Genomic DNA, 127877 nt, shown 5'->3' with positions numbered 1-127877 from the left:
ATACAGCGCCATCTATAGTTCATCTGCTGAACTAGATAGCTTGCTAATTAATCAAAATGATCGATGCCCGGACATTCATGTACCCTCAGCAGTTACAAAATAAAACACAAAATGTGGTGGCGCTAGTATCGCGCATCAATATAAATAAGGTTTTTAAGTTTGTTTGTCACTGTTCCATTGCAATCGGCTTCGGAGTAAAAAGTCCAAAAACCAACCGGTCTTTCATTTCGGGCACCCAACTTTACAACAAAATATTTTAAAAAATAGCTTGTTAATTTCTAGGCCTACTGCTAACTTTGGCTTGTGGTTGGACAGATTATGAACTTCTGGGCAGGAAGATTGATCATTCTTGCTTTCAAAGGAACGGATGTTTCAAACAATAATAGAGCTTTGCTAAATTATTTGAGACAATAACTTCTATTGTTGAACAAATGTTCGACTGTGTTTGCGTACCTTGCAATACGGTTTTACATGAGTAGGTTCGAGCAATAACAATTATATCTTAATTGATTGTTTTGTATTAACTGGTAAAGGGATTGTAATTGTAAATTACTTACATAATAAGGCATTCTGTCTCAAATAGAATAATTACATTTATACTTACGAATACCATTTTAGAACTTACCGTATATGGGTGCTATGTTACGGGTAAAACCGCCTGGGAATCTACTTAGATCGAATTATTAAGCGATGCGATGGATATCGGGACTGGAGTTGAATTGAATAGATTTTTACGAGAGTGTGTCAAAGTACATAGGTACAATTTTTAAAGAATAATAGACAAAATGTGATAAGTACGTTATTTTCGGTGAAATTATAAACTAGACGGAAAATGATTACGAATTGGTGTAGGTTGGATTAGGTTAGTTATGAAAAACAGTTTTTTTTAAAGTGCTTTATACCTAATGACTATTAGTTTTTCCTTCATTTATACTTTTAAAATTATGCAAATTGTCACGTACACTTCGCATAATTTTGAATGTTTTTTTTTCGTACTACAAGAAGTGATTTTGCAGATTACAAACTGTTTTATTTACCCACCAGCTAGTCCCACGATGTTGGTGTAACAGAATATTTTTGAATCATACCAACCAAAAAAACTGCCAAAAAAGAATAGAATCACTATACAACGATGTAATTTTTGGTAATTTCCCTGGAAATTCATTTAAATTCCAGATTTTCGTGTTATATTCTGTATCTAATTCACACGAGTAAAACCACGAGTAAAGACTACTTGTACTTGTGAAGAAATATTTTCATTACAAACCCACGCCAGAACCACACCGTAATATGTTTCTAAAATAAAGTCTGGTCGTCTAGAACATAAAGAGAGAGTCTGAGCATGACAGAGAAAACATTACAGCAAAGGCCGCAAAAATCCTGGTTCATCTAGGTTTATGTTACAGTGCGTGGGACAAAGCTGCAGCGGAACAAGGTACGAGCCGACTTTGGTGGAAACACACGGAAATACAATGCAATTGATCAAACAGTAAACATTAAATAAACAAACATTAAACATAAAACAAACAAACATTAATAAACATTAAACATCATCATCATCATCATCCCAGCCTATATACGTCCCACTGCTGGGCACAGGCCTCCTCTCAGAACAAGAGGGCTTGGGCCAAAGTTCCCACGCGGGCCCACTGCGGATTGGGAACTTCACACACACCATCGCGTCGCATTTAACGAAAAAGCTCGTGGTAAAAAAAAAACATTAAAAACTCAGAGGTTAAAACCCTCTGCTTGAGAGGCGAAAAGGCCACCACGGCTTTTTGGTAAACCTACTAATAATTAATTCAGAATTAAATACAATAATAAATATTCCAAATTTCTCTTAACAGGTTTAAAGTTGCCCCTAGTTTGCACTAGTTTAGTAGGTAATACGTGGTAATACTAGTTTTTTTTTTATATTAACCTACCTCATTGAGTCTACTATCGGGTTATTTTCTATAATATTCGAATTCAATGGAATTAAATAATCGCGTAAACAAAACTTACATTTGAACGCCAATCCCGATCATATTCACATCTCAATGAACCCACCACTGTTTTTAACAATCGTTGTATCATTCAATAATTGTGTAAATATCTTTATTTTTTTGAATTAATTGGAAGACGAAAATTCATTATATTTGTCAAATTGACATTATCATTTTTGACTCACCGAAGTCTGTTTAGTCTCTGGATTTTAGTGCTGTACCTACAAAATTAATTATTTGATTGAATCAACCTTTTTTCTAAGAATTACCATTCCTGAGATATCGCGGTTCTATAAGTTGAAAGAGTCACGTTCTACATGATAGCACATATATGCCACATATACAGGGTGACTGGTAATTCGAGTTATAGCATTTGTCAATAATCAATACGAGTAGGTTCATATGGTTTTCTGTATGTAGTGTATACCGCATACGCCCGCCGCCCTGACATTCAGGACGGCTGGTGTACCTCCATATTGTAATAACTTCATGTATACTATGCTACGATTATTTTTAAAGTATGAACTAAATAGTACGCGCGAAGTTGCTCGCAGGACTGATGGCCGATGGGGTCAAAAGGTTCTCGAATGGCGTCCGCTGACCGGGAGACGAGCTGTCGGTAGGCCTCCAACAAGATGGAGCGACGACCTGGTTAAGATCGCGGGATCGCGGTGGATGCGAAAAGCACAAGACCGGAGTGGAGAGCCTTGGGGGAGGCCTATGTCCAGCAGTGGACGTCTTTCGGTTGACATGATGGTGATGATGATGATGAACTAAATAGTACATTTTGAGTATTTTTTGTATAGTTGTATTTTTATAATATTTATAATGGTACACCCGCCATTCTGACTCTTTGCCTCATTGGACAGAACTCAGAAGCTATTTATAAAAAAAAGCGATTATATATAAATAAACTTGTACTTATGTTAATTTTGCTACTATTTTATCATAACTATAAACATAAAAATAATAAATACTTAAATAATGAAATATTAATAAATTTAAAATAATTGGGTCGATCAACTTTTCCCTGTACCGCGTTGCCATGGTTACGTCCCCTGAACAACTCTTTAAAACCATGAGTTTCTCCATGTTTTCTGTGGTTATAATTCATAGAGCGTATATTTTTGACGTAGGTACAAGCCCAATATTTAATGGACAATCTCCTGAGCACATTAGTAGCATATATCATAACAGTTTTTTTAAGAAACTCTATCACTTTTGTCTCTTGGACAACGGGACAGAATAACAAACAAGAAAAAGTTGATCGAACCAATTATTCAATGCTGATTGAAGTATCTTAAAGTGCATTCACATCACTAGGGCCATAGACAAGTCGGTGTCAATGTCAGTTACCACATTAGTTTACCAGATTGCTTAATTCCATTGGATTCGAATTACGAGTACATAGGTTTTCCGAACCGGTTTTAGATTATACATAATACGTGCTTACATAGCCTAAATTAAATTAAGACATTCTGACCTTAACTTTGAATAGTGGCTTGCCCACACCTTCCACCTTCCTTGTCCGGATTTTTTTTATTCGTTTGGATGGCAAACGAGCAGGTGGGTCTCCTGATGGTAAGAGATTACCACCGCCCATAGACACCTGCAACACCAGGGGGATTGCAGATGCGTTGCCAACCTACAGGCCTAAGATGGGATACCTCAAGTGCCAGTAATTTCACCGGCTGTCTTACTCTCCACGCCGAAACACAACAGTGCAAGCACTGCTGCTTCACGGCAGGATTAGCGAGCAAAATGATGCCTCCTATCTTAGAGAAAGAAGTTTTTTTTTTCAAGAGTCCGTGCTTCCACTATGGGTCGACCGCTTCAAATGTGCTGTCATCAATCATCATCATCATCAGCCCGAAGACGTCCACTGCTGGACAAAGGCCTCCCCCTTAGAACGCCACAATGAACGACAACTCGCTGTAAGTGCTCAACATGTGCTGTAAGTTTTTGCAAATAGTGAATAAATGTTTCTTTCTTTCTTTCTTTCTTTCAAACTGTCCCCAAAGTAGAATCACACGACGAGTAAGTGTGATTTTGAAAACAGTTTTATATGGGGATAGAGAACGTGTTAAGTACTATTCCGTTGTTATATCGACCCGTGTGTCATATAACCCTATCAGGAGCAGGTGGCGTGCTCAGCTCGCCTGGTATCGCAATAACACTAAAATAAAAGTAAGCTATTGCACTAGGCACTGATTTCATTGCGCCTAGCCTACTGCCACGCTCCAAATGTGTTTGCGACATTGATAGCAATTTATTTGCCAATACCGCTTTCATCATCATCATCATCATCATCAGCCGTAAGACGTCCATTGCTGAACAAAGCCTCCCCCTTTGAACGCAACAATGAACGACAACTCGCCAATTGAATCCACCGGTTTTCCGCAACTCTCACGATTTCGTCAGTCCACCTGGTGGAAGGCCTGCCAACGCTTCGTCTTCCGGTTCGTGGTCGCCACTCGAGGACTTTTCTTCCCCAACGGTTATCTGCCCCAGGTTAATACCCCTTTGATGATGATGATGATGTGATCCTGTTATCCCTCACTACGGACATAGGGCTCGTAGAAGAGTTTTCCATTACACCTGTTAAATCCATAATAGTCTATAGTTTGTCGTCACCATCGCCGTAGGCTATATACGTCTCACTGCTGTACAGGCCTCCACTCAAAATTAAAGGATTTGGGCCGAGTTCCCACGTGGGTCTAAATTGGGAAATTCACAAACACCATTAAAATGCTTCACAGATTTGTGCAAGTATTCATCCATCACCGTAAGGCCCAGTTTAGACTTGCAAGAAAAATCGTGCAAGTTGCATTACATTGCGGCGCTCGATTGACCACTACATGCTCGTTGGCTTTACGGCCTCGCAATGTAATACAACTTGCACGGTTTTTCTTGCAAGTCTAATCTAGTCTAATAAACCTAGACTTACTGCCTAAACCTAGACTCATGTCATCTACTAAGTGGTAATTATGTGTCCTATGTGGGTTCACTCAAACCCAACTATCACCACCACTACCACACTACACTGAAGCGATTCGAACTCAACCAGAGTTCATCCTCAGAGCACCAAGCAAATACTTGTTCATAGTTTATTGATATATACCTATAGACGAACAGATGGCCAAGTGGTTAGAGAACCTGACTACGAAGCTTGAGGTCCCGGGTTCGATTCCCGTGTCGGGGCAGATATTTGTATGAAAAATACGAATGTTTGTTCTCGGGTCTTGGGTGTTTAATATGTATTTAAGTATGTATCTATCTATATAATGAATTTTAATTCTTTATTAAATGTAATTTAAATTCAATGATTTAAATAAAATAAAACTAATAAGAAGAAGACAAAGAAAACTTACCTAAGAAACCTTAACTAAATATATCTAAGATGTTACTATAAAAAAAAATTATAAAAAAACAAAAATCTTTAATTATATTAATTACTTGCTTACTAACACAACTTACTCCTGGGAATTATCCCGTCATATTTATATTTATTCATACCTCCGGAAAGTAAGGCATGATTCAATAAATTAGCAGATCTACACACGAATATTTTGTTCCAAAAATAACTTTTTCATAGCATCATTTAGAAAACATGTTACATTATATACTGAAAGTAAACAATAAGTGTTTACGTGTAAAAATAAAGCTGGATTTAAAACATCGAACGTCAAGATCTCTGAGCCCCTCATAGAGTGCGCTTCAGATATCAAAGACAACGGCTGCCACGCGTAGGGCGACCATTGTGTACCGTTTTGCTGGGATAAATCTGGTTTTTTGTTAGTTATTATGTATGCTTTTTAAATATTAGTATTAAGCCGCGGCATCGCACACTTAAACATTCATCATCAACATCATCATCATCTCTTAATTCCCATGGGAATACCCAAAAAATAAATCGTTGTCTTCATTGACGTTGAATTTTAAAAGAACTGTGCCGAATTATGTGACTTTAAGTCCAGCGGTTGAAATTTCGAGACTTCATGCCGATCCTGTGGAATTATCGGGATAAATAGAAGCCTATGTGTTATTTTCGATGTCCAGATTTTTACTAAATAATACCAAATTTAATTAAAATCCGTCTGGCCGTTTTAGTGTGAAGGGGTAACAACTTTATAAATTAGAAGGATTACTTTCCATAGTTTGAAGAGATAAGCTGAGTGAAATTCTCTCCCTTGGAACGCCTACAATGAACGGCAATTCGCCACTTGCATACATCGTTTTCCCACTCTTGCAAGGTGGGCAGTTCACTTTGTGAAAGTCTTGTTCACGCTTTGGCTGCGTCTTTTAATTCGTGGTAACCACTCGAAAATATTTCTTCCCCAACGGTTATCTTATTCGTTCTTCGAGCTGTGGCCTTCCCATTACCATCATCCTCTTTATTATCAGCTGGAAAACGTTCACTCACCTTTCGAACGCCACAATGAACGACACGATGTTGTCAATCCATCCAGTGGTGGGCCGGCCATCGCTACGTCTGCCAGTTCTTGGAAGCCATTCGAAAACTTTGCTTCCTCAACGGGTATCTGTTCTTCGAATAATGTGGCTTACCCATTGCCACCTCAACCAGCATATTCTTCGATTCTATCATTCATTATATTTTCGCGTTTCTATATTATTATTATCATCATCTTCATCGACGCGTTTCCCGATTCGCCGTCTGCATCATGCATTTCTATATCAGTATTCAGTAGATATCAATTTATTCCTCAGAAATTCTAACTGGCCTCCATGTCCCCTTTAATCCACAAGTCTGGTCACCGAAACGCTATGAGCCAAACTGCTAGTACCTGAGGCTTTGTTTTCAAGTACGCTCATTAAGGACTACCCTCTCTTTGCACGAAAAATTCACAAAGCACTGCGCCACTCGAATGGCGGTCCAAATGGAGTTTATTTCAGAGGTAATTTGGACTAGCGTTCCGAGTGAGGTACCTAATCAAAATGTAATTATTGAGCGTAGTATAAGTTTAAACTATCAACGTTAAGAAACACCTGCATTTATTTTTGTTAACAAACCATATTTAGATTGATAATAAAAATGAAATGATAAAATTAGCTGCTGTCAGCGACTTTGGAATAATTATTATACTGTGTATTTTTCACGGTGTCAAATTTATCTCCATAGGTACCTAATTTCATCACGATAGGTTGAAAATTTTACGCGATAAAGCGTCACAATAAAACGTACATACAATCGCATTTATAATTATTAGTAAATTATAATAGTCATGATATTTAGAACGTAAGGAAATTGCGTCGATTTTATCTATTTCTGTGGAATTTTCAGATGATTGACTGAAGTTTATAAAAACAATCAAATGTCACAAGCTTAATCCCACACGCTACTTACAACTCAAACTTCTCATCAAAACCTCCGATATGCAAAGCAGCAATTAAATTGCACACACTCGCAACCGCAGAGCCAATCTCATTTTCCGAATCCCAGACGTCATTAGGTCCAATAACGTCATTTAAAATTCATCTCCTAATAGATTGCTTTCACGTCCCCCCTAACTGCCTCCTAATCATGTGGTCGGGGAGAACACTTATGAAGTAGCTTTTAAAACATCAAACGCCGACGCCTTTGGTTCCACAGCAGGGGACTCCCGAGGGGGATGCGAAAATTATTTATTAGTTCCCAAAAAGGACGGCAAAGCATTCTCATCATGTCCTAGCTCATTGTCATCGCTTTGAAGATTTGAGATTTTGAAGATTAAATATTCATTTGGTACAGATACGAAAGGCGAAGTAATGTCGTTTTGTTATTGAGATATTTGAATTAATCATGTTTGGATTCAGTATTGTTATTGGATGCATAAATCAACGTACGTTCGTATTTAAGGAAATATTGTCAGCAGATTTGGCTATAACGACGTCACAATAATATTCTTTGCTATTGTTATTTATAGGTACTTCAATGACATTTTTTACAAGTTTTTTTATTACTTAGTAACTGAAGCTACTTATCGCCGGCTTATTGATTCATTTTCCTATTTGACTCCTATCTCACCTGATGTTGAGTGCTGATGAGGAAAAGGTTTATCGCACTGGTTAAGTAACAGCCTTTTCACTTAAGCCTTGAAGAGCCCTAGATTGTATTTATCCGAAAATACAGACGACGGGAGCGAATTTCCATTCCGTAGCATTTATCATTATGAAAAATTAAGCAAACCGCTTCGTGCCAATTTTCAATTAGGTACCTAACAACAAACTGCATAATTTCTGAGAACATAATAAATGATATATAAGACTCATAATGAACATTTTACACAAGAACGATAAGCGAGACAATGTCAAAGAAGCTATATATACTTGGTTTGGATAGGTATTTAACTAAATGTTAACAAACTCCAGCTGCCAGATTTGATACATTCATGGCTTTTTAACATTTTAATTATCTTACTTGGTATCGTTGTAATACAAACCAAAGTAATGTTATTCAATACAGAAATGTAAATGTTTAGATGGTTTAATGGGAGAATTTCAATATTTAAGACGCCAAATTGACGTTGTTTTGTTTACATTTAGCTAAATTCCTATCCAGGCCAAGTATAAGCTATCTAACCTATTTTAAACCTTTACACAGGACCTAATAATATTTTGTGTCGTGATCTTTGTAACAATAATGTCACTATGCATTTCGTTCACTGTATATGGCAATCATAGAATTTTTCTAATTTGTACTTAATAATATTGTTGTGTCTTGTGTTGTGAAAAAATGTATTTTCTTTCTTTCTTTTCTTTCTAATTCAGTGCTGTTCACGTTCTTTACAAAGCACTCGTTAAGAGACACTTACAGAGTAATTTAGCCTTCTAGAGCCCCGGCGAGGCTTAGTAAAGCTTTATGCTGGTAAGAATCAAATTCTAGGTTAGTTCTATTTATCTCCGTACTTATGAATAAGAAATTGAAAATTTGGCATACAAGTAATAAGAACTAAAAATTTTTTCAGGATTTCCCAGGATTCCCGCGAGATAAAGAATAAGAGGTGAACGAGAAGATCGTGTCCTGCTCACTCTACGTGTTTTAACTTCAAAATAGTTTACAATATAAAAGCATAATCAAGACCAAATTTGTGAAAGAACTATAGATTTACAATTTTGTAATACATATCATAATGTAAGACATTATACATGAACCTCATCATCATCATCATAATCAGCCTAAAGCAGTCCACTGCATACATACATGTACCTAAATATTGACAAAAGCATAATACGAGTATGAAGCGAAGTAACCTTTGAATATCTTAAAACGCGGACACGAGATCCTGCATGAATTTTGAGATAAATTTTAGAATGCTATACTGTCTATAATCCCCGTGCATAGCCAAGTTACATTATAAGGACAGGATGGTACAGGAAAAATATTCTTGGTACTTATTAAATTCGTTTAAGGATGTTTTTAGGTGGAATCGTCACTGTATGCTTTTCACTGGCAGTAAAAAAGTAATAAAGCGACTTCACTTGAAACTAATAAATTTCTGTGTTGTGGATATGGAAGTTTTTTCTATTCTATTCTAACTTGAATAAAACAGGGGTACAATAGTCATCTTTCTTTTATTAGAATCAGATGAATCAACGAGGTGTTAAAATTTTAATTGCACGATTTCAAACTTTTTTTTTTCAGGTTTTACATACTTACATATATTTTTTCATAATATTGAAAATCGCATCTAAAATTCTGGTAACTGTTGTTAGATTAAATATCTATGTAACAGGTAAGTAGAACTTTGTTATGTATTTAAATATATAAAACAATAAAAAAATTAAATTTAAATTATTTTACAAACTGGCCAATTTGCTTTTTTATTATTAAAACTTATATTTATATAGATATTTTTGATTTCATTTTCATTCTTGTTTGCGATCTGCAAGCGGCAAACTTGTAAGCTTGTCTCAGTAAGGCTTTAACCACGCAACACATCTTAATAAATCAATATTGTATTCATCAAATTTAAATAATATAACTATATATATTTAATATATACACTAGTATGATCCGTATTTTGCATTGTGGCTCTTCCGCTTGGATTCGTCTTTGTCATCATATCCGTATGTTTCATCATCTTCATAGTCTTCGTCGTATTCATCTTCATCATCTGTCAAAATTATCAAAGTACAAGAAACATCCTAAGAAAAAAACATACTGTCATTGAGTACAGATGGCAAATGGACAACTCGAAATTATATGTCCGAAAAGTGCCAATTTTAAATTCGACAAGAAAAACCATCCATTCGTAATATCGTTAGAAGTGGAATCTTGTCATATGGTTGACTTTGATGTCGACATAAAATATTGACCATTTGTATTAAATGAACACACTACATTTACCTTAGTCTAAGGTATTGTGTATATAATTTTGGCCCTAATTTATAATAGGCAAAATTCAACAAAATTCGGCCTAAATTAATTTTAAAAAGAAAACAAATTTGGTTATGACTCCATGATATTATTCAGCAGAATTACATTAAAAAAAAAAAACATTTTTTGGGCCGAATTCTATATGTTTAATTGATGGTGGACGATTTTCTTTTTGTACTGAACGATAATAAATCATTGGAATCACGTTCACAAGAACTGTTACTTTTTTAAATCAAGATCAAACGTAATTGGGCATTTTTGTCAAATGAACAAAATTAACGTCAAATTGATTTGAAATTTAGTACAAATGAAATGAGTAGATTTGCTGAGAATACTATCCAAGTTCAATTAGCAACAAGATCAGTCAGCGATGAAGCGTGCATTAAAAATAACATTTTACGCATAAGTCAATTACAAAAGAAAATTAAAATAAATAAAACTTTTTTGCAACTCAGATTGAAATTTAGGTACTTATGATTTTGTAGGTTCATTCTGTTTATTGACGATGTCGCTACAGTCAATAAAAAATAGAGTAAAAACATTAAATGTGAGGCATGTTTGTGGTTATTTACATAGCTAAACTCCTTTTTTCATTAGAAAAATATCAGGCTAGTTTATTTTTAAGTATAGTCAGATGAAAGCCGTGGTGGCCTAGTGGTTTGACCTATCGCCTCTCAAGCAGAGGGTCGTGGGTTCAAACCCCGGCTCGCACCTCTGAGTTTTTCGAAATTCATGTGCGGAATTACATTTGAAATTTACCACGAGCTATGCGGTGAAGGAAAACATCGTGAGGAAACCTGCACAAACCTGCAAAGCAATTCAATGGTAAGTGTGAAGTTCCCAATCCGCACTGGGCCCGCGTGGGAACTATGGCCCAAGCCCTCTTGTTCTGAGAGGAGGCCTGTGCCCAGCAGTGGGACATATATAGGCTGGGATGATGATGATGATAGTCAGATGATTGATAGATCCATAAAACTGAATATTTCGACTGAAATGCCCAATTGCACGTTACTATTCACAAATATATTAGATTAGAAATAAGTATTCTAAAGACAAATGAATGTTTGTGTTCATCAATTTTTGAATATTTTGAAAATACTTACCTAATTCAACGATTTTTACACTTTCCCTGTCGTTTACACCACCACCAACAATTTTATTAATGCGGTCAGCATCAAATTTCGTCTGTGGCCGCCATTCTGCTTCTGTTATTGAACATGATAAAATACATTACAATGTGACACCACCTAACATACAATTCATAAAAGAGCATATTAAAAAAACCGGCCAAGAGCGTGTCGGACACGCCCAAAATAGGGTTCCGTAGCCATTACGAAAAAATAATTTATATTTTTCTAAGGATTTCGTATTTTATACGGAATCTTCCAAGTTTAGGTATATTTTATACCTTAGGCTGCTATTTACTCTTAAACTACAACTTAGCCGTTATAGTCTTCCATGTAAGTTTCATATACTTACTACCATCCCAAATTTAAAAAAAAATCACCCACCGGTTTAGATTTTAGAGAAGGGGGGACGCTCGATTTTAATGAAAATTTGCACTTTAAAATTTAATATTTCGCAAACAAATCACTGAATCGAAAAATCGTCTTAGCAAACCCCTAATGGTTTTAAAAGACCTATCCAAAGATTTAACACACTATAGAGTTTTATGAAAAAAAAAACACCCCCACTTTACGTCTATGGGAGATACCCTAAAAAAAGTTTTTAGATTTTTTTATTGCAGGTACCATTTTGTCGGCATAGTTTACATAGATATCCGTGCAAAATTACAGCTTTCTAGCATTGATATTAACTGAGCAAAGCCGCGGACGGACAGACAGACATGGCGAAACTGTAAGGGTTCCGTTTTTGCCATTTTGGCTTCGGAACCCTAAAAAGTAAAGTTAGACGTAGAAGCCATCTATAGAGCGATCTCTACCACACAGTCTATGCAAAGAACAAAAGAAAGGAATAAACTAAAACAGGTTATGTAATATTTAGCATATATAAAGGTACATGTAACACGCGTGATACTATTTACATTGATAAGATAATATTAACTAACTAGCCGTTACCCGCGACTCCGTCCGCATAGAATTCGTTTATCGCTATCCCGCGGGAACTATGTAATTTTCCGGGATAAAAACTATCCTATGTTCTTCCCCGGTACTCAAACTACCTGTATACCGAATCCATCTTAAGTCCATCTAAATCGGTTCAATGGTTTAGACGTGCTGAAATAACAAATAAACAAACATACAAACAAACAGACTTTCAAACTTTCGCATTTATTATATAAGTGGGACTTAAGCTAGCGATCACTAATTTGAGGTGAGGTTCTTCGTTTTTTTCATCGAATAAAGCGAAAAATCAGAAATGGTTTACACTAAAGTACCGCATGTTGAAAACGACGGAAAAAATGACAGACAAAGGTTGCATGGATTGAAAAATAGACAAAGAGCTTGCAAATTAAGTTATAAGGAGTACCATCAGCCAAATAAGTGGTCTATCAATTTTTAAACAAGTTCCTATCAAATGAATATGTCGCTAAATCGAACTTTCAAGTTGACAGATACGTCTATTAGCATTATTGTTTTATGACATGCAAACGATTTATCCAACTTAAGGGTGGTAATATTTAGCTGATGGTACCACAAAGACAGCCAAACCTTGAACAATGTATGAATAAACATATAATACTATTTAAGTATTGGATAGGCATAGGGTAACAAGAAAGTTTTAAGAGAATATTAAAGAATTGACATAACTAAATCGCCTTTTGAGTTAATCAGGACATGTAGGGTAAAGAGTATGCCGTAGAGAATGGTAAGGATTTGAAACTCTCTTTTATTTGCGTCGCGCTCGTGATTGGTTAAATAACTAAATGAACCAATCGCTGGTGACACTCTTTCCCGGCTCGGATAACACCGACATGGAAATACCGACCCTGTTTTTTGTGTACACGCCCATAGAAACTGACAGGAGCTTCTATGGGTGTGTACACGAAAAACTGGGTCGATATTTCCATCCCGGTATTATCTGGGCCGGGAAAGGGGTACGTATTATACTCGTAATGTATAAATTTAAAATACATATCGGTTGAAATACATACAGTTGAAATACCGAAAATTTAAAAATATAATGGTTAAAATAAATATTAATCAAAATTCATAAAGCACGTTTTTCATATTGGTCGAAATACATACAATTAAACATTACTTGTGTAATAATAGCGTGAGAAGTCCCGTTTGTGGTATTTTGACTATGAGTGAGAATCACGAAAGTTTAAAACGTTAAATACTACACAATACAAAATTTAAGCACGTAGTGCAATTTTCTACTAAAAGGAGCATTAATTAAATGCACAAAATAAACATAATAGGTACGTACCATTGTAGAAAATTATGAAGTTATACAGATATCTAAAAATACGAAAGACCAAGGTGTATAAAGCATGGATTTAAAAATAAGCAAAGATTTACAATTGGGAAGTTGAAACTATAAAGAAAATCCATGACGAGACTTAAAAAATATAACTTTTTTTAGATCTGGAAACCCAAATAATTAAATTTTAAAATTGTTAAGTATCTTGTAAAAACTAAACTAAAACCCTGTGCGTAAAAAAAGAAATCACACGCTAAAACTAAAAAAGGAAATTTTTAAATTAAAATTACGTACGTGGATTTAGAGCAACTCCGTTCAAAACACCGAAGAAATCATTTGTTATAACGTTTATCATGCTCTTTTTTCCAGACCATACGTCCAGAGCTTGATTTGGGTACCACACAGTCATTTCATCTTTTTTTACAGGTGCTGGAGTCTGAGCATTTATTCTTATCGCAACTATTAACAGCAAAACTGTTTCAATCCATTTTAAATTAACACTCATATTTTTTTCTTCGCGTCCAATTCTGAAGCAGTCACAAAACGAATAACAGAGGAAATGGTAGTCTCTTTTGTATCTTAAAACAATATCCGCTTGTTGATAGTGAGTACGTATTGTGTGCTGCCTTACACGGAACCATAACAGAATGCATACGGAATAAAGGGACACTGGTGAATGAGCAATACGTATAATATATATTTGATGAATTTTAATAATAGCGCAGCATAAGACGTAGACTGTAGATTTTTATCATATTGCTTTTGAATCACTAATAGAAAGCCTTTAAGAAGTAGTCCAGTTCATCCCGCTATCGCCGTCTACGGCTGCCTGGTCGCCTTTTCGAGTTGGTGGGCGTCCACTCGGTGTTAACTTGGTACTTGTATCCAGTGGACAGAGAGCAGTGGAAGTATCGGGGTGAGACCTTTGCTCAGCAGTGGGACAGGATAGGCTAATAATAATAATAAATAGAAGCCTAGTTGGAATTCACACGGTTGATTTTAAGACAAAAATTAAATAACTGAATGCATACTGTTTAAACGGACACTGGTGGAAGAGCAATACGGACGTCCACCGATGAGTGAAAACCGTGTTGTTTAACTCCAAATCACAATTGCTTTCACCACTTATTTCTGACAAAGGATTGTAGATAAAGGTAGAAAGAGACGGTGAATGCGATTGCGAGCTTTAAAGCGTTACACAATTCGGCCTCTGGTTAAAGCCCCCGTCTGGAGGTCTATGGCGGTCTATCTCCAACAACCAGACGACCGGATGGCCAAGTGGTTAGAGAACCTGACTACGAAACTTGAGGTCCCGGCTTCGATTCCCGGCCGGCGCAGATATTTTGTATGAATAATACGAATTTTGGCTCTCGGGTCCTGGATGTTTGATATGTATTTAAGTATGTGTGTATCTATATAAGTATATTTATTCGTTACCTAGTATTCATAGCTTTGCTTAGTTTGGGGCTAGGTCAATCAGTGTCAAGTGTCCCATGATGTTTCAACGTCCAACGGCTAATATTATGATGATTATGATCACCCCAGGCAGGTCATAGAACCGCAGGTTGTCGGTGGTCGAGATGAGCTGGCCATGAACTAAAATATTGCTGGCAAGAACTGGATCAAAGGAACGCAGAACAAGAAAGAATTTGTGCATGTTGTGAGACAGAACGGGCGCCGAGCTACTGTCTCGCTGCTTTGTTAGCCCGAGCACTCGGCACTATGTTTACGTATACGCACCGACTACTCGGCCAAGAGCACTGTCTCGCCCGTTTACTCGGTACGTGCGATCAAGGCATTATATTCACCAGTAAGTGAGTAGGTATGATCAAAAGTCAAATAATATAGAAGACCTAAATTACTGCATGCAAAATCACAACATTAACCCCCGGTTTCACGCTACGGCTAAATGTGGTGCCGTCTCTGTTTGGTTTGTTTGAATAGACGGCGACGGCATCACATTTAATATCCATCAAATAAAATTAATCAATGGCTGTTGAAACATCCCCTAAATGAAGTAAATGATTTGTAAGTACTCGAAATAAACGCAAGTGATACTGACCAATCTATTTAGTTTTAGATAGAAAATATTCGGTAATACCAAATTGGTGTATAAAAAAATTGTAAGGTATAAAAAATTGGTGTATACCAAGTATGAATGTTGAAGTAAATGCTTCATTTCTGTCTTCAAATCAACATAAAAGTCCACGGTAAGGTATGTCTACATGAACAACTCGAACCTTAGTGATTTTGCTACACATTTAGCAGATATTATTGTTCTTTTTACTAATATGAAGCACGTTTGTAAAAAGAACAATATTTACAAAATAGTGAGTACTTAAAACAGATCAGTTTATTAATGTCGGTAAGAAATAGATTTGAAGATTTTTTAATACTTACATCGTTGCTCGAGGCCAAAATTATTCTACCAATGTAAGTCTCTGTAAATACAACAATAATAATATACGAATAACACTAACACGAGTCACTGAATTTAGAGGTAGTCTGCTACACGGGGGTAACAAATTGCAGTCAATCATAGTGACAATTAGAGTATAGGATAATGCAATGAATTAGGGACCGCTAACAAGACTTGACAAAAGCAGCACCACATTCACTAAACATGGCTGTTATAATGATCTACCTCTTACCACAGCAGCGGAAATATGTCTATATGTCATACTTTAAAAATATACGTTTCAAAAGTGGTGGTAAAATTACTTTATGTGATATTTATGTTAGGTTAAATATATACTGAGCGGCAAAAAATCTGATCCTCATATATGCAATAATAGGTAACTTTGTATGTAGAGTGGGCCAAATTTTGTGCCGCTGCCTGCTATAGAATAGTATAGGATTCGTTTGTCAAATAGTTTGGTAGGTTTCCCTTGCCTTCCACGCCACATTGCTGGAGTTCGAAGTACATAATTCATAACAGAAGCATTCTTGACAAGTCATAGTGGCCATTTTCCATAAGGGGATAGGTCCGTTCGGGCAAAACACTGCTAGTGGAACACTGTTGAATTCTAGTATCTTTTTATACCAACAAAATACATCAACAAAAAAATATATACCTACGATTATTATTGCGTTGGAGCGTTCATAATTGACGCTAGATTGTGGCGCGCCCTTCTTATACTAACGTTTTATTACAATTTTTCCAATGTCATAGAGAATTTCAACAACAACATCAGTTGTTTGGGCCTCTAGCAGTTTAGTAGGGTAGTCTGTAGTTGGTAGTTATTGGTCCTTTGAATCGGATGATGTAGACAAGAATTGAATACGTTTTTTTTAACATTAGTTATTAGTTTAGTTTTTCTGCCAATTCTCGAAGGAGCGGAATATACTTTTTCACACAGGATTTGTGACATTGGATAACTTCAAAATACAAAACAAAATTATCTTATCAAAAATATAAAGCCCATACAGAACTAGACCATTCTCTAAATCAACTTTGGTTGTTTCGCTTGGTACTCTACCTGACCAAGTTCAATTTGAAATTTAAAAACATTTTGTTCCGTATTTTTTATTTAATATAGTATAATTCAATATTTCCTTGTATTTCTATAGGTACGCCTAAATTTCTATTTCGAGTTCGATTCTTCTGGTTTTTTTCTGTACTTATCTGAAACAACAAGTAAGTATGTCACGGGAACGACATGTACTCCGCTAAAAAAAATATGGTGGTGGAATGAAAAAATATATTTTGTGTTGTGCCAACATGGGTATCAAATGAAATCTAGTAGGTAATTAACTCATTCTAAATATAATACTTTCAAGCTACCTACCAATTTCACAGAAATATCAAATTGGTATAAAATAAAAACATAAATTTAAAAAATCAAAAACAAGTCTAATGGTCTAGAATTTTTTTATGAGTTTATCGCCTTTACGATTTTAAATGGGTCCCAACTGTTAAATTTTAAGTTACTTAACAGAGTTCTAGACCATTCATCTTGTGTTTTCGTTTCTTGTTTTTTGGCAGTCGAGTTTTAGATTTTTCAAATTTATACTTTTTTAGTTAATTTAGTACTAATGTACTAAAGATGATGGTGGAGCGTAATCGCTGCTTTACGTCGCACAATCGAATAACAATACTTTGAGTACCATGCATAGCATAGTTACGTTGCATGACGTATATTAAAGGGTTCCCCTTGTTTACGCATATTTTTTGTGTCATAATTCTATTTTGCATAATCTGTTTACACATAATAGTATTTATGCCGAAACTGTTTTCGCATAAAAGTTTACGCAGAATTATCTTTTTTTTTTTATTCGACTGGATGGCAAACGAGCAAGTGGGTCTCCTGATGGAAATAGATCACCACCGCCCATAAACATCTGCAACACCAGGGGTATTGCAGACGCGTTGCCAACCTAGAGGCCTCAGATGGGATACCTCAAGTGCCAGTAATTTCACCGGCTGTCTTCTCCACGCCGAAACACAACAGTGCATGCACTGCTGCTTCACGGCAGGATTAGCAAGCAAGATGGTGGTAGCAATCCGGGCGGACCTTGCACAAGGTCCTACCACCTGCAAAACCAATCTTACCAATCTTACGCATAACCAATGTAAGCCGAATGGGCCTAACGCATAATTTTTGAATTCCGAATATTGTTTAGGCAGAAAATTACTAACGCATAAATTAGTTACGCAGTAAGTTACTTTCGCATACTTAATGTAACTTTTAACGACGTATTTAACGACTCTCAGACGAAATCGACGGAGCTCCTATACAGTTGAGCAATCACGTTGCCTGGCTTTACTTTATTGCCCCCCGTCCCCCCTTTACTGTTTCGCCTATCCAAGTATGAAATATTCATTTTTTTTTTCAAAATTCTTCGTAGGATTGTTTGTTTTTTACATGCGGTTGGCTCTACCCCCGAGCCCCTTTGCGGGGGGCTTCACCCCCCTTCCCCCTTCTTTATGCCCGTGCTTTTATTAGTGGTGGCTGTTCGTTCCATTACAAATACAATTCTAACCTTAATAACCTATTTTTCTAGTCATCAATAGTAATTAGGTAATTTATTTTCGAACATAGATTTGGAAAGGATTTCGGCCTATCAAAATACGACTAAACGACATATACGCTAAACAATATTATGCATAATTAAATTCGGCCATGTTAATATTATGCTAAAATAAATTCGGGTAAACCATTATTCGGCTTATAGAGAATTATGTCGAACTAACTTTCGGCAAGTTTAAGATTCGGCGTAAATAAATTATGCGAAACCTGTTATGCGTATTCAGTTTCGGACATTACAAAGTATGCCAAATAGATGGCACCCATTTTAAAGCACCGACGACGCGCGTTAACGGCGTTGAAAATTCTCAAGAAAGTAGTAGCAAAACAGACTGAATCAAATTAACTCAACGAATCAACTCACAAATAAAAATCAGCATCAATAAGACTAGAACTGATTTTATCGGAAGATTGTTAAGGATGGGTGCGTTGAGATGGACTTTTAAACTATATCTTTTTTGTGACCTAGGTGACCTAGGAAAGGCAACATAACGTATTAAAATTATCGAAATGTCTTACCCATTTCGACGATCGCATCGATCGCTTTGGATCCTACCCCCCACAACTCATTAGCAATGAGACTCATAATCGTTCTATTAGAAAATACAAAATCCATAGCTTTCCCGACTAACACATCTGTAGTAGTAAACTTCTTGTTTTCAACTTCGCCGTATCTCTGCTTCAGCTGGTCCAAGGTTTTGTATGGGGATGTTATATGGATTTCAAGCGTGAATATTAGTAGAAAGACTAGTGCTATCCGCCGTGACATTGTGAACTGAATGCCTGTGGTTGAGATTGTAGCAAGTTATAAGAACAACAGGTCATTACTTACACGATGTTTCGATCGTTACGGAAACAATGAGAAGGATAACCTAAAGTGTTCCTGTTAGTTCGGTTTTGTAAAACAAACATGTTTGTTGCAGAAGCCTGATCAAGTAGCGATGGTTTGAAGTGAAAGTTAGTTTTCATTCGGAGAAGCATTAGTGTCAATGTAAGTATAGCATTGTCTGTCACTTTATTCCAAAAATAAAGATAGTTTTTTTTGCTAATATCACTGATGCACACTTTTCTAAGTGTGTGCGTATGTTTGTTACTTTCTCACGTTCAAACTTCTGGAGAGATTTGGACGAAAGTTAGTATGTAGATAACTAAAGCTGGCAATGTAATTAACTAATGTATTGTAAGAAAAGATATATACTTTAAAAAATATTTTCACTTACTTAATTTAGATTTTTTTTTAATTTATTTATATTGCCTTAATAATAACACTGTCCGATGTCCATCGGTAGTGCTGGCTAACTATTCATCAGCTTATATTAAAAAAATAGTTATATTATAAAGTTACAAAAAATTAAAGACTTTATACTGAGTCAAAGTGAGCGCAAAAAAGTTTTATTTTAAAATATATTTGAAAATTCGTGTCAGAGGCAAATGGAGGCGCTTTCCCGGGTTCCCTGGTCGAATTTGGAGATGCCCCCAGGGTCCGAGCACGTGACTAGTAGGGGAATACTTATGCTGTGCAGAATTCTTCTGACATACAATGATGTTAAATTCTATTGAGTTTTATAGGGAAATTCAAAACTGTCTCGGCATTCCGTTGCCGGCACAAAAGTTATCTTAGACTTTAACGTATTTATTCCTTACCGCCGTAAACTGGAGGAAATAAAAATAGTTTTACTTTGATTTTGACTGCATAAAATACAGAGATGATGATTTCTATCTCTTAAAGTTAACCGGCTTTGTCCAATTTTTGATATGTGCAGTCACAACTGAATCCAGGTTTGTAGGTTTGTGGTGTCTAGGTATCGTTTTTAAAAATACTGTTATTGCAGATATTAGTTACTACTAATAGTTTTGTTCGACATTCGTTTGGTATGAAATATAAAAATAAACTAATAGATCAAATAAAAACAAACGAAACATGCGAATCAACTTACCAATACCTAGTGAAGTGAAGTGGACATTAAACAGCAGCTCAAAGAGGGAAAAAAATGTGAATTGGGTATAGTTTCGCATGTAACACCTATAAGTTAGTATACTTACGAGTATACATGATTTTACTTATGTTACATTCCATCACTGACGTTTAATAGTGTAAACGAAATATTTGATGGAGCGTAGAATGTTGTTATGAGATATAGTGTGTTATAGTTATTATTGTTAACTCTAAGTAATTAAAATACGATCTTGTATTGTTTACTGTATAAATATGTAAAAGAAATCACTACGAAGTAACAAAGTGATTTTATGAGCATTATGTATGACTAGTTCATTCACAGCATCATCTTACAAGGACGTCGGTATAATCAAATCTTTATGACCACGTGACAATCAGTACCCTAAATCAGGATTTCCTGCATAGTAGCTCCACAGTAACTACGACCGCCTTGACCCCTTGGGACGGACGGTTATGAGCTTGGCAGCAGGCGGCCATTCAATAACATTCTATTTTATATATTTAAGAGGATCGTGTGTGACTTTTAATATGTACAAGTAGCGGTAACGACACGAAGTAAATAGTTTTTAAATTTCACTTTGCTAACAGTATTTTTTTGGCACGTTCAGGCACACATACTCTATTTTTATAACAGATAACGAGGCTGTACGTTATTTAAACTAGATTTAATCACTTTTGTACGTCAAAAGCTATTTTAGAGACTCGTGCACGACGTTTTCGGGTAGTAAATACACCATGTGCGTCAGGTCCCAAATGTTTTCAAAGTCAAAATGAAATATCTTCACGAAACCAACTAGCAGCACTAAACATGGCGACTCTAATTTTTCCCGCGAAAACGGAAATATTAAAATAGAAAGTGTTGCCAGCGACGCAGGGTCTGCAGCGTCGTGATAAGGAAGGTTTACAACAACACCGTGCTTTATTCCCGTACTTTTGTGGCATTAGCGGTTCCCTGGGCGTATTGTTGACAATATTTTTTATCTGGGAACACCAGAGAAATTTAGGGCCAATTTAATTTTGAAACGTTCTGAAATTGGAACACCGGTTTTTGTTTTTATGGTAAGCAAACACATAATAAAAAGATACATGCTTAATAAAAGAATGCAGTGATTCACAGCAAAAAAAAAACTGGACAAGTTCAAATCGATTTCGCGTAGATAAGATTCTATACAATTCATTTTTCTTAATACGTCAAAATCTTACTAATGTTATTAAAGCGAAAATTTATTAGGATGTGTGTTGTGTGCATGTTTGTAAGCTAAAGAGAGAGGGAGAGAGGGAGAGAGGGAGAGAGGGAGAGAGGGAGAGAGAGAGAGAGAGAGAGAGAGAGGGAGAGAGAGAGAGAGAGAGAGAGAGAGAGAGAGAGATTTACATATATTCGATACACATAAATAATGGCGGATTTGAATAAAATTTGGTAGTATATAGCTGAATATCTAGAATAAAACTAGGTTGCTTTTTATCCCGATATTTTTACGGGACCGGGATGAAATCTCATAATATCAACCGCTAGGTTTCGGGACATGAAATTTGGCTCAAATGTCTTATATATGTCGGCGGCCGATCGTAAAATCCGCCAGATCACGAAATTCCTAGGCATATCGTGAAATGGCGCCATTTCATGATTATGCCTAAACGTTGGCCAGGCATATCACGATGTGCTTGAGAAACAATACGGCAGATCGATTAGAGCATTCGTCGATATTCCTAGCTCTATACCGGGCACATCGTGATATGTCGAAAAAAATAAAAATTTAGGCACGACGAGGAGTGATTAGTATTAATTATGACCACAACGCACTAGCCGAGCGAGAGAAGCGAGCGGCGAAGTACCAGAACCGATATGGCGGCGTTTCATGATATGCCCAGGAATTTCATAATCTGCCTAAACTGCCCAAATCATGAAATGGCGGCATTTCATGATATGCCTAGGAATTTCGTAATCTACCTAAACGTCACTAGCCAACTTGTTAAACGGTGAGTTTTCAACGATATGGCGGATGTCCCTTAACCATTTCATGAAATGACACCATTTCACGATTTGCCTAGGAATTTCGTGATCTGGAGGATTTCATGATCGGCCGACGACATATACAAACTTTAATGAAATCCACCATGTACCTAATTTTGGGAATTCTCATGGGATTATAGTAAAATCCTGGAAAGTCTTATAAAATATAATATCTCTACTAGAGTTTACCCACGGCTTCGCACGCGTAAACTATTCGTTCTGGTAGTTACACTTGTAATTCCGAGATTTCACAAAATTCCCCTGGGAAATCCATAAGTTTATATCGTGGTCTTCATTGACGTTTTACTAAGAACAACTGTCTAAAATTTCATGACTCTAAACCCAGCACTTTATCCGTACCCTGTGTTAAATCACAATAGAAAGTAGCCTATGTTATTCCAAATATAAGTGTGACGTCTCTCGATGAGAGCGGAACATAGATGTCGCTAGTGCTGCTGCATAAGTAGCGTAGTAGAAATAAGCAACCTGAGATATGTATGCATAGGAAAAAATCGTGTCTAGATTCCTGTCCAGCGGTGGTGTAGAGGTTATAGCACGCAGCACGGATTGCTGAGGACCTGGGTTCGATTCCCAGCGCTGGTCTCCTTTTCTGGTTTTTCTGTGCATCCATGTCTCAGTTTGTATATTCGATCCAAATATCCAGCTATCTACAAATACCAAATTACAACCAAATCTGTGTAGCCGTTTTAGCGTGTAGGAGTAACAAACATACACAGAAATACTAACTTTCTCATTTATAATATTAGTAGGATGTCACTATATCGTACATAAAATCCCCTATGTCACTTATTCTTTTGTTATATCTCGAGACCGCACAACGCACTTATTTTGGCATCTGTGCCCGTAGGGTTGACAGAAAGCAATCTTACGCGGGTCGTTACGTTTTACTAATAGGTCAAGTTCCGCCCCTAAGGGTCACTCGTGGTTATAGGTACAACGTAATATACTACGTATAGTACGTACGATTGATCATAGAGTTATATAATTCTTATGGAATGATTTGGACTACCTACAAACTTAATCGTTGTAAGTTGAACAAATTCACGTATAGCCCGGAGAGTTAAGAAAAACTGCTGAATGTATTGTGCAAAGTACAAATTATCCAATGAACAATAATAACAATAATTAATAATAATTTATTCAAAAAAAATACATTTTAAATCATTTTTAACTTAAGAACTAAAACATAGTAAGAGAAATATTATTTAACAACAAATGCCTGAACTAGGATTCCCTGTATTAATTTCAGGCAAATAATTCTAATATATTTAGATCTAATATAATAAACTACAAAAGGACCCTGTTATTCCAAATTAAACTATGATAATATTGTCAGTTTCTTAAATAATTAAAATAAACTTAAGTATGCTTAAATAATTTCCAAAAATATAAAATTTACGACTTTCATCTAGGTTTTAACAGTTAAAAAACAGTTGGAAAAAGTTGAGACTCAAAAGGATTAAATAAATGGTTATAGTAAAATTAAAATAGGTACCTACTTAGCTACTTGTTCTATTTTTAAATTCCGAGCTGTGTTGTAAGTTTGGCCTCTTTGTGTAAGTATTCTGTTTATGTCTGTGACATAATTAGCTCCGAAATGGATGAACCGATTATATTGTGGTTTTTAATTCGCAGACTAATTTAATAGAGATGATTCTTAGCTATTTTTTATTAAAATCGGTTCATCGTCAGAGATATTTAGCTTACAAATTAAATGTTGGTATTTGTATACTTTTCTAAGTTGGTTAACTTATAGTTAGCTGGTTATTTTTTTAAACGGTACTTAATGAAATTTACTATTACGCCGAAATAAAGCAAAAAGTCAAATTTAATACGTGTTCAATCAACATATCCACAAACTACTTTTCAATCAACAATACACGTTGTTCATAGATAATGAAGACCGGATAGCTAAGTGGTTAGAGAACCTGACTACGAAACTTGAGGTCCCGGGTTCGATTCTCGGCCGGGGCAGATATTTGTATGAATAAACGAATGTTTGTTCTCGGGTCTTGGATGTTTAATGTATTTAAGTATGTATTTATCTTTATAAGTAACGTATGTTTATCCGTTGCCTAGTATTCATAGTACAAGCTTTGCTTAGTTTGGGACTAGGTCAATGGGTGTCAAGTGTCCCATTGTAGGGTTCCGCAACCAAAATGGCAAAAACGGAACCCTTATAGTTTCGCCATGTCTGTCTGTCTGTCCGTCCGCGGCTTTGTTTAGGGACTATCAATGCTAGAAAGCTGTAATTTTGCACGGATATATAGGTAAACTATGCCGACAAAATGGTACAATTAAAAGTAAAAAAAAATTTTTTTAGGGTACCTCCCATAGACATAAAGTGGGGGTGATTTTTTTTCTCATCCAACTCTATAGTGTGGGGTATCGTTGGATAGGTTTTTTAAAACCATTAGGGGTTTGCTAAGACGATTTTTCGATTCAGTGATGTGTTTGCGAAATATTCAAATTTAAAGTGCAAATTTTCATTAAAATCGAGCGTCCCCCCCCTAAAATCTAAACCGGTGGGTGGAACATTTGAAAAAATTCAGGATGGTAGTAAGTATATCAAACTTGCAAGGAAAACTATAGCGGCCAAGTTTTCTTGAGAATTATTAGTAGTTTATGAATAAATTGCAGCCTAAGGTATAAAATAAACCTAAACCTGGAAGATTCCGTATAAAATACGAAATCCTTGGAAAAATATTACTTAATGTTTTAGTAATGGCTACGGAACCCTATTTTGGGCGTGTCCGACACGCTCTTGGCCGGTTTTTTTATACAATTTTTTTCATATTGCTATTGATATTGTTGTTAATTTTATTCGTTAATCGAACACGAGTCATTTTACCTATAGGTACATCGACTATGTTCTGCTACATTTCAAATTTAAATGTGTCGTTTCCATCTGAAAATAAAAAAAACCGGCGATCAGTAAAACCCTAATCATCATTACCTTTTGTCTGGTTATCAAAAACCCCTTGTTATGCGAGTCGTTAATGAAAAAAATATACGAAAATTCCGTACCTTCAAATATAGCCATATTCGAAGCGGCGTAATGGAATTTTAATGAGAATTTCAGCTGTTGGCTGTAATTTCTTTTTTTCTCAACTGAAATAAAAGAAAGGCATTTATGGGAGTCGATAACAGCCTTCGAGATAATGCCGGGAGTTGTGACCTTTTATTGATTTGTTCCCAATGTTAATAGACTTTTATGATTGCCTGTAAGTCGCTAGTAATGGCGTGTCATCCGGACATGTCGAAGTCGAAGGAGCAACCCAGAAATAGATTGGCCTTCAAGGGACCTTATCTACAGCAATAAGATATAAAACATCTCCATTTACTTTAGTAGATCCGATTCAAGTAGTTTGGATTGTAATTTCCTTTTATCGAAATCAGTACCGGCTAAAAGTGTTTGCTCAACGATTTGACAATGTAAGCTTTAAAAAATAACTTTTTTTAGATTGTTAGAAAAGGACATCGAATCTTGTTTTTCTTTAGAAACTTTTTCAGTTAGTAAAAACAATGTTTCATCCAAAATAAGAAAGGTACAATAATCCGGTTCGAAGGACCAATATTTGCGCCCTAGGTTCTTGAAGGTTGGAAGAATCTAGCTAGGGTTCTTCTTTAATAAAAATTGAAGTAAAGTTAAAGATGTTTTAATACTTGAGTTAAGGTACAATATCAAGTGCAAACAGTTCGAGATGCGTTCGATCCGGTGATTATATTTGAATTGTACGTTAGACGCGCCAATCGCCTGTCAGTTCTAACCGCCGCCGAAAAGTTTCTTAGTGGCGTTATGGATGCGATACCATTTATAAATATAATAACTACTAAAATGGCCGAAATGGACGTCTTTTTTTGTGTAGAATAAAAGAAGAATTAAAGCCATACTCGTATTGCGTTTCTCTTTTTTTGATTATTATTGTATTGTAATTCATATTTTGTTCTAAAATATATCTTCTTGAGAGACGTGGTTGACCTGCTTTGTTATTGGATATTATTTAAAAACAAAGTTAGAATTCTTTATTCAATTAACAATTAGTCCTTAATAAAGTACGCGAGGACCCAGAAGGTAAATAATTAATTAAATAAACAAATTAAACAATAAAGAAATTAAAATTAAAAAAACGCAAGTGAGAAAAGTTCTTAAAAACTCCAAATATTCAAGCGTCATTTTGACACGTTTAAAATAATTATATTTTGTAAAGACAATAGAATTTTAAAACAGCAGCTCGAATTCAAGCACGAGCGATTTAATATAAGAAGAATTTGCAACATTTATGAAACAAAAGCGTCGAGGAATTTTCAATTTTATCACATTAATTAAGAAGACGGTATGTTAGCTAGTTCATATGAACGTGAAAATCCGACAAGAAAAATTTAATAAAAATACAGAGAGTGGTCACGCGATCGCTTTTACAAGTTAACTTCGTGTAAATTGGAGCTCGGAATTTTAGTCGGAGTTATGGTCTTTTTATACGAATGTTAAAAGGGAGAAAGTAGTTTATTTTTATTTGAAATTATATATTCGACTTTTGTCTAAAGAGTGTTTTGTTTTGTACCCTTATTGATCTTGATAGGTTTATGATCTTATTTACATATTTATAGTTTAAAACTTCTGAGCGGATTTTACTCAATTACTTTTCTGAAAAATTGCATAGTTTTCACAAATATTTGTTGTGGCAGTTTGCTGGCATCCAAGCGGGTCATCGTAGGTACGTAGAAATAATTTAAAATAACACTAACTTGGTATTCAAAAGAAAATGGACAAAAGTCTTGTCAATCACATGATGGTTTTCGTTCAACGTGTTGAACTTTATGTATTTTGACAGTGTCCTGTCAGCGAGATATACTGATTACGTGTATCATCATCATCATCAGCAGCCTATCCTACAGCAGTCCACTGCTGGACATAGGCCTCTTCCATGGCGCGCCACAACACTCTGTCTTCAGACCCTCGCATCCATCCGCCGCCAGCGACCCTCTTTAGGTCGTCCGTCCACCGTGCCTCAGGACGCCCTACACTACGTATTCCCGTCCGTGGTCTCTATTCGAGGACTCGTCTGCTCCACCATAAATACACTGATAACCTGATTATAAATAAACTTAACTGTTCATACATAGTTACGTCAATTTTGCCATCAAATTTTAATTTTATCATTCTAGTTGTAGTAGCATCCAGCAGTTCCGTAATCCATATTATAATAAAATATTGTAGGGTTTTTATTTTAAAATGGACTGTCACCGATATTTTTTCTTATTTATTTTTTTATGGTAAATGATTACCGTCGCCCATGGACACATGCAACACCAGAAGAGTCACAAGTTTTAGGTAGGAGTACGCTCTTTTTTTAAAGGTTGAAGGTTATAACGGCCCGGGAATACCACAGGCGATAGTTCATTCTAGCGCTTTGCTGTGCGAGGCAGGAAATTTCTGGAAATACGCACAGCAGAAGACTGCCAACCATCTTTAAGGTGAGGATGGAAGTGTTGTCGCGTAGGGCGGTGGCGGAAGGATGCGGCAGGGAACAACCCGAATAACTCCTCGGATGTCTCGTTTAAAGTCTTTACTATAGTCGTTGAGATTTTGAAAGTGTATTAATCGCATGTGAGCATTTACGGCGACACTACATTCAATACAAACTGGGGCTTATCGACACCGGCAAGGAATATCATCGTAACTCACTTTTTGTCAATTTTGAGTTATCATGATTTTGCAAGAAAAAAAATATCTTTTATTAGCTCTTATCTTGCATCTCAACTCTGCGTTTAAAAGTTAGGGCATGGAAAAACATTGTAAGTAAGGGTTCACTAGCGTGTGCGCCAACTTTAGTTACGCCATAGTCCTTTTAAACTACTTTTGTTGCAATGGCCTGAAAAAAATTGTATTACTATTTACATTTTTATTCCTCGACATAACTCCTTATTGTACTAACATTGAATACTTACAAAGAGAATTGTATGTCTGAGTTACAACACAATTTTCCAAACGTAATGTTCTAATGTTGTAAAATATCATCGTAAGTCACTAAAAAGGGTAAAATAAATGTATTTGTGACAAAACGATCATAAAATTCTTTAATTTTAGTTTTGTTGATTATAATAATAATAAATCCATTTATTTCGGGCAACTTGGCCCATACAGTAAATACCTTACAGACTAACATACATATAATCCATAATATTTAAAACTAATTTAAAACTAGTTAGGCGACAAAACGGCGTAACCCCGTTGAGTCACCGTCCCTAACGTCGCATTCATCTGCGGCATGGTGCACCGGAACCGCCGGAACACGACGTCTTTCGGCCAAAAGGCAGCACTCGCGATGGTCCCCATCAGCAGCCGCGGCACAATAATGCGGTACACGGCCGTTTTGTACCAAGACAAATACTTAATATTCTATTTTTTCTTCATGTTGTCTCAATTCCGTGTTTTTATCGATTTTTTTACTAATAAACACTCGCACTTCATGTTAATATTGTACTGGCACCCTGAAACACCGCAACACGGCATTACCAACGGTCGAATATAAAAAAACGCCAAATTTAAATAAATCTCTCACCTCCAGAACCTTAGCATAACTAATAAGCATCTTAATTATAAGACCCGAACAAAAAGCTACCTATGCAAATAGACCGCGGCCTATAATCTCGACCCCCGATGGCTCTGATTGACCTTTATGCAAATCCCAAATTTGGCCAGGAGCAGGCGGCGTGTATAATTGAATAATTAACCTGCCGTACTTCACTTTATTCAAATAAAGCGTATTTACTTGGGCCGATCGGCTCAGTGGTGCTACTGGGCGAAGTCCGAGGTTTGATTTGTGTTAAAATAGGAAACTAGTTTTTGTTTGTTAGTTCACATTTTGTTTCTTGGTAAACTTTGTTCTCTTTTGTTTTACCTAACTGGTTTGATTTCATATAATGTCCTTGGTTACACATTTGAATATCGAAAGTTAAAATACCTACGGGTAAAATGTCGATGTTCAAAATATCGAATATTAAAATATCGACTGTATCGAAATATCGAAAATTAAAATAACGAAAGTTTATATTGTCGAATGGTTAGATAACCATGTCCAATATATCGAAAATATATTAATCTACAAACGCAACATCGAAAGATATAAATATCGAAGATCAGAGTATCGAATATCCTATGTAAAAACTAACACGTGACAGGGTCGACGGACCCGCTCAGTTGAGGCGCTTCGCGCCTTGACGCAATACTAGCCTAAGCTTACCTATTGAACATGAATTACCAAAAATATTTGGCTCGATTAACTGTGACCACAACAATGCACGGGCCGAGCGAGCGAAGCGAGCGTGCCGCCGGAGCGGCCGGCGAGTGCTAAAAGTGACTAGATTATGTAAAACAAATGCTATTAAGAGAAAGGAGCAATAAATAAAGCAGATTTTTATGTACGATATTTAAATTTTCGACATTCATTATGTTGACATTTACAACCAAGATAATACTGGCTATCGATATTTTAACTCATTCGATATTTTAATCAATCGACATTTCAATCTTAGACATTTTGACCATAGGTATAACAACTTTCGATATTGTGATACAATAGATATTTTAATTTTAGATATTTTTAACATCGACATTTTAACTGTAGGTATTTTAATTTTCGATATTCGAATTTGTAACCAATGTCCTTAGTATTCAAAAACTTTTAGTTGTCGAAATATCAACTGTTTTTAATTCATCATTTTGGAACAGCCTCTGTGGAGGTAGTAGCAAGGTCTAGGAAATATTACGGGCTGTCAGATATTTGTACGAAAAACTCGAATGTGTATATATTTATTAGTTAGGTACATTTACATTATGGTTTGTTCTCGAGTCTTGGATATTTAAGTATGTTTATCCGTTGCCCAGTATCCATAGCAAAAGTTTTGCTCACTTTGAGACAGTGTAAATTTTGTATGGTAAAGTGGGTGTTGTGGTTGGATATTATTTATATACTCTCGCTGTATGTTTTTAGTAGTTCTTGGATTTATTTTAAACACGAATAAAAAAATAATTCCTGTTGGAAATTATAGTCGTCAATCAACAACACGACGTTAAGGAGTAGAATATCCATAATCAATATACTTAGTACTTTTTACTCGACTGCCCGAAGGAGGGTTATTATTACCTACTACTAAAGTAACACAACGTCTACTAATGAACTGAAAAAAAAATACAGTTAAATGAGGCATTGAAATCTGGCAGGAAAATCGACAGAAGATTGTATTCGATCACAAACAAACAAATTTTCTATAGTAACGACGTTTTAATCCATTGATCAAAGGGAAAGATTAGATGCGTCATGGGAAGTATTCTGTTTGTCAGATTAAATAAAGTAATATTATTAATCATTCTTAAGCCCTGTTTAGACTTGCAAGAGAAATTGTGCAAGTTGCAATACTACATTGCTAGGCCGTATAGCGAAGGAGTTGGAAGTGATCAATCGAACATCGAAAGAAAGAAAAAAGAAAGGTTTATTTTGGCTCCATAAGTACCATCTAAAACTAAGACTAGAACTAGCACTAAAACTATGTTACTTGGCGACACGGCAGGATACCAAAAAGGGTCTCCACTCAGCATGTGTTGCCGCACATTATCTGCAGTAACGCTGGTTTTCTGTGGAGCCCAAACGTTAAATAAACATGTATGCATGAGCCAGTTCCTTTGCCCCAGTCAGACAGAGAAAAAATAAAAATAAAAAAATTAAAACCATAGACAAGGAAGAAGTGACGTGGCTCAGTGTAAAAGATAATAATACAAATACTGCTGTCGTGGCAATAAATAATTTTTAAACATTTACATCGCAATGTAATGCAAAGTAAAATGGGTATTTTTCCGCTAATTGTAAACATCAAACAACCCCCTGCCAATTTTCTCTTCAAATTATGGTGAACTAGCGACCCGCTTCGGCTCTACTTAGTTATAATTTTAAAAAAAAGTGTGTAGTATAAAGCTCTCCACAATTTTAGCGTCCATTTCCCAAAAACTACATCAGTGCGAAGCCGGAGTGAGTTGCTAGTATTATGTATCATACCGTACCGTGTCACTTTGATTTTTAGAGATTACGGAAATAATAGTACATTACTGCAGAGGCCGGGAAAGAAAGAGGCCGAGTATGTGTAATGGCCTTTATCGTGGATATTTGACGTTTTGCATTGAAGCTAAAGACTGTTGTCTTGCAGGCCTAGGCCTGCAACAGTATATTTTGAATCCTGTTTTATGGAACACAACATAAACATTAAATAGCATGTTTGAGAAAAGTTATTTGTATTTTTATTTTTGTATTTGTATCCTTAGTGCTCGGGTCTGACTCGCACTTGGCCGGTTTTTTTAAATAAGCTAATAAAATGACATATAATTTATATATTAATTCAAGTTATAAAATATATATTGCCATACATTTTTTTTCTGGGGACAATTGACACCAATTGACCTAGTCGCAAACTAAGCAAAGCTTGTTCTATGGGTACTGGGCAACGGATAAACATACTTATATAAATAAATACATACTTAAATACAAATTAAACGTCCCAGATTCGAGAACAAACTTGTATTTATTCACACAAATATCTGTCCCGACCGGGGATCAAACCCGGAACCTCAAGCTTTATAGTCAGGTTCTCTAACCACTTGGCCATCAGGTCGTCGAATTACTTCATTTTAACCAATAATGGTATTCACCTTCTTAAGTTCAAAAGAGTCTTGCTCGATTTTAACATATCGTTAACTAACTGTTGCCCGCGACTCCGTCTACGAAGAATTCATTTATAGCAATCCCACGGAAACTGAAAGAAAGAAAGAAAGAAATACTTCTGCTCTTCTCTTCCTTTATTTTCTTTCTTTCTATCAAACATGGCAAATTTCCGACGTTTCATGACGAACTTAGACGAGTTCCTTGTAAGTCTATGGAACTCTCAAAAAATAACTGCCTGCAAAAACAGTTTTTCAAAAGATTTCTTCCAATTGAGAAACTTCGTCACAGTGTACTGTTCAATCAAACCAGGCCAACGCAAAATAAGCAACCTTTAATGGTCAAAAGGTTCAAGGATCTTGGCATTGCTATTGAATATTAAAATTCCCCATCTACCCTTCCAATTCATCTCGAACTGTATAAATCTCAAAGCTTAGGCCCGTTCAGCCTATGAAAATGTATTTTGCCTGTTTACAAGCCTTTGTAATAGCCGGACCTCCCCAATTAGTTTTTTATTGATCCAAAAGCCCTCCAGGCAGATCCTCTCCTATTTTAATGAAACCTTTCTTTAGTTATATGAATAACATTAAGTTTGTGAAACGGCATTAAATATTTATGAACGTTTTCTGTTTGTGCTTGCTGGTCTTGGCGTTGTTTATTTTGGGCTTTCATGGTAATTTATAGATGCTTTGCGATACGATTTCCTGTTTATTTTACTCCTATGGAAGGCATATTTACGCTTCATAGCTGCTGGTCACAACTTCGTCTGTATTTCATTAGAACTTTATATCTTAAACAGTTTTTACCCCTAGCTTTGCTTATGTCTACTATTATGTAGATCTGCCAGTCGAATCGAAATTACGGGTCTTCAAAAAATTCTCAAAACTTGCATCGTAGTTCTTTGTGTCACTATTTTTAATTTGGAATGCACTAAAGATCGAATATTAGTCATCTTGTATGGCAATTCAGTAGTAGATTGTACAACAAGAGCATAAACGAGCCGTTTTACCCGAGACGCTCAAATAGCCACCCGAGCTGGTACGGCGAGGGAGGATAGACATGTCGAGAGGAAAATGGGTTTAATGCTCGAGTTTTACACTTTGCTTTCCACTTCGATGGCGAGGAAATGAAATAGCAACAGTAGAAAAAAATGTTCACGCATTACTATTATAATTATATATTTTTAATTTTATTGATCTATTTTGATTGATTTGATTGATTTTTAGTTTAATATAAATTAAAATTATTAAAAAAATATATGTAGAAACTTCTTCTTTGTGGCTGTTTTTACCTGATTACCTTGGTCTTAGACGAAAATTTTACTTTATGTACTAGAGCATAAAAAGTCATTTTATGTCGCCTAGATCCAGCATAAACACGAAATTTACGAGCATGAGTAGTGAAAAATATATTTTCGAAAAACAAATACAGACTAAATTTGATATTTTATGCGCATCCCAAGCAGCATAACAGCAAAATTTGATTTAGAGTCGATAACTTAGCACCCGTATGGGTTTTTAAGCTTTTATCCCCGTAAGAATAATTTCCGTGTAGATACAATTTAAAAAATCTATACAAGTGCTAAGTTATCTACTCCAATTACAATAAATCATATTCCGACCTTGACGACGTCATAGAAATTTCCCGCATATCCACATCCGCGATGAGACCAATTCACGGTCAATTTCAGCTCCAACTTCATAAGCAACCCCAACGCGAAACAGGGGTGCAACGCAATAAAGGCAAACAGAATAGCGTTGCATACGAACCAATTCGCAAAACGATTTAACACACACTTTATTACGGGCCCCCTTCGATTCCGATTCAAACAAGAGTGGAATTTAATTAATCCCCCCAATGTTTGAAATGATAATTGGAGATTGCCACGGAATTTTGCACTAGGAAAGGGTGTTAGAATTGGGGTATAATCCAAGGTGTTGGTATCGTTCCGGTTATGACGCAATATCAATTAAGAAGGGTACAAAGGCTCCCGGCGTGAAATAGAAAAGTGATTAAAGTTTAATTATTTTTGAGTTCGAAGATTTATGAGGTATCTTTGCAAGGTCTAGGAATTCGCAGACATATGAACAGGCAGTTTAATAAAAGAAAGAAGGTGCGCACTTGTGTCAAACAAGCTTTTACTAAATTAAAATTGGAATTCTCGAAAAATATACCGCGAACTTCATTTACGTTTTTTAAGAAACCCACATATTTTTTTAAATATTATTTAAGATTTTGCATTCGTTAATCTCGTAGGATTATCGTAATAAAAAGTAGCCTTTGTTTTTTTTCTAAATTTATTTCCGCTATCTACATACAAATATCTCATAAAATCCATCAATTCGTTTTAGCATCATCGAGTAACTATTAAATACATACAAACTTCCGCATTTATAATTAGTGAGAAATACATCCTTACTTCTTTATCTTTATCGTTACTAATAATTACAAATAGTTTATTTGTCTGTTTGATCCGTTTTCATGCCTTAACTACTGAACCGATTGCCATGAAGTTTTGCGTACATCATTTTAAGAAGACCGGAATAAATACATATCAGATCAAAAAAAATTTTTTTTTCGAAAAAAAGTTACTCCTTCAACATGTAATGCGTCATCAGGAAATTAACAACAATGAGAACCAGATGATTTTCTTTCCTTATTTGTTATTTATTTATAAATTATTATTTTTGGTGTTAGAAAAGCAAGGTAAAATAATATACCTAACAGTAAATTATTTGGTAGATGCTCAACAAATATATTCTTAGTTTTTTTTTATTAAATAAGAACAAAAAGTAAAACTTGTGCGTTTCTAACAATACCTATTTTATTACGGCTCCAAAATATTAAAATAAAAAATTTGGTAGTATAACGTCGTTTCTGTGTTAGTTTAGCTATAAATCAGCGTGGTAACATCTCCTAAGTAAAGCCAACAATAACAGTAGGTACTTGGTGTTGCCAACATCGCCCGTGCAAGGCTGACAAGGCTATTACATGCATGAAATTAAGGTAAGGTAAGCTGAGGTAAATGCGGCAATGAGGGTAAATAGTGCATGAATGCATGTATTACGGACCTAGCTCCTTAGGTAAGTATTAAATGTTTATTCTGTAGAGGCTGTGTAATATCAAATATGTATAATGGCATGTATTGTGATAAACAGCTGTTTGTTTAACTAGGCTCTATGCGTGGCTTCGTTCGCGTCAATAACAACTTCGGGCAGTTTAATTGAAATTTCGCATTTTTACGAAATGAAATGATTCTTAATTAATCAAAAAAAAACCTTAACTTAAGATCACAAAAAATCTTAAATAAAAAAATAAATAAAAAGCCTTTAATATTCCCTGTCTCCTAGTGTAGTAATAGTATGATTAGTTTAATTTATTTTGTTTATTTCTTGCACAAAAAATCTTATGATGTATTAATTAGTCTTCAAACCTCGTAAGTCGATATTATATGCAAATCTCAGGACATCCATATGACGAAATTTGGAATGGAGATAGGTAGCTGAAAGTCTGAAAGAACGCACAAACTACTTTTTATATCAAAATTCCCATTGAATCGGGATAAAATCACAAAATTTCAACCGTTGAGATTAAATATTTTTTATGCAAAGTTAGTAAAATTCACTTTGTACTTTTTGTAAATTCCCACGGGATATTTTGCGGAATCCCGGAATTTAAATTAAATTGTAAGGTCTAATTGTTTTTGCGTGCGCTGCGAGTAAAGGCTAGTACACATTAATATTATTAAAAATTAAAAATTCTAACAGATCTAATTTCTTAAGACTGCGTCACAAGCTACTCCCTTTACGAACATGCGCCGTAATCGTACTCTTTGAAGTTTGAAGTGTCACTCTGTGCGTCTGGCGAGACTCAAAACTCCCCTCTGAAACTTCAAACGTTCCGATTCGCTTTTACACCTTAAAGTGGGTAGTTGGAAACCTAGACTCAAGACTGTATGACATCTAGGTGCGGCCCTTTGATAAGGTCCCTAATTATTTTTGCGAGGTGTTTCTTTAATAAGCTGGCCTTCAAGCCGCTAATGATCGTATTTGAGCGTTGAAATTGTAAAGACAGATATAAGCTTCTTTTGAAAATGGAAGAAGTAACTCGATACTTGTTTTGATCTTATGTAGTTAGTGTTCTATTAGTCTGCACAAAGGTGTTTCATCTTTCATAATGCGAACTGCTTTGAATGGACTTCGCTACCGTCGTCTGTATTTTCAGATAGATACAACCAGGGCTCTTCGAGGGTAGTCTGTGTATTAAGCTGTTTTAACTAATGTAGCTCACTTGACCTCTTCTGCACTTTTCGACAGGTGGGATAGGGGTCAATCACAGTATTACGTAAAATGTAAAAAAAATAAAAACATTGAATTTATATGGGTACTTTCACTGCGATAAGTTTTTTTTACACATTAGCAGTTGCCTGCAACTCTGTTTGCGAAGAATTGTGTATTGCTATCCCGCGAGAATCCTAATTTTTTGGCTACATTGTGTTCTTTCCAAGCTCTCAAACTGTCAACATACCAAATGTTGTATTTTATTTTTACCAGTGTAAGCATAAAGAGGTAACAGAAATAGATAGATAAAGATACTAAAAAAGATACGCATTTAAAATATTGGTAAATTAATTAAAGGAAAATTAGTTACTTAGTAAAAGGGATATTCAATAAGGGATGTTTACGGTGATTAAATATTTCGAACTTTTATTTGACTTGCATTGATTTTAAGTAATTTTTGTTTTTTTTTTATTTCAACACCAAATTTTGTTACTTTTACGGTCATCCCGTAAAATCCATATCAAAAACACAAAGTGAAAAATAGATATCGATATAGATTTTTACGATACAATCTTAATTTGATTGCTTAATAGCGACATCTCTTGTTCGGGTGAGTGGTTAGTTCCAATGGAGTGTTGAAAGTTTCTCGATGAAGGCTACAACATAGATGTCGCTAGTGTCGCTGCTTAAGTGACTAAATAAGAAAACAAATAAGCTGAGATAATATATGATGCATAGAAGATATTTGTGTCTGTACTCCTGTTCAGTGGTAGTGTAGAGGTGTAACACGCAGCACGGAATGCTGAGGACCTGGTTCGATTCCCAACGCTGGTCTCTTTTTTTGGTTTTTCTGTACATACCTACATGTTTCAGTTTGTATTTTCGGTTAGCGCATGTTAACAATATTGCTAACCACATCTGCTTGGAGAGAGATTTTGCTTGTGGTAAACAAGACTGTTTTATAGTTTGTCAACAAAACAGGTATTAAGTAATTTTAGACAATTCATTATCTTTCCTCAAATGAAATTCCTAAGAAATTACCTCAATATCGAAAAGCCCTTTCCAATGTATCGTTATCACACATGGAAAATAATCACACTTTCTGTCAGATTCCTGTACAGTGAAATAATTAGGTTCTCTCTAATTAAAAGACGAGCGGGAGCGCCAGTATCTCTTCATCCCCTTGTTCTATGTGTAATCCTTTCCTTTGTTTTGAGATCCCTCTAAGGATCTTGCGAGCTGTAATTGAATTTACGGGAAGAGAATTTTTAAGTCTTAGAACTAAGCCAGCTTGTGTTAGGACTGAGTGCCGCTATTTTGACAGTTAATATACGTTAATGTAAGCCAGAGTTGGGAAAATTATGTATAGTGGAAGCTTCATGCAAGTTATAACTTGAAGTGCATACACGGAGAACAGATGGCCGATAGGGCCGAAAAGTTTTTCGAGTGGGGACCGCGAATCGGAAAGCGCAGCGTAGACAAGATAGAAGGATGCCCTGGTTAAAGCCGCGGGTTCACGATGAATGCAGGCTGCTTCCAACGGAGGTCTATGTGCAACAGTGGATAATTTTACGGCTGGTATGATGGTGACGATGATTTCTAATATTTGCATAATGTTTCAATAACAGTGCATTGCTTGAAATGAAACGTGTTCAAACAAAGATGGGATGTTTCACATATTTGAAGTGTGAGTAAGTAAGGGCACTCCTTAGTGAAGGGTCACAGATTTAAACGAAATATTATTATGTCACATATACGACAATGAAATCTATGCATGATGACCCATTTACTTAAATGACTGAGTTTTGAGGCAGTTTACAATTTTTGATTATAAAACTTCAGAGACTAAGGTACAAGGGTATTTAATAAAACTAGCCCAACGACCTACTGAAATATACGGGTTAACAACTTCACTCTCTTATCATCATGCAATATTTTTATAACAATCAGAACCTCACGTGTAAATCTTTATGTAGTTAGGAAAAGATTATTTCTACAAGTTTGTGCTGTGTAAATAGGGGCTTTGAACCACGTTTATCTAAGAATAATAATTAAGTATTGTAAAAACTTTATTCCAAGGAGTGGCGGATTAGCTAGTCACGAAATACTTTTAAATTAACAAAAGAAAAAAAATCTGAAAAAATGTGAAGTACCTTCGATTAGACACCATTTTTTTTATTGTACCTGTGCATATTGTAGCCGGGACAGGTGCAGGGATGATTCCTTGGACAGAAAAGTTATTACTTGGTTTAAAAACATCTGGAGTAAAGGTCTGAAATTTGTAACTGATATGTCCTGTCAAATATGATATAACATTAAAATAGTGAGCCCTAAGTAAATGTTTATCTCTCGGATTGCTGTGATTCGAGGTATCACAATGAGTAATGGTGACGTTGACATATTACTTGCGGCAAACAATGCCAGTGGGCCGTAATCTTTTAGAAGACTTGTGAATTTTTGACTTCCACTCAGATGGGATTCAGGAATTCCGATATTGATAGATTGATTGTTGTTTTTGTATGTTGGCGGGGAAATAGAGCTGCTGGTTATTTGTTGAGGGATGTAGTGTGTCAGGAGAGTAATGTTGCGTGTTGAACACTATTGGATCGGAAGCTGGTAGGTAAAAGCTATCAATAATGTTCGGAAGAATATCACATAGCGTAAAGTAGATATTTGTAAAAGTTTAACTTACGTAAATATAAAACCGGACCGAACCGGGAGACGAGCTGTCGGTAGGCCTTCCACAAGATGGAACGACAACCTGGTAAAGATCGCGGGATCCCGGTGGATGCGGAAAGAAAAAAGGCAGGTCTGAGTGGAGAGCCTTAGGGGAGGCCTATGTCCAGCTGTGGACGTCTTTCGGGTGACGTGATGATGATGATGAAGTAAATATAAACCGTGGAAGCCTAGTGGTTTGACCTATCTCAAGTAGAGGAACATGCTCCAGAGCTTTTCGAAATTTATGTGCTTACTTAAATTTGAAGTTTAACATGAGCTTTACTTTGTTTTAAAGAGCCCGTCTGAGAACTTCTTCCTAAGCCTTTTCATTTGAGATGAGGTCTATGCCCTGCAGTGGGACGAACATAGACCAAGATGATTAGATGATGAACGTATATAAGCAGATACCTACAAACAATAAACCAATCGAGTAAGTATATAAAATATTTTTTTTCAGTTTTTTTTTTTGTTTTCTAGCTAATTGAAAGGAGCTACTTATATAATTTTCGACTGAGATAGAAAAAAGCAAAAAAAAAACTTTATTCAACAACTTCAACATGAACGGTTTATGAGCCCAGCCTAGAGATTTGTATACAACTTTAGTATGTGTACTAAAAATTAATGTAGCTAAAGGGCCTTTTATTTTTCAAAAAAAGTAAAACGCAGATGATGCTGATTTAACATACCTCTAGGTACACTTTAAACTAAAACTTGATCCTCAGTTTTATGATTGCGTTAAGCTATTTTTTTTGGCGGAAGCCGTGGTGGCCGAGTGGTTTGACCTATGGTCTCTCAAGCAGAGGATCGTGGGTTCAAACCTCGGCTCGCACCTCTGAGTTTTTTGAAATTCATGTGCGGATAATTACATTTCAAATTTTACGGTGAAAGAAAACATCGTGAGGAAATCTGCACAAACCTGCGAAGCAATTCAATGGTGTGTGTGAAGTTCCCAATCTGCACTGGGCCCGCGTGAGAACTAGTGCCCAAGCCCTCTCATTCTGAGGGGAGGCCTGTGCCCTGCAGTAGGACGTATATAGGCTGGGATGATGATGATGATGAAGCTTTTATTACATTTGAAAAATGTCTTTGTGTCATCTCTGAATTTAATTTCCACAAGTTTTAAATGTAGAAGTTAAAAAAACTCACGAGCGGTAAAAACGAGCTTTTTAAGCTCAGTTTGCAATTGGATTAACTTTTAATCTATGCGAGTGAGACTTGAATATCTTTTGATGTCGAGAACTGCTACTTCGTAATTGGACAGGCTGGAGTGAAGTATAACGAATGAAACGTTTTGCGTTACGAGTTTAGAGTTTGTCATATAAACTTCATTTACCACTATTCGTTTATATAAGTAATAAAAAATATAAGAACGAACAAGTGCGACCCGGACTGTTACACTAATGAGAAAATCATTTTTCTTAATGGGAACCTCTTGACAATATTGGTAACTACCTGTTACGCGCGACTCCGTCCGCGTACTTGTATCGCTATCCCGCGCGAACTATGCAATTTCCCGGAATAAAAACAATCCTATGTCCTTCCCCGGGACTCAAATTATCTGTATATCCAATGTCATCTAAATTGGTTCAGCGGTTTAGACGTAATGCAATAACAAACAAACAGACTTACAAACTTTCGCATTTATAATATTAGTAGGATAGAACTTCTATACCCATACCGCTCCGCATTCATCCACATCATACTACACATGCACCACAGACACACAGACACACACAACACAGAAACACGTAAGCACGCACGCATGCACGCACACACATTCGGATATTCCAACAGCACCGACGCAGTAATACAACTCTTCGCGTTGCTTCTGCGTAGGCGCAGCCGAGCAACACGCCCTGAGGCAATTCGGGGAGCGGCTACCGTTGTGAACGTACTTGCTGTTGGAAAAAAAAAATACTCCGCGAAGATTAAAACTAGTTGAAACGGTTCCCTTCTTATTATGTGTTGAACAGTTTAATATTTGTTATTTTCCAAACAATATGTTCCACAAGAGCTTAAGAAATTCTTGGATTTGAATATCAAAAACTGAGCTGTTAACAACGTAATTAAAGGTTTTTTTTTTTGTAAAATATAATTTTGATATAACTTTCACAAGTCGTTCTAGTTAAGCGTCATCATTATTTCAAACAAAACTTTACTATTTACAAGAATGTTTTCCCGCCATAATAAATAATTATTTTATTTCATCCCATCGACAAGTACCCAAATAAGTCAAGAATCCAAATACCTAACTCGCATAAAAATCATTCCAAATTCATGATTTCGACACCACAGGAGTTCAAAGTAAAAACTGAACCGAAGCCACTCGATATTTTCATTAAATTGCCGGTTGAATAAAAAAAGACTTTTGAGACTCCTATTTCCCAGATCAATGTAAAAGTTAATTGGAATGAATTGGAACTTGAATTTGTAATTGAAAGATTACTTACAGGTTCGATTCTCGGGTGGAGAGCGACAATATTGGCAAGATTGGATCCGATGACTGGATGGAATATTTATTTTTAATGGGATTCTATTAACTAAGTGAAGTTATGGTCATGGGAGCTTTTGCCAACTTGGGCACGGCTCCATTCAACTGTGGATTATTCAAAAGTGGTTTGCTAACATTATTTAAAAAGAAACCGAAATAGTGCCAGATACACTCGTGCACCGAAGTTTCCGTACCAGTCAAGGGAAAGAAAATATAAGCACACCAAATATAAAAAATCAGGAAAATTAAAAAGTTTTAGTTTTTTTTACCCATATGTACTCGATCAGCTCTAATCAAAGCACATAAAATTTGCTTTTTTTTTTTTTACAAATTAAAGCCATTTGTGTAAATCCAGCGTTTGCTTAGTGAAACTAGTGCTATTAGTCAAATGACATATAATTTATCAAAATAAATTGGTTAAACCTTTGGTTTAAATATATATATATTGTTTATTTGTGTGTAAGTAATTGTGAAAATTTTATTGTGTTTGTGTGTATTCCGTATTAGTGAATAAATGTCTTCTTTCTTTCTTTTAGTTACAAAGGAAAACAGTAACACGCATATGCATACGATTTATTTATAAATATAATTCTGTATAATTAAATTAAAACTATTTATACTTTTGATGATATCCTAAACTTGAAGTAAGTACATATTATATAGGTCAAAAACATAGCCCTTTTTTTGAGCATCTTCGCCGTCGAGTAAAAATAAAAGTTTATCTGCTAAGGCTTATCCTCGGTTGTCTACTAAACGGTTTACAACAACAGTGTGTACGGGAACACGAACCCGAAAGGAGTGTTCTTTAATAAAACCTAAAAACTTCCTAAAAAGCTCAAGTTTCTAAGAAGGGCTTTTCACGAATTCCCCCTCACGACCTTAATAAAAACGCAAAATAAACAAAATATCCCAGAAACGGCCAATCCGCTAACAGCATTCCCCATGAAACCCCCGGCTTAGAATTATTTTCAAAGCCGACTGCCATAGAATAGAAATGAGAATTAAAATACATTTCGATGAATAGTTTCGCTCTCGATTTATATTTATTTTTGGGAAAAAGAAATTATACTTGAAGTCAATACAGTTTCTGTTAAAATTAATACAAGCTGTTTTCTAACTGTACTTTTTGTTGTCATCTAACTTATTGAATGTATAGGTAGATACCAAATTTGAAGTCAATTTGAATACTGACAGTGCATCAAAATTAACTTGCTTATTACGCCGTCTCATCTTGCTAAGACATCATTGAAGGCTGGTGCAGCGGCTGCAACGGCCGAAACAGCAAATGCCGTAAATATGAGAATCTGGCAAACAATTTCATATTTGCGGCTTTTGCTGTTGAAACGCTTGGTCCGTGGGGTCCCGAAGCAAAAATACTGTTTACAATTTTGTTTGAAAAAAGAAGCTTGTCCGTTCCACTGGCGACCATATGACTGGCTCTTTCCTCGGTCAACGTATTGGCATTGCCATACAACGAGGAAACGCAGCCAGCCTTATGGGCACCCTGCCCAATAGCAGCTACTTGGGTGATATTTGTAAATATAGATTTTTAGGATTAGAGTAAAACTATCCTTTTGGCATCACACTACAGCACAATATCTCTTATTTTCCTCTCTTCTCCTATTTATGTTTTTACTGTGTTTTTGTTGTGATGTAGTGTGTTTTTCTTGTCAATAAATGTTGTGAGTTTGAGTTTGAGTTTAACTAACTGTTTTAGTTCTTTTTTATTTATTTCTGTTAATTATTGTATATATTATTTGTTTGTTTATAAATAAATCCCCTAGATATGACCCAAATAACCTAACAAACAGAAAGTTGGAACTACATTATAACTTATTCCCTGCGTGAGCTCTAAAACTCTATCGCAAGGAGCGCAACAAAGCTGGCCTTCCAAATTGTTTATTTATTAGGCTAATTATGCACAAGTGATATGAGCGAAAGTACTTTTATTTTTCATATAAAAATACTAAGTACGAACATAATCTTATTTTTTGTTAAACTACACCTTTACTTAAAACCACCATAATTGACAATAACAACAACGGAGTGGTAACGTAAAAGGTTCAATTTCATTAATATGAACCTTAGCAAAATCGCGCTTGAACAATCAATTTGTGTTGCTTGCTTTGAAATACCGTTATATTATATGTATAAAAGCAAGCAATATCCGTACCGTTGAACCTTAAGTATGCTTGTCCGATTATTGAAATACTCTGTAGCTTGTTCGTCACCTTTGTATCGCCGCCTGTATCAGACCCGCTTTCCCGCGAATATCACTCTTCCTAGATGCACGGTGGCTCAAAGTAAAAACTGCCTTTGATGTGAAAAGCCACTTGAATACTGTCTCGCCTCGCACAATGAGACATTAGCGGGGCTCGAGATCTCAGAGATGAGCTATCAGGGTAGCATGGGATTTTTTATGGGCTCTTTTTATTACGAGGGGATTAAAGGTTGGAAAAAGCTGGTTCCGAGTTATACTGATTTGTGTATGTGAAATATTCTGAATTTTATGATAAATTTGAGCAAAATTTTATCGAGTGATTTTTCTCACAAAATATGGGCCAATGTAAATAGACTGCTGTTCTATAGCAGTACCTAGACACAACTGCACATAAACTGCGTAGTGGCTGCAATTATATGGGAAGTTAGCAGATTCGGTTACGTTGCAGTTGGGATGTTGTCCATGTGCACTGGTCCTAAGTAAGCATTTTTTTTTAAGTTTGGTACATTCTATTTTCTACTCTTATTTGCAAAAAAAATTAGAACTTTTGTGTGCTCATTTTGACTTTGAGGATGAACTCTTAGAAAGTTCGAAAGGCACGCAAGCACTTTTTTATGGTTTAAGTTCTAGTTGAGTGTCTGACGTGTATCGATTCATGCAGAGCAATTTAAGAGGATGATAAGTTATTAATGAAAGTTATTAATCGCATAGACCTAGCTGTCCTGCACATGACTTAGGAAAAAAGCATGGTAAAAAGGTTAAATTTCAATGATTTGTGCCTCAGCAAAGCAACGAATGAATGAATTTCAATACAGGGCAAATCGATTTTGAAACACCATTTCGTTCCTCAGAACGTTTAAGAAAAATGAGGTACAGCAAGTCACTACAGCACTTTGCTATTGCAAACACTGCTTTTACCATAATGGAAGTTCGCTACCATTATTCACAGTTCATATTTTACCGGCGCAGTTAGTTGCGCTATTAATCTTTTAGTTATTAGTTTCAAGACGTGCTAATTTTTCAGCTGTCCAGTTCGTTGACAAGCAAACGGTTGAAAATACGTTACAGCATGTAAAGTACTGTAGTGGACGGACGGTCCACTATCCTAATAATGCCCTATTAAATTAAGCAAAACACTTCTTCATGATATTTTCATGTGTATTTTCAATCAACATGCTACGTTGGCAGCTCGGATACAAGTCTTCTGTTTAGCACCCTTGCGTCCGTTCAATATTATTCTTCAAAAATGGAACTATGCTGCCAGTATTAAATGAGCGTACGCAAGAAGTTAATACAGTACCTACATACGATTTTTTTAAACCCCGACGCGGAAAAAAGGGATGTTATAAGTTCGAGGTCATTGATGGTTTGTAGTACTTTATTTAGTATCGTAGCTCTTCAATGGTTTTTTATAATATAAAACCAAGTTTTCATGCAGCAGTAATCAGGTTATTATTTATTGGTTTTATTCACCATTTTGACTGCTTGCAAAGCTTGTTATATTAATTTTAGTTTCTTATATTTTATTGTATACAAATTTCTATGTTCAATGCTTATAATAAAACTTTTTTTTTTTTTTATTCGACTGGATGGCAAACGAGCAAGTGGGTCTCCTGATGGTAAGAGATCACCACCGCTCATAAACATCTGCAACACCAGGGGTATTGCAGATGCGTTGCCAACCTAGAGGCCTAAGATGGGATACCTCAAGTGCCAGTAATTTCACCGGCTGTCTTACTCTCCACGCCGAAACACAACAGTGCAAGCACTGCTGTTTCACGGCAGGATTAGCGAGCAAGATGGTGGTAGCAATCCGGGCGGACCTTGCACAAGGTCCTACCACCTGCATTACAGTTTTTTCACCGGAAGTTGATAAAAGCGACTCGTTGGTTATTTTTACTGATAAAACAATTACTAACCGTATAAAACCGGAACCGTACAAAATAGTAAGCGACAAGCAAATAACTACATGAATAAATAACACGCTCGAAGTCCATTCAAGAAGTAAATGGCTATATGGCCGCTGTGTCCGCTCGCTCACCCCACGAGTTTGACAATAACTGAAACTCATAACGAAACTCAGCCCAACAGTTATGTGTATTCTTTGTGTCGGTGACTATAGTTATTAGGAGAATTTCTATATTTCCGATTCTATCACTCAAAGAAACTCCGAGCGTAACTCTCCAAGACGCCAACAGTCAAGGACCACGTCTCAGAGGCATATCTCATCGAGGGTAGTAACGGAGGCGTTCTTAGCGGAGGCGGATGCGGAGGCGACGAGTTTGACGTTTGGCGACGGATGTGAAAGTGGATCTGGAAAAAATAGTATAGTGCTTTATTCAGCTCAAATATCACTAAAATTAAAAAAAACTGCCAAATCTCACTTGTTTTCGGCGTCATCGCGCATGTGACTTAAATAATCAATTACTTTGTACAAAATCACTTAAAAAGATCGCGGTTCAATCAAACATATATCGAGACAGGTTGATTCCTGTCGTGTTATTTGACATACGCCCGCCCCCACCCCGACCGCGTTCCCGCTGCGCGCCGAGATAATGAAATGAGAAATAAACCTCCGTTATAACTCCGCAAAAAAATGCGGAGGCGGAGGCGGAGCCGAAGATACAATTTCTTGCGGAACTTCCGCAGTAACGGAGGCGGAGGCGAAGTTCCGTTACAACCCTAATCTCATCACCATGTCATGAGACATATCTTTTACTCTGACGAACAAAACTAGAACTCTGCAAGCGAGCAATGATCCACCTACCGCTACGGGGCTGTTGCGTTTATAAACGAGTACCTCGAACAGATCCGGGAGGCCGACGTATCTGCAGATAGCTGGCCAATTCTCATATGTTAATTCAGCCGCTGTTTCGTATTTGTATTCGTATTCGCTAATTCGTAAAACTGTAGTGTATATTTTTATTTTTTTATTTTTCATTATTAATTTTCATTTTTATTCTTGTAGTTTTATCGCTTGTCGACGTTTTGGACTTCACTTTAAGTCCACAAGAGATTTTTTTTACAAATAAATAAATAAATGACTGTTCATCAATATGGAAGAGATCGCTCTGAAGCTATACGGCCGCCTATTGCTTACCTTGGAATATCTCTATATGTTTTCTGTACTACTCACTTTGTGTTAGTTTTGAATAAAGAGTCATTGTCTTGTATTCTTTACATTAGAAAGATTCTAAGATACAAAGACAGATACAATTAGTTAGTGGTGTCAACAATCACACTATATAGTACCAGGTACGCCTGTTCAGTATTCACCGCAAAATCTTTCAGCCGACGCAGTCACAAAAGCTTCTCGCGTTACCCGTCCCAGGTTTAATTAGATTCAGGCTCTCAAACTGATTAAGAGTGGGATGTAAATCGATGGCCTATATTCTGGAGGATATTCGAGCTGTATTGTTGCCAGTCCAATTAGAAACACAATGGTTTCTGTACAGAGTTTTTGAGTGGTCTCGATCGACGCGGCAACATCGGAAAATCAGCACCACGACTTCTAGCGTGTATCGATCAAAAAAATACTGACCAGCAATAATATTGGTCATGCAAGGGAACAAGCATGACTCGTATAAAACCAAATTATACTGCAGTTGCACCTGACCATTTTTATAAGAAAAATGCATTCTGCCGTATGCTGTATTTCTGCATATGGCCGTTGGGGCCGAAAAGTTCTTGAGTGGTGACCGCGGATCGGCAAGCGCAGCGTAGGACGTCCATCAACGATATGGACGGATGACCTGGTTAAAGCCGCGGGTTCACGGTGGATGCAGGCCGCTGCCAACCGAAGCGACTGGAGGTCTATGGGGGAGGCCTATGTCCAACAGTGGTCGTCCCACGGCTCAGATGGTGATGATGATGCTCCAGTTGCACCTAACCAATTTCATAAGAAAAATAAAATGACCGAAAAACGGCCAGTATATATTAATAAAAAGTATAAATACTCGCTAAAACATTTAATTGCCGTATGCTGCTATGCTGCATTTGTAACTTTTAGACAGGGCATATTATAAAAGTATTTAAAAACACACACATAAAATGCTTAAAAATAAGTTTAATTGATTCCACCCTCAGATTCCAAAAACTACTTTCAAGTTTTATTTAATCAAGTTATTTACAAATTATTTGCTAAGAGATTCCACAGCGAGTCAAAAAAAACAGAAGGGAAAATCTCTAATATTTTCCTTGTGCAACTGCTTATGAAACAAAACAATCGTCAAAAGTACGTACGTATGGACTGCCTATAATGCTGATTGAAAAACAAAACTAGCGAAGTAGAGTCCGAATTACGCTCTGAGGGTTCAGTGCCTGACAAATTCATAAATTGTTATGATAGCACCAAACGTTTTTCTAACAAAAATACCAGTCAGAAATAAAACAAACTAAAAATAAAAACTATTTCTTGCAACTGCAAAATAATATTAACTAAGATAATATAGAGCTAAACTTTGTGTCATTATATATTTTTTTATTCGACTAAATGGCAAACGAGCAAGTGGAGGTATTGCAGATGCGTTGCCAACCTAGAGGCCTAAGATGGGATACCTCAAGTGCCAGTAATTTCACCGGCTGTCTTACTCTCCACTCCGAAACACAACAGTGCAAGCACTGCTGCTTCACGGCAAGATTAGCGAGCAAGATGGTGGTAGCAATCCGGGCGGACCTTGCACAAGGTCCTACCACCTGCAAGAGGGTAAGTAAGATCTACCTATCGTGGAACTACTGACCTGTTTTCAAAATGTATCCCAGATTAACATACGTACTTGTTATCCTATGAAAGTGCAAAGTTCCTACGGGCACGGAAGAAACTTGTAGGGAAGCTAATATTATCATTATCAATAAGTTTGCAACCGCAAAAAAATAACGTATTGTTATATCAGCAGTAGAACGTTCACTCTTCCCATAGATGTCCAGTTGCTTCGGTTGGAAGCGGCCTGCATCCACCGTGAACCCGTGGCTTTAACCAGGTCTGATCCATCTCGCTACTTAAAACCTAAAATTGCTAAAAGTGGCTCCGAAGCGGTAACGTTTCTTGTGCTCTGCCTACCCCATTTGGGAATACAGGCGTGATGTTTGTGTGTGTGTGTGATCGATCTCGCTAGTGGACGTCCTACGTTGCGCGTACCGATTTGCGATCTCTATTTGTAAGCTGCTTAGGTGAGTGTGCGCGGACCAAAGAGAGGGTGAATTGTAACAAGTTACCTACCTGAAGGCCAAAACTTTAATTTAACTTTTCAAAAATTTTACTTGTTCTGTTAGACCTTGGACCAGGTTTTGACATTAATAAACATGTTGATTGTTGAATACCACATACAACTAAGAAATGAAGCTTAAGTGTTTCGTTTTTTGTGGGACGGAACCCTAAAAACATTGAAAGACCTTTAGAGCATGCATTTCGTTATCGAATAGCCAGGTAAATCTATTACGGGATTACATTCTGTTTTCAATGGGGAAAACACATTCATCACCGATGAGTTTTTTTCTTTTACGCAGCAGTAAGCTTTCACTAGATTTGTTTTTGCTTCAAATGGAAGTTGCGAGTTTGTCTTAATACGAGTCTCATACCGAATAAAAAGTAAAGACAGAATTAACAACAGTTTTAAAAACAATAACAAAACTGTGCCTCTACGCGCCTAGCTACACCAAAAAGTCTTTTAAGGCAAATTGCTGACGTTTATAAAAAAAATGCAAAAATATTACTTATCAAACAGATAACTACAAGATACAAGTCTATTTTCGTAAAGATATTAATAGCTAAAGGTACCATAAACGTAATAGCAACGTGTTTGGCAAAAGTATTTTCTTTACCTAGTACTTTTCGGATAGGATGGGTACGGTGACACATGTCATTAAGCAATTAAAGGGCTGTGACAATGTAAATTCGAATCGATAATAACAAAACTCGATAATAACGAAACCGTAATAACAAAAAAGTAACAGTTCAAAACATTAAACAATACGAAACACTCTATACAAAGACGCATTTAAGGACCTTCGCTCTCGTACCAATTGACAGATGATGATCAAACGATTTGACAAGATTGTGGAATCGATTCGCTCGATAAGCAGTCAAGCTCTATCGAAATAGAGTTCCGTTTTACGCGATGAAAGTCGAGGACAATAAAATTTTTACTTTTTAGTTTTAAAACATAATAGTATATGTTTAAGTGATTTTTGTTTATTATTACAAAATCTTTTAAGCTATAGAGATATTATTTTTTGTTCTTTCGGGATTCAAGTATATTTTTTTATAAATTATTGGCCTACGCAAGTGTCACCGTACCCATCCTATCCGAAAAGTACTATAAGTATGAGACTATTCAACGAGTCTATACTTCGAGAACTCGGCATCAAGCAGCGTTTATCTCCTTTGGTTCAATCTCGTATCCTCACCTTTTTTGATCATGGATGCCGCCGAGGGGTGGTGGCATTTGAGCGACTTGTGATCCAGGGAAAGGATTAGGGTACCAGGCCACGAGGAAGATCGCCTATGAGGTGGACTGACCAAATAAAAGCGGCAGTGAATGGCTCATCATCACTACATGAATGCACGAGGAAGGCGGCCATCACGGAGGTATCATAACATTACGGTCATAGCATGACACGGTGTAGTGGATAGATACCTTAAGGCGTTATAAAACTAATGATTCAAACAAAGACAGAGGAAAATAAATTAGGTACTTAATTAATTTATTAAATTAGGCGTTAATTTGCGGAGGTCCATAATCAATGAACTAAAACAATAACTTTCCTCACCCGCGACCTTAATATGATAGTTACGTTTATGCAAGATATGCGTGTTCCTCTAGTTCCTCCACCTCCACACAATAAGAACACGGATAAATCACACAAACTCATCTATCACCACCACCACTCTACACTGACGCGTTTCGAACTCAACCAGAGCTCATCTTCACAGCAACACAACCGTACACCATGCTACCAGATACAAACGTTTTAATTTGTCACTGTAATTCCCTAAGTACCGACCTATATTTTTTCCAGGTACCTATGTAGGTACTTATTTAATTTTATATTTGTTATCGTTTTTTTAGTAATTCGTTAAATAATTCACCTTAATTCTTATAATTGGCTGGCTGTTTTTTTTCTGAATTATATCCAACAATCTAGTTTTTCCTAGTGAATACATACATATTTAAGCAGAATGTAAAGCAATGACGCCTTTCAATAGCCTTCACTTTTAAACAAACAACGGTAGGAATGCAAATGAGACGCTAGGACGCGTTTACTCGTATTGATGACAGAGTATTTAAAACCAAATTGTTATACGAATATAAAAATTTTGTTAAAAGATACAAGATTTTTTGCTGAGTGTATGAGTCGGTTATAATTGCATTACGTATCAGATTATATTAATTCGAATGCCAGAAGTATGTAAAGTTTTACTTAAAATTTAAAATGTATGTGTATGTGTAAAATGATGTTTAGTACCTATAATACTCGTAATAAACTTCGTCGGTATATATGTAAAAGACTGAATAAATTCAGATGAATTCTGGCATAAAGATAAACCAAAACTGGAGATGAACGAAGAGACCAGACAAGATAAGGAAACACGCTTTTTCGAAAAAAACTGTATCAAAATCGATCCATTCGAAAGCTACGATGTCACAGGCAGACATTGGCGCCAAACTTATAACACCCCTCATTTTGCGTCGGGGGTTAAAAACGACTTGCTAATGCCACTGAAGACAATTTTAAGAAAAGTATTCATTCTGCAGACAGCAACAAAACCCACTATTTTTAATATGAATTCATTGCCGTATTTATTTGTTCGTTATTCCCTGGATCGGCACTGGTACGAGCCAATGCACTTAAAGTTTATTTAAATTGATCGTGTGACTGAAAACAACTGAAAACACTTTGCTGCCGTGCATCTTGATTAAAAATATCTATTTATAGAAGAAGTTCGCTAAAGTCTGACTAAATGCTTAAGGTGTTTGAAAATTCAACATCTAACAGGGTAAGGTAAAAATCTGTTTCCTCTTCTTACGTCGCCGCACTTGAGTAACTAGATAACGAAATATTGTATGTCAAATCAAAACAAAAGGTATGTCTTACACGTGTGATAACGGAGTAGCAAGATATCTATCTCGATTGCCTATTTGATACTTCATCATTTAATTTTGAATCAGTACATTAGTCACAAAATAATGTTTTTATTTCGAGCTTCAGGGATTATAGCTTCATCCTAATTTAATTTAAATTAAAGTCAATGTGTGTTAATATTACCAACTTTATTACTTATTCTAGTGTTAATAAACAAACAATGAAATCCAAATTGTACCGCATAACGTAGGCCTGACTATCAAACTCAAACTCAAACTCACAACATTTATTGACAAGAAAAACATCTATCAATACATGTATAAGTATACTCGAGTATCATATGTCGTACAGCCACCAGCACCAATATGTGACACAACAAGCGTGCATAAATATCTCATACGAATCTATTTCTAGGGCCGGAAAGACGTGTGAGATATTTTTGCACGCTCCGCTGTGGCAGATATTAATGCTGGTGACTGTACCTATTACAAATTATAACAACCCTAGCACTTCAATGAAATTTGCTCGCACTTTACGAACCCTGATCATGTGACAGTGATTCAAATATTGATAAACAAACCTTTCTGCGAAAGGTCCCCGGGGTGCCGTTAGCGTGCTAAGGATAAAAAATTACGAACAAACTTACATGCAAAATTATACTTTAAAACATTTGCTGCAAATTTTTCCAGCAACTACCATAAATAACTAAAGTAACTTTCAACAAAAGAAATGTGTGCAGATAACAAATAGACAGCCGCCTTAATATTTAAGCTCGTCCGTAACTGGCGCTGGAGACGAAATAAATCTCGGCACAGATTAACTACGGTGTATTACGAGATCTGAGATAAAACGTTGGTTTACACGCGAATTATGGGATATTGGTTTAATCTGTGGCTTAATTGTGATTGCTTTATTTTGTACTGAACAAAAAAAGTATTCCTGATTCATTGACTTCAACTCAAATGATTTAACGTTGAAAAATAAGTCAGTGTATTTTTTTTTTACTAGCTGCCCGCCCTATCCTCGCACGGGTATACTAATGACAAAAATGAAACTAAATCTACCCTACACTCATGTGTCAGTGCCAACATGTGGTACAAGTATCAACAGCTACCAGTTTCGAGCAAACATGTAAGGAAATCTATAATTATAATGTTGTATTACCAACCCCGCAAACTACCTAGGTCGGAACAACGTGTTATATCTATTAAAATCTAAAAATTAATATACAATGAGCTAAAAATGACATTCACATTTATTATACAATACGTGAATTTGTATAATCACAAATATTTATGAAACTAAGAGTATTGTTAAAGGTAATACCCAAATAGCTCCGGCAAAAAGCGGATATCCCGAAAAGCTACAACATAATATGAAACAACATTTAAATTTAATAATTTTATTCAGCGTGCGTGCAAAGTGTAGGTGCTAACAAAAAGACACAAATAAATGCATCGCTAACAAGCTCTATTGAAGCGATATACGGGGTAACTTCGTTAGTACGCTTCGTGACCATGGCCAGGCTTTTTTTAAGGCGTAGTTTAGAGCGTCTGTTACTTTTGTTCTTTTACGTATATTGGAGTGCGGTATTTTTTGTATTTTTTTCGTGTTTGTCCATACTCCTTTGACAGGTTCTGATTGTGTTTTTGATTCGTAGAGTGAACTTCCATGTCTGACATGCGTAGGTAAGAGATGGGAGCGGACAGGTATCCATTATCTTTTTCTTAATAGACATGTGCATTGTACTTTTTAGTACCTCCTTCATGCTCCAAAATTTTCTCCATGTGATTCTTCTTTCCACTTCGTGTTCATTATTTTCTTTTGAGAATCAAATTTGTTTGCCGAAGTATATAATAACTGTCAACATATTCTAATGGCTTTTGGTTAAGATACATGGGAAATTTATGCTGTTAGTCATAACTTTAGTTTTACTTAGATTCATATATATGTGTGATTTTTATAGCTGTCCTGGAGTCAGTCATTAGAAAACTTAATTGGAGTAAAGTCGCACTAAATATTGATGGAAAATTCATAAGCCGCCTTAGATTCGCTGACGATATTATTTTACTGTCGGAAAATATAAAATAAAATAGGAGCAATGATTTATTCGTTAAAATTGCCAAGTCTAGACGTAGGCCTAGAGACTTTGTTTACTTTCTAACAAAATTATAATTGCCAGCAATGTACAGAAAAGTAAATTGACAAGTAATCAAAGTATCTGTCGGCTGTCATTTACACTTACTTGTCAATTTACTTTGCTGTACATTGCTGGCAATTATAAGTTTTTTAGAAAGTTAACGAAGTCTGAATTTTAGTTTATTACCTAAGTAAATTCTGTTGTATTTCAGCGTGGAGAGTAAGACAGCCGGTGAAATTACTGGCACTTGAGGTATCCCATCTTAGGCCTCTAGGTTGGCAACGCATCTGCAATACCCCTGCCCTGGTTTTACAGATATTTATGGGCGGTGGTGATCTCTTACCATTAGGAGAACCTCTTGCTCGTTTGCCATCCAGTCAAAAAAAATCTCATGGTTAAGTTACAGAAATACGTTACCTACTTTAACCTTCCTTAATAAAAGCCTGGCTGTCGGTCGATAACACACTGTATATCAAAAAAACCGGCCAAGAGCGTGTCGGACACGCCCGAAATAGGGTTCCGAAACCATTACGAAAAAATTAAGTAATAATTTTCTAAGGATTTCGTATTTTATACGGAATCTTCCAAGTTTAGGTATATTTTATACCTTAGGCTCCTATTTACTCTTAAACTACTAATAAGTCTCAAGTAAACTTAGCCGATATAGTTTTTCTTGAAAGTTTGATATACTTATTACCATCCTGAATTTTTTCAAATTTTTCCACCCACCGATGTAGATTTTAGACGGGGGGGAATTTTCACTTTAAAGTTGAATATTTCTCAAACACATCACTGAATCGAAAAATTGTCTTAGCAAACCCCTTATGGTTTAAGACCTATCTAACATGCCCCACACTATTGGGTTGGATGAGAAAAAAAATCACCCCCATTTTACATTTATCGGAGGTACCCTAAAAACATTTTATTTTTAAATTATTAATTGTACCATTTTGTCGGCATAGTTTATATATATCCGCTATTATCCGCTTTCCAGCATTGATAGTCCCTGAGCAAAGCCGCGGATGGACGGACAGACAGACAGACAGACAGACATGGCGAAACTATAAGGGTTCCGTTTTTGCCATTTTGGCTCCAGAACCCTAAAAAGGACTTGACTACATTACAATTACTGACTAAAATGATGATCTATGGCTCTGAGACGTGGTCCTTCACTTTTGGCCTCTTGGAGAGGTCTAGAGTCATGCAACGGGCTACGGAGAGAGCTATGCTCGGAGGTAATTTTGGCGTGATAGAATTTGGAATACGGAAATTCGCTGAAGAAATAAAGTCGCCGACATAGGCTTGAAGAATATGCTAGTTGAAGTGGCATGGGCAGGTCTCACAGCAGAGCAGCCAAGGTGGTCAAAATATCGATACATGAACTCTAATACCTTAATAATAGAGTGCATGTACCGATATTTTTGACCACCTTGGCCGCTCCGAAATATCTGATGGCGACTGTACCCATCTCCATGGCACATACGTCCTTTTGTTACATCCGATTAAAATTAAAATCCGATCATATTAAAAATATTTTTCAAATAAAGTAGTTTTTTTTCTATACTTTTCGGGTAGACAGTATAAAATATGAAGAGGACCCCTTATTTCTCGTAGTAGCACGAACTTGTTCCACTCGTGGTGCCAGAAGGAACGAACGTTACTTTCGAAGCAGTTATTTCCAAAATAACGTAAAAGTTCTCGAGTGGAGGCCGCGGATCGGCAAGCGCAGCGTAGGACCAACGAGATGGACAGATGACCTGGTTAAAGCCGCGGGTTCACGGTGGATGCAGGCCGCTGCCAACCGAAGCGACTGGAGGTCTATGGGGGTCTATGTCCAACAGTGGACGTCCTACGGCTGAGATGATGATGATGATTTCCAAAATAATTTTTAATTAGGCAGAATAAAAAAAATGGTTTGTGTGTAATTTGTGTTGTAGTTTTATTTAATTCTTTGTATAATACATACTAATATTATAAATGCGAAAGTGTGTGTGTTTGTATGTTTGTATTTTTGTCCGTCTTTCACGTCGAAACGGATTGACGGATCGACGTGATTTTTGGCATAGAGATAGTTTATGGGTCAGATAGTGACATAGGCTACTTTTTATCCCGCACAATTCCCGAGGGAACAGTGCGCGAAAACCGAATTCCACGCGGACAAAGCCGCGAGCAAAAGCTAGTTCACAAATAAAAAAAAAATATTTACTACTGTGCTATGCTGACGATACTGATAGTTATTATTTTTTAATCAAATTAATGAGCAAACGGTCGACATTGCGTTCCGTCCAGTGCTTTTTGTGATTTATAACTCCCGACGCAAAAAGAGGGGTGTTATAATATAAGTTTGAACGCTGTGTGTTTCTGTGTGTCTGTCTCAGTGTCTAAAGAGTGGACTGATTTGAATGCGAATTGTTTTATTTGAAAGCAGGTTTTCTAGCGATGGTTCTAAGATATGTTTCATCAAAATCGGTTTAGCCGTTTTTGAGATATTGACCTTTGAAGTGACAAAGTCGGGGTTTTCCAACTTATTGTTGGTTACGTTATTGAGTTTCCAATTACGGTCAAACAGACGGATATTGTAGCGACATTAATCGGGTTCCGTTTGTCACCTTTTTTTTTTTTATTCGACTGGATGGCAAACGAGCAAGTGGGTCTCCTGGTGGTAAGAGATCACCACTGCCCATAGACACCTGCAACACCAGGGGATTTCAGATGCGTTGCCAACCTAGAGCCCTAAGATGGAATACCTCAAGTGCCAGTAATTTCACCGGTTGTCTTACTCTCCACGCCGAAACACAAAAGTGCAAGCACTGCTGCTTCACGGCAGGATTAGCGAGCAAGATGGTGGTAGCAATCCGGGCGGACCTTGCACAAGGTCCTACCACCTGCAAACCACCACCTTATGGATAAGGAACGCTAAAAATGCTCATTTTATCAAAAGATTACGCAAAGTGACTCATTCTTCGGACAGTACATGTTGGCAAAGGCTCTCAGCAAAGCAATGCAAGCTTAGTGGGCATCCTGCCCAATGGCAGCGATTTCTGTAAATTAAGTTTAGAGAATTGGATTTTAGTGGCCGGTTTTAGTTTTATCTCAAACCATCCTGTTAACCTATTTAAAAAAATTGACGAGGTTCTCGATTCGGTTAAATTTTTTACCCGGCCGTCCGAAGGAGAATCACATTTTTCTGCAGTCTAAAATTCAAATTCAAAATTTCCAATTAACTTTATTTGTAAGAATACAGTAAAAAAATACATTGGTCTCTATATGAATATAGCGTCCGAGAAAAAAAATGGTAGGGGGTAATCCTAGTTATAGTTACTTAAATATATATTTATTAGCTTTCGCTTGCAACTTCACCTGCCATGAATTCGTAGACGAATCCAAGAGAGCCAGCTAGTTATTTTTATTTTATTTTATTCGGAAAACCAACAGCTTAAATTAACTAATAAAGGTGGAATAGAGAACATGTAACAATAGAGCCAATTAAACGTTTCCACAGATAATACGAAGATATTGAACAAAAAAAGAAAATCAAAGAGGCGACTGAGCCCCGGGATGAGGAGCAAAGAAATTTGATGCTATACGGTTTCTTACTGCAGCAGGTTTTAATCGGTACAGATCTAGATCCTCATAACGCTGACACAGTTCGTTCATCGACCTCGTAGCTCGATAAAAGTATGCATTTTTACGATAATAAAGTAATTATCACATAATTTTTTATTATTTAATAATGATATTTTCAGAAGTGCAAATGAAAATTAATAATTTCCCGCAAAACATATCACCGGGTTGCGAGAATCGTTTCCAAACGTTTCCAAAATGCATTTCTTTTTCCCCGATGACGACAGGTTTGCCGTGGTTTTGCTTTTCAAACACTGTCAAGTCACTAACACTTTTCTTTTGTTCAGTAATTTTGGGCTAATTCTAATAATCCTAAAAAATTCTACTAGCTAAATTGCATGCAAATATTAATTTCAGCTTTCATAAAACAATGTTTCATATTATGTGTTCCAAATTTCATGAATTTGAAATAGAATTTTTAAACTTTTGGTAAGACTTGTGACACAGAATAGGTTTTAGAGGCCATTGTTATGTTATAATACTTATAATTATATGCAAATAAGTATGAGTTTTGTCAATCCTAATTAATACTTAGTGCAACTTGTCAATTGTTTTGTTAATTTATATATCTGTTTTACCACTGATAAGTAAAACATACACTTTGGTTTTACTTAGACACGAATCTTTTCTCTCTAACATATCGATATACAAGCCCACTTAATAATAATAATGAATTAGGATCCGATTCACAACCGCAATGGCACATACTATCCTTCGTGTTGTCTATATTTTATACTTTAATAATAATTATTGTGTCTTGTGTTGTGAATAAATGTAGGTATGTTCTTTCTAATTTATTTCTAAACTCAAATTATCAAGAATTGATAACAACTCAAATAACGTAATAATCATTGTAAAGTAATTACATGTCAGAGTTAGTAGTTGTTTTACATCTATTTATAGTGTATGCATGCCCACTACACAATGGTTAAGATACACTGCATCAAACCTGTCAGCAAACATTTTAAGCTGGGTCCAGACGGTGCAGACTTGCGCTGCGCAGACTGTTGCACGGACAAAAGTATGTGCGACTCACATCGTCCACACGATACAGACATGTTAGTTGTTCTTTTAAACCATGTCTGCGCCGACTTTTTGATGCCAGATACAAAAATGCACAGATGTCGTTACAGACTTGAGACTTCACGTCCACACGTCCCATTTGCACCGACTTAAGTCTGTACAGACACGCTGCGCAGACTAAAGTCTGTGCCGTGTGGACCCACCTTAGGATGCTGTTAGCGCTGGCTCTCATCCTGTTAGCGCAGTGAAGCTGCTCTTACGCATGATGACAGAGAACTTGTCCACGGGCGCCTCCGCGAAAATTGCTGACGCGTTGCAGTTTCGAGGCAGCCCTATCAGCATCCTGAAGTAAATTAAGCAAATGATTAGCAGCAATATAACTCAGCACAAGGATAAACTTCATCATCATTATCACATATCAGCCGTACGATGTCCAATGTTAAACATCGGCCTCACCATAGACCTCTTGTTGCTATGGTCGGAAGCGGCCTACATCCAACGTGAACCCACGGCTTTAACCAAATCATCCGTCCCCGTCCATCTCGTCGGTGGACGTCCTACGCTACGTTTGCCGATTCGTGGTCGCCAATTAACTTTTCGGCCCCAAATCACTTAGAGATATAATAATGACTTAGTACTATCTATTACCTTCATGTAGTTACTTGTACTCTCAAAGCCAGAAAAACAAAAGTTACCGTATTATTATTTTATGTTAGTAAAAGAACGCGTTTTGTTGTCCTGGGTATGGGTATCCACGTTTCCTGCCTATTATTCTTTATAGTATGTTCTGCGGTAAAAGAAAATAATATACTTTTTCTGGTAATGTTTTATCGCGGAGGGGTAGGTGAATAAATATTTCCTTTATGTCGGATTGTCATTGCGCTTGTGAAATAGAATGAATATGAATGGTTTGTTTTTGTAACTTTTTTAGATACATAGTTGTTCCGAGGACGCGTTGTTTGTTTAATAAAAAAAATATATAACACTAAGTATCTAAAAACTGAAAACGAAATGGGTAGGTATCTAAGTATGAATTATATATATTTACTGTTTGATTTAAAAAAATCTCTACTTTTTAAAAATCGATGTGTTTTGCAAAAAAAATGGATTTATTTTATTTTTTCCTCCATAAATCTTAAAAAAAAAGAAATTGAAATAACCACAACTGTGGGGAAATAATTACATAAATCTAAATCTCTCTCCCCCACTAAGACATTACGTTCGTTCATTTCCCCCATCATACGAATTTGTGTGAAATTTATGTATGATTGCTTGCATTCCTCCGTTCCAATGTTTAATGTTTTGTAAGGTTAGAGTACTTCATAAATCACTCAGAACAAAAGAAAACGGGAAGGCCAAGAGAATAAAATAGAAATAAAATGCAAAAGGAATATTTATCTTTTAGCAGGGTTCGGTGTTTGTAAATTTTTATTTAAGTATGGATATTGATGCTTTTAGTTTTTACGGCCAGTAAATATAAAATTGATTTCTTTCATGAGACGTAATTGCCTGTTGGTAAACGTAGTGCAGAACTTTGGAGCTAGGTGGAGCGGTCATATTCATAAGTCAGCGCATAGGGTTTAGAGAAGGGACGGGACCAGAAACGCGTATGTACAACACTGGACTGATACGGGCTGGTGATGATGATAATGACTCCTTAAAAGTACATGGGTACTTAGTAGTAGCCGTTACCCACAACCCTGTTCGCGTAGAATTCGATTTTCACTATCCCGCTAGAACTAGCACTTTTACGAGATAAAACTATCCTATGTCCTTTCTCGGGACCCAAACTACCTGTATACCGAATTTCATCTAAATTGGTTTAGCGGTTTAAACGTGATGAAACCAACAAATAAACAAAAGGTTAACCTTTGCATTTATAATAGTGGGTTTAGCGATTTTGTATTGAAATTCATCAATACTATTAGCTTGTACACTTAATCATGCAATTGAGACATTGTCTAGATAGATGATGACCGTCATTAATTTAACAATTCTGGGATAGCAAACACATCAATCATCATTTTCTTCCTTCATAAACCGCACAGCAAAGCAGTGGAATTTCCTGCCCGCAACTGTGTTTCCTGAACACTACAATTTGGCCGCTTTCAAGTCTAGGGTGAATGAGCATTTACTATTTAGGCAAGCGTGCTCCATCGTAGGCCTCATCCTCGCTTTCCATCAGGCGTGATTGTGGCCAAACGCAAATCTATATTGTATTAAAAAAAAACGCCAAGACCACACAGATACGGCAACAACAAACAGACAAATGAGGGCTAAAAGACAGGCGAAATATCTCTAGACGGCGTTAGTATCGTGAGATTTTTTTGACGTACGGTCTTGCTTGCAATTGCCTAACAATAACGTAAAAAAACCTTACGATACTAACGCCATCTAGCGATGTTTCGCCTATCTTTTAGCCCTCATTGATTCGACAATCGCCTTTGACAACCGCTATATTCACCAACCAGCCGCCGTTGACGGTGTCAGCAAAAAGGAAAGAAAGAAGTAGAGCATAACTACGTCTGAACTGGGAAGTATACTATATTGTATTGTTTTATGGCGACCGCGAATCAGAAGACGTAGCGTAAGAAGGCCCCATATAAGATCATGCGACGATCTTTTGATAGTCACGGGAATCAGAAGGTTGTGGACAGCGCAGGACAATGGTGCTGAAGAGTTCTATAGCAATGAAGGCTTTTGTTTTTTGTCTTTCTAGATGGCGCCACTGTTGCGTGAGGTTTTTAAGTGTGGCTTTCAAGTAAAAACAAAGCTTAGATTAAAATCATATTTAATACACCTTATAACCGTACCATAAAAGTATCGAGCACCCACAGTGCTGTGTAGTCCCGTTTTGTTGGGAAAAAAGGGAGTACAAAAGTTTCCGAAAGACAAAACTGTCTCAAAACAACATTTACACTTACATACACATGACATTACATTTACATGACATTAATTGCCCCGTAACGCATAATTTCCATAATGAATTTTAGGTAATCCAAAATATTCACAAAATATGCAAATACCAAAATAGCTCACCCAAAAACTATGAGATTTGACATTTCGGAGACCTCACGCTACACTAGCGCCTCTAGCGACGAATTAATACGCGATAGCCCTCATTGAGCTGTTGAACTCTTTGAAGAACGCCGTTGTCTGATAGTGGACGTCTTTCGCTGATATGACGACTATTGTACGGAATGATAGAACACTGACGCAACTCTGCTCTTTAGATGGCAATGATCACGATAGACATTCGTAAAAGATCTCAGTTATTACAAGGGGTCGGACAAAAAATGCCGAAGACGCCAAACCACTTATAGGATGATTTCAAATAGTATTTTGGATTTTCATAAACAATTATCACTTATCATTTATCAACCTCTTTATTAAACGATATGAAATTTATTTTATTCACTGAATTCCATTGATTTATTTACGATTATTTTGTTACTTCATTAATGCTACTTTGTTACTACGTGTCACATGGAAGTTTAAATAAAAACATCATCTTGTGTGCAAAATTACGTCATTTAAACGTCATCCGCACTTTTTTTCCGACCCCTGGCTATTACTAGTACATGAAAATCGTAGCCGTGTCACATATCTGTACTAATACGGAACCCACACTTCACACGCGTGCTTCGAGCTCTTTCCTATTTGGGGCGAGACCAAATTGCCGTTATAGCTTCTTTATCGGCAAGTCAATGATTATCCTACTTTATTTTGTGTTTCCCATTAGTTCTCTAGCTTTTGTTGTCTTATTGTGCTAATGGATTTTAATGACAGGGCCGTCTTTGCTGAATATAAAATTAGAATTATGAATATTTCTGAATGCGAGATCGGATGCGGATTAAATATTTATAAACTTCCATTAGGATTTCAATATTTTACTTTTGAATAGTATTGAAATGAAATGTCCATTATTCAGTGAATTTTAAATTTCAAGCTGACTGATATAAGTAGCCTGAGGCTAATAAATATTTCGATTGAGAGGATAATGTTAAGTAACCTATTTCACTTAAATATTTTAGATGTGATGAATTTTTACTGTCTTATTTTAGGTTTATTAAAAAAAAAACGAACTTACCAGCAAAAATACAATAGTGGGCTATTTTTGAATTTAAGTAAAAGTAACCTGTGGAACACATTTTATAATTATATTTAAAACGCCCTCGTGTACTGCAAGAGACTACTAAAAGCAGTTCTGTTTTTCCAAATAATATAAACCATACTGAACTTTTTATATTTTATTCAAGGTTCTTTAAAATGCAGTGAAATATTTTTAATATATAAAAATATTTAAAATTTAAAATATATCATTTTTTTAAAGTAACCTGAAATAACTAAAACGCTGAACATAACATACAAAAACCATGTTAGAAACTACATAGTTATCACTTTTGACTCCACTACATATTAACATGGAAAAACAAAACACTGAATTCCCCTCGATTTCGGTGGGCGGTACAAACTCACGCTCACCGCGGTTACGCTGCAAGTCTATTAAACAAATTAGTTATTAACAAAATTAAACCTAAAACTCAATTTCCCGCCGTTTACTCACAATGTAATTATTGTCCAGAAACTTTATTCCACAAGTAACTTTAATAGCGGGAACGGTTACCGGCAGAATCTAATCCCGGTACAAAATTAAGGAATTTCGATAACTAATGCCGGGAAAGCCCGGTCATTTCGTGCCAGTGTCTCAATTTGTGTTTTCATGAATATTAATCACAGCTAGATTTTAGGCGCTACGGCTAGGTAAACATGGACTTTAAGAACTAAATGGTAGTTAGTAACATTTTTTATTTCTAAAACTCGCCATTTTCATCCACCGATTACCCGCATATCTCGCGGTGCCGTCCATCCATATCATCAACATCATGTTCGCGAGATTTGCGGGCAATCGGTGAATGAAAGTGGCGAGTTGTCATTTGTAGCATTCCAAAGGGGAGGCGTCTTATGTTGCGTCTCGTATGAAGATGATAAAGTTACCAATACAAGCAGAATAGCTCAAAGGTGTGCTTTTTATAGACGGCGACGAAAAACAAAATGGAACGGCGTCAATAACGCTGAAGTAAGTCAACAAAGACGTTCATAAATACCCAAAAGCAAACAGTATTTGTGTCAAAACAATTTGTTACCCGTTGATTCTCTAAACCCTTGAACGTGGCCCTCCTAATTTCCTCAGTCGGTAAGAAATGGGGTGCGAAAGACGTCAATGAGACTGTTTGAAGTACATTAATCTGTTTTCTTGCCAAAAATAATTAAGCAATTAACGTCAAGGCTTAGTCAACTTCCGAGCCTCGTGGGCTCTCTAGCTGCAGCCTAAATGTTATATGGAATTACAAGTGTTTGCCAGCGAGCTTTGCTTATTTAAATTTTGCTTATCGTTTTCGCGGCTTAAAAAATACATGGATCTACGATTTTTGTCGCGCAATAGGCAGTGATTGGAAACAGGATGCTACAAATTGGGCTTAGTAGCGTAATGACGTAGCATGGGAAATATCTATATCCAATTGTGGCCTGATAGGGGTTGAAGATGAATAATGATGACATAATTACCATTATTCCTTGGTATTTCCCGTTTGGTGTCGGGTTAGAATTTCACCTTTCCATTTCTTCGGTGGATGTTGTCTTAGGATATAGGTTAAGGTATACCGTAGGCGACAGGCTAGCAACCTGTCACTATTGTACCTTTTTTTGTCAAACATAAAACCTAAAATTTCTAAAATTGGCTCCGAAGCGGTAACGTTTCGTGTGCTCTGCCTACCCCATTTGGGAATTACAGGCGTGATGTTTGTGTGTGTATGTATTTCGGGTCATAGTTATCAATACAATATTTTATTCTACGAGTATAATGAAAAACCCAGATACTCGTAAATGCGTGTGGAACACGCGTGGAGAGAATTGAAATGTCAGTTAACATGGCTATAATATGTCTGCTAGTCGCTACGGACAGAGCGCAAGGATTTTATTCATGATTTCGCTTGAAACAACAGTAATAATTTTAAAATGGCAAAGAAAACGTACCTTCTCACTAACTCAATCAACATTAAGTTATTCACAGTACATTAAGTATAATTTCCGTCGGTCATATTTTTGCGAAGCGGGTTTTTATCGTTCATAAAAATATTCATTGCACTACGTAAGTTCGTATATTGTGAATTGGTTTTATCAGAATGCTAAATATGCTGTTCCTGGCAAAATATGCGATTATATGTTTGATAGTCACTGAAAGCGTTGGTCTATTCTTTTATGAATTGAACTTTGAATATTATAAACTCGTAATGTTTCATTATTTACTTTTAAAAAAATACGGTCCGGGTAAACGTTAGGCGAATGATGAATACTCACCAATTCAGTCTGTTGGGACTACCTCAAGTTTCGTTACCGTTCAATCATAATACACAAAAATGTTGTAGGAAATGACAGCAACAATTCCTCATTTGTTATTTGAAATACTTATTGCGATGGCTTATTGGCGAATGCCATTGTCAGGAATTTTCAACGTGATTTTGGTGTTTCTGAGAAAACTGGAAATTAAAGCGAATTCTAAGTGTCTATTTGAAGAAAGTCGATGTTCGCACCTCAAGTTTTACTTGTTACAAAGTTGCGAATCTTAACAGACACTTTTAAAAGTTTTGTACCTATCCAATATTCTTCTCATAACTTATCCTGAGTTAAAACTGATTACATTATTAAAATCATATTTGAATCACTTTGCTTCCTTTAAAAGTACAATTAGTTTAAGATTTCCTTAAGCAAAATCTAAAGGCAAAATCGTTTCTCCCAGGCTACATTTTTCAGATATATATTTAATAACAATATACCAAATAGAATTGCACTCTGTGAACGCACGGGTCCCCAATCGGCAGAGAATGGTTCACATAAAATTCTATTCGCAATTTCGTATTTTCACTTTTCGCTGTGACACGTAGGGCGTAGAGAAATGTGTTCGCTATGAAAATTTAAGAATGTCTCCGAGATCCCGACGGATATGACCGGGGTACGTGACGAATGCTGCTCTTGTGTCAAAGATTTCAGCTTTGCGGAAGAGTCAGGAGTCTATGAATAGAACAGATTGAGACCCTTTTGCATTTTGTGCTAGATTTTAAGAACTTGTGAGGTTGAATATACTAAGGTAACGAAGTATTAACTTTTTATTTATTTCCATGGCCATGCAGTATTGAGAAAATCAGAAAAGTATACATAACAAAAGGTTGAAGTAAAACAAACTATAAAATGGCTGAAATATGAGATTTTTTAACCCCACACACACACACAAACATCACGCCTGTATTCCCAAATGGGGTAGGCAGAGCATACAAAACGTTACCGCTTTTTTAACCCCCATGGCTCCTAAAACTAAATCGACACAAAAAAACGGATAATTAATGAACTTACCCATAAAAATTACTACAATCGATTAAAAAATCTGATCTGCCACGAAAAACAGGCGGTCTTGCGCCGGATAGACAAAGTAGCTACTAGAGTTTAACTTTCAAAAACTAAACAAGAAAATACTTTAAAAAATTGGCTAGAGAGATCGGCTTTATCATCGATACCAGAATTAGCTGGAAGAATATTTAGGTACTTTTTTTTACAGCACCAATTATAAATAAATTAAATACCGTAAGGCCCTTGGGATTAACTCGGTCCTGTTTTTATTATTGCATTGAGAATATGGCTCTTTGCTATATTTTCAATTTAATTGATCGATCACGTTTTATTTTACATATTATTTTTCGTTTTATGTGGTTTTCATGTGGGCCAAAGTAACTCTCCAATGGTTCAAAATACCCCGTAACGGTACTGCTTTTTATTTCTTATCTTAAACAATCAAAAGATAATGTTAAGATGACAATAATATACTTCATTACTGGTTGCTTTTTTTTAATTATGATGAAAATATTCCCAGTTCTCAATAAATTCACTTCCAGTCCGCCCAAGAGTAAGTTGCTTTCGATATATCGTACTCGTATTTTTTTGGTCGTATTTTACTTTAGTGCTTATTTTTCGATGATTACCCGTAAAGCCTTATTTAGCGAAAGCTGATATTTATGATGCCGAATAAAAAGGGTTTATCGTTTGCGCGGTAATATTGATTTAGATCTTTATGAAGTTATCATGTTATGGCTTGACGTCTTGAAACATTTTTTATCGCGCGATAAAAGGGGGGGTAGTATACTTGTCTTGTCTTCAGCCTTCGGCGCCTTTATAACGTTTGACCTCGATAGAGGGAAGATTTCTATCTCAAATTATCAAATTATTTTATCTTTGCTTCTTAAATGACATAGAAATTGAACTTGGTTTCTTACCATCACCTATTTTGAATCATTATAATTTGACCAACTATATGGTCACGTGACTGACTAATACAATACAGCCTAGTAAAATGAATTAAAATTTACTACAGCATGATTGTAATTTTTGATCCTGCTTTTATGTAATTTGCGAAAACCTTCTTTTAGTAATATTCTTCAACAAATCGCATACCTAAAAAACATGTCTGTGGGAAAACTGTGGCTGCGTTACTGGTTTACATGCAAAAAGAACCATCTTAAGCAAAGGAAGGTGCTTGCGATATATTTTAAACAGTAACTCATGTAGGTATGATGATACATTGTTATATCAAAATCTAGCATACTGTCCAAGAACGGTGACATATACTGTACCTCGGCTCTCAAGATGACATGTTAATTGCAATCAATAGACGTTGTGCGAGTGAACGTTGTCCTTTCAAATTATTACTGTAACCTGTTTTCAAGTCAAACTCGCTGACTAGGTGCCACAATGAACGACAACTCGCCACTTGCGACCGGTCTAATCTTTAATATTACATACAGTAAAAATATTTTTCGCTAAATCATCAAGAACGTCGAGATTCTGCTTTATGAAAATTTTGTCTGCAACCCCTTTTTCACCACAAACATCTTAGTGGCTTAAGCGTAAATATAAATTGCCTTCAAAGCATTTTCAACCCACAGATACTATTATAGCGTGAACATTCTAAAACCCAAGAGGCAAACTAGACTTCCAGCGGCGTTATGTATGGGGCCTATTACGGACCTAATCTTGAAGCCTTTCTTATATAAATTATCACCACCGAGCTATTTCCCAAGAAATTTCACTGATATTTCGCACGTAAACAGCGGGTGCAATTTAATAAGACCTGCTTTAATTTAGTGTGATAATGTTTTAGTGGCAATTATTTGTACGAGTCACAAAGCATGTTAGTGTTTAACGCGGTGTAGTAGTTATTCTTGACACTGAATAAAGATATTTTAATTTTGACTTTGAATTGTGAAACAAAAGCAAGGAATCTTCAGGTGTAATTAAGGGGATTGTATACTTGCTTTCTTTTTAAACTGTGTATATAAAAGTATAAACGAAGTTAAGCTTATAGCTTTTAAAAATACTGCATTGTCAAAATAATGTGGTAAACTTAGATAGGTAGGTACTTACCGTAAGTTTAATTGAATAGTGTACCTAATGAATATTTGTACAAATAGGTATACCTAAGTTATTACAAAAATTATTCGTATATTTTTCCAAATAAGTACTTACTTAGAAAAATATACGAACATCTTGTATACGAATACTGACACTTGGTTAACTATTTAATCGTATGGCATACATTTTTGATTAATTGCTCACGGCCAGTATTAACAGTCGCAATGTTTTAACTTTACCAAAACATTGGTATACGTTCGATTTTTAAAAAGTAATTGACAGGAAAGAGTAAAAATAGGGGTTTAAAAAAATTTAAAACCCGTTTTTTATAACTCGATTAGTGCCTAAGATTTGTCCATACTTTTGAAATTCGCGTCGAGTGAAAGAAAATATACCTTTACCAGGCGTTTTAGATACTCGTTTACCTATCTGCTACAAAACACCTGGAATACTTTTGCGCATACGTTTTGCTTACTTTGTGCGAATTTGCAGCGACACTAGCAGTGAAACATTGTTCTTATAATATTTGATACTTGACTTGATGACCGGATAGTTAAGTAGTTAGAGAACCTGACCACTCGAACGATCTCCAGTCAGATATTTTATATGAAAAAAAAAAAAAATTATTGTTTTTAAATCTTGGGCGTTTAATATACATTAAAGTACGTATACGTGTCTGTACGTGTCTGTCTGTGTAGCATTTTTATTTGTTACCTGGTATCCATAACAACATAAAACCTTATTTTACTTCCACATGTCTTGGTCAATTTGTGTTAATTAACCCGTGATATTTATTCATCTTTTTATCTGAAAGCAAACTTTGGTAAATAAGTAAAATCTTGCACCTGACCATGACCTTTTAAGTAAATAATTGTGATTTCCTACGGATCGTGATGTTACAAAGAAAGGACAAAGTTACTTCGAATATGTAAGTGAAAAATTTTGCTGAAAAGTCTTCAACGATATTGCTACTGCAGATGCCCGTGTTTTATCAGGAAATGCTGCATCTGCACCAAAAACCCACATGTTGCAGTCGAAAATTTACAGTTTTTTGGTGAAATTTTGTCAGTCGAAAAAATTTTGTTCGTAAAAAATAATAATTGTTTCTTACGTTCGCCCACTGATTTGTACAATATGTATTTTAAGTAGAAAAGTTTTCATTTATGGATCGTGATAGGTGTCGGGAACGAAAAGATAGTTATTCTTCAAAGGCGTATACTCATACACTTAGTACATATACAATAGTACAGTATTGTAATAGCAATAAAGGCACTGAATTAATTTTATACAACAGAGCAAATCTAACGAGTCGTAGCTTGAGTGTTCCGAGAGCAATAGACAATTTTCTCTCCATAGAGTTGCCATGCAATATGCGACTTGGATTCGTGGCGTTTTCGCCACACATCTATTAAAAATGAGTTGAACTTAGACTTGCGGTCCTTTAATAGATATTCCCTCAATTTTTGTTCAAACTTAAAATATTATCCCACTGGAAGGCATTATCAGGATATCAAGTATCTTATGTCTCAATGCAGATCTTAGTCTATCTGTACGCCAAGTTTCATGTAATCTGTTCAGCTGTTATTGTGTGATTGAGTAACAAACCTTCACAAACTTTCACATAATATAATATTAGTAGGATAGGACAGTAGGATTTACCTTTTACATTATGATATTTTTCTTCCTCTCCAACAGAGTAGGTACCTAATTAAAAGTTTTACGCAGTAGCCAGTATTAAATTCAAATTTTTAAAAGTTTGTCAACAACCAGAGCTGGAATATTAAGATGTGATGCCGATATCGGCCGGTATTACCATCTGAACAAATTTGTCAATTAATATTCATGAAATTCAAATGGGATCCGGAAAGAGGACGAGCTTTTTAAAGGATTCTAGGGACCTTGGATGGGATCCGCCAATTTAAGAATTGAGTTTACCCTGTAAACATTACGTGGTAAACATAGCTATTTGCACAACTGTAATTGAAATTGGGATAGGTTTCCTCGAAGGATGTAAGAAGTTGCAACCTGTTTTTTTTAGGGTTCCGGAGCCAAAATGGCAAAAACGGAACCCTTATAGTTTCATCAAGTCCGGCTGTCTGTCTGTCTGTCTGTCCGTCCGTCCGTATGTCACAGGCATTTTACTCTACTTTAAAACTACAAGATGTATAACAATGAAATTTGGAGTGCAGGTGTCTAGTCAAAGCCGCTATTTAGTTTTGTAGTTAAATTACAAAAATAAATATTTTTAGGGGGGCACTCTATCCACGTAACATAAATTGATTTTTTTTTTAACTCGCATCAACGTGTGGCACATAGTTCGACAGCTCTTTTGAAAAGATACTACTTAGTAAGGTTTCTCAAAACCTTTTTTGATTTAGTGAAGATTTACGGAAATAATAGCTCCCAAAGTAGCAAAATTGTGTCCCCCCCTCTATCTTGTAAACCGTTTGTCCAAAAAATATGAAAAAATTATGGAAAGGTAACGCTTAATAAATACTTTCAACGAAAATTGGTTTAAACATGATCGGATATACCGTTTTTGAGTAATTGCCGAAAAACTGCGCTTCTCAACAAAAGGACGTAAGTTCCGTGAAGATACGCTCTTTTTCTGGTAATAGATATAGATAACACATAATATTACTTGTTTTTTTTTCGTAATGGCTACGGAACCCTATCTTGGGCGTGTCCGACACGCTCTTGGCCGGTTTTTATAGTCTCTGTTTGTTTTATTCTAACAGACGGAGACGGTATCACAGTTATTCGTCAAATAAAATTAATCAATGGATGGTGAAACAGCCCCTAAGTCTCTATTTATGTTTTTTTTTATTAGACTGGATGGCAAACGAGCAAGTGGGTCTCCTGATGGTAAGAGATCACCACCGCCCATAAACATCTGCAACACCAGGAGTATTGCAGATGCGTTGGCAACCTAGAGGCCTATAAGATGGGATACCTCAAGTGCCAGTAATTTTACCGGCTGTCTTACTCTCCACGCCGAAACACAACAGTACAAGCACTGCTGCTTCTCGGCAAGATTAGCGAGCAAGATGGTGATAGCAATCTGAGCGGACCTTGCACAAGGTCCTACCACCTGCTGATGATATTTCTGTTTATTTCATGTTTTTTAACTGAGTCTTAAAAATGACAAGTTTTTATCTCGATTACGCAGAATTATCGGAATAAAAGGTATTTGTATGCGTATTTTATCTTTTACACGTTACATATTCCGTCTAGACGTTCTAGCCTTATTTTGCATGCCACATATTTTGGTATTTATAATAATTTGGAAGGATATATTTTTTACATAAAACTGACCCGCGATTGATCTCTATCTAACGTGATGAAAAGTGCAGATGAGGCCAAAAGGTGTATCTAACTGGTTCAGTAACAGCCTGTTCTATTTACTCTAGCCTTGAAGACATTTTCTCGAAATTGATAAAGGGGTTAAACTATTTTGTCGCGTGAAGTACTTAGAAGTAACGCAGAAATTTTGTGCCAAAATAAACAGATTACATTTGTCACAATTTAAATCAAAATATTTACAAAACATAAAATAGTTGTGGCATTGGCCTATTTTATTCACTCTAGCCTTAAATACCCAACATTTTCTCCGAATTGATATAGAAGTTAAAAACTATTTTGTTGGATGAAACACCTAATAACGCACAAATTTATTTAATTTGTCGCAAAATAAATCAAAATATTTATAAAACATAAAATAGTTGTGGCATTTTTTCTTCTTTTACGACTTCTTTAGCCAACCCGAGCCGCGAAAACTGTTTGCCTTCTTTTCTGCGGTAAAAAATTTAGTGACGTTATTTGGGGATGCTCCCCTAGGAAATATCGGAGCTACGTGACAAATGAGATATCTGGGATCCACAAAAATATACCGCATTTGATGTATTGGTCGCCGCGTATCGGATTCTATTATTCTAAGAAGTCCGAGCGAAAGATATAAAACGAAGTTGATATTTTTGAATGCACTATTGTACCTTAGATAGTACTTGACTAACTTTTTCACATGGCATTCATTGCGTGAACCACAAGGTCTGGCAGTAGAATAGAATTTCCGAACTTTTACTAACTCGGCTCGACTCCGACTCAGCTGGGCAGCGTTCGGGAAGCTTCGCAGTGTCTTTTCGTCCAAATTACCGCAGTGTTTGAAGTCAAAAGTCTTTGACCAGTGTGTGTTGCCAGTGATGACATACGGATCTGAGACGTAAGCGCTTACGATGGGCCTCATGAGGAAGCTCAAAATCACTCAGAGGGCTATGGAGAGGTCTATGCTCGGGGTTTCTCTGCGGGAAATTATGATATCCGCAGTAGAACTAAGGTTACCGGTTACATAGCCCGAAAAATTGCGAAACTGAAGTAGCAGTGGGCGCCTGGGCGGGGCACATTGCTCGCAAGACTGATGGCCGATGGGGTCAGAAGGTTGTCGAATGGCGTCCGCGTACCGGGAGACGAGCTGTCGGTAGGCCTCCAACAAGATGGAGCGACGACCTGGTTAAGATCGCGGGATTGCGTTGGATGCGGAAAGCACAATACTAGTCTGAGTGGAGAGCCTTGGGGGAGGCCTATGTCCAGCAGTGGACGTCTTTTGGCTGACATGATGATGATCCGTGAATCTGCTTTCTGATGGGTTGGTTGAGGGCCATGTGGGGCAGTTGGTATCATATGTACTTAGGGATGGGTTATACTTGCTAAATCGCGTACCAGGGCTTAAAAGTACGTCCGACTTCTCATACCAGGTGCAGAAAACAGGTATCAAAATACTTTCAAACTATTTTCTGTCCAACGCAATAAGTCGAATACTTGCTTCCTTGCAAGTTTAAATTAAACCCTGTTGTTATACAGATAAGATTCAAAATATTCCAATCAAGACGTAAAATACTTTGAAAGTATTACACAATCCAAATTTGGTAGCACAATCTGAACCTTATTATGTGTAAGAACATAAGATATCATTTTGCATTTTGGAACTTTGACATAGTAGTAACTTACTTTGAAGGGACAGTATACTTTAATGGAAAAATACTTTCAAGTCTTGTTAGTAAGGTCGGTACCTGGTATACTTGCAAGGAAATAGCAAGGAAATACCTGGTATCAAACCCTGGTAACGTAAATACGCACCATCTCTATATGTACTTGACGCGTATAGCCAAGAAATGTGCGTTAAAGGCCATCTGGCGCAGTCAAAGAAGTCGCGCCTTAGTTTTTTTTTTCAAAACGGTTCATATAGTACCTACCTACATATGAAATGAAGTGATCATACTCCGTCCTTTCTGAGTTCCTGCAAAAAATATTATAGGTAAATTAAAAACTTCCTTTTTTACAGTCAAATAAGAATTTAAAGCATTTCGATAAGTGAGCAGCTGTAAATGCACTACAGACTCCATTTTCAGGTGAATGCAGCAACCTGAATTACCTAGACTGGCTTTAAATTAAGTTAACGCTGCCGTTCTAGCGACTGGATGTATTTGAGTTTGGCGAGAATCCATTTCCTGAAACGTTTTAATTTAATATTCTTTCCATTTCATAGTTAGGTTTCGTACCTCGAAAGGACAAATGGGAGCTTTGAAGGATCACTTCGATGTTCTGGTGTCTTTGTATGCTTTCAAGATACTATGTTACAAGTGAAATTAATATAAACATATTTATTTCAGTCTACAATCAATTGGAGTTGTAAAAAAAAACTATGCACACACGATCAAAATTTTCTAATTATAAACCGAAGAATCAAACCCTATATAGAGGAACTTTCCGTTCTATTGACAGAGAGCTATGACATTTAACAAGAACAAGAGCGGTATACCATGAGTGCAGGGAAAAGACCAAAAGCCTCATCAGCAAAAACTAATTTTATGCTAGCTTTTAAATGTTTACGGAACCCTCAGCGCGCGAGTCCTACTGACAGTTGACCTTGTTTTTCTAAATCACGTGTTAAACTCAGGCCGTGATAAACAACACCTAGGGCAAATTTAAAATTTAGCAGTTGACACGAGTCTCCAAGTTCTAACATTGTTTTCTCAGAACAAAGTAAATTTAGGCGAAGTTCGAACTTTGGCAAAATCAGTTTCAGTTTAACAAACAGGCAAAAGCTAAAGTTTCTGCTTGATGTACTTTTTTGTAAAACACATGAACTCAATTGTCGGAAGTTTTGTCAGCTTTTACTTGCTGTCTTATCGAATTATTACGTAAGTGTTGAGTTTCGTGACCTTTGTCCGTAAAGATAAGCAATTTTCTAGGTTAAATCAGTTTGAAGTTAAATTCTTATTTGCTGCCAGCAAGATAATGTCACTGTTTGTCGTCGTATTGTTTCGCGTTGTTTTTTTCATTTTTAAACATAATTACCAAATAAGCTTTTATTCTATCACTACACATGGTATGTGTACTGAAAAGTATTTTAATCCAAAAACAAAATTATTGAGCATTTAGAAATTGATTTTTAAAATTTTGACTAGATTTTCATACAACAAAAACAAATTCTGAAAAATCGAAAAATAAGGGGTCATGCATAATTAAAAGTTAGAACTTTTTTACAGCTGCACAGTCTTCAACATAAGGATAATATAATAATTTTAATTGAAATAAACATTGAAATATATAATTAAAATTTGCTTCACGTAAGCACCATCTAGACCCCCCCCAGCCCCCATGTCATAAAAATAAGCAAAGCAAACACCACCCACCCCCTTCGGTGCTAACGTAATACAAAGAAAGCCCTAAAATAAAGGGTCAAAATTGCTCTACGTGTTTACTTTATCAGAAATCAATAAAATGGCGTCGGAGCGAGCGAAGCTTTAAAAATTATACCTTTTTCAGGCTAAATTCTAAGTAAGGACATCATTCAGACAATATTTTCACAAGAGACAGCATCCCCGTCTAAAAGTCTAAATCTGATTTACTGAAACTGTTTAAGTATTTAGATTAAGAGTTTGCAATGCATGTTATTAGTTATAATGACTTTCTAAATATGACTGATGTTACCAAATTAATAATAAAATATCAAAAGTATCTCATGAAGTTATTTCTCAAGCAGGCAAAGCCGCGGGCTTAAGCTTGTCAAATAATTTTACTCAAAGTTAATGTTATTTCATTTTGTATTTGATATGCATCCATTATCCCTATCGCTTCACGTGCCAAAGCGAACACTTACCGTATCGTATTCAAATATGAACTAAATTGGGGCCCAAATTTGGACCCAAATTATACGTCTTAATATGTTGTTTAATTAATATCAACATACACGAATGCCTGTGGATAGTGGAATATAATAATCAACAAGAAACTCTATATATAATCCGGTTAAAATCTCGAAAAAAATATCTTACGTGATGACTGATGAGGCTAAAAGCAAATTTAGGCTTTTAATAAAGAGTTCAAATACTTTTTGAACAATGTTTTCTGATTTTTTTACTCGAAATTTGACACCAGCTCTTTGGCGCTTAAGTTTCTTTTTCTAAGTCGTCTAAGTGACATAGAACTGCTGCCTCCTCACACACCAGCGGGGCTGCTCCGAAATTCGAAAATCGAAGTTCGTGTCGTTCCGTCTTTCTGGCGCCTTATACTATTTAATATGAGTGAGAGAGACGGTACGATACGAACTTCGATTTTAGAATTTCGGAGTAGGCTCTCAGGTCCCTTAGTAGCCTTTTACGACACCGACGGGAAAAAAATGTTTATGTTTATGTATTATTGAAAAATTGAAGATTTTTGATCGGCTGTATCTTCGTTAATTATTGGGGCTAAAAATCTGGTTTACCAATTGCATAACGCCTAGTTTAAGAAGTTAAAGGGAACAACTGAAATAGTCTCCCCCCCCTCAAGTTAGCACAGGATTCTCGAGGTCAAAAAATTAGGATTGTCTATGTAATGTACCCCCAAATAACCCGTAAAAAATTCTTTAACTTTAAAATATTCTACGGTATAATGTCTTGTTATTTTTAGAAATTCAGATATCGGATTTTTGGATCGGCTTTGAAGTATCACTGTATTTATTTGTACTCGTAGGTTCGAGGATTTACGTTAACAATGTCAGTCGCTGAAAAGTTTGACAGCAACGAGTCTAAAGCCGGATAATCCGGCAGCACATGTACAGTCGAGATTTAACATTTTCGCATAATATGGACGGAAGCGATGTGCGAGAAGATTTGACCCAGAATCTCGATGGAATTTGACTTTATTGTATGGTTTTTTTATGGTTATTGAGTGGGTAAAATAAAATGTTATTCGTCACAAAAATGAGATTGTATTAAACTGTTGAGGATTGCTTTTTTATGAGTCATTTAAAGTTGGATAATATTACTCTGAAATTGGTGCAAGTGGCTGTAGAACTTTGAGAGAGAGAGAGAAGAAAGGTAAAATTTAAAATGACTATCATCATCATCATGTCAGCCGAAAGACTCTTGCCCACACAATTGCCCATTCTTGGCCACACAATGGTGTAGGTACGCATACTAAATACATTAAAAATAATAAAATAAATAGAAATAGAAACGTTTATTCGCTAATTCGAAAATACATATTATAAGTAAGTACACAAAATAAAACAACCATAAAATAAATATTAACGACAGTATTAACATTACGCTATGCAAATAAAGTGCAAAGAACTAGTATTCAGTTGCTGCAACCTCATGCTTGGACAAAAATAGTAGTACCTATCGGATTAAAAAATTAAAGATCGGGTGGAATTTGCAATCTAAGAAAAAAAGAAAAATTTCCAATGAAGGCTAAGTCGCGATTGCCGTAGGGGAGTTTATGCAAATGTTTGGTTTGGCTCAATTCACTGCAACCCGAACGCCGGAGCCACAGATATAGATTACACAAGATTACGCAAATGCATCTACTTCGCGTGTCTGAACCCCGACCAAACGTCGGGGTTGGCCCCATACAAAGACTGACCGCTAACTGACTAATCATGACTAGTGACTGACTCGAGCCCCAAGGCGAGGGCGGGTGGCGCATTTGAATCGATTTTGCGCGGACATCGGGGAATCCACATCGCTAATTCGCTCTTGAGACGTCACAGTAGATATAAAAAAGTGACACGGTTGGTTTTCATACAGATTGAGGTGTTTGCGTTATCTAGTGTAATCTATATCTGTGGTCGGAGCTCTTTGCATAGTTTAATGAGCTTGATATGCTAAATGTTTTATTTTAAAAGAGTTTATTGACCTGCAGTAAACAATTAAAGTTGAAGGCAAAATCCTCGTCAATATTTAAATGGCTAGTTTGGATTTATATCATGATTAGCTTTTGTCCGCGGCTTTGCCCGCGTGGAATTCGGTTATCGCGCGCTGTTCCCTCGGGTACTGTGCATTTTGCCGAGATAAAAAGTAGCCTATGTTACCGTCGTTCCGTTTAGACGTGAAAGACGGACAATCATAAAAACACACACACACTTTCGCACTTATAATATTAAGTATGGATAGTGAACAGTCACCAGACAGTGATCAGGTTTCAAACAGAAGAGTGACGTACCGTGAACTGCTTCAACTTTGCCCTCTGGCCCCAACATTGCCTGATTCAATTTAGAGACGATAACTAGCACCCTTCTAGGTTTTTAAACTTTTATCTCCCCGTAATAATAATTCCCGTGTAGATAAAAGTTTAAAACCTATAAGAGTGCTAAGTTATCTACTCTAAATCGAATCAGGCAATGTTGGGGCCAGAGGGCAAAGTTGAAGCAGTTTACGGTATCTACTAATTCTATGATTTTTATAAATTCTAAAAAAATCTTCATCTGTTTGTCTGTTACTCTTTCATGCTAAAATGACTTGACAGATTTGAATGTTACCTAGTTAAATGGCCGAAATTTAAGGTTTACACGGTATTACAGGATCGAAGTATGCGCGAGTAAGTGACTCTTATCAGATTTGGCCGTGTTTTTTTACCCCCGATGCAAAAAAAGGCTGTTATAAGTTTGACCGCTATCTGTGTTTGTGTGTCTATATGTCTGTCTGTGGCACCGTAGCTCTTAAACGGGTGAACCGATGTGAATGCGGTTTTAATTTGAAAGCAGGTTTTCTAGCGATGGGTCTTAGACATGTTTTATCAAAATCGGTTCAGCCGCTTTTGGGATATCGGACTTTGAAGTGACAATGTCGGGAGTTTTCCAGATTTTTGTTGGTTAGATTATTATTTAATTCCATTAACTTTGACAGATGGTTCAGTAGAAACTAGGCCAGACGGTAATTCACTGTTGGTCAAATCAAAGAAACATAGTTAATGATTTATTAAATTCACCCACTCGCAAGTTCTGTCGGTTATATTTAAAATGCTATATAACTCAATAAGTTATTTCAAACATGCTTCAAGCGCAGCTTTATTAAGCTTTACGCGTAAAAACAACCAACATTTTTCTTTATCAAAGACCTCGATTATTTGCGCTAAGTTTTTTTACTTCATATACAAAGACTTTTCTTTATTAAATTCGCTGTGCAACTAAACTGATTCATTTTTATTTACCTTTGAATATTACATATTTACAATCTTTCTCTTTGATAGATTTAATACTGTAAGCAATGTAAAGCTCTATGCGAACATCATAAAGGTACTTAATTAAATAATTTTGTTGATTATAATACGTTGTCTTAGTTTCAACTGATTTTAAAAGAACTAAAAAGAAAATAATTAATTACACCTAACTAAAGTGCTTTGATATAAGTAATTTTCTGAAATTGTTGAACAAATTTTGACAGTTATAATGAAAATTATACACAAAAACATATATGGAAACAAACTAGGAACCAAGAAGATTGGTTTTTTGGAATCTTTTTGTATTTTTTATTTCAATTCCAAATTTTTACTTTTACGGTCATCCCGTAAAGCCGAAATTGAAAATACAAACTGAAATATAGATGCACAGAAAAAACAGAAAAATAAGACCATCACTGGGAATCGAACCCAGGTCCTCGGTAATCCGTACCGCGTGCTATACCGCTACACCACTGATGGTCAACGGTACCGACACGAATTTCCCTATGCACCTCATATCTCAGCTTGTGTTTCTTACTTAGTCACTTAAGCAGCGACGCTAGCGACATCTATGCCGTAAGCCCTCAAACTTTTTCGGCATTCCTTTGGAACTAACCGCTCACCCGGACAAGAGATATCGTTTCTAAGCAATCAAATTAAGATTGGTTTTTTGGAATCTTTTTGTATTTTTTATCCGTAAAAGTAAAAATTTGGAATTGAAATAAAATAAATATCCATGCCATCAAACTTTCGGCCATTTTGCAACTTTCAATGACTTACTCCAGAGCATGAGAAGACCAAAATGAAGATCATACTTTTTCACTTTCAGTCTGAAACAATCTCCATGTACCGTGTCCAAAGTACGTGGAGATTGTAACACGAGTTTTTGTTAATTTGTACCAGCCGTTACCCGTGACTCCGTCCACGTTGAATGAGGATTAAAACAGACTTACACAGTTTCGCATAAATTTATAATATTAGTGAGATTTTTAACCTTATTTAGGTTCATATTGTGCGTTAATTTATTCGCAAATGAATTTTATACCTTATTCAATTCGAAGAATTGTCACTGGAAAGATGAAATATCTGAGGCAGATATGTAAACATTTTGTAAAATTACGTTTGATTTTTAAAACAGCAGTTTTGTATAAAACTCTTAGCTAAAGTAAGAATCACCACGAGAATACAAGTTGAAGTGGTAGTAGGCGGGTCACATCGCTCAAAGAATAGATTACCTTTAGCGGAGAAAAGTCCTCGAGTGGTCCACAAACCGGAAAACGAAGCATCGGCAGACCTCCCACCAGATGTTCTTACGACATCATGATAGTTGCGGGCAACCGGTGGATGCAAGAGGCGAGCTGATTTATTCATCTTTATCTAAAAGCAGGAAAAAATACCAAAATTTTTGCACTCTTGGATTCTTATATCAAATGTGGTGCACTGGATGGCGTTCAACAATATTATGAATATGAGATCCTCACACTGCATTGCGACGACTCAGTTATTTGCTTACACCTGGCCGCGTCAAGATAACCATAGGCCAAGATATAAGCGAAAGGTATTAAAATATTAGGTCCTCTCATATGAAATTGGCCACTTCGGTTCAAAATACCTGGCGCTCGTTTATACATCGTTTTTGTAGCATTAGAAAGAAGGTAAGCGATCTTGGCGTGTCTTTTTATTGAAAAACACTTTTGTAAAATCAGTTACAGCAAATACGTAACAATTAGCAAGGACATTATCATCATTTACATTTGGTGTCATAAGTAAAAGTTAAATGTTTTTTAAAAACGTTTTTCAATAAAAATACTCTTCAAGTTTGTTTACGGTTTTTCAAATGCTAAAAAAAAGAAGTATGGGAATTCCTAATTTTTTACTTCAAATTTTAAGTTACTTGTGTTCGAATTTAGCAATTCAATTATCACGTCATTTGTTTTTCTTTGTCATCGTTCAATTAAATCGCGTAAATATATAATCAAGGTATGCCCGACATTTATTTAGGACCCATTAATTCTTACTTAAAGTCTGTTTTTAAGAAAGCCATTTTTAAGACACTTTCTTTCTAACATCATTTGTTTCATAATTTCGGCCTAAACGTGGCCCATTGCAGGCCTCCTCTCAGAATGAGAGGGCTTGAGCCGTAGTTCCCACGCAATACGATTGCGAATTGAAAAGTCACACACACCATTAAATTTCTTCGCCAGTGTGTGCAGGTTTCCTTACGATGTTTTCATTCACCGTTTTACGGTGATTTACTTTAAGTAAAGGTCGAACCTGGTCTCGAATTCATGACACTGCTTGAGAGGCCATAAGTCAAGCTACTAAGCCACCACGGCTAATACCTAGGCCACCTAGGCCAAAGCTGTCTAACATAGGTACTTGGATCAAATTTGGACCCTCATTCATATATTTGTTGTGATTGTTCAAGACGAAAATTGTACATGATTTAAAATGGACTACACACAGAGGGACGCGGCCTACATGCTTTCAGTGAAGGCCAAATTAATCCGCCTAACTACCACAAAATCTCGAATTGAAGAAGTCCAAAACTATCCAGCGGCGTCACGGTCTCTTTGTATCTAGCTCGCATCAAATCTACATACACTGGATTGGATGCATTCTTTGGTGGCAGAGTCGGAGAAACTATTATAGATTTTGAAAGGTCCCACCTCCTGTGACTTGTACCCAGATAAAAATGCAACTAGGTGGCGGTGAAAGAAATATTCTTTAAATTCAAAACTCTGCGGAAATCCGTGACCAGTTTTCAAGACTTCGGGAGGTCGAGATTTCTGTATTTGTATGACAATTGCTTTCTTCGAGTATTTGGCGCGGCCAACTGTTTAGACTTTTCAGCACAAGACTGCATTATTTAAATTATATTATATTTGCGTAGTGTACTTACAAAGTAGTATCATGCTGGCACTTCACTTGGTAAATTCACCGAAATATTTGCGTGAACGATAGAGATGTACTATTACATTTCCAGCATGAGCGATGGAGATATCAATAGCGCTACGCGAATGCGCAACGCCAAAGTGAAGTGCAACCATCAGAAAATGGTTAGTAAAATTATAAGTAGTTTAAAAAGCATTATTACTATGGGCAACCTGCATGATTGCTCCATCCATGCGCGTGGCTGTTGTTTTTTTAGGGTTCCGTACTCAACCTTTATAGTTTCGCCATGTCTGTCCTACTGTCTGTCTGTCTGTCTGTCCGCGGCTAAGCTCAGAGACCGTTAGTACTAGAATGCTGTAATTTCGCATGAATATACCTATATATCAGTCACGCTGACAAAAAAGGTAGAATTTAAAAAAAGTAAAAAATATTTTTAGGGTACCTCCCATAGGCGTAAAGTGGGGGTGATTTTTTTTTCTTGACTAATCCTGCCTGTAGTGTGGGGTATCGTTGGATATGTCTTTTAAAACCATTGGGTTTGCTAAAACACTTTTTCGATTCAGTGATCTGTTTGCGAAATATTTAACTTAAAAGTGATTTTTTTTATGAAAATCGACCGTATCAAATAAAAAAAATCAATAAAAAAATTCAGGATGGTAGTCAATTTATCAAACTTACAAGAAAAGTCTTATGAGAATTATTAGTAGTTTAAGAGTAAATAGCAGCCTAAGGTATAAAATATACCTAAACTTGGAAGATTCCGTACAACATACGAAATCCTTAGAAAAATATTAAGTACTTGATTTTTTCGTAATGGCTACGGAACCCTATCTTGGGCGTGTCCGACACGCTCCTGGCCATTTTTTTTAATTTCAACCCCCTTTCCCACCAATGGCATGCTAGGAACATTTGGCACGCCATTCTCCTCGAGGACCTTGCACTTGCGGGTCACAGACGTCCCCGTGTCCGTGGCCTGAGGCCCTTAATTAAAGTGGGAGCTGGAGATCTTGCGCGATACGCTGGCGCCCAGCTCTCTTGCGTCGCACAGGGTCTGCTGGCCCGCTCGGCGCATTCCTTTTGTGACATCACTTCCTCACAGAAGAAAATCGCCGCTCTCTACGCATCCTCGCATTTGGTCATTACATGAACAGGGATGATATTATGTAAGTAACCTGCATCAACCTTAGGTGCAAATTTTGTTTAATATCGTATGCACAGATGATAAAATGTAGCCGTGGTTGAATTTATCAAGTTAAGTTTCATTGCTTACCACAAAAGCAAACAAAAAAATTTAACCGGATATTGCGATAGCCAACATAGTAAGCATTTTGGACACAATTACCTATTATTTTATAATATAGATAATGCTTTAATTGCTCGGAACGTTAGAACCGTGAGACATCAGACCATCCTGTTCCTTTACGCACACCTACATTAACGCACTTTAACCTGTTCCTTTTTTAATGCATTTCACGCACGTACTCAATTATAATCGCTTGATCCGCCGTTCAATTTAAAAAACTATAATAGCATTTAACACTACTAGTTTTGCCGTCTAGCGCTTTTGAAAGAAAGAAAGAAAGAAAATACAATTTATTCGGAACAGTGAACAGAATAATTACATAAAAGTAAGACAAAGAAAACGGTGTTCACGAAACGGACCCACCTCAGCATAATGCCGGCTCAGGAGCTGGCCGTCATTGCACGCTGCACGCACGACCAGACCGTGCCTAATTGTGAACGCGACTGTCTATGGTCCTTTTGTTTTATTATTTCACGTTTGCGGTGAACGCTTCATTAAAAATAATAATATAATGAATGTTTTGGTACCATTCTTTACTTGAGGATTTTAATGAAGGCCACAAGAGACAAGACTTTATCTACGGCACGCTTTAATGTCATGGCAGGAAATTTTTGAACGTTATTTTATAGTTACAACTTGTACTTAGGGTAAAGTCGAATATATCTTACCACTTTTTAGTATGACGTCAATATATTATGAACGACTTTTGCAATTATAGGTCAATATCTAGACTGGAAATGCAGTTTGCAGTTAAGGTAACCAAAAAACTTTCGACCCTCTTCAGCTTTATTATATGTATAGATTGGCCAAATAACGTAGAGAGTGTCCTTTCTTGTTGTACAAACGACTAACGATCACTGTTTCTTTGTTTAATTTCCTAAGTATCATCATCATCATCATTAGTCGGAATATGTCTACTACTGAACAAATGCGTCCCCCTTAAAACGCCACAATGAAAGACAACTTGCCACTTGTATTAACCTGTTGTCCGCAATTTTCGCGGTCTCACGATATCCGTAGTCCACCTAGTGGGAGGCCATCCAATGCTTTGTCTTCCGGTTTGCGATGAACACTCGAAGACATTTCTCCCCCAACAGAAATATGTTCTTTGCGCGATGTGGCCCGCTCAGTGACACTTCGACATTTAGCTTTCATTGACAAAAACATTATTTAATTTTTATCTGTCAGTAACAAGGCTGAGGCTATATCTTTTTTTAAGTTAAGCATCTGTAAGTGCGATTCACAAATAAAAGTGGTTAATAAAGCGTTTTAACTTATTTTGAGACACTAGTAAGTGGATTATAAGTTAACACGAATCACGATTAGGTATTAGTTTATGCACTTGATGTGGTATAATATAATTACAGACAATCTTATTAGAAGGGCCCGGAATTTTGTGTGCGGCTATTGACAGATTGCAGGGAGAGAGCATCGCTTTTTATCGTTGTTGTCGACAAATCGATAGTTTTTTTTAAATTAATTTATGTTGTTACTTTAATACATAATTGTAAATATATTTTTGGTTGTGGTCTCAGAGGGATGTTTTCTCAAGTTATAAAATATAAAGATTTTCGTAATTATAGTGATTTCAATAAAGCAATTTAAACGGATTAAACTTTCCGATATTTCAAACTTTTTTCATCATTGTCCGCTGAAAAAAGTACGTATCATAGGAAAGTTTGAGGTTTTATTTAATAAAAACATAAATAAAAAAAAACTATCGATTTATCGATAAAAAGCGGTGCTCTCTCCCTACTATATGTCAACAGCCGCACGCAAAATTCTGGGCCTTACTTATTAGTTATGCACTAGTAGGATCAAGAACGAATTACATATTTTTTCAGATTAATTGTATGACAACTTCATTTACCAACGTTTCAACACCATTTTAGCTCTGGAACAATATTTTTTTTTATGGTGGTATCTGCAACGACAATATTTAGCATACCATGAATAGGTTCCATACCGAGACGATTAAATTGTTTTGAATGTACCGGGAGGTAAACATTTCAATCTATCTAAACAGTTTCCATTGATATGCTATTGAACCGTTAGAAATCAAATATTGCAATATTGATATGAATCGTTGCAAGACAGAAGCTAATATTGCAACGTACGAAGTGATGTGGCAAACAAAAAAAATCATCGCGCGGAGAACGTAACTAATTACGTAATTTAGGATTTTTATTGGACAAGCGTGTATCTTAGGCCCCGTCTTCGCTTACTATTAAGCAAGATTATGGCCAAAAGCAGAAAAAATTAGCAAAGAAACTTCGATTAATGCTGAGTCATTACCTAAGGGCCAGTATAGACGGACTGTATTCCAGCTGCCACCTGCCGACTGCCCACATATTTCCAGTGCAGTTGTGCCGACTGCAATTGAACTGCAACGACAAATATATGGGCAGTTAGCAGTTGCGGTTACGTTGCAGTTGGAATGCAGTTCTTCTGTACTTACTGGCTTTATGCGTTATCTATCTTTCCAATAACACGAAACTCCAATAAATTCTTTGATTCTTTCGGTTGGTCCCCCGTTTATGTTATCATCTGGTTTTCTGATAAAGATAAGAAAATAAATTAAGATTTTTTTTATGTTTTCTAGCATAAAGGGTTAAAAACCCCTCTTCTCGGGATCGCATGTACAGGTATCAAGTTGCTTAAGCATGAAGCTGTGATCTGAAACCATTAGTAGATCCATAAATTTTTTAACTTTAGATATTATATTACTTTTTCTTGTTTAACTACGTGCCCTTCCATTCCCTTCCATTGGTCAAATTTACTTCAAATCAAACCACAAATAATCAAAAGAAACCAAACAATGTCAAAGAAAATTTTAAAATTATTATTTATAATCTATATAATACAATAATAATTTATTAAAAACAGTTATACAATAAAAAAATAAATAAAAAAATGTCAAAAATCACGAAAAGGAGAAAAAATAAATAAAAATAAAATGAGAATAAATTATATATAAAGTAAAAAAAAAACTACTCCATACCCTTCCGCATCGTACTTGGCCCAAACGTACCCATTACCCCAGCGGCATTGCCCCGTTGTATGGCCAACGAGACCCGCTGGACCAAGTACGACCCGGAACGGTCACCTCCTCTGTCCCTCATCCTGCGCCCCAATTCCCAAACCAACGTCCTGGCGTCCACCCCCCAAGGGCCAGCCGTCTCGACCGCAAATGGCACAAAGTCGTACGCCGGTTCCAAGGCTGAGTATTTCAGGCGCTTTGACCGCGCGGCATTTTCAGCCGCGGAACCAGCTGCCCTCGACGTGTGACTCAGGTGTGATGCCGCAAAGGTACTTACGCACGTTGCATCCCACAAGAGACACCGCCCTCTCCGCCAGGGAACCAACGTCAGCCCATCAGGCCTCTTGCCGTCGCTACGGCTCAACCCCGGAGGCTCCAACATACAAGGCACGTTAGCTGCACCCATTGCCCTGTGAATCAGGTCATTAATTGAGTGATGCCTCGAGAACCGGCCAGCACACCTCTGACAACTAAGTCCATGGTGACCATCCTCCTCCACCATCGCCCCGCATATGCAACGATGCTGCTCGCAAACTTTGCATCCCAGCCTAAGTGCAACGGCTATCCGGAGAGAGTCGTTATCCAGCAAAGTGCCAAGCTGAGGAGACGGCAAAGCCTGCAGCCACGCCCCCGACTCGGGAGTAGAAGAGGCCTTGAGTCGCGCAATATTGGAGCCCGAAGCATCGCTCAACAAACTCGCACTAGTTAGCTTATACCTAATATCGTCCCACTGCCTTTGCCTAGCACGGTCTTCCGGCCACTGATCGCGCGCGCACAACGATGCCCAACCCGCGAGAGCCTCCGACACAAACGGTAAAGAGACCCCGTTGCCATTTAGAGGAAGAATGCGAGCAACAAGATCCACAACACCATGAGCCGAAGCCAAAAACGCGACCAAATTATAAATATCTTCAAATTATATTTCTTACATACTAGCGTTTACCCGCTGGCTGCTTCGCACGCGTAAATCAATAATACAGCAGTTGAATTCAAATTCCGAGATTTTATTAAATTCTCGTGGGAAACCCTAAAATCACGTAGTGGTTTTTATTGACGTTAAATTAAAACACCCATGCCGAATTTTATCACTCTAAACTCAACGGTTCTTTTTTCGTGATTTTATCCCTATCCCGTAGGAATATCGGGATAAAAAGTAGCCTATGTGTTATTCCAGATATCCAGTTACCTACGTACCAAATTTCATGACTCTAAGCCCAGCGGTTGTTATTTAGAGATTTTATCCCTACCCCGTGGTAATACCGGAATAAAAAGTATCCTCCAGGATCCAGGTTATAAACTAACTTTTTGCCAAATTTATCACAATCCTTCCAGCCGCTTCAGAGTGAAGAAGTAACAAACATACTCACTCATTCACAAACTCACTCACTCACTCACAAACTTTCACATTTATAATATTAGTAGGATTATTATGTAGGTTGGATGAGAATGCAAGTAAGAACATTCAACAAAAAATACCTACACAAAAGGAGCGAAAAATATATTAAGTATGAATGAACATGAATTGTGTTCGCATCACTACAGTATCACCGTACAGTTGACAGCACAGTAAAGTGTCAGAAGTAAATTCACGCGTTTGAATATTCAGTTTCAATTCAGCAGGTTTCTTGAACGTCTTTGGCCCGCAGCCAATATGCTTATGAAAAGGCTCAGCCATTATACTGATGCTTGAAATATTGTGGTGCTTTATTATTTTATAGTTTAAAGACTTTGTTCGTGCTGCTTTAAGCTATGGCCTATTATGGACTTTCTGGCCTTAAATATCTAAATAACGGTAGCGTATTTTAACATACATAAATGGCTACTGGGAATTTTGCGTGAACACACATACACAAACTTTAGAATATATAAAAAGAAAATATGTAGGAATAACCTAGTGAATTGACCTATCGCCTCTCAAGCAGAGGGTCGTGGGTCCAAACCCCGGCTCGCACCTCTGAGTTTTTCGAAATTTATGTGCGGAATTACATTTGAAATTTACCGTGAAGGAAAACATCGTGAGGAAATCTGCACAAACCTGCGAAGCAATGCAATGGTGCGTGTGAAGTTCCCAATCCGCTCTGGGCCCGCGTGGGAACTATGGCCAAAGCCCTTTTGTTCTCAGAGGAGGCCTGTGCCCAGCAGTGGGACTATATAGGCTGGGATGGGGGGGGGGGTGGCAGGAATAAAAGCACAACTTTATAGGAAGTTCGGAAAATAAATAAACAGATTTTACTTATTTTCTCTAACAAAGTACACGACATACGTTCTTACAGAAACAAACAAAGCACATCTTTCACCTGTTCCCTTGCCAAAATAGTTTTAATTTTCGTTAACTGCATAGAAGGAAGATGCATTCTTCGAACTATACGCTGAAATCAGCGCTGGTGCCAAAAAACTTTGTATTTTACTGATGCCCAGTACGGTTCGTTAGTAGAATGAGGTACGTACAGTCGAGTTCATAAACTTGTGAGCAAAAATTTGATAAAAAATATCTGAACACTCCTCTACGCCGTTAACGATAGTCGAGTTCAGATATTTTTGATCAAATGTTTGCTCATTAGTTTATGCACTCGACTGTACCTACCACTACTTACGAGATTGAATAAGTTGTGGAACTTTAAAATGTTTGAGAAAATTCATTGACCTAAAAGGAGGTTAATAGGAAGAAAAATAAACTTAATATATTTTAAAACGCTCTACTCCTACACCATACTAACTTTGCTTCTCTTCAATAACATGGTTTTAATTAGTAGGTAAAATGAGGGCTTCCGCCAAATAATGTCTAATTAAATTTATTGTTGCTAAAAAGAAACAGAAACTTAATGGACTGACGATGGTCGTTGGCACCAATGTCTTCATGATAGCAAACACGTACCGGACGAAAGATGCAGCAGGGCTACTACGAAACTCGAAACTCGAAGTTCGTGTCGTGCTGTCCCTCTCGCTCTTGTATTAAACAGTATGTGTCAGAGGGACCGCACGACACGAACTTCAAGTTTCAAGTTTCGTAATAGCCCTGCAGCATGAGCTGAGTAGGCGCTTCACTTGGTATAATGATGGCGACACTGAGGCCCAATCGTTTAAGGTTACGTACGTACTATGTGGCTAAGTATGCGGTTTGAGCGCGCCGTCTCTTTCTAAAGCAATATTCTGAAGAGGGACGGCACGCTAAAACCACGTGGTTAACCGATAGTGCGAACGTAGCCTAACGCGTACCTTTTCCGTTTGACAGAAAGAGTAGTGCAAACGATTGCGAATGAGGGTTTTCACAGAGGCGAAATATCAATAGATGGCGTTAGTATCGTGAGGGTTTGACGTTTGACGTTTGCTTGCGATTGGCTAATTTAGTTATTTAACCAATCACAAGCAAACGTCAATGTCGATTCGATTTGTAGCATTCAAACATGGCGGATGTAGACGATATCTAATTTTGGTATTTCTGCTTCTTTAGCTAGTTGAAGTATAATTTTGATAGTGTTTTATGCGGCGATTAACCTTAAAAGTGAACAGTGATCACAAAATTCTATATTGCTCTCGTGTCTGACATTTTTTAATGCGCAAGTTGTCTCCGCGTGGTTTCTGGAATTTTGATATCAAGTTGCAAAAACTACAATCACCGTACAACGTGAATAAGAAGAATATATTCATCTTTAATTTAACTGACATTGGCCCAAGCCTTATGGCCGCCATGAGAAATAAATAAATAATAACGTCAATGTCAAACGGACCTCACGATATTAACGCTATCTAGCGATATTTTGCCTTTATGAAAACCCTCATTCAAAACTGTGTTAATTTAAGGCCTTTGTTGAAACTGGCAGGAACCCAATGGACTCGCGCGGCACCGGATCAGCATGGTGGTGCTTTTTGGGGTAAATACATAGCCTTTGTCCAGCAAAAGACGACTTCTGTTTGACGATAATGATGAAATAAAACTACTTAATTTTCCTTAGCAGTAAGTTTAAGTTTATTGTATTACAATACAATTATCTATTCATCTAACGATCATAACAACCAGTTTCATGATTGAGCCAACCGTATTTTTATGTCTTCTAATTCCAGCGTCCCAAATAGATTTAAATAAGTCTGTTAACAGCATTTAGAGTAACTCTTAACGCCGCTGTTGCGATTTTTTTTAACCTCCAGCTACCCTTTTCTGGGCAAACTTTTTCAATCACTGATTAAGACTTTCGCAGATTGAAAACATTGCAAATCTAAAAATTAGTTAAAGTCCAATTTCACGATTGTTTTTGTTCCGTAACGTTCTGAAACTTCTGCAAAGTACACTTAACTCTTTTCTTTTACTTTAGGAAAGTTTGTTACCAAATGCCATTCTCAGAAAATTAATGGGAAATTTTTCCTCCATTTAAACTCCCATTCCTCAAGGTTCTTTCATTATATTTTACTCGACCGTAGGGAACGATGGAGTCAGATTGCATTTGACACACCGTCATCTAGATCGACTTTCACATTACTTTGACTTAAGCGGAGAAATGATCTCGAGGATGTCAAGTGCATAATATTGATGTATGGCAACACCAACGACGCTGATTTTTTTTTGTTTTATTGTCAAAACGTATTGTACCTACGGCGTCTTTTAAAAGCTCATGTTGTATAAAAGATGGTCAACCAATCATATTAACAGCTGTGCAAATAAACCAACGTAATCTCTTGTCCTTATATCTTAAATTTTCGCTTTTTAAAGTTATTTAATAAGACATTTTAAGAAGTAAAATTTAATTTTGTTAGAAAGTTAACAAAGTCTGAATTTTATTTAATTAATTAAATACGATACTTTAAACTCCCTTAAAAAATGCCTGGCTGCTGGTAACACACTGTAGTTATTGAAATCGGTACCACTTTTTTCTCAGTTTATAACTTTCTTTCTAAAGGTGCGTCTACGCTAGGCGAACCGAGCACGAGCCGAGCACAATGAGGGCTATCGCGTATGATTCGCCGCTAGAGGCGCTAGTGTAGCGTGAGGTCTCCGAAATGTCAAATCTCATAGTTTTTGGGCGAGGTACGCGGGTTTATTTATAATTAGAATAATTTTGTGAATATTTTGCAATATCTGAAATTAATTATGACAAATATGCGTTCCGGGGCAATGAATGTCTGTGTTTTGAGACAGTTTTGTTTTTCGTAAGCCTTTGTCCTCCCTTTTTTCCAAACAAAACGGGGACTATGCAACACTGTGGCATGCTCGATATTTTTATGGTACGGTTTTAAGGTGTATTAAATATGATTTTAATCTAAACTTTGTTTTCGCGCCCGTAATAACAGATTTTGAAAGCCATACTTAAAAACCTCACGCAAAAGTGCGCCATCTAGTGGGACAAAAAACGAGAGCCCTCATTCGTCTAATGTGGACCGACTTACAAGCCTCGAACGAGCGCGCTGCGAGAGTTTCGTTCGTGCTCGGCTGCGTTCCGCCATTTGTCGGTTTTTTGACGAACACAAAGGGATTTGCTTCGCGCTCGCAGTGCGCTCGTGGACGTGTCCACACTTGACATCGCGAACGACGAAGCCGGGAACGGCTCCGCTCGTGCTTCGCTCGTGCTCGGTTCGTCTAGCGTAGAACCACCTTTAGGCGCTATACTTTTGACAGAGCAGTCGCGTTTGAGGATCAGCAGTTAACCTCCATAACGACTTTCTTGTGAAAATAGTGAGGTAGTTTCCCCTTTTCTTCAACATCGCAGTACTGGAGTCCAGAGTTTGTAGTTGGCGATAGAGAGCGCTGCTACCCACTCTTACATAGGTCCCTTAATCTGCGCGTCCACTGCATCCGAATCCCGAATCGGAGCGTAAGGAGCGGACGGATTTGTTGCTTTGTATAGAGTTCCATATGGTACTGCGTGCACTGGATTAGCATTTCTGCGCTTAAGAAGTAGACTTGTATAGACAAAGCAACAAATACCCTCCCGATTCCGATGCAGTAGACGCTAATCTGTTTTAGTTTAGATTTATGTAAGTAAACTTCTTTTTTCTGTAATTTAATAGATGGTGTGCATGAATACATGCCATCCTACGGAAGTTCAACCTATTAAACCGTGAAATATCTTGTTGGAAGTTTGATTTTTGGTAACGCCAGAGACAATTTTGGTAACGCAGGAGACGCAGTGTCGGTAAAATAGTTAATTGGCCCAGGTGCGTCGTTTTCTAAAACCGAGCACGGCGTGAAAGGCACCACTTTATGTCAGTATTATTAACATTTCTTTTTTAATTATTTTTGGTATAATATCTATAATTTTATTACATCAATAAAATGTTTAAACAAAATATTACTACGCGGTAAGTATCATCAGCCAAATATGTGGTCTACCACCCTAAAGCTGATAATCGTTGGCATGTCATAAAACAATAATGCCAATAGACGTGTCTGTCAACTTGAAAGTTCGACTTTAGCGACATATTAATTTGATAGAAACTTGTTTTAAACTTGATAGACCACTTATTTGGCTGATGGTGCAGTACACAAAGATATCGATACGGACAAAGTTAAAAAAATATGTGTACACGACCTTAATGTTGTGTCAATAAAGTCGTGTATAAAAAAATACTTGTAACTTTGGCCGAATCGTTATTTTTATAGTTGACTGTACATAACATAGTGATAGTTTTTCAACAGTCAATTATTTTGATTTATCTGGTTTGACCACGCACCCCTGGTTTCTATCTATTTTAGAGAAAGAGAGAGACTGAGAAACATAAAAATATTTACGTTAGAGTAGGTAGCAATTAGAGTAGAGTATAAACTAGGCTCTACTCAGCATAAATATTTGAAGTCGTTAGTCAATTACTCGTTTACAAAGGGAAGAAAAAAAAACTATTTTTAACCGCTCAATCGGAACCGCTCACAGCCGCATTCAAATTAGCCAAAATGTCGTCGATGATGCAATTAAGCTTAAGTGATAACGGTCAGAGTTCATCCATTGTAGCTGAAGGTCATTTAAACAGGAGTACGTTGTTATAAGGCGAAATGTTATTAGGTTATTATCATTTGATTCACATTCCACATCGATTTATAAAATAATCTTTTTATTAGCCCATTGAGTGCCTTCATTGCTGGGCCCGGGCCTTCTTTCTGATACTCGTCTGTTGACATTAGGTTATTTTCTTGGGTAGAAAAATAGTTATTTATGTGGCTGATACATAATTAAATCCATTAAATTACGAGTGTGATGTATAGAACAATAATTTTATTATTAAATGAATCTACAAATCGACTAATTCGATTATCGCAACCAAATTTTTTTTTTAAGATAATCGAAATTAAATGTAATTAAGGTTTTGCTTATCGGTACTTTAATGTAAACATTAAGATAAAACTTTTACAAGATTTTTTGATAGAAACCTAAACGCACAGTATAAATTCTGATGTGACGTTTTTCATTCATTGACGTTAACATAGTACATTGACCAACGTTGTCACTTTAAAAAGATTTCACAATCTTTATAAAAAATTCTAATCAATCAATTTACGTGTCTTAAAATATGGTATCTTTTTAACTATAATTTATTGTAATGATATACCTATTGGTTTTTGCTATTAAGAATTAAATAAATGGAAAGAAAAGATATCATTGATGTCCCAGTATTTTCCTTAGGTACTTACCCCGGAACGATGTATCTCGACCAAATGACGTGGAAATAAAATATATGGATGGTCGCAGCGTTTGGTTCCAACAATTTATTTGTTGACCGATTTGAACAAATCGCTTTTTGGGTAATGTTACTAAGATGGAGCGTTTCAACTGAAGACTTATTGGATTTTTTTAGGAACTTTTTTGTTAAAATATAGGGTTTTAAGCAAATAATGAAGCATTGCGTAAGTAGCATTTTTCATGAGGTATAATTTTTCACTGTACTAACAGTAGTTACTAATATTGTAATGGTCTGAGAGTGAAAATTATACCTTCCGGAAAATCCTAGTTACGCGGTATTGCATCACCGACTATTGGCTCATATCAATTACTAAAAGTAAATTTTGTGCATTTACAGACTTAATAAAAATGTAAATTCAAAAGAAAACAAAATGTAATGCATTGAAACCGGTTCTTTATAGTGTAATAAACTGCAAATGTATTTAGTAATAATATGATACTTAATATTTTCTAGCTTTTAATTGTAAAAAATATAATGGCTAAGCAGACAGCTAAAATAATCTGAAATTTTCGCAGTTCTCATTTATTATCATCCGCATGTGTTTTGGCATGTGTTTTGAAGTTATAAAAAACCTAATAGTAGTGTTATAATGGATATTGGATTTTTTTATTATCCTGTTTCATTATCCGTTCATAGATTCCTAAAATAGGCTTGTTTAAATGTATCTTCAGCATTAGATCATTTTTAATACTGACAGCCTCAAATTTATATATTTATACGTAAAACAATTGAAAATGGAATGAAAATAAAAAAGTTTATTCAACACACATAATACATACAATTAAATTTCATGTATAATAACTAACATCTGGAATTCTAAGTCTCTCAATTAAATCACTAATTTTTAGTTTATACTCCTTCATACACGTCCGTGCACAAATAAAAAGTGTTTTTCAATAATTTTATACACAAATAGAATATAGGACTACTTGTAATAACCATTACGAAAATTACTAAATCAAATAAAACAATAGCTTAAAGTAGGTGGCATGGCTTAGAGTATAACGAAAATGGTTTTGCAACTTTATTGAAATAATAATAAACGCTTATATAATCCCATCACATTCATGTAATTATTTTACTCATCCTATTTTAATATTTATTATTATTACCAACACGGTTTCTAAAAAAAACTATTTAATTAGTGAGTATGTAGTCTTCCACAATCTCTTCAAGAGGCATTATGATTTTTCCTTTATAAAATTCACTTTCTTGAACCATTTCTCTTATAAATGTAGTTCTGTCATTCCATAATACTTCTTCAAACTGTGATGCTTCACTAAACTTTTTCATCATTAAATTGTCGTCTAGACCAATCAGTTGAACCAAAGAAGCATGTACAACTAAACCCCAGAGATTATATTTCTTTGCTGACCTCACAAAACTATCCTTTGGAATGATATCCTCTACCCTTATACCGTATTTCAAAAGGATGTTTTTCAGTTCATCGAAATAAAATTCGAATAATTTATTTAAATTTTCTTTCCGAAACTGACGTTCCAAGTTGCAATGGAGAAGGAACATGACGTCGCGTGCTGGCGGTTGATAAGTGATTGTTTGGAAATCAACCAGGACACAGTCATCCGGCACTAACTTTCCATCTTCCCGTTTCTTATAATGAAATAGAAGATTATTGTTCCAAAGATCTCTATGACAAATAACACTCCTTTCAGAATCGTTATAGTCTAATGCGGCGTTCCAGACGTCACACCATCGGTCTTCAATTATTTTTAAAAGATCTTTATCAGCATTTTTGTATTTTGAATATTCTTTAACAACCATCAATGCTCCTGTTTTGCATTGAATGAACCATTGATTAGCCTTGTCGAAATGCGATAAATCTAAATATTGTCCATATTCTTCACCGAGACGGTAGGGTTTGTTTAGGTTTTTGGTTACATTCTCTTCGTAAATGATCGAGCTGGAGTGAAAGCGGGCCAGAGTTCTCAATGCTTCTAAAGTATGCTGCACGTCGAATTTGATATCCTTGTTGCGCATTAGATAATGTAAAGACGTCAGGTCGTCGAATACTAAAGCATTATCCAAATTTGCAACTAGTTTACTGCTCCAAGGTTTCAAGCCTAAAAATACAGTTAATTTTACTGAGAAGGTTTTTGTAGAATAGTAATTGATTGAAGTAAAGTTATCTTTGATTATCATTAACCATTGATGTCTTTTTGATCTCGAAGCCATTAAAAAAATATTATTACTAGTGATAAAAAACAAGCAATTTATGACAAAAAATATTTTTCCATATTTAAGTTTTTCAGAGAAAATCGTTATTTATTTTATTTTTAATTCATTTACAAAATAATAACATCATTTTAATGGCAGTTAGTTTAAAATATTTGTCATTTATTGAAACAATAATTAATTTTCTTTTCAAAAACACTGAAAATACATTATATAAGGAATTTTATGTGATTACTGACCTGGTAAATCCATTTTGCTTTTGATCATTTGGTAAAATACTAATTCTTTTTCGAATAGATTTAAGGAACTTACAATTGATGCTTTTACTGCAATTCGAGGCAGCGCTTTTATGAAAAAATTGTGTGTTTTCTGCTCATTATTTGAAATTACAATTACTTTCAGTATCAAATGATCAGCAAACAACCCAAGCATTTTGTTTTCACATGCTGAATTGACTTCATAATGTTTAATTTTTATTTCGTTGATCACATATCCATATTTTGTGAGTATCACTTTAAGATCCTCTTCTGTGATATATTGTGGTTTGGGATATTCCAGCCCATTTTGGTATCTGTACATTGTTAGAAGCTAACAATTTTATTATTTATTTCTTCAAACTTGTAAATCTTATTTGGAAACTAAACTTACACTTATTTTTAGATGATTCTGTAAAGAAAAAAAACTGATAATTAGTACAAGTACTTTTTTTAAGGAATCCGTTCTCGGAGCGTATTTTTTTTAAATAATATTGATGTTTTGGCAACACACCTTTTTAATTATTAAAATTGGTTTACCTCTGTAAACCAGCAGTTGAATGTATCCTCGTTCGTATTTTAAAAGTATGCGGAGACAAATAGCTTAGCAACTGAGCTTGGTTCTACGCTATTTAAGAGCTAATTCAAGGTTGAATCTCTTTAACGATTTTTTTTTTATTAACTCTGACTTATTCAGCTTGTGATGTATTTAAATGGCCAAAGATCCGTTTAAGAACGACCTTCACCGAACTGGTCGATGGATGAAAAGTATTTTATATGAAATTAAATAAGTTAGTTAATATATTGTAAATGGGTTGCCTAAAAAATTCCAGTCTGAAGTAAAAAAAAAAAAACTACAGCCATCACACAAATTCGAAACAGATTTTTGCAGCTAGGTAACCCTAAACCATCATGTTTACATGAAATAGCGCATATGCGTTAAAAGATTTAATTTATTATTATATAGGTATATTGCCACGAGAGTTGAAGTGAATGATTACACACACAGCTACAAAAAGAACTGATAACACAAAAGGAGAATGAATGAAATCAATGAGTAAATGTCAAAATCCTGCTGTCATTACACGACATGTTTTTTTGTGCGTGACCTCAACACTGGTGGCAATACCTGTACCAAAGGGTGAAAAAAACTAGAATTGATTCAAACCTGCCAACCTGTAGTTATGCCACGAGAAAAATAGACAACCCAATTAAGAAAATATTATGAAAATACAAAATACCCATAGGACTAAAACTACTATTAAATTAAAATAACTAAAACTAAAACTTTAATTAAAAAAGAGAGGTGGGCCTCTTGGCATGGTGCCCATCACGCAGGCAGCATTCCCGCGTTGAACTGCGATTGAGATTCTTTGCGCGAGAGTTGCCTGTTGCCTCCCTTAACCTATTGCTGAGCTCCCTGTGTAGCTCCAGCGCACCCTTACCCCAAGGACCTATATAGAGTCTCGACGCCGAAAGTAAAGAAATGATATTGGGCGCCGAGACAGCTATATTTTGTGACCTTGAGGCGTTTATACATTTTATAGGCTTCATTCATACTTTTGATTGATATTAAAATTTATGAGTAGGTACCTATGAGTTCGGATACTGCCTTTTCGCAACGTAACGTTTGGCAACTTGTTTCATTTCGCAACTTTTCATTTCGCAAACTCTAAAACTGTAAATATTTCAGGATTTATTTTAGAGCCATCGTGTAGAACCCTTTAGGCTAGGTAAGTTTTATAAAAATCCTGAAATATTTACAGTTTCAGAAATATTAAACAGTTGCGAAATTAAACTGGTTGCCAAACGTTATTCGCTGGAACATTAGTAAACCTTATTAACATATCTTTTTGTCTATTAACCAGTTTAGTGAAGGTGGTTCTTAAACGGATCTTCTACTAAAAGGAGTTATATTTAGTACAAAAATGTGAAAGTTTATACCTTACGTTAATAAAAATCATAAATAGAAAGAAAGACGAAAAATAAATGACAGCTACGTTATTATTATAAGAAAAATTTACCTTTGCAATAAATTTTCACTGTTCCCAATAAAGTTTATGTAATTTATTTGTTACTAAGAAGAACTACAAAGCATGTGAAGTCTAGCTAGTCACATAGCCGAATCCAAACTGGTGACCAGGATGATCTGGCAAATGATGTAGTAAAAATGTAAAAAAATATGCCAAGTTTTTCTGACACACAGAAAATTTTAAAACATTTCTTATGCAATTTTACATCATGCTTGTTCCTTCCTTGTACTCTGCCCAAATAATAGAAATCTGGGCGATGTTTGTACATAATATAGGATAAGTTAGTTTGAGTTCTATTTTTCTTTGTTTTTTAATTATGTATTAGTTAATTTTATTGAATCAAGCGTTACTTAGTCTAACATCAGGTAGGATGGAGTACGGTTGTGTTGCTCTGAAGATGAGCTCTTGTTGAGTCCGAAACGCGTCAGTTTATTGTGGTGGTGGTGATATATTATTATGGGTTTGTATGATTTGTGTGTTCTTCTAGTGTGCAGGTGAAGGAACTACATAAACACGTATTTCTTGCATAAACTTAGCTATGATATGGTCGCGGGTGAGCAAAGATTTTTTTTTAGTTCATATGTATTTGTTATTTAAGTATATATTGTAAAATAAAAAATAATACATTGTATATTAATGACATTTTGAATTTAAATGCGGTAATGTGATCGTTAGTAACAAAAAATCATAATTGAAATATTTATTTATGTCATCATAATTATAGTATTGTTCTTAAAAGCAACATTATGTGTTGAAATATATACTTATTTAAAAAAAACATAAATAAGTACCTATCTGCTATGACGGAGAATGTTCTGAAAATATGATAAATGTTTAATAACTCTTAAGTTGCGATGGTAGTCATGAAATCTATGAGCTCAAAAAGTTATCTCCCTAATATATAAATGCGAAAGTTTATAAGTCTGTTTTTTTTTGTTTGTTTGTAATTTCATCACGTCTAAGCCGCTAAACCGATTTAGATGAAATTCGGAATACAGGTCTCGGAGACCCCCGGGGTCCCGTTTTTATTCCGTAAAATTGCATTACTCCCGCGGGATAGCGATAACCGAATTCTACACGGACGGAGACGCGGGTAACGGCTAGTAATTAATAAAATATAAAGTGATGATTATGAACACAGATTTTGCAGGTGGTAGAACCTTGTGCAAGGTCCGGCCGGATTGCTACCATCATCTTGCTTGCTAATCCTGCCGTGAAGCAGCTGTGCTTGCACTGTTGTGTTTCGGCATGGAGAGTAAGACAGCCGGTGAAATTACTGGCACTTGAGGTATCCCATCTTAGGCCTCTAGGTTGGTAACGCATCTGCAATACCCCTGGTGTTGCAGATGCTAATGGACGGTGGTGATCTCTTACCATCAGGAGACCCACATGCTCGTTTGCATCCAGTCGAATAAAAAAAAGATAGGTAGTAGAACAAAAAATAGGACAGAATTTAATGTGAGTCAATATTGATCCCTTAAATTTAAAATGTGTTGGTTATACTTACACGAAAATTTATAAATTATGTATGACTAATCTAATAACAAGAAGTTAAAAGTAGCTGAGTACCTAGAACTCGTGTTACATAAAATTATATTGTTCTTTTGCTTAACGAACTTGGCAGAAACACTGCCATGTGTTTAGCTGTATAATGACACAAATGTGCTCTCTCAATTCGCTAGGTGGAAGTACTAGGTGGGGGTAATGAAATTCATCGCAGCGTTAATAGTGGCCAAAAGTAGAAATAATGTAGCCTCTGTCGTCCTGTCATATATATCATAATATTAACAAAACAATAGACTTAACTATACTTCATTTAATTTAGAATTAGAAACCACAACAACATTATATTGCGGCGCGTGAACTATAATCTCTTTACAATTTGCACTAGAGTAACAATTGACGACACGCAAAAAGTGGCACTTCAATTGCTAGTACGGAAGCTTAGAACTAATACGAAGCAGCAATTGCTAAGCGGAGACTAATATTGCGGAATTGTAATTTGGCACATTAGTGACTGATTGCAACAATTGACTAGACAACGCACATAAAAGTGTTAAGCATTTTAATTCAATTTTATTTTGCGGCTCCCAGACTATTGTACTGTACTATTTGCTTGGTAACAAATAGTTGACCAGACACAATATAATGTTATTGTGGTTTCTAATTCTAAATTAAATGAAGTATACCTAATTTTAGTAACACAGATGTGTGTCTTATGATTCGATGCGAGCTGGAATTATTGAACACTGTGCCTGTTTTTTCTTAATTCCTTTACATCCCGGACATGTCTAGATACCAACAATTTTCCTTTTTAAACGGTTTGTGGTTGAAATTTTATATTGTGAGTGATACTCACAAACCCGGTCTTCAAAATGATACTTATTCGCATTTCGATCTGAAAACGATATTTAATTTACTACTAGCGATACAAGAACAATTTTATATAATATGTTTTGTTTACTATTATTTAAAAAAAAACAATAAAATTAAAGTAGCTTTATCTTTTTGTTTTACAGTAAAAGTATAACTAAACATGAAGTAGATAAACCTTGACATAACCAAAATAAAATTCACTTTTTGAATAAATTTTACTTACCTCATTTAATTTTAACGACCAAAAATTAATTCACCAATTTTTGTCGAGCCGTATCACAGTAATTTTGTATCATAAATTAATACGTTTGATTTTTGACACAATGTCGCGATGAAATTTCAAAACGTTAGAGCCTCAGAGCCAACAAAGTTGCGGACGTTAGGTGGCGCTGATGTCGTGCACAGAGGCAATAGACTTATCGTGGCAATTTAATATTAGATCTCCGCTTTGAATAAATGGCAGTATTTGCATTATCTGGAAGGTCAAATTAAAACACTTTATGTACGAGTATGTTTTATATAGTTATATCTAAAAAATACGATGTGAATATGCTTCTTCGAGAGAATCTGCCCATTTATGTTTTTGCGGTCGAGTGTGTATAATTTTGAAGCTGATTCATAATGCTCAAAGCACCTGGGCGATCGAGCTTCGCTCGGGCTAAAAGCCTAAAACAGTTTTTTCAGAGATAAGACTAAACTGGCATAATTGTACGCGCCCAAAAATCACTTGGCAAGTTTTATCCAAATTGTAAGAATCATTAATTTTCGAAACCTCTAAATTGATTAAATAAATCTACAAGAATTGTTTGTTCAAGGATATTATTTTAGATTCTCATTACTATTTTTTTTTTAGAAACTGCAACACAATTTTGTATTACAGTGTAAAGGTATTTAAATAAATATAACAAAAATAATTATTAAGTTCATTTAAAATTTTCGGTTCTTTTATCTTTCCAATGTGGTGGCAACTCTTGTTTCTGATGTCCTTTCAATCGTTTAAAGGTTAACTGGAAGAGATCCCTTTATGGGATAAGTTCGCCTTTGTACATATCTTTCTCTTGTTTACTGTTTCGTATGTTTTATGTACAACACAGAGTTATACAATACACAATATAATACAATTCAATACAATACAAATAATAAAAATATAAATTATGAACCTTATAGAATTATTCTACAATAAACCTAAGTTAACCTGAACAAATTAGATGTTTTATTGTTTTTTTTTCAATTTTTTTTTTAATTTTATGGACCTATAGTACTGTTTTTATGACGTGCAAAACACAATCAACAGTGTGAATTTTGTATCACGTCGCTTCCGTACTGCCATGAATAACAGTTTTGATAAACAACTACGATAATTGGCTACGATTTGCCTTGTGATAGAAACTGTATCGTTATTTGATTCGCGTCGTATTTTAAAGGTGGATTTAATGCTCTTAAATACTAGGCAGATATTTGAGAACAAAATTTAGGTACTCGTTCTATTAAAAATAAACAAAAAGATGAAAAAGGTTCTTGGGAAATTACTTGAATATCAAGAGTCAACCTTTTATATTTTGGCCACGGTCAGCTGTCCACGGCTTAGCGAATGGATTTTTATTTCTAGCGCTAGAAAACCGTATTTGCGCTGAAGTATACATATTAATTATGCTAAACACTGTTAACTTCAAATTATTACAATTAAGTGCACAACACCCGGTGTTTTAGTGTTATCTTTAATAAACAATAGAAAATGGAATTAAAATGAAAAAGTTTATTCGACACACATGATACATAGGTACAATTAAAGTTCATGTATAAAAATTAACATTTGAAATTATAAGCCTCTCAATTAAATCACAAATTTTTGGTTTATACTTCTTACACACGTCAGCGCGCAAACAAAAAGTGTTTTGCAATTATCTCTTAGATTAGACAAATTTAATATACGGCTACTGGTTATAACCATTATAATTACGAAAACGCGATGTTTTGTAACTATAATAATATTGAATCATCTAATAACTTTCATAATTATAGTTATTTTACTCATCCTATTTTAATATTTATTATTATTAAGTACCAACACGGTTTCTAAAAAAACTATTTAATTAGTGAGTATGTAGTCTTCCACAATCTCTTCAAGCGGCATTATGATTTTTCGTTTATAAAATTCACTTTCTTGAACCATCTCTCTTATATATGTAGTTCTGTCATTCGATACCACTTTTTCAAACTGTGATGCTTCACTAAACTTTTTCATCATTAAATTATCATCTAGACCAATCACTTGAACCAAAGAAGCATGTACAACTAAACCCCAGATATTATATTCCTTTGCTGACCTCACAAAACTATCCTTTGGAATTATATCCTCTACCATTATACCGTATTTCAAAAGGATGTTTTTCAGTTCATCGAAATAAAATTCGAATAATTTATTTAAATTTTCTTTCCGAAACTGACGTTCCAAGTTGCAATGGAGAAGGAACATCACGTCGCGTGCTGGCGGTTGATAAGTGATTGCTTGGAAATCAACCAGGACACAGTCATCCGGCACTAACTTTCCATCTTCCCGTTTCTTATAATGAAATAGAAGATTATTGTTCCAAAGATCTCTATGACAAATAACACTCCTTTCAGAATCGTTATAGTCTAATGCGGCGTTCCAGACGTCACTCCATCGGTCTTCAATTATTTTTAAAAGATCTTTATCAGCATTTTTGTATTTTGAATATTCTTTAACAACCATCAATGCTCCTGTTTTGCATTGAATGAACCATTGATTAGCCTTGTCGAAATGCGCTAAATCTAAATATTGTCCATATTCTTCACCGAGACGGTAGGGTTTGTTTAGGTTTTTAGTTACAGTCTCTTCGTAAATGATCGAGCCGGCGTGAAAGCGCGCCAGAGTTCTCAATGCTTCTAAAGCATGCTGCACGTCGAATTTGATATCCTTGCTGCGCATTTGATACTGTAAAGACGTCAGGTCGTCGAGTACTATAGCATTATCCAAATTTGCAACTAGTTTACTGCTCCAAGGTTTCAAGCCTAAAAATACAGTTAATTTTAGTCACAAGGTTTTTGTAGAATAGGAATTGATTGTAGTAAAATTTTCTTTGATATCATGAACCATTGAAGTCTTTTTGATCCAGCACCTATTAAAAAAACATTATCATATTAGTGATAATAATCAAGAAATTTTAGACGAAGAAACTCAGAATTCATTTTAATTTTAATTTATTCACAATATATTTATAAACATCATTTTAGACGGCAGTGAGGTAGAAATATTTGCCATTTGTTAAAACGATAAAAATACATTTTTTTAATTTATTTATTTACTAGCTTTGCCCTCGGCTCCGCCTGCGTGGTATTCGGTTATCGCACGCTGTTCCCTCGAAAACTGTGCATTTTTTCGGAATAAAAAGTAGCCTATGTCACTCTCGTGTCCATAAACTATCTCTATGCCAAAAATCACGTCGATCCGTCGGTCCTTTACGGCGTGAAAGATGGACAAACATACACACAAACACACGCACCTTCGCATTTATAGTATTATATAATATAATATAGTATGGATTGAAGATATATTTCCCAGCGTTATAGTCTTGACCAATACACTGAGAAACTACACAAATTACATCTTAAACTATAGAACAGTGGGAAATTTTAAATAGGAACACTAATTTTCCTGTCATTCATCATCTCGCAAAACATTAATAATTGTCGAGACACAGCAGCCCAACGCCCCGCCAGCAGGTCGGACTCCGGAGTGGACACCAGCAGTGCGTTCAGCAGCGCCAGGGTGTGTGGCAGCGGTGAGTACCTGTGCGACACGTCACACTGAGGTCTCAAGGTTATCCTTGGCACGTCAGGGACAGACAATCTGACTAGCTGCTCTACGAGCTCCGAACAGTCTGCCGCCCCACGCAAGACCCGACAAGTAAAAACGAGAAGCCTCAGGTTGCGCCTCACCTCTTATTAAAGCCTATAGTGCCACGTAGGAATTTAGTGGGGTATAAATACGGGTAACATCCATATATTTTTCTGAACAGCATTCTTAAGAATACCTTTTGAAACTACTCTTACAGCAAGAGTAGGTCGCCTCATACGAGTTCCATACCATGGCGTTAGCCTCCAGCTTGCTTTTCAATAAGGCATTAAATAAGACTTTTATAGCCCCTGGATCTTGGAAATTACCGATGTTTCGAATGACAAAAGGCAAGTGCCCTTATATCATCGTGGAAAGTAAGACGCGATAATACAGTACAAAATAAATTTTATGAGATTTCTCACCTGGTAAATCCATCTTGCTTTTGATGATTTGATAAAATACTAGTTCCTTTTCGAAGAGATTTAAGGACCTTACAAATAATGCTTTTACTGCATCTTGAGGCAGTGCTTTTATGAAAAAATTGAGTGTTTTTTGCTCATTATTTGAAATTAGAATTACTTTCAGTATCAAATGATCAGCTAGAATCCCAAGCATTTTGTTTTCACATGCTAAATTGACTTCATAATGTTTAATTTTTATTTCGTTGATCACATATCCATATTTTGTGAGTATCACTTTAAGATCCTCTTCTGTGATATATTGTGGTTTGGGATTTTCCTGTCCATTTTGGTGTTTGTTCATTCTCAAAAGCTAATATATATGTTTTTCTTCAGCTTTTAAATCTCTTTTGGTAAGATTACAACAGTTTATTTGAGATGATTCTACGAAAAAAAAGAACTTGTTTTAAAAGAATCCGTTCTCAGCAAGTAAATTTTTTTTCAAAAATTTTAATAACACGAACTTTTTAGGGTTCCGTACCCAAAAGGTAAAAACGGGACCTTATTCCTAAGACTTCACTGCCCGTCCGTCTGTCTGGCATCAGGCTGTATCTCGTGAACCGTAATAGCTAGACAGTTGTAATTTTCACAAATGATATATTTTTTGCTCCGTATTAATAATGGCCACAGATAGACGCTTTCACTTTAAAAATAAATACTGAAATTAAAATAAAAGAAATACGGGGGCTTCTATTCTATATAACAAACGTGATTTTTTTAAAGATTTTTGCTAATGTTGTTTAGATAATGATACGGAACCCTTCATGCGCGAGTCCGACTCGCACTTTGCCGATTTTCTAACCGACTTCAAAAAGAATTCTTTTTTTCTTCGAAAGAGAACTCTTCTGTGGTTGTCCCATTGTCACCAAGTCAAGATCTGATGATGGAATCCTAGGGAAATTAAGATAAGCATTTACATTCCGACCGCGAAAACCGACTGCAAAAAAATAAAAACATAACAAAAAATGGAACCGACTACCAAACCCTTGAAAATATTTTTCTAGGTACCTACAGCTCGAAGTCGGTGACTCAGCACGACCCAGCAGGAGAGATTGAAACTCATATTATGTAGGTGAGGTAGACGACTATAATGTTCTACTCCTTGAGAATTGAGCTTGTTTTTAACCATAAGCTATATAATTTTTAACTAAAATGAATTCAAGTTTAAATCACTTCAGGCAGTTAATTCTTTATTAACTTTGACTCAGCCTGCTTGTAATCTATTTAAATCATTTAATTTAGTATAAGAATCTGAAGGTTTATAACTTGGTATACCTAAATAAAGTAAATCAAAATCTTACACGACATTAATAATAAAAACGAAAAATAAATAATAGCTTATCGCTCGATTAACATTATAAAATAAGGGTTATTTACCTTTGCAATAAATTTTCACTCTTCCCAATAAAATTTACGTAATTTTTTGAGTTATTAAAAAGAAATACTACAAGGTATGAGAAGAGCTAGTCACATAGCCGAGTCAGAACTGGTGACCAGGATGATCTTGCAGATGATGTTGTATTATCAAAACAAAAATAGTAAAAATAGGCCAAGTTCTTCTCTAACACAGAAAGTTTGAAAATATTTCTTGTACAATTTCACATGATAATTATCTTTTAGTATTTTTTAATAAGGAATACTACTAATTGAAATATTGTCAATGAACTAAAATAATTTCTTTGCTCACTCGCACCCGCGACCTTATGGTAGCTAAGTTTATGCAAGATATGCGTGTTCATGCAGTTTCTCCATCTCCACACTGTAAGAACACACACAAATCACACAAAACCATCTACCACCACCACCACAATACACTGACGCGTTGCGTGAGCAAAGTAATTCTCTTAGTTCATTAATATCATGTCAATAATCAAACATATTTTTTCAAAATGTATTTTATTTCTGTAATTCATTTAAAGAATCAATTAACACAGAAATAGTGATAAAATGTGTGTTAAAGAGACAATTGTTCTGAATTAAATGAAATTGGCCAAAAACTGATGGCTGTATACTATGAAGGAGAATGTTCTTAAAAACGACATTATTAATTCAAGTATGTTCTTAGTAAGTAATCCTACTAATATTATAAATGTGAAAGTTTGTGAGTGAGTGAGTGAGTGAGTATGTGAGTGAGTGAGTGAGTATGTTTGTTACTCTTTCACGCTGAAACGGCTGGACGGATTTGGATGAAATTTGGTATGTAGATAGCTGAACGTCTGGAATAAAACATAGGCTACTTTTTATCCCGATATTCCCACGGGATAGGGATAAAATTTCGAAATATCAACCGATGGGCTTAGAGTCATGAAATTTGATAAGTAGGTAGCTGGACGTTTGAAATAACACATATGCTACTTTTTCCCACGGGATAGGGATAAAATCTTAAACTAATAACCGCTGGGCTTAGAGCCCTGAAATTTGGTAGGCAGATAGCTGAACATCTGGAATAAAACATAGGCTACTTTTTATTCCGATATTCCCACGGGGTAGGGATAAAATCTCGAAATAACAACCGCTGGGCTTAGAGTCATGAAATTTGATAAGTAGGTAGCTGGACGTTTGAAATAGCACATAGGCTACTTTTTATCCCACGGGATAGGGATAAAATCTTGAACTAATACCGCTGGCTTAGAGCCCTGAAAATTTGGTATGTAGATAGCTGGAAATTATGGAATAAAACATAGCCTACTTTTTATCCCGATATTCCCACGGGATAGGGATAAAATCTTGAAATATCAACCGATGGGCTTAGAGTCATGAAATTTGATAAGTAGGTAGCTGGACGTTTGAAATAACACATATGCTACTTTTTATCCCACGGGATAGGGATAAAATCTTAAACTAATAACCGCTGGGCTTAGAGCCCTGAAATTTGGTAGGCAGATAGCTGAACATCTGGAATAAAACATAGGCTACTTTTTATTCCGATATTCCCACGGGGTAGGGATAAAATCTCGAAATAACAACCGCTGGGCTTAGAGTCATGAAATTTGATAAGTAGGTAGCTGGACGTTTGAAATAGCACATAGGCTACTTTTTATCCCACGGGATAGGGATAAAATCTTGAACTAATAACCGCTGGGCTTAGAGCCCTGAAATTTGGTATGTAGATAGCTGGAAATTATGGAATAAAACATAGCCTACTTTTTATCCCGATATTCCCACGGGATAGGGATAAAATCTTGAAATAATAACCGCTGGGCTTAGAGTCATGAAATTTGGTACGTAGATAACTAGACGTCTGGAATAACACGTAAGGGACTTTTTGACTCGATATTCCCACGGGAAACCTAGGGATAAAATCTCTAAATAACAACCACTGGGTTTAGAGCCATGAATTTTGTTATGTAGGTAGCTGGACCTCTGGAATAACACACAGGCTAATTTTTATCCGATATTCCCACGGGATAGGGATAAAATCTTGAAATAATAACCGCTGGGCTTAGAGTCATGAAATTGGGTATGTAGGTAGCTGGGCCTGTGGAATAACAAATAATCTATTTTTTACCCCGATATTCCATCGGGATAGGGATAAAATCTTGAAATATTAACCGCTGAGCTTAGAGTCATAAAATTTGGTATGTAGGAAGCTGGATGTCTAGAAAAACACATAGATGACTTTTTGACCGATATTACACGGGGTACCTAGGAATAAAATGTCGAAATAACAACCGCTAGGCTTAGAGGCATGAAATTTGGATGTAGGTAGCCGTATGTCTGGAATAACAATAAGTACGCTACTTTTATCCCGATATTTCCACGGGATAGTTTTGTAACTAAGGACCCCATACATCCCCGTATTATTATTATTATTATTTTTGTATTTTTTTCTTTAATTGTATACTGTAGTTTTTAAGTATTTTATTTGTAAATATTTTATTTTGAAAAAATGATTTTCTGCCATGTTTCTTGCGGCGCATTCTTCTTGGCAATGATGGTCTTTCCGAAAGCGCTGGTAGTTTAAAAAATGAGATGTAAAAGTGCCCATTGCGGCCTATTTACTGAATAAATTATTTGAATTTAATTTTGCATTTGAATTTGGATAGGGAAAAATTTTGAAACTTCAGCACTGGGTTTAGAGTCTTGAATTTTGTACAGTTATTCACAACACAACCTCAATGAAGACCACGATATAAATATTGGAAATTTCCAGGGGAATTTTGTAAAATCCCGAAAATTTCAATTGCAGCTTCCACACCGAATAGTTTACGCGTGCGAAGCCGCGGGTAAAAGCTAGTGAAAATATAAATCAGTTGCGATGGTAGTCACAAAAATGAATGAGCTAAAAGTTACGAAGATAAATTACAAAGGACATAAATAAGAAGTTGACCGAAAAATAGGTCTGAAGAATTTTATGCGATTCAATATTATGAACTCTATAATTATACATTTTTGGTTACAATTGTCTGTAATTTATTGATTGGTATAGATTTTAATTATAGGGGAGTTGGAATTATTCGTAGCTGAAGTGGTTCTTGTAATAATATTACTCCTGTCAATATTACTTGCCTGTAATAGTATTACTTATTTTAGTTTGCAAACTTGGCAGTCAACTACCATGTGTCTAAATTGTGTAATGACATAAGTGTCCTCTCTGAATAATAGACTTATTGTGGCAATTTTATCTTAATTTTCCGCTTTGAATAGATGGCAGTATCTGCACTATCGGGAAGGTCGATTGAGACAGGTTGTGTTCTAAAAACATGCTGTGTAAATTCTTGTTTGGGAAACCTGTATCTGACCACCCATGTTTAAGCGGTAAAGTGCTATATAATATGTTATAGCTGGTTTATAATATAATGTTTAAGGCGCCTGGGCAACGGAGCTTCGCTCTAAAAGTCGAAAACACACGTATTTGAAGTAATAAGACTAAGCTAGAACAATATATTGTTTGCTCGCAAAATCGTCTCACTTAGCGAATTTCATTAAACTCGTAATAATATTCAAAATCACTGAGATAAATGAACATACAAGAATCTCAGTCAGTATAGCTCAGTAAAGTATATTACTTAAATAATTTATAATACAAAGCTGCGCGGCTATTGATTTATGAGTGAGGTAAATGTTCCAGTTATCGACATGCTAATGCCCAATAGATGACACAATGCTGTAACCTCTAGTTAATAACATAAACTTAAATATTACCACTACTGAGACAGTGGCCAGCACTAGGACGTTTACCCTGATCCATGGTCGATTACAATGTACTGCAACTCGCACGATATTTTTCGCAACCTCCGAAATAAGACTTGCTGCTTGATAATAAACTAATGTTTTACCCAAATAAAGGCTTTTTTCCGAATTTATAGGAACACTTGACCAGCTTCGTTGCTATTCACTTGCAAATAGACGGTTTTCCGAATCAATTTGTTAAGAAAACTTCCATTTCCTTAGCCGCAATCCCTTGGTGTAATGGGATTAAAATATTTTCCCTCTGCTCTCTGTTATGGACGGTTGAAATAAACGTTTTTAAGCCTTCGCAGAGAAAAATGTTACTTTGTTAGGAAAATACTAAGAAAATAACGTAATAACCTCAGGACATAATTATTCCGTTCGCAGAATTTTAAATTTCTTATGTATTGGTGTGTGTTTATCTTTTAGACATTCATGTCATGTATCTTACCTATGGTTTAACTTAACTACTGAATAAACTCAATTATTTATAATCAATTGAGTAAAAAGTGACAGCGCGGTTCGCTGTCACTTATACTTCGCATACGAACATAATAAGTGTAAACCTATCCTTAATTTACTAAAACCCTATAATGAATAAAATATCACCCTGAAAATTATGGGAGAAAGAAGGCTTTTTTGACTGCTTTCAAAACTCAGTGCTGCCCCAATTTTAGGTACGTAAAACACAGTTACTTTTCACAGACAATACCAATGGTATAAGACAGCTCTAGGATTTTTGTTTGAACATTTTTGGTCCCGTACCTAGTTTCAGAGATGAATCTAGAGTTATACAAGGTGGGCCTGTAACAGGAGCAAAAAATTATACCACAGCTTCCATTCTTCATCTAGAGCCAACAAAGTTCTGCAACTTTTGAAAATAACTTATACTTATTATGATTTTTATTATGGTTTGATCAAGCAATGTATTGCGAAATCCGTCATTTTGTTACATGCCAGACGATGTAATTTACGCTATTAGACATTGAAAATACCATTCAATTTGTTTGGAATAAACATAATGATAAAATTACTTAATTTTTGATAGTTGCAGAACTAAAGCAGCGTTTCCACCAATAATGTGCGAGAAGTGTCCCGAAGGTGTTTCATTAACCAATAGAAACGTTTCATTTACACATCCTCGCACAGCATAACTCTGGTGGAAACGCTTTAAGTAGTTCCATTTGAGTAGCAGAACCTGTGTTTTATTTTTTTGCTACTGTTACAGGGCCGACCCGGTATATACGAAAATATAAACTGTTTGAGGTAGCCGCATCTAACAGTCTCAGTGGTCAGTGGAGTAGCAAGATAATAAGTTTTTGGTAAAAATTTCAATTTCATTTTTAAATAATAAAAGCTTTTTTTGCTGACTGTACTTTGTTGTTTTGTCATCCAAACTACATTTGCATACCAAATTTCAAGTCGTGCAATTAACCGTTGAAGAGTTCCGTCCTGTGGAGACAATCCTGGCCGGACTAACAGGATGTCACTACCAGATTAATGTCTTGTCACGCAATCTACGTAAGTATACAAAATTTCAAGTCAATCCAACTACTTGAAGTTGGTCGAAGGCAGACAGACAGACAGACAGGCAGACAGATACACAAACAACGGGACAGGTGGAACTAAAAAAAAGCTTGTAATAAGGTTGTAATTCAATGATATTAGACTTCCGAAAATAACTTTTTAAGCAATCAACACCTGGTTGAAAATTTTGTTTTGTTACTCGACTACGGCAAAGCTAATATAAAATAACACTATATTATGTTCATTATACAACGTGTGACTTCCATGAGACATATTATATTTTAAGGGCTGAAAGCATAAGCCCTACCTAATGAACGTAAATTAGTATTTCTAGTTAAAAAAACACCTTCTTTTTCATACAAATGAATTCGGCACGCAATGTATCGGTAACAAAGCTAACACCAACACAACTTTTGCTGCCTCTCTGAAACGTCAAATAAATGCTTGCATTACATTGCTGCTCGAGAAAAGAGAAATAATTAAAAGGTTAGTAAAGGTAATTGTTATATTTTTTCGATAAATCGGTTCTCAGTAATTAAAGCTATCGTTAATTAAAATTTATGTTCTTACTAGGTTTTGCCCGCGGTTTCGCCCGCGTGGAATTCGGTTATTGCACGCTGCTCCCTCGGGAACTGTGTTCTCCGGAATTAAAAGTGGCTTATAAATGTCACTATCTGGCTCATAAACTATCTTATACCAAATCACGTCGATCCGTCGCTCTATTTCGACGTGAAAGACGGAAAAACAATACAAACATATAAACACACAAACATAGTACTAACAAACAAACACACACTTTTTTGCATTTATAATATTAGTATGGATAGATGTCACACGTTCTATAATGTACTACTATATTCATTATCTTGTCGGCTTTGCCGTATTCGTGTAATAAAACACAATTTTGCCCAACCCCGTACGCATCTAAGTGGAAAATGATAGAAGCATAATTTATGATTTACCTAAGTACCTTTTGCATGTATGAGAATGTAAATTATGGTAAAAAGCGAAAATGTACTTACATCTTACGTAAGCCATAAACGGCACTTTAAAGTTATTAAGGCGAGTACTTACTTTATAGGCTGTACATCAATCTGTCTATTGAGGAGACATTCATGATTAAACAAGGGGTTCAAAACAATACAAGTAACTTTACTGAAAACTGCTGAAAACCTCCGAACTGTTTTTTTAACCTCGAAAACAAAAAACGGGTGTTTTAAGTTTGGTACGTCGATTGTCTTGTTAGTAACATAAATATGCAGGAATTTCAAAGAAGGCAAGTCAAAACATTCTTCTGTATCTACAAAAATGTATATAAAAAACTCACTTTCGTGGCTTACAATGAATTCACTATGGTGAAGGTCAAACTTTTTTTTCGCACCTCTACTTATTTGTATACTTCTTGTTCTTTCTTTGTACCTATCGGAGCCATCTTAAAACATTTAGATTTTTTTTGACAATTTGTATTCGCTTTGGGTCAACAAGATGATGCTGTTAAATTTTGAAGACTGTAAAATTTGCAGTCGGTAGACAAACACACGGACGGACACGTGAGTGACTGCAATAAGGTTCCGTTTGGGTATAAAACCCTAAAAATAGGGTATAAAGGCCCTTATCTACGCACATTTACATTAGTGGTGCGACGTTAGCACAAAATGCAGTTATTGATTATCAAGCAAACGAAGCAAGGCATAGGTATTATGACGGCAACGTAATCGTCTCAGTAGTCCCATGATGGGACTACTCAATGGGACTAGTGGGACAGACGGGTCATTTGCACACTATCACACGCATACAGCCAACATATTAAACAAAATATAAGTGCATAGGGTTCGTACATTTGTTTTAAGTTAGACATTTGTGCATCATCAGGTTTTTTTCTTTCTCCTCATCATCATCATCATCTCAACCGTAGGACGTCCACTGTTGGACATAGGCCTCCCCCATAGACCTCCAGTTGCTTCGGTTGGCAGCGGCTTGCATCCACCGTGAACCCGCGGCTTTAACCAGGTCATCGGTCCATCTCGTTGGTGGACGTCCTACGCTGCGCTTGCCGATCAGCGGCCTCCACTCGAGAACTTTTCGGCCCCAGCGGCCATCGTTCTCCGTGCTATATGGCCTGCCCAGCCCATTGCCACTTCAACGAGCTAATTCGCTTGCCTATGTCGGTGACCCTTGTTGTTACGTATCTCCTCATTTCTGATTCGATCCCGTAGAGAAACCCCAAGCATAGTTCTCTCCATAGCTCGCTCTTTCTCCAATTCCATGCAAAATATGGACCACAACAGAATGACCATGTTCCTCTTTATTCGATTCACTTTGTCACCCCAGTTACCTGAAACAGAGACCAATTTTTGGGCCAGAGCTATATTTTAATACGCCACAGAGACAGAGCTTTACTATCAATAAGGATGGCACGACCATCCGCATGGTACAGTCAGCATCAAAAGTAGCTGGTTACTTTTGTACTTTGTCAATTTACAGCCACGTACCTAACGCCATACAAGATTGACAATGTGTTAATGTTTAAAAGGTTAAAATTAGCCAGCTACTTTTGATGTCAACCATACGTTCTTCGTGTAACTGTCAACTAATTCTTCTATTCAATCAATCAATTTTTAGGAAAAATATAGCTCCATCAAAACTATAGATGATTCCGCCAATGTCGAGGTTGGAAAAGACACTATCGGTTGGCCGCTGTACGGTAGCTAAAAAAATATCTATCCGCGATTCTCTGCTTCAGAGGCGATAGGAAAAACCACTGGGCCACCAAGGGTTTTTGTTTTAGGGTTCCGTACCTCGAAAGGAAAAACGGAACCCATATAGGATCAGTTTGTTTTCCGTCCGTCCGTCTGTCAAGACCTTTTTTCTCAGGAACGCGTGGAGGTATCAAGCTGAAATTTATATCAAACACTGAAGTCTACTGTCCCTTGGAGCTGTGAAAAAATCAAACTTCTAAGCCAACGCATTAAAAAGATACAGCCGTTTATGCCGCAAATTTCCGCAAATTTTCGAATCTCGGAAGGGAATAAAACCTACAAGGTACTTCCCATGAACTCAGAATCTTGAAATTTGGTACGAAGCAAAGTCTTATAGCACAGATAAAGGAAAAAGTTGCGAAAACCGTAAATTACATCATATATTATATAATAAAAATATTTTTAATTTTAATGTTACTACCTACAGGTTTGTACGGAACCCTCGGTGCGCGAGTCCGACTCGCACTTGGCCGGTTTTTATAGTATGTGATCATAATGCGTTGCAAGCGCACTCCAATCAGCGGCAGATTAATCGTTCGCGATTTTCGCTCGCTGATCATAAATTATTATGTACCTAGTCAAGGAAATTGAATCACGTACCATGGTTGAACCTTTTCATAACCAACTACGCTATGATTTCGCGGGAAACCCATGGATACAAGTCGCGAGGGCGGTCTAAGGGGGAGGCTTCGATCAGCAGTGGTCGTCTTCCGGCTGATGATGATGAGTGAATTGAACCGTTTCAGTTTTGTTTTTTTTTCTCAGGTATCTAAAATACTCCAATATGATGATAACTGTGCGAAGCCACTATTATTTATATTAAGGTAGCCTATACTTACGTAGTATTCTTTATTCTGTAGCGAAGCTGTGTTTCTGTCGGTAGGTACTCCTTTCACCGGTCCTGTGGACTTAACCCAATTTATTTGCACTCATGACACGCTCCCACCAAACCATTCTCGTCTGCGCACTCGGTTCACTAATGAATGTTTAAATTTGTTACGTTACGCAATCATGTCAATTCCATACGAGTGAGTTATCATTGACGTTGACGGGATGATGGTATTTATTTGGAAGTATATTACTGTCACCAAAATACCTTATAGGAAGAGAATCATTCAGTTAAATGTGATTCCTTCAATCAAATCAGCGCGGATTTAACACAAGCCATTGAACTGCTTCGCAGTGGTTTGTACTTTAAGTAAGGTTAGTTTTAAATGTAAGTTTTCACATGAATAAAAAAGCAGAGTCCGAGTTCAAATCCACGATTATCTGTTGAATAGGCTACAGATCAAAAAAAGACCATCACAAAAAAAGGAGGAAAGGAGGTGTTGTAAATTTGACGCCTGTCTCTCCGTCTGTCTGTCTGGATGAACCGATTTCGATGTGGATTTACGTGAAAACGAATTGCTTTGCGTTGGTTCTTAGCTGTGTTTCATTAAAATTGATTCAGCTGAACTATGAAATGAAGATTTCGGGGGTTTTTCAACTTTATTAAGTTGGTTTAGTTACGAGTAGTTCATTCAATGCTTCACTGTTAAAAAGGATAGCTGAACTAGTTAGGCTACTTGACGTTTAGCCTAAACTTTACTAATTAGGAACCAAAATAATGCTAATTTTGCAAAACTTAGCTATGTTACAACTCAAGTTATGATACAAGCAAATTTTTTTTATGTATGGTAAATTTTGCCCAGCAGTGGGACGTATATAGGCTGGGGATGATGATGATGATGGTAAATTTTAAATGTACGTGTTCACATTTTAGAAGAACGCAGAAATTGGGCAAAATCCTCTATCATCTTAAAAGGCGAAACTATGAATAATTGATCGATTCAGGCGTTACTATGCGGAGATCCGTAGAGATTTTATATGTTTAGCTAGTAATAGAGACGCTTTTGTGTATGTATACTGTAAGTCCTAATTATGAATAAATAATAAATAAATATTAATGATCTGAAACAATTACTTTGCTCACCCGCGACCAAAGTCACAAAGGCAAAGGTCGCGGGTGAGCAAAGTAATTGCTTCAGTTCGCAAAACTATAAGACAAACACAGCTTTTTTTCACATTGTATTTAACATATTTTAACAGAAACTGACTGACAACCTAACAACGTTAGACCGCTAACGTTGAAGAATTTATTTTGCGAGCAGCAAGTGTGAAGCGAATAAAATATGAACCGTGCATCCACAGGTCTTTGCGGCTAGACAGATTTACCACTGGAACTCGAATGTATATCTATTTTCAGAAACCTGCAGAACCTCAGCATGTCTTGTGGTTTAGGCTTCAGCATTACTAAACCTGTGTACGCCGTTTGTCTTGCTGTGGTGAATTTGTACATAACCAATGCACATAAAAATTTACACTAACATAGTAACGAACTAAATGTAGAGCAATTCATCATAAACAATGGTACAGTCGAAAAACTATCACGTACCACGTTGGAATCTTTATTACGTGATTCTCTTTTCTAGACTAAGAGGCCTCTTGTTGATACTTAAGTAAATTCATTTAAACTGCCTGCGCAATTTAGAATTTTCGACTGAGCTCTTTGTAGAGGTAAGACGTATTTACTGGAATAGGTTTTGGCTTGGACGCGTGAGTACGCGTAAGTACGGTGTATACGTAATCACGGGAGCGTATTTACGGGAATCATTTTGTTTACCTAAGTCAACTTTGACTTTGATACTCGTGGACCCAGTCTTTGGATCTAGTCTTTTTGTGGACGCGTACTCCCAAGACTCAGTCCGCGTTTCGCCTAGTACGTCTTACCTCTAGCTCTTTGTAATTTGATTTTCTTTAGAAACAAACTACGAGTCACCACGTAAAATGTGCTAACTGCCGAAGTCGGAGCCTCAAACACGCAACTTGACTTTGCAATATATGAGTTCAAACACCACAGTAGCCTGCCAACATCCATGTAAAACGAAATTGTTTCCCATATTTACTGTCCGGTGTACAATAAAGTATGTCAGCGGGACCTGGTGCCAAATTTTACTAAATATAGTGAAACAACCGACCGAATGCCGGTACTATATGTATATTTTACAATTTTCGCTATTTCAACTGTATGTATTTCAACCGATATGTATTTTAAATTTATACATTATAATACGTACCCTAATTTATCACATGATCCACCTGCATAGTAACTACACGAGTACCTTGCCGTTTTCGGCCACAGAGACTTAGGGCCTGTTTCACAACTTAGCGACGTCTCTGTTTGTTTTTTCCGAATAAACTCTTTTATCTGAGACTTAAAGTTAGTCGACAAGTGGTGAAACAGGCCTTTAGTCTGTGTATTGTAATTAATTGTATAAGTATACTTTTACAATTAGTTACAATACGCACACTAAAGGCCTATTTCATCACTTGTCGACTAACTTTAAGTATCAGATAAAAGAGTTTATTATTTTTTGGCCTGGGATGGTTAGCCGTTACGTGGTCGAGGTAACCGATTTTTGCAAAAAACGTTCTTTTGCAAGCAGCGCACGTCAGAGTACCTGCATAGAGCCTCCACTTTATAGACGTTTGGATAGGGCACAACCCTACTACTAGTAGTATTTTTTCTAGCCATACAGAAAATATACTAAAAGAGGGCAATAGGATGAGATTCGATCATTTTTTCCGAAGCATAAAATAAAGGATTGGCACATTGGCATGGATTGCCTCTTTACGTTATAGCCTTACAAACAAATTGAGGCCGCAAAAAGCTTTACGGAAAAACCGGGCAAGTGTGAGTCGGCCTCGCGCACCGAGGGTTCCGTACACATTTTTTTTTATATTTGAGTTGATTGAATGAAAGGTAAATTGCGGTTTACGATTTATGGCGTTTAAAAAAAACTACTCACTAGATCTCGTTCAAACCAATTTTCGGTAGAAGTCTACATGAACATCATATATATTTTTTAGTTTTATCATTCTCTTTATTTTAGAAATTACAGGGGGGGGGGACACACATTTTACCACTTTGGAAGTGTATCTCGCGCAAACTATTCAGTTTAGAGAAAAATGATAGTAGAAAGCTCAATACCATTTTTGAAGACCTATCCATAGATACCCCACACGTATAGGTTTGATGAAAAATTTTTTTTTAGTTTCAGTTCTAACTATGGGAAACCCCCAACATTTATTGTTTTTTTTATTTTAATTTTTGTGTGAAAACCTTAGTGCGGTTCACAGAATACATATCTACTTACCAAGCGACTTTAAAAAAATCATTCACTGTAGCATCGCGTTTTGAGAACCTGGCTTTTTTTTTATGGTCTCAGAGAGCATTGGAATCCTGGGTGGGAATATAGCGAACAATGTCCAATTTTGTGATCACGTGGGAAATAAAGCCAAATTCGCTGCCGGAAGTTAGGGGTTCTCAATCGTGCAAAGCGATACTTCGAACCGAGCTATCGCCTACAGCTCTACAAGGCTCAGGTTCCTCCTCACTTCGAGTATTGCTCTCACCTTTGGGCTGGAACCCCTCAGTACCAGCTGCTTCCACTTGATTGACTGCAGCGTAGGGCAGCTCGTATTATCAGTGATCCAATACTTTCTGGGAAACTTGATCCTTTGGCCCTACGCAGAGACGTTAGTTCTCTCTGCGTTTTTATAGGATCTACAATGGGGAGTGTTTCGACGAACTCTTCGATCTCATCACAGCTGCTAAGTTCCATCACCGTAGCACTCGGCATAAGGCTGGTTTTCACCCACACCATCTCGATGATTCATGCTCTTCCACTGTGTGGTTTAAATGATCCTTTCTACCTCGCACGTGTAAAATATGGAATGGACTTGCTGCTGGGGTTTTCCATCTAGCTATGGTTTAGGTACCTTCAAAAGGCGAGTGTATTGCCTATTGCAAGGCTGGCAACGCACCCACAGTCCTAATAATGCTGAAGGTGTCCATGGGTGACCCGCCTGCTCGTTGGCCAGCAGCTGTTTGATTTAAAAAAAAAAGCGAAGCCGCCGCCTATGAACTTCATGCAATTTTCAACCACGGTTTTTCTTGCACGTCTAAACTGGGCTTAAGAATGGTCGATCCGTACTGAATTTAAAGTCCTGATTACTGAAGTGGGTGAATTCAACTTGCAATCATTCATCACTAGCCGGAAGACGGTAACTGTTGGATAAAGGCCTAAAATAAAATAAATGATATATTTAAGGTATTTATGTAGATATGGTCCGTGTTGCCTGAAATAAATAGTTTATTATTTATTATTATTATAGCCCTCTTGTTCTGAGAGGAGGCTTTTGCCCAGCTGTGGGACGTATATAGGCTGGGATGATGATGATGATGATGATGATAGGCCCCTTGAACACCACAATGAGTGGTAACTCGCCGCTTTCATCCATCGGTTACTCGCAACTCTCGCGATGTCTGTTCACCTCGTGGGACGCCTGCCAAGCCAAAGCGTCGTCTTCCAATTCGTGGTCCCAAAATGGTTATTTGTTCTTCGAGCAATGTCGCACGCCCATTAACTCTTGAACTTGCGTATTCCTCGAGCTACGTCGGTGAGAAAACAATCAAGTTAAATAAATAAATATCATGGGACACTTGACACCAATTGACCTAGTTGATACCAGTTGTGCAAGACACGCCCGGATTGCTACCACCAACTTGCTCGCTAATCCTACCGTGAAGCAGCAGTGCTTGCACTGTTGTGTTTCGGCGTGGAGTGTATATAAGACAGCCGGTAAAAGTAAGTGCCAGTAGTATCCCATCCCATCTTAGGCCTCTAGGTTGGCAACGCGTCTGCAATACCCTTGGTGTTGCAGATATTTATGAACGGTGGTGATCTGTTACCATCAGGAGACCCACTTGCTCGTTTTCCATACTAAGCAAAGCTTGTACTAAGGATACTAGGCAACGGTTAAACATACTTATATAAATACATATTAAACATCCAAGACCCGAGAACAAACATTCGTATTATTCTTACAAATGTCTGTCCCGGCCGGGAGTCGAACCCTAGACCTTAAGCTTTGTAGTCAGGTTCTCTAACCACTTGGCCATCCGGTCGTCCAAAGTTTGTTATTGTGCAAACGTTCTATACCTATTGGACTTACCAAATCACTAGTGAACATATTTAGGATTCTATTTAAAGTCTTTCAAAATTTACAGACAAGAATCTGTTTTGAAGTCACTCAATATAAGCTCACAGGGTTAGTGTAAGCCCTTGAAGGCCTTTGAGCATTAGAACACTAATCAAGTCTTGCAACCAAGTGGAAATCGGAGAGATATCAGCTGGGGTACCAAAATCATTCCGAAACACTGAACAGGACTATTTCAAACAGGTCTACATGTATGGGCTAACTTTATAAATGGGTGTTCTGTTCTCTCGATAGAACACACAACCGTATTATACAATAGTTACTCATTTAGGGCAAAACTCCAATAGATATGAACCTAAATACAGATTATTATTTTAAGGGATGTAGACTGTTGGTTTCAAAGAGATCCCGATATTATATTTCGCAACTTCATTATTTGCGATTTATGGTTTACATATTGCAGTTACGCCCCCATCAGCCGTGCAGGTTTTGGAAGTTTTTTTATTTTGTTTTTATTCTGATACTGGCAACACTCTTAACACATCATCATCATCATCAGCCGGAAGACGTCCACTGCTGGACAAAGGCCTCCCCCTTAGAACGCCACAAGTTCATGGTCGCACTCGAGTCGTCAGTTTTCTCTCCCAACGGTTATCTGTTCTTCGAGCGATGTGGCCTGCCTGTGCCTGTGGTGTGTGTATAGTATTATTTTAACTTACTAAATTATGAGCTGAAACTATGTAGCAACTGTATTATGATATGAACTATGTAGCAGCAACATAACGGTCTACTAGTATGAACGACAGTCAAACACGAAAGAAAAACGCCTGGTAAATGTGATGATGGAAAAAAAAGAAAAATTGCCGGGAAAAAGTAAATTCGCCGTCCCGTTTGGAGTGGAACAACCGCAAGTTATCACTCAGTTCACAGCTCAACGAGTAAAATAAATATGGACGTCGACGAACTTTTTTTTTTTGGGTCTCTCGTATTCCAATTGGTATGTTTATTCTCGTTGTTTTGACGATATGTTTTTCAGTAAAACGAGAAAGCTAGTTTTTTTCGCCGCAGCGTGCAGCGCTCTTGGAAAATTTTATGAAATTTTTACTTTTTGCTGTTCTTGGATGGAATTTCGTGTATTGAAAATGTTGAAGGACAGTGAATAGCGAGCATACAACCATTTTATTACAATTAACGTCACGTTTATTCCGACAGTATGATTTAAATGAACGCTTCCAGGAATGGAACTAACGCGGCTATCTTGCAAAACTTCACTTTTCACAGTTCGTTGTGAGTATTGCTATTTTTATTTTATTTTTGGGGGTTTTAGTTAGTATTTTGTGATAAAAGTACTTATGTTTGATACATAGTTAAATAAAAGTCATATAATAATAAAATCTTATATAAAAAATAAAGGCAAACATCGATCACCTATGTTCATTAGGATCTTTGTCGCTTTGTATGGTAGCTGTATGGTAAACTATGACACTTGTCTTGCAAAGCGTTTCATTTTCGTTTCTTTGAGAATACAGTGCTGCAGTACAGTGTTTATAAAAAAAAATACAACCGAATTGATAACCTCCTCCTTTTTTTGAAGTCGGTTAAAAATAGTTTTCACAGACATTATTAAGACAAGGGTATTCAAATTAGGAACAAAACTTTTTAAGAGATCTCAAACAAATCCACTTGAATGACTGTTTCTCTTTAGGGTGACATCTTTTCGCAAACTGCGAAACTAATGGAACGTAGCACAAGGTTATCAAATTCTAGAAACAATGTTAGAGCACACAGTGCAGTAGCTAGTTAATAAGTTCTGCTAACCTCCAAGAGAGGGCGCTATTTTCAAAGTTTTCTACGCTGGCGTGCACCGTTGTCTTCTGTTTTACTACTATGTTTTTGAACCTACCAAGAGGTGGCGCTGATTTGTAACCTTTTCCTTTCGTTTCAGAATGATTCCTCTGCAGCATAATTTTGTGCACTGTGTTACCGCTAGAGGGCACTAATGTATCATTAATTATTTAAAAATATTTTTGTGATTGTAGAATGATAAAAAATCTTTAATTTTTTTACTTTGTTGTATGAATAAATTAGTATTTTTTGACAATGTACGGAGTGATGTATTTGTCTAAAGCTCTAAAGTCTAAAGGAATCTAATTGAACTCGAATAGGTGTCCTAACTGACAATCGCACGATCGCACGATTTTAATATGTGTAATACGAGTAAAATTCGCGCAAACCTACGATGATCGCGCATTCGTGTTCTATTAGGACGATGCTTAAAGCTAGTAGTAGAGTCAGCAGCACAATTAATTGAAGATTCAGTTGTGAATCTCAAAATGGCCTACACACCCCTCTTCTTCCCTTGCAAGTCATCATGTCAGCCGAAAGACGTCCACTGCTGGACATAGGCCTCCCCCAAGGCTCTCCACTCAGACCGGTCTTGTGCTTTCCGCATCCACCGCGATCCCGCGATCTTAACCAGGTCGTCGCTCCATCTTGTTGGAGGCCTACCGACAGCTCGTCTCCCGGTCCGCGGACGCCATTCGAGAACCTTCTGGCCCCATCGGCCATCAGTCCTGCGAGCAATGTGCCCCGCCCACTGCCACTTTAGTTTCGCAATTCTTCGGGCTATGTCGGTAACCTTAGTTCTACTGCGGATATCATCATTTCTAATTCTATCCCGCAGAGAAACCCCGAGCATAGCCCTCTCCATAGCCCTCTGAGTGACTTTGAGTTTTCTCATGAGGCCCATCGTTAGCGCCCACGTCTCAGATCCGTATGTCATCACTGGCAACACACACTGGTCAAAGACTTTTGACTTCAAACACTGCGGTAATTTGGACGAAAAGACACTGCGAAGCTTCCCGAGCGCTTCCTTTGCAAGTAAAAAAGTAAAATTATGGTGTTGATGAATTTGAGCTCCACAACTAAGCGGTGAACGAGTACCTATCCACTTCTATTGTTGACTATTATAAACATATGTTTTATCAACTTGTGGCGGCGACTGCACTGCTTTGTAGAAAACACGATTTATTGCTCAGCAGTGGCGCGTGACGTAGAGTGTAAAATATCTTTAAGCGCGTTTACCTACTGAGCTAGCTACGTTGCATTCTTGTTAGTTTTTCTCGATTATTCCATTAAAATTGAATGAAAATTAAAAATGTTGTCTGATAGAACACACTTCTTAATATATACTTAGGTAAGTTAATGTGTCTACTCACTACTCCAATAATTATTCGTGATAGACTTTTATATTCTTTAAAAACGAAATAATGTTTAATACATTAAATTTAAAAATTCTCACGTTTTGCTGCAAGTCGCTACTGGTTCACGCTCTGTAATGAATGAATGCGTTTCAGGATGCAGCGCCTGATGCCGTTGTCCTCAGATGCAGAAGGGCGTCGGTAAGTGGCGAGTGTTAGAGGTTTTGTATGATTACCGTAAACTCAGGTTTCTATAATCCCAAGCGTTCATCAATAGTCCAAACGGACTTTTTAACATTTCGAACAATTACAGAACTGCTAACGTTTAGGAGGTTGATCGTGCATTTTCTATTGGATTAGGCTGCGATGAACCTCCTAGATGACGTTAGCAGTTCTGTAATTGTTCGAAAAATTAAAAAGTCCGTTTGGACTATTGATGAACGCTAGGACTATACTCGTAGAAACCTGAGTTAACGGTAATGATGATGGTTGAACGACCTTCATCTATGCATGAATGTTTTATTATTTACTGCTTGTGTTACTTTGTTTTATGTTCATGTATTGTAATACCCAGTGTTTTAGTTTTACTGGTATACTGTGTCTTTTCATTAATTAAATAAATGAATAACATCATATCAGGGTGTCGTTGTATATACCACTAAAAATATTAACTTATCTATACTCCGTTTAATGTAAGATTTGAATTAACGGTCAAATTGTAACACCCGTTTCTCGGTATTTCGAACACAAATTGACTAAAAATACCGACATGTAAGTACATTTATTAGCGGTATTTATTATGTTTTTATTATAGAAGTTTGCACAATTTTAAATAATTTCGTTAGTTCATTTAAAACCGTGTGCAAATTTTACCGTTAAATTACAAATGTCAAAATAAATGGAGTATAAACGAAACACGAAAACTAGTTACTGAGAGGTCAATAAAATGTAATAAAACATTTAAATCAACTATAAAGTGCCCAAGTTCACCTTTTTGATGAATTCTCCAATGGAAACAAATTTTGACATATCACGCGTTATCCAAAGGTCTAAGAAGGTCAATATGAATGGATGAGTTTCCATATAAAACCTGGAGAAAAAGGTCCATCCAATAAATTTTGTTCACGAGTACATGGTGGATAAGTGGGGTTTATTCCCTAAGATTTTGGGCAGCACCCTCCCAAGTTTGGTTCAGACAGAGAGCAGATAGCTGGCTAGGGAAGGGATAAAATCTGGAAATTGTTTTATCGATACTTGCTTTTGATTGAAAAGTTTTGCCTAGTTGGAATATTTACTTACTTAATGTGAGGTCAGATGAGTAAAACTGCGGTGAAAATTAATAAGTAGTATAGAGACATAAATGTATAGATTTAAAACACATTGATTGCAAACTGTAGTCTGTGATCAAAAGCTACTTTAAGCTAAGGTGAGTACGAGTATTATGGTTTTAAAAATTAAATAACTTTTAGTTTGAAATTACTCGATTAAATATATCCTTATTGTATGTAACAACGTTTATTTCTTCAAAACACTTCTGCTGAAAATTCAGGGTTAGTAAGACGCAAGTTTTGCTCTGCTCACTAAAAGAAATTCACACACGATCGTAAAAAACGCAGCATTATAAATTAAACTAGCTTTTGCCTGCTGCTTCGCCCGCGTGGAATTCGGTTAACGCGCGCTGTTCTCTCGGGAACTGTGTATTTTTCCGGGATAAAAGTTGCCTATGTCACTCTCTGGCCCGTAAACTATCTATATTCCCACAACATCGATTTATAATATTATAAGTCCCTGTCCCAACACCAAACGCTAGCCGAGATAAGTTCGACAACTCGCCGTCTTGCACTAAAATATGTAGCGACACGATATTGAAAAGTTCTCTGTCGGACCAGTCGTATGGCCGCGAGAGACATTTGGACTTTTGTTCATTAAAGGAAAGTAGTTGGAAATATATGTTCGGTCTTCAGAGAGCCATTGGGAGGGTTGATGAGTCTCAGCTTAGCTGGAATGAGTACTTGTGCGTATTTATAGTGGTTAAAGTTCAGGGTAACTGTGTTCTTTGCGAACTGTTTGCGTAAGTTTATACCTGTTACAAGCTTTTATTTAACTTGCTACTTTTGTGTTATGGTAACATTTTGAAAGTCGTGTAGAGATTGTATTGATATTAAATTTAGTATATTATGTGTGAAGTTTGGATGATAACGCAAGTACATCCAACGACAGAATAGTCAACGAAAAGCCACTTTAATTACGCTGATTTACCCTGAACCGCGTAAACAAAGCAACAGCAAAGAAAATCAAGAAAGATGAAGCAAACGTTAGAAAAAATCAGACAGTAAAAAGCAAAATTAGAAAAGATAAATAAAAGAAAGAGAAGCAAGGTCCAGTACTGATATGGACCTACAGAGTCATGCCTAAATCAACCAATTGCTAACAGACGATAACTTTACCATATTTGACAGTTATAAACTTTGTAGTGTTATATTTTGAGTTTGGTTATTTACTACCTAGCACAGTCTGTACTAAGTTTTGTTAAGCCAAATCTGTCATAATGTTAGTCAAGACAAAGATCATTCATAATAGTTAATAACTGAAATAAAAGAACGCAGCTGCAATTGCAAGATGGTATGAAAAGCGAAAAAATGCGGTTTGAAACTGGCTTGCACCGGTTACAGTCAGATATTACAAGCGCCATCTTGTTCCGGCCAGACAAAACACGTATAAATCAAGTCCGAACCAGTTTTATTAAAAAGTGTGGCATGATGGATTTAGATACAAAAAATATTCCATTTCGAGTACTGCAATTTTAGATGCACTTTCAAAGTGTGTGCGGCGAGGATGACTTGATATATGACAAATGCAGTTTTGAAGATAACAACTTTTTGGTTTTCAAGATGAGTAAAGTGAAGTGCAGTTCGTTGCTATTTTTTTTATTCGCCTGGATGGCAAACGACCAATTGGGTCTCCTGATGGTAAGAGATCACCACCGCCCATAAACATCTGCAACACCAGGGCCCTAAGATGGGATACCTCAAGTGCCAGTAATTTCACCGGCTATCTTACTCTCCACGCCGAAACACAACAGTGCAAGCACTGCTGCTTCACGGCAGGATTAGCGAGCAAGATGGTGGTAGCAATCCGGGGGGACCTTGCACAAGGTCCTACCACCTGCAACACTGCTATTTACCTCCGCAAATAAATCAGTCAATTAAATTTAAATTATTCTCTGTATGACTAGTGTGTGTTAGTGTGTGATTTATCAGCGCCCAGCTCAAACCAAGCCAAAAAGGTTATTTTTGAATGTACGCAGATAACATGAATTAGGTCTGATTTTTTTAGGTTCTTGCGTTCTGCATTGGAGCAATGCTGCAATCGAAAATTAGTCCATTCTAACAAGATAAAGAGGTATCTAAAACTTTATTTATTTGTTAGTATGCTTATTTTGTATTTGTGGTTATCATCAAAAGTACCTAGAGAACCGATGCTTTAATAAATTAGTCAGGGCTTTTCTTTTAATACTTATATTCAAGAAAAAATCAAACGACACACTTTTTCTATGTATATTTACCCCAAAAGGCCAAACTTTGCCTGCATTTTTGGCTCATCTCCCTCGTCTCGATTGAAATGCCTCGCAGAAGCTGGCTTTATGTCTAAAGTTTTTGTTCTTGTACAGCCACAAAAGAGCCAGTTGCACGAAAACTTTGATAGCAATCAGCAATTAACACTCCAGCTTTTGACTAGGTCTTCGTCGGATCCTTTGAAGTCAGTTCAGGATCTTAAGGGTTCCGTCGTGGTAGTAAAATAGCACCTTCCCAATAACATAAAAAGTTGATGATTATATGAAACTGGAAAGAGTTTACATAACTGGCAGACTGACATACAACGTACCTGCAGCTTAGAGCTTAATTTAGAGTCTTGAAATTTAGCAGCCTTGAGTACTACGGAGGTGCACTAGGAGATTAATTTTAGTGCACGAGTTAGTTAGGAAACTAGTTTTCGTTTTATTTTTCCACGAAAACGAAGGAAGTGGGTAAGTGACAGTGATATTGTATATATATATAAGGTGTTAATCAAATAACTGAAAACCTTTCATACCCCAACAGTCT

At 36.4% G+C, this 127877-nt stretch overlaps 4 protein-coding genes across 7 annotated transcripts; all 4 read right to left on the bottom strand.

Annotated features, from left to right (window-relative positions):
- Positions 1–9774: 9774 nt before the first annotated feature.
- LOC141445574 (uncharacterized) lies at positions 9775–80416 on the bottom strand. Of its 2 annotated transcripts, none has more exons than XM_074111411.1 (3): positions 80234–80416; positions 11466–11567; positions 9775–10099 (listed from the first exon to the last, which is right to left on the bottom strand). In XM_074111411.1, exons 1-3 carry the CDS (start codon positions 80367–80369, stop codon positions 9990–9992), a joined length of 348 nt encoding a protein of 115 aa, XP_073967512.1. In that variant the 5' UTR covers positions 80370–80416; the 3' UTR covers positions 9775–9989. The 2 variants fall into 2 exon arrangements, with proteins under 2 accessions (XP_073967512.1, XP_073967511.1); XM_074111410.1 differs by lacking the exon at positions 80234–80416 and adding an exon at positions 14044–14283.
- Positions 17277–19545, bottom strand: LOC141445573 (uncharacterized). Its single transcript, XM_074111409.1, has 2 exons — positions 19296–19545; positions 17277–17374 (listed from the first exon to the last, which is right to left on the bottom strand). Exons 1-2 carry the CDS (start codon positions 19543–19545, stop codon positions 17334–17336), a joined length of 291 nt encoding a protein of 96 aa, XP_073967510.1. The 3' UTR covers positions 17277–17333.
- A 14225-nt stretch (positions 80417–94641) lies between the features above and the next one.
- LOC141445315 (uncharacterized) lies at positions 94642–98466 on the bottom strand. Of its 2 annotated transcripts, none has more exons than XM_074111111.1 (3): positions 98373–98466; positions 96334–96760; positions 94642–95982 (listed from the first exon to the last, which is right to left on the bottom strand). In XM_074111111.1, exons 2-3 carry the CDS (start codon positions 96671–96673, stop codon positions 95039–95041), a joined length of 1284 nt encoding a protein of 427 aa, XP_073967212.1. In that variant the 5' UTR covers positions 96674–96760; positions 98373–98466; the 3' UTR covers positions 94642–95038. The 2 variants fall into 2 exon arrangements, with proteins under 2 accessions (XP_073967212.1, XP_073967213.1); XM_074111112.1 differs by lacking the exon at positions 98373–98466 and adding an exon at positions 96863–97001.
- A 4032-nt stretch (positions 98467–102498) lies between these two features.
- On the bottom strand, positions 102499–106579 carry LOC141445314 (uncharacterized). Of its 2 annotated transcripts, XM_074111110.1 has the most exons (4): positions 106452–106579; positions 105881–105965; positions 105039–105458; positions 102499–103790 (listed from the first exon to the last, which is right to left on the bottom strand). In XM_074111110.1, exons 3-4 carry the CDS (start codon positions 105376–105378, stop codon positions 102847–102849), a joined length of 1284 nt encoding a protein of 427 aa, XP_073967211.1. In that variant the 5' UTR covers positions 105379–105458; positions 105881–105965; positions 106452–106579; the 3' UTR covers positions 102499–102846. The 2 variants fall into 2 exon arrangements, with proteins under 2 accessions (XP_073967211.1, XP_073967209.1); XM_074111108.1 differs by lacking the exon at positions 105881–105965.
- Positions 106580–127877: the final 21298 nt, after the last annotated feature.

Source organism: Choristoneura fumiferana, chromosome 2, assembly GCF_025370935.1.
Source record: "Choristoneura fumiferana chromosome 2, NRCan_CFum_1, whole genome shotgun sequence".
In the NCBI taxonomy this organism is placed as follows: domain Eukaryota; kingdom Metazoa; phylum Arthropoda; class Insecta; order Lepidoptera; family Tortricidae; genus Choristoneura; species Choristoneura fumiferana.
Note: the sequence above shows the minus strand (reverse complement) of the source record. Positions and strands in the feature narration are given on the sequence as shown.

Excerpts from the sequence above, each read along its gene's own strand:
- LOC141445574 (XM_074111410.1), bottom strand. The coding sequence starts at position 14,254 with ATGAGTGTTAATTTAAAATGGATTGAAACAGTTTTGCTGTTAATAGTT. Across the intron at positions 11,568-14,043 it reads CGGAGTTGCTCTAAATCCAC|AAGCAGAATGGCGGCCACAG; the intron begins GTACGTAATTTT and ends GTTCAATAACAG. Across the intron at positions 10,100-11,465 it reads TGTAAAAATCGTTGAATTAG|ATGATGAAGATGAATACGAC; the intron begins GTAAGTATTTTC and ends TAATTTTGACAG.
- LOC141445573 (XM_074111409.1), bottom strand. The coding sequence starts at position 19,545 with ATGTCACGGCGGATAGCACTAGTCTTTCTACTAATATTCACGCTTGAA. Across the intron at positions 17,375-19,295 it reads CGATGCGATCGTCGAAATGG|ATAAGTACAGAAAAAAACCA; the intron begins GTAAGACATTTC and ends TTGTTGTTTCAG.
- LOC141445315 (XM_074111111.1), bottom strand. The coding sequence starts at position 96,673 with ATGTACAGATACCAAAATGGGCTGGAATATCCCAAACCACAATATATC. Across the intron at positions 95,983-96,333 it reads AAGCAAAATGGATTTACCAG|GCTTGAAACCTTGGAGCAGT; the intron begins GTCAGTAATCAC and ends CTGTATTTTTAG.
- LOC141445314 (XM_074111110.1), bottom strand. The coding sequence starts at position 105,378 with ATGAACAAACACCAAAATGGACAGGAAAATCCCAAACCACAATATATC. Across the intron at positions 103,791-105,038 it reads AAGCAAGATGGATTTACCAG|GCTTGAAACCTTGGAGCAGT; the intron begins GTGAGAAATCTC and ends CTGTATTTTTAG.